At 32.3% G+C, this 137,480-nt stretch overlaps 1 protein-coding gene across 3 annotated transcripts; it reads left to right on the forward strand.

Annotated features, from left to right (window-relative positions):
- The first annotated feature begins 4,639 nt into the window (after positions 1-4,639).
- LOC143248985 (far upstream element-binding protein 1-like) lies at positions 4,640-104,668 on the forward strand. Of its 3 annotated transcripts, XR_013027312.1 has the most exons (20): positions 4,640-4,797; positions 11,460-11,553; positions 26,399-26,440; positions 39,242-39,281; positions 45,750-45,820; positions 46,189-46,318; positions 64,570-64,720; positions 65,196-65,294; positions 66,677-66,724; positions 67,197-67,247; positions 73,982-74,194; positions 76,847-77,030; positions 77,855-78,012; positions 80,662-80,723; positions 82,346-82,434; positions 85,660-85,800; positions 86,144-86,259; positions 94,785-94,830; positions 102,141-102,379; positions 103,699-104,668. XR_013027312.1 is itself a non-coding variant. In XM_076498077.1 (19 exons), exons 1-18 carry the CDS (start codon positions 4,705-4,707, stop codon positions 102,366-102,368), a joined length of 2,010 nt encoding a protein of 669 aa, XP_076354192.1. In that variant the 5' UTR covers positions 4,640-4,704; the 3' UTR covers positions 102,369-102,379; positions 103,699-104,668. The 3 variants fall into 3 exon arrangements, 2 of the variants coding, with proteins under 2 accessions (XP_076354192.1, XP_076354193.1); XM_076498077.1 differs by lacking the exon at positions 94,785-94,830; XM_076498078.1 differs by lacking the exons at positions 26,399-26,440; positions 94,785-94,830.
- Positions 104,669-137,480: the final 32,812 nt, after the last annotated feature.

The following is a 137,480-nucleotide window of genomic DNA, read 5'->3' on the forward strand; positions in this document are numbered from 1 at the left end:
GTGCTATGTGAAGAACGACGAGATAAAAGAAGATTTTTTTTTTTATTTTGTAAGCCTCTTACAACAACAACTAAGGCAGCCGACGTGAAGAAACTTGTGAATGACTTCTTCAGAGACAACGATCTTTTGTGGGATATGATTTCTGCAGTTTGTTCGGATGGAGCTCCAATCATGCTGGGACAAAACTCTGGTTTTGGTGTTCTGGTGAAAGCCGATGCACCACACATCATTGTAATGCACTGTGTTCTGCACAGGCATGTGTTGGCAACAAAAACCTTGCCTTCAAAACTGGCAGAAGTATTAAAAATTGTAGTTAAATGTGTGAACTTTGTGCGAAATAGTGCCCTGAAGCACCGCATCTTCAAAGAGCTGTGTAATGAAATGGGCTCTGAATTCGAGGTACTTTTGTACCATTCTAACGTTTGGTGGTTATCCCGGGGAAAGATGCTGAATCGTGTTTTTGCCATGCGTGTGGAAATAGCCCTGTTTTTGCGAGAGCACCAACATTGTCATGCAGATTGCTTCGAAAAATCTGAGTTCATTCTCATTTTGGCGTACATGACCGATATCTTTAATGCTCTCAATCATCTTAATCAACAGATGCAGGGTTGTGGAGTCAACATCATCGAAGCTGAAGAAAACCTGAAGACTTTTCAAAAAATGGTACCATTATGGAAACGACAAACAGAGGATGATAACTTCACAAACTTTCCCCTGCTGGACGACTGTATAAGTAAGATCGAAGATGTGTCTAAAATTGGAGACATTTATGTACCCAGGGAACTGAAGCAAGCAATTGCTATGCACTTAGATGATACTCTCGACAGATACTTCCCCACCAGAGAGTCATATCCAGCATGGGTGAGACGGCCGTTCACGTTTAGTGTTGCGACAGGTGATGTCAGTGATGAACACCTCGACGAAATCATTAAACTTCAGCAGAGCCAGGTTCAACAGCAACTTTTCAGTACAACAACGCTCTCAACATCTTGGCTTAACCAAATCGTAGCATACCTTCTTATTGCTAAGAAAGCCCTTGAGATACTCATACCGTTTGTTACAACGTATCTTTGTGAGCAATTCTTTTCGAGGATGGTAGACATAAGAACGAAGAAAAGGAACAGACTTTGTTGCAAAAATGATATGGGTGTGGCACTTGCCAAGATGAAGCCGCACATTTCTGAACTTGTCTCTGAAAGACAACAGCAAAAGTAACATTGATTTGCAGTAAATATTCATTAAGTTATGTTTTTGTTTTTGTGTGAAATTCATGTTTTGTTGGTTTTGTTCTTTGAACACAGTTATATTGTGTGCAACTGATGCATGGTTCATTTTGTACGCTAATAAAATATCTACTTATGTTTTGAATTTGAAAAATCATATTTTATTTTTCCAATTACGAAGGGTTTAGTGAATGCAAGTACGAAACTTCCGGGGTTCAGTACCTCCAACAATGTTAAGAACCACTGCTCTACATTAAATAAAAACCAGTTATTAGTGTAAAGAAGCTCAAAAACTGAATCTTTTTTATGGTTAAAATGTATTCTATCAGTTTTTACGATTGACAAGAAAGTTCAAGCTATCCGCTAGATAAAGCTTTGGGCATTTTATAAAGTTTGCGTTTCCTCGTAGTAGTGGCCCGGCATGACCAAGCGTGTTAAGGCGTTCGACTCGTAATCCGAGGGTCGCGTGTTCGAATTTAGGTCGCGCCAAACATGCTTGCCCTCCCAGCCGTGGGGGCGTTATAATGTGCGGTAAGTCCCACTATTCGTTGGTAAAAGAGTAGCCCAAGAGTTGGCGGTGGGTGGTGATAACTAGCTGCCTTCCCTCTAGTCTTACACTGCTAAATTAGGAATGACTAGCGCAGATATCCCTCGTGTAGCTTTGCACGAAATTCAAAACAAACATATTTCTATTTGTTCTGCTACTATCAGCTGTTACTGAGTCTGTTATTTGTAGTTAGTTAGTCTGGTACTTGTAATACTACTATTACATCGTTTATTACTTGTATTAATTTGTTTGTTTGTTTTTGAATTTCGCGCAAAGCTACTCGATGGCTATCTGCGATAGCCGTCCCTAATTTAGCAGTGTGAGACTAGAGGGAAGGCAGCTAGTCATCACCGCCAACTCTTGGGCTACTCTTTTACCAACGAATACTGGGATTGACCGTTACATGGACGTGGTGGCAACATGAAACTGGTGTGGATGTTCACATCTAGTAATATATGCAAGGATTTTTATTTTTTGAAGGTATTTCACCTACATAAGTAGGCATAACAGTTTGAAAGCTTTTCAGTTGAAATGTTGACACAATATTAAGTACTCACGTAAGTCGAAGTGATCATTCATGACATTCTAATATCGGCTGCTGGCCAATCATGCAATACAGTGTACAGCTCTGTGTATACTCACTTTTGATGTTGTCCCTGAGTATCGAGGAAGTTTAAATATACCACTTCGTTTAAAGGATGAGAGAGAAATTTTGGGTTAATTTGCAGGATTTAAGACATGTCTTATCTGATAAATGGCATTATGGCTTATCCGGAAAAACAATTAAAACATAGGCCCAATACTGTCAATACACTCTTTCGTAAACTTACACGAGAGATTAAATTTTTGCAGGTGACTCCTTCCAGTCCAAGATTCTTAATCTGTCAGTGATCATTATGATAAATAATCAGTACGCAGTACAAGTGGTCCAAAATATTTTGTGTTGCTTGAACAACAACAAAGAACACATTAATATAGCTGTGACATATATAGAATAGTGCTTATAAAAGAGCAGAATAAGCCTAGTTTTATTACAGTGTGTATGTACATACCTTTCCATTTTGTTACATTTAATTGTAAAGTACGTGTGAAGTATCAGTTTAATTATCAAATACATAAATGTTTTGCATAATGCCAATTGTATATTTGCATGTTCACATGAGAACAAAGTGATGCAGAAATGATTCTCACATAAAATAGCAGAATTTGGATAGCGTATAATTATGAATTGTACATTTAATTGCCCAAAATATTGATTTTAGTGTAGATAAACATATTCCTACAGTTTTCTTTAAATAAATTCACTCTAGTGTACTGTATTCAGTTGGAAAAATCGAGCCTACATTCTTGATATTTCTCAGTTTCATCCTAATTTTAAGATTTCTGAAATTACTCTGAAGTATACATAACCTACATGGTCGTTTTCAGAAAAACAAATATTTTAAGTATTAAGAGAAAAATTGTTTGTTTGTTGCTTTTTTAATTTCGCGCAAGCTACACGAGGGCTATCTGCGTTAGCCGTTCCTAATTTGGCAGTTAAAAGTAGAGGGAAGGCAACTAGTCATTACCACCCACCGCCAACTCTTGGGCTACTCTTTTACCAACGAATAGCGGGATTGACCGTCACTTTATAACGCCTTCACGGCTGAAAGAGCGAGCATGTTTGATGTGACGGGGATTCGAACGTGCGCACCTCATAATACGACTCGAACGCCTTAACCCAAGTGGCCATGCCAGGCACTTTAAGAACTTCTAGATATTAGGATTTAATTTATATTTGAGTTATAAAGTGCTTGTCATTTATTTACAATGAGTTAATCTTCACACATAATAAGGTTTCCAACAAGACACAAAGTAATTTATTTTAGCCTGATATGTACAGATGCAGGTCCCGATACCTGTATAATAATTATCTTACAGATATTGAGAAATATCTAATATCACAGATACGGTTCTTTCAATAAAAACTTGTATTTGTATTGTTTTCTATAATAAAAAAATTTATATCACCCACAACAGCCCCCCGCTAATACAGCGGTATGTCCACGGGTTTACAACACTAAAATAAGGGGTTCGATTCCCCTCAGTGGGCTCAGCAGATAGCCCGATGTGGCTTTGCTATAAGAAAAGTACACCCACCCACAACAGCTCTTTCTTCAAGTTGTTAAGCTGAAGGGTGTTCCTCGACATCATATTCATGTACGCTATTGTCTGACAGATAATGACTAAGAATCTACATAGCACAGATTCGGAAATATTGAGGAGAATGAACAAATAAAACAAATATTTATGCAGAAAATTTAAGTCTTAATTCACTGGCCAGTTTGTGTACGGCAACATTATTATTGGCATAATTCGACAAGGTAACCAATAACCATAGGGCCGCGCTCGGCCTACAGTGTATTCATTATAAATACATCTTTTCGAAAGAGAACAATTATTAGAAGTCGATATTTGAATTTCTATTCTAGCTGAACAGCCTTGCTTGTGCACTTTAATTTCAGGATGATTTCTTGATTGTTTAATACTTAAAATGTTTCTCTTTTGGCTTATAAAATAAGGACATTTGTAATCTTTTTATCTCAGTGTGATCTTCAGTTCAGTTTATAAATGTGGTTGTATTATATAAAATACTGTTTATTGAATCTGATAATATAATTTTACATAACGTTACTATAAATATTTACTTTTTAATTGTGTCGTTGACAATCATTTTGGTTACAATCTATATTCCAAATATAATAACTTAATCAAATTGTCACCTTTTAGTTGCTAAAATTCATTTGTAAACATACAAATTAAATATTCCTAACAAATAATAAATTTATAATATGTGAGTGTGTATGCTGATAATCTTTCGTATTTTATTATAAAGATCGACATAGATTGTCACGTGACTGATCGTCGGTGTATCGCCATATTGAGTACTACAGCATGACGGATTTTAAGGTTGGTTCCCAATCTACTGGTAGTTTTGAAAGTACAGGAAGTTCTGCATTTGCGGATGCACTTCAGAGAGCTCGCCAAGTAAGTTGAAAAATGTGTTTTTCTTTTGATATAGTATTTATTGAAAGTATGTGATAAGCCTATATACATGAGCTGTTGAAGTTTGATTGGATCCCTTGTACTACTACTAGTACTAAGGATAACGTTAGTTATTTGAATTGAACGTTAGGCCTAAAACAACCTTCGACAATGGTTGGCAAGTGATAAAAGTTTCCCAAAAAATGTTTTAGATTTACTACGAGAAAATAATCCCTTGGATATTTCATCTTGTGTAGTATCCGAATGTTGGAAATAGTTAAATTTAGGTTTTAAAAATGTATATATTTGTTAGGTGTTTCGCTAAAACAGACTTCATCATAGACCTTTTAAAGTTTTAAGAAAATTCATTACTGTGATTATAAAACGTCTGGTTACTACATTGTATGTGGTTATATATTAGATGTATTTCAACTTATTTTAATGGTTATAATAGGGTGTTCTAGTATTTTAAGAGAAATAAATAAACTACAAGATTCCTATCATATAACTGTGTAAAGTGGTTTAAATGAAATATAGGTTACAGTTGTTACTCACCAAGAAGGAAATGGATAAATATTGAAAATATGGACTGTCAGATCAGCAACTGCACAGCTATACCACTCATCCACCTGTACTAAATTAATATCTAGATTATGTAACATGAGACCTACACATGAAATAAAAAAAAAGTAAGCTGGAATAAAAATAAAGGTGAAGAGCAATATTAAAACCCATCTTATTGTTTCAGTGATTATTAAATAGTTAAAAACAAGAACTAATTCACACACTGATGAATTCTGTAGTTGTAAATTAGTAGATTTACACAACCAGTTCAATTTTGCAGTTCATAATTAAAAATCATACCTGTAAATAGACTGTTTGCTTCATGTTACCTTCACATTGGAACAATGTTAACAAAATGTCTGATTTATCACTTCCTTATAACCTGGTACTACATGACACCTGTGTCAAGACAAGGTAAAATGTACTGCCATTAACCCTATTGTTATGGGCCTTCCTATGATCATGGGTTAAAGGCCATGTCATTGCATTGGTGGACTTGCATTCAAAAATTTATTTTGAACTGATATTTTATGAATGTATGCCAATCAGTTTTGTATGAAACTGTAAATAATTGAAATTTTAAATTTATACATTATTTAATTTTGTAATTTAAGAACATGTATTGAAAAAGTACACCTAAATATAAATTTTTGTATGCCACCTCCAAACTTGTTCTTTTAAAGCTTTGATTCAAACAGGTAAGGTGAAACTTTAGTAAGCTCAAAATTTTATAGTATTATAGACTCGAATACAGCTTAATTACTAAGTGTATTGTATGACCTTGTTTATGTTAAAAAATTAAATGGCTAAAATCAATTTTAAATAGTTTTAAAGTTTTATGTTTTCAAGTAGTAACAAAACTTGCCAGACCAAAGTATAGCACGTAGAGAACTATTGTTTGATATATCATTGATCCTTATTGGCCAGGGCTGTTTGTACCAACATGCTGATCTTAGTTTTAACATTTGCTTGCTGATAAATGGCAAATGTTGAGCTTCATGATGATCACAATGTTTTTAAAAGTAGATTTACAGCTAAGGGGAGTTTAGCTGCCATTATGTAAATCATACAAATTCAACATGTGTTAATACTGTAGATGTTTTTTTGGGGGTTTATAATAATTAGTATTTTCTATGTGAAATTTATATATTCACAATTGCAATTTCTCAATCATATGCTCCTGTGGTCAGAAGCTATAGTTATTTGGAACTGCTTATTATTGGGAGTAAGGAAGAAATTGAAGCTGCACATACACTACACATAATGTGAAATGTATTATGTTAATATCTATATGTTTATTTAGTTGTTAATGGCATTATATTTAAGCATGCTGATTATGCCAATTAATACATACAAGTATGGTTGCAGAACAGTGGAAATTGTTGATTAAAAGAATGACTCCATAACCAACACATGCAACATAAGTAGTATTTGTTATATGTTATGGATCTGATAATCCATCAATAACTACCATTGTGATATTGAACTAGACATAACAGTGATGACATTGTAATCATACGACTGTTATGAAGAAAAAAACTTGATTTTTGTTATTTCTTCATAAACTGCAGAATAGTATGCCATTTTTAGATGTCTCGTTCATATAGATAAGGACTTCCTATCCAGCGTACCCAATTGACAAAGGGAATCGGACACAACTTGATGTTTAACTTTTATTGAAGATTTCCTGGAAAAGCAATGTATAAAATACCTGTCAAGTATTAATGTTCATGCATTTAGATGTTTTATTGAATGTTACGTGTAATGTATGTTACTTTACAATTCTTTTAAAAGAATTGTAATTGGTTTTAAAGGTTTATTTGTGTCTAGCAAATTTTATTGGATCCAGACCAAAGTAGAGCATAAAGAGAGCTATGGTTTGGTATATCACTAATCTTTATTGGTCCAGCTGCTTTGAGCTGACATCTGGTGTCAGTTTTTACACTTGTTCACTGATCACTAACAAATTGTAGACAACAGGTTTAGAGGTCATTGCAATAAGATGGATTTGCAACTAGTAGGGCACAGTTGGCTTGAAATAAATCATTCCAATTTAGCATTTATTAGTGTTGTAGATGTTTTCTTTTGTTTTTGTTTTTTTGTACAATAATTAGTATTATCTGTGTGAAATTTATGTGTTTGCAATTGAGATTACCCATTCACATGCTACAATAATCATGTGTTATAATTCTTTGGGACCCATTAATTGTAAACAGAATACATGTTGGCCTGGCAACAGCTGGCCTAATACTGTCAGAGGTAAACAGACAGTATGTTGGCTTGGAAACAGTCTGCTATGTGCATATTGTTTGATTTGGCTAGAGCAAGAGAACGTGATTAAATAGTCTTAGTCTGTCATAAAAATGGTATGAACAATGGCAGTATTGTTTGTATATTAAGATCCATTATTAGTAATCACAATTTAATATTACAGGTCTTACTGGTGTGATAAATCAAAATCTATAGTAAACTGAAATGAACTGTCTCACAAGACTGTATATGAGCTATTACTTTGACATACTCGATGAATAATTGTGCAAACAACTTCATTGAAGAAAGGACAACACAGTCTTGAAATCAGTTTTACATCTTTGCTTTAAGAATGCATATAATTATCAACATATTATTTTAAATTCAAATGTCTATTCTACATGATGAAAATGATATTAAAAAATAGATGAAATAAGAAAACCTTTAATTGTACTGAGATTTAGAAAGAGAAGTAGAAGATGTTGCTGAATTACTAACAGAAATACTGGAAGATTTGTTATCACACTTGTATAATAAAAACTATTACTAGGGAAATTCCTTGTATAACTTTATTAGATAACTTGTTCAGTGTTGTATCCATATTAAGGAGCATACTTGAAGATTTGATTAAAATCATCAGGATTTCCATACAAGTACTTTTTTATGTAACATTTACTTTGCTCATGACATTTCTTGTCCTTGCAGAATTGGTCATGGGTTAAAGGCCATGTTGTTGCGTGTTTTTTTTACTTGCATTCAAAATATTATTGAACTACTATTTTATGAATTTATGTCAGGAAGTTTGGAATCAAATTGTATATTATAATTCAAACTTTAATATTATGCATTGGCTCATTTCTAAATTTGAAAGTAAATATTAACATACCTAAATATAGAATTTAGTGAGTTATGTGCTATGTTAAATGCAGCACTGTTTAAAATTAGATGTTTGTAATGTCAAGATACTAAATCTATAGTTTTGTACAAATTAGGAATTCAAGTCACCAATATTGAGAAACTAAAATATAAAATAAGATCCTCATATCTTTATTTTTGAAATGTGGCTTATGCACTGAATCAAATACAGTGGGCCCCATTTGTCTCTTTCAGTTTTTGGAAACAGTCCCTTATATACACTTACTTCAATACATATGTGAGTAACCAGTTGTCAGTTTAGAATGTGCCCAGAGTGGTTTCTTAGCCATTTTAGCTTGTGTAAAAGTTACCACTTTCTTTCAATCCAAGATTTTAAGAAGGTAGTTGTATCTAGTCTGCTGAAAGATTCATATTTTTGTAAAATTTAAATACATCTTAGTTACTGAGCTTAATAAATTATACTGGAATTCTGTGGTATTAGTGTAGTTATTTATTATTTCTTGGTTATTCAACTGTATATATATAAAACCTAAAACAAAAATTGTTCTATGTTCTCCACGTGCAAAATTTTACAAGGCTTAGCAACCTATGTCTAGCAGCAACTGAGGTCAAAGGTTGTAACTAGAAGAGAATTGTTTGCTTTACTGCTTGTTTTATATTTTAAGAAAAATAAATTTAGTAATTTATTTCTGAATAGTAATAATCTGTATATATGTCATATTACTGGATAGGTAACATGAGTGTACTGCATGAATGCAAGTTATGTTAGCTATGCATGACTGGAAGGTCAGTATCATAAAAAAATAATAAATATATAGTGTTATGAGATTTAATCTACTTAGTCTAAACATTTGTATTTTTGTTGTATGTAATCATTCTAACAAGATAAAAGCATAATTTTTATTTCATAATTCTTTTATGATGGTTACGAGGTTGGTCAAATGAAAGACCCCACATAGGGTATAGAAAATAACAAAATATAAAGTCTTACTGAAAACAAACATTTAAAATGTATTTTGGAGGTTTTAGAGATTACACTATTATATTTTTAGTCTGAAGAATAGTTTTTTAATCATAACATGAAATCACTTTGCACTCGAACTAGTAATGAAATAAGACTTAATATTTTCCCAAACAAATCTTTAGTAAAAGTATTTCATTAAAAAATCTGATTTTTTGTGTACAAAATGCTTGTAACCTGTACCTAAAGTCTACCAAATGTTTTGAAGATACACAGGCTGTATCATGTGAAAATGTGTAGATGAACTCGTATATTATATTATATAATATCCACGAATTTATTTACACATTTACATATGTTAAGTATTTGCATTATAACTTTTGATAAAGCATGTGAATCTTCATAAAAGTTTATTTTTAGTAAAGATTGCATGCTTTTTATTCACAAAATATCAGATTGTTTTATGAAATATTTTTACTAAAGATTTGTTGGTGAAAATGGACTCTGTTTCATTACTGGTCTGAATGCAAATTTATTTCACATTAAGATTAAGAAAAGTATTTTTTCATCCCAAAAATTGCAAATATTACTTACATATAATCTATAAAACCTTTTAAATACATTTCAAACATTTTGAGTAAATATGTGGGATCTGTCACTTGACCAACCTTGTTGCCATCATAAAAAAAATTTAGGAAATGTTTTTTTTTGTGCTAGATTGACTACCTATCATAACATGAAAATAAAAATGTTTAGTCTAAGTAGGTTAAATCTCTTAAGGCTATACATGTTTATATTTTTTATTTTGCTGACCATCCAATCATGCCTAGCTAACATTACTTACATTGATAATGTGCATATGCACTTATGTGACATATCAAATAATATAAAACTGATCTTTAGTCTTTCTTCTCTTGGCTGTGTTTTACCAAATATTTGCAGATATAACTACTAGCCTGGTTATCATTAAATATTAACAACTAATGATACAAGTTAGTAAAAGTTTCTTTTTTTATTTCGGAAAAGTTTTACTTTAAGTTGACAACTACTTTGCTTCATTACCAAATTACAAGAACTGTTTTTTAATGTATATCTTCCTGTAAGCCCTAGTTGTTTATGAACTATATAAAATATTATATGCTCATTATGACTAAGCATGATAATCATGTGTTCCATTGTCATAATTATGTATCATGTCTTGAATTTTTGCATCATGAAAAAGTTTCATTAGCAATTTGATGTGATTTCATTGTTTATGTAGATAAAATTATAAGTATCTTTCTATTAATATATGAGAGGTGATTCTAATTATAAAAAATGGTAGGTCACAAACAAAATGTTTTGGAATTTTGACTGATTACTGATCAGTGCTACATTTTGTGGATACTTGTGGATAGTCCCTAAGTATTAATAAATTTGTATACTTACATACTGTTGTACTATATACTAATATGTTTCAGATAAATTTTTATCATGAATGGTGTTCTATGTTTATTTTACTACTGTTGACGTAGTTTTAAATAATTTTTACATTCTTATTGTTTGTTTTGTAAAAAATTTAAAATGGAATACATATCTTTAAACCTTATATTGTTAGCAGTGAATTGGTGGGTTCTTGTGCTTAATATAGTAGTTTTAGTAGCTTAACATTACAACTAGCCTTGCATATTCTTTATATGTATACCATGTATTTTAAAAATCAAACAAGAACCTTGTATACCAATAAGAGGTATTACTGTGTAATAACTGGGTATTTTATAGTGTTGTCATTTTTAAATTGGGAATAGAAGTGCATCATGCCCATATCATTGATATGGGTAGTATTTGAAGGACTCTTGTGCAGTTAAGAAATGTTTAACATAAGAATAAACAAAATTCTTTAAAATATCCCCCAAATGTGCAAAAAAGTAGAAGGCAAATAAGGGAAGTAGGATTTTCTCTCAAATGGAGGACCAATGGCAACTGTGTATTAGTGAGAACGTGTTTAATTTAAAAAAAAAATTTATTTTTACAGATAGCAGCAAAGTTTACTCCCAGTGGCGGAGACAATAACAGTGCTGCTACTGGAACCAAGCGCCCTTTAGAAAACAGTATGGACCCTGTTACAGGTTTGTGTACTATATTTAAACCATTAATGTTGACCTTGAATGTCAACGTGGTATATAAATGATTAATAGTAATGCCAGAATTTGAAGTATCACATTAGTACTCTAAGTTTCTTGTAACTATTGGCTTGTATTTATCAACATACACTTGTTAGGTTCTCATTGTACAGTTTATTTTCTATGATTGTTAAAAGTTTTATTGCATAAAAAGTTGTAGTGTGATGAACCATTCTAAGAAAGTGTTTGTACACTAGCCTTAGTTATTTGTAGGGATTTTTGGTTTTTCAACTTCATTCAAATATATTGTCTTTTGGATCAGTTCAGTACATGACCCTAATGCAGTAACTTTCAGGTGTTTCTCTTGAGTTGTCTTGATATTGGCTTAAATTATCTGAAGTTTGTGATAGCATTGAGGGGAAGTAGAACCATATTATGTTCCATTTGCATCTTGCTGATTTATAACTTGTTAGTGTTTCTTCATGTACTGTTCTTTGGTATGGGAATATTCAATTAATAATTTTTCCTTCTGTCTTGGTGGCCAAAATAGAGGTTAATCTCTGTTCCAGTCCCATTATGACCACATATATATTGGAAGTTTGATAATCCTCTTGTGGACTAGCATGGCTTTAGTAAACCTTAGTTCCTGGTTCACATACAAATGAGTTGTTTATGTGCAAGAGATTTGACTCCCATTGGTACCTGATATATGCTGCAGTATGCCTCATATGCAAGGTTGACTCAATTATTTTAGTTTAAACTTTGTAGCATAGCAAACTAAAAAATGTACAGTTTGCTCACCTCTATCTACAGTCAACTTCTAACATGTTTCATCAATGACAATAAATTGAATGAAATTAAATGCACATGAAAGTACCAAATGATTAACCCTTTAACCTTGCTCAGGTCAAAGTGTGCACGTTACTACCTTTCACAGAGTTACATTCAAAATTTAAACTATTTTTATTATCAGTGTGTGTGAATAAACTTGGCATTAGAATTTAATTTAGTATTATCTAATTTTTAAGTTCCTAATTTTATAAGGAAGTATCTTTTTAAAAAAATTCTCTCCTAGTATTAGAACTGTGATGTTTATTAAATGTTTTCCCTCTTTAACATTTTACCACCCCTTGAGAAGTATGAAATATAATGCAAGTTTCTTATTATATTTTTATTGCTTAGGCTTAGAATAATTTACATAGTCTTTAATCTCATATAATTACAGAATAATAAAATAGAAATGTGGACCCTGCTTGTCATACTCACCTGTTGCATCCTCTTTCAGAAGTTGCCAATAGTTTGATATTTTGAACTATATTATTTGTAATCAGTAAAAAGCCAGAGTATTAATTCATCAAATGTTATATTTTTGTATGTACAGAGAATTGTCTGTTTTTGTTTCAGTTCAAACTTTATTTTCTCTCAGGAAATGCATTGACAAGCTTAGCTGAATTTTTAATAGCTTTTGTCATGAAGTTAGTAAGTCAAAAATTGTGATAATTATGGAGCATTTTTTTCTTTTTTGATGTTATTTTTTGCTCATTGGTGCATTACTTAATTATATAAATATTACTTAATGCAATGCTACCATTAATATTGAAAAAAAGTAAGTTTAAGTGACATCCACAGTCAACATAAGAAAAAAAAAAATCCAGGAAAGTACTTTATTTTTTTTACATGCATATTTAATATACATATAGCTAAAATATAAAAATTGAAACTTTTTAGGTTAGATAAAGTAAAATAAATAATAGTATTAACAATAATTAAATGTAAAAATATGTATACTATTATATGTTTTAGCTATTTCAGCATGCACTTGGTCCCTAAGACTGATCTCAACCATTTTGTACTTATGGTTTTCATGTTGCAACATTTGAAGTTACTAAGCAGATGTTAACAAAATTTATCAGATTATCAGAAAATATTACAATGCTTTCATATGCAAAATATCAGTTTTTTTTTTATTAAGTCTTAAGATTTTGTTAAACGTTTTTCATGTCTTTTTTTCTTTTCATATATTGCTTATCCAACATGCAAAGTAATTTTCATTTTAAGTTAAAAATACTTTTATGCATCAGAAAATTTTTCAATTTTAATTACAAAATATTTATATTGTCCAGATTGTCATGAAATGTTTCTTAAAAAAGAACTTTATTATTTTCACTAACTAATATCTGTATATGTTTTGTAGTTTTCACTGATCTCGTAACCACCATAAAAATTAGGAAATGTATATAAATCATGGCTCTTTAATTTTAGAATGACTACAGTTTATAACATAACATAAATGTTTAGACTAAGTAGTTAAATCTTTAACATTGTACAGTGTGTGTGTGTGAGATTAGCAAATTGGAGGTTAAGACTGATTGATGGTGTATTCCCACCACAATGTAGGTTCTATTTCCACAGTCACCTCCAAAACCTATGATACATTTTATAATCCCCCCCCTTTTTTTTTTTTTTAAGAAATGCAGCATATTTTGTTTAATTTTAATGTGTTTTGTTTTGGTTTAAAAATGTGTGGTTATGTGTATATTATTAGCTGTGCATGGCTAACAATATAGAAATTACAGTGACATGGAATATGTGCATTTATGTTACTATATCCAATAACATAAAACTAACCTTCAGTCTACAAAGTGGCCCTGTGTTGTCTGTGTTTTAGTAGACTATTATTTTGTACAGTACAGCCACATTATATGTGTATAGATTATTATTTAGAAATATATTACTAAACCTATTCTTCTGAAAACATAGAACAGTAAATAAAAAAACTAAAAGAAATATATCTTCTAGTTGTAATTGGTTGCTACTTGATGTAGGTTGATAAACCTTTTAAAATTTCGTACACGGAGGATATGAAATGAAAAAATATTTTCAGGTTTTATGAATACAGTTAAATAACCAAAAAAAAATCATAAGCTGTTGTATTGATAACTAAGAATTCCACTATGATTTATCAAGCTTAGTAACTAAGCTGTATTTTGGTCTTAAAAAAAAAATTGAGCAGACTAAAGACAACCTACTTGCTTTAGATCTTTTCTCAAAGAATGAGATGGCATTTTAATGCACAAAAATGGCTGAGAAACCCACAGGGTGAGACGTTCTGATCTTTCATTTGGTATTCATGTTATATGTACAAGTAAGTGTGTATAAGGGGCTGTTTCCAAAAGTGGAAAGAGGTGAGTGGGGTTATTATGTTTAATTCAGTTCATGAGCTATATCTCAGCAGATAGAAAAGATAGGAAGTTTGTATTTTATATTTTAGTTTGTTCATATTGGCAGTTTGAGTTTCTAATTGGTATGAAACTATGAACTTTGTATTTTGACCTTACAAACATCTAATTTGAACCAGTGCTGCATTCAACAAACCATGTGACACAAAAGAATCAGTGTTTAACTGCATTTTTTTTATATATACTTTTGAATTAAATATAATAATATATAATACTAACAGTTGAATTATAATCTACAGTTTGGTAACAAACTTACTGACATACTTTCATTAAATAGTAGTTCAATAAAAGTCAACAAAAGCAGTGACATGGTATTTCACCTGTGATCTCTTTGGATGGGGTTAAGCTACTTAAGATAAACAATTGTGATTTTCTGTTATGACTTGCAGTAATTCCAAAAAGAAAATGGAGGAAGTTTAGAATTATATTTTAACCTTTTATGGTGGTTATGAGGCCAGTCAAGTCAACTGTATTCATATAGAGTTAGAGAAAAGAAAATAACAGTTAAAATATGTTTTTCTGAAAAAGATTTGATATGTATAGGACATTTTAGGGGTTGTGCAAATGATACTCAAATTTTCAGATAAGAAAATATTTTTAACCTTGTCATGAAGATTACTTTGCACTCAGATATACAACATGCAGAGTAAACTGTTAAATAGTTTTTCACTGAACATTAACATGCTCTTTTTCCACTTACAGAAGGTAAAACCATAGTGTAACTTGTAGAAAAAGTATTCCATTGTCATGTTTTTTTGAGTTTATTTAATTTTACCAGTGGAATCCTTAAATCTCGCTGGGACACTTGACAAAAAGCAAAGTTGAGAATTCACAACCCTTTGCTGCAAGACCCTAGTGAGAGCCCTGTTTACATTGGAATTGCACTGTGTTTAAAGGCCTTCAATATTTCAATTGCGAAGTATTTAATTAAATTCTAATCTTTCCTCAACCTTTTTGCTCTGAGTATCCTCTACTATGCATGACAAAGTTTTAGTGTCTTAAATTCAAAATTTTATTAAACTACTTTTTGTTTATGTTATACCAATTAGTATGGCATAAACATTTAGCTAGTAATCTGTAATTTAGTAGTATATGTTTTAAGCTCTTAATTCTACATGGAAATATTTTTAAAAATTGTTAATTTCTCTTAATGTCACATAGTAACAGATGAAATATAAAGTTTAACTAGAAAAACAAATTAAAATTTATTTAGGAGATTTTGGGATTATACATATGAAATTCGTGATTTATGAGATGTGGAAAATATTTTTAATCTTAACAAAAATTACTTTGCATTTGGGCTGTTCAAAATAAATATTTATATATTAATGGAGAAATCTTTATTTTAGTTTATCAAAAATGCTTCAACTAATAATGATTTTTTGCAAAGATATACAAACTATATTGAATGTTAGAAGTATTAAATCTACAAAGACTTTAATAGAAAGAGATTAGGTGGTTGGTCAAATTGGTTGATCCCATGAAGAGATAATTAAAATTCAGTTTGAAGAAATCTTTAAGTTAAAATATTCGGTAAATTATGTACTGTGATGTCTTGATTTTATATATTTGGAGCATTCAGAACTTTTCCAAATTATTTCCTGTGTTGTGTACTGATATTAGTTGTCTTTGCATCACTTTATTTGACTCTCATATTTTCTGGGAAGTGTAATTTTGTAATAAACTGGCATTAAAACTTGTATTTATTTATTTTGGTGGAAATGTGCAACACTTAATAAAAACCCATTTTCATCAATTGACTACTATATTGCTTTTCATGAAAAAGTGCATATTCAACAGAAAATGACTAGATAAAGATGAATTTGTAAACTGGGACAGAAACCACAAAGTAATCAATTTACAGTATGGGTGAAAGGATACAGAGATTGCACATGCAAAATGCAAAGCGTTGTATAAGTGGAAGGATTTTGAGAAAAACTCTCATGATTTCTTAAGAATAGTGGGACATAACCAGAGTGTTCTGGTGGTTGTTGTCCCAGCATTGGCCTTTCACTATAAGACATGACGTAATTTGCCTCTAAAAATAAAGTACTACAGGCTGAATTAGTATGATTTCTTTTCACGGATCTTATAATTCTGGCACTAACATCAATAAATAATTTTAAATTAATTATAGGAAGACTATATATAGTGCACTGGTTTGACAGTGCATTTTAAGCAACTGTTATTGGAGACTGTAGAGAGACATTTTGTTGTTTGTCAGATGATACTTATTGTTCAGCACATCAACAAAATTGACATGTACACAAAATGTTGAATTAACTCTTTCATAATGGGTCAGAGGTCAAAGGCCATGTCATTGCATTTGTTGACTTGTAGTCAAAATTTTATGGAACAACTATTATATGAATTTGTAAATACATTTGGTAGGTTAATCCAAACTTCAATATTATATATGAGTTAATTTGTTAATTTAAAAGTGAATATGAAAAGATTTATCCTAAATATTCATTTTTGTGAGTCATGTGGTATGTTGAATGTAGCATACAGTTCCATGGTAGTTGGGGTCAGTGGACACCAAAATTTTCTTGCTTTCTCATGGCTTCTTGTATCTCTCACCCATTCACTGCTAAGGTTAAACAACTCTTGATCAGTAAGCAACCACGCTTGGAGGACTTTTAATACTCAGTCCCAAGTTTGAGGTGATAATGTAACATGATTACTCACTTCACATTCTCTACCTGAAAAGTCTCTTGGGCAGAAGCTACCATTTTTCATTTATAAGGGATTGAAAATGTTTGCTGGCTCTAAAAAATCTGTCTAGAAACTCTTATCTGGAGACATTCTGGTTAAAACATCAAAACCAGGAAACACAAAACTCCTTTTGAAGTCCAAGACTTTTGGAGGTTAGCCTCTTCGGGTTACTCACCATGCTATATCCCTTCAGTGTTATTGCTGAGAAGGATCTTAACATTTCTGAGATCGAGATTCTTGCCAGTGTATCCAGTCAAGCGGTTTGGACACGCAGTGTTTCTTCACTCACAAGTGGAATACTGAGGCCTTCCTGCCTTCTCATTTTGACATTCACTTCTCCCTGTCCCCCTACATCTGTTGAGGCAGCTTACTTATATGGTAGTGTTCAGCCCTGTATCCCTAATCTTCTCCAGTATTTCCAGTGCCAGAAGTTTGGTCACTGTGATACCTTGCAGTGGTTCTTTGTGCTGTGCCTCTTGTGATGGCAAAGACCACAAGGCAAATTTATATGACCAGCAGCCTCACTTCATCAACTGTGATGGGTTCCACCCTTTTTAATCCTGTTATTGTTCCAATTGGATTGAGGTGAAAAAGGGTACAGTGCTTGAGGACTGCTAACAACATCCTATGCTGAGGCACGGAAACTTTTGTCTTCCCAGCCATAAAAGACGTGCTGCTGCCCTTTACTCTGCATCCTCAGTAGATGTGCAGATTGACCTCTCTGTGCCTCATAAGGAGTCTTTTTCATCTCATCATTAGAGTTTGTTGCCTTATGTAAAAAATGGAGTTCACCAGTCAGTGTCATCCTTTGTCTCTTTTCTCACCTGTGTTTCTGGTGGCTGCTTGGGCCATTGGCCTTGAGGCGCAAAAACCATTATAAGGTCATGCCAACAGTCACTAGACTCGCCATCTTCTGAAAGTGATTTGCCTTGGGCAGAGTCCATAGAGATTTACAGACCTTTGTCTTCTGAAGAGAAGCAACATGGTCACAAAATTGCTCTCATCCCTTACTAAGTTAAAATAGTCACTTGGATACAGTGGAACTGTTAAGGCTACTCCTTCATCTATGTTGTTGATATAAGTTTAAAGTAGTAAAGTTATTAACACAAAGGATGTAAAGGTTAAAATTAAAGAAAAACTATAAATGTGAGAAATTTAAATTAATTGCATTGGTGAGAAATTGGAGGGATTATGGAGAATTGAGATAGTTTTATCAAATTAGATATGAAATTAAAGTGAAAGGTTTTGCTGAATGTAAATACCAATAGTAGGGATTTCTTCAAATATGTTAATAGTAATCAAAAGGTTAGGATGGGAATAGAAGGATGACTGTGATTGGCTAATGGTTATGGGATGGCTGGATTGTTAAGTGCTAACTCTTTCATCAATTTTTTACAAGTAAGATTTAAGCAATATTCCTCAACCTGAACATTTGCTAGATAGAGGCCTAGTTGAATAAAATAATCACAATAATTCTGGGTTTGTTTGCGTGACTGGCCACGCTCCCTTCCCTCCCAATACTTACCCCATCATTACTCTACCTGCACCCCCCACAAGTAGTCAGTGTAAGATCTACAGTTGCCAAAGCATTCATTATTCAACATTTTTATTTTATTTTAACAAGGAGATAAGTAAGCAGTAGAGGTGAGTGGTGTCCATGGCTAAATGGCACAGATACTCAGAATGCTACCTCAACATTGGCATCACCACTGTGCTCGCCAACGACGGCATTGAGAAACCACAGTGTGTTTTGTGCCATGCTGTCCTGAGTGCAGAGTCAATGAAACCATCAAAACTCAAGCGTCATCTCGAGACAAAACATCCAGAACACGCAAAGAAGGGTTTGGATTTCTTCAAACGGCATGAACGGTGTCTTAAAAGCCAAAGAATCGATAGAAGTGGGTCGTTTCAGCAGCAGAGTGCAGCCGTAGTGGAAGCTTCATATGAGATTGCATTCGAAATTGCTAAACAAAAAAAGCCTCACACGATTGGAGAAACACTTCTTAAACCCTGCATGATGAAAGCAGTAAATCTTATTCTTGGAGAAGCCAGTGCAAAGAAGATGCAGCAAGTATCCCTGTCAAATAATACTATACAGAGGCTCATTTCTAAAATGTCTATGGATGTGAAGGAACAGGTTTTGACTGAAATCAAGGGTTCCCCTTTGTTCTCCTTTCAGCTCGACGAGTCAACAGATGTAAGTTCATGTTCTCAGTTGCTTGTCTTCGTGAGATACAGTAATTCAGGTGACATCAAAGACGAATTCTTATTCTGCAGTGCACTTGAAACCCCAACAAAAGCTGATGATGTCATGGAAAAAGTTTCAACTTTTTTTGAAGACGAAGATCTTCAATGGGAAAACGTGTGGGGTTTGTACGGATGGGGCACCGGCTATGCTGGGATCAAAATCAGGATTTCAGTCGAGAGTGAAGAAGCTAGCACCTCAAGCAAAGGGCATCCACTGCATGATTCACCGATATGCTCTCACCAGTAAGACTCTCCCTGCCTCTCTGCAGGAAGTGCTTGAATCTGTAATCAAAATTGTAAATTATGTGAAGACTCAAGCACTCAACACTCGCCTATTCAAAGAACTATGCTGACCACGAAGTCCTTCTCTTTTACACAGCAGTACATTGGTTGTTGAAAGGAAACATTATTAATCGTGTCTTTGAAATGAAAGATGAAATAAAGCTATTCCTGGAGACTCAAGAAAGGAAAGATCTTATAGCTCACTTGGAAGATGAAGCATGGAATAAAAGGGTTGCGTACCTAGCCGACATTTTTGACCAGCTGAACAAGCTCAATTTGAAGCTTCAAGGAAGGGAAACACATGTTCTCCTTTTTCAAGATAGTCTTTGGGCCTTTGTTTCCAAACTGCAGAACTGGCATCGGAAAACCAATCTTGGAAACATCGCTATGTTTGAAAAACTTTGTGGAGTGATGGATGAGTCTCAGACCCAACTGGATCAGTTCCTCAAGGATGAGATTACCGAACATCTTCAGTCTTTAGAAAAAGAAGACGAGTGTTACTTCCCTGAGCTATCACAGGAACAGGAGGCCCTGGTAAGGAACCCATTTTGTCCTGAACTTGATGTATCCAGCATCCCAGATGATATCCAAGATGAATTTCTGGATCTAAGGAATGACTCTTCAGCTCGTGATCTCTTCAAGGTGAAATCCGTGACTCAGTTCTGGTGCGCTATGTTACAGTCATACTCCAAAGTCAGCGTGATAGCTTTACGTGTCCTTGTTCCATTTGCTTCTGCCTACTTGTGTGAGGCAGGATTTTCCACTCTTGTCAATATACAAACAAAGAATAGGAACAGATTGGATGTTGGAGATGACATGAGACTGGCTCTAAGAAACGCTCGGCCACGAATTTCAAAACTTGCTGCTGAAATGCAACATCAGGCATCTCACTTGCTGGGTTGGATAGCTGTTCAAACCTATGTTAATATTATTTTAAGAAATATATGTTCTTTTTGTGAATTCAGGTTGGACCAATGTGATTTAATTTGCTAATAAATAATTACAGAATTTTTAAATATGTTTTTTTAGATGTTTCTTTCCCTCTCCTTTACAGAAAATAAAAGAAAAATTAAGCTGCTGATAGTAAGTTCTAAGTAGGGGGTCACATGGGTTTCAAACTTTTAGGTAAGGGGTCACGAGTGCCAAAAGGTTGGGAACCCCTGGGTTAGATGGAATAAATTGAAGGGTTGTTATAAATAGAGTTCATTCAAAATGGATTAATTTTACAAATGGGGTACTGTATGTCAGAGCTCAGTATTGGAATGTTTGCTTATTTTGATTTATATGAATGATATAAATGAAGGAAAAACTAACATTTTTGAAATTTCCTGATGACAGTGTTATGGTTTTGCTGGCTGTGAGGAGGATACTAATGTTGTATGAAAGGATTTGGATTATTTGGGGAGGTGGATAAAAAACAAAACAGATTTATTTTAATTATAATAAATGCATGGTTATGTATGTGAGGTACAAACAATTTGAATTATGATTACAGTTTTGATTAGAATAACCTTAAAAGTGCTGTGGAAGTAGAAATATATTGGGTGTTCTGGTTGATCTATCTTTCAAGTCATCCAAGCTGTGTTCTGTTGTTAGTGGAAGAGGGTATATATGATTTTAGGTTTTAATCACAATTGTTGAATACAAGTCTTTTGGTGTATTGTGCTTATCTGTAGGCTTTTGGTTTAGAAAGGACAATGAATTGTTGGAAAGGGGCTCAGAGGAGGGCTAATAAGATAATCTGGGAATCAAAGGCTATTGTGTGAGAATAGATAAAGACCTCTGAACTTTTTCTCTTATGAAAAAAAGCTGAATTTAGTTGAGGCATTTAAGATTAAGAAAATTTATAGTTCTGATGCATCACCTTTTTTTAATATTTAATTCTGAAAATTGCAAGACTGGGGGACATAAGTATAAATTTAGATAGAGTAGTAGTCACTTTCAGCTAAGACAGCTTAATTTTTTTAAGAGGAATAATTGTTCATTGCAATGTGTGTTCTTCAAATGTTGTGGATGCAATTAATTTGGGGGAGTTTAAAGAGGAAGCATAATAAATGATAAGCACTGATTTTCCGTGTTTTATACTTTTAAATATATATATAGGGTTTAATTTAGTGGGTAGTGAAGTTTAAATGAACCAAAAGGCCCCTTACTTTTCATTTATGTTGACACTGAGCTCTAATGTATCCACTTATCAAGTGAATTCAGTTTGACTGTACTCAATTTACAACAATATTTTGCTTTCATTCATCTTTCCTATAGTTTATCAGTTTAAAATTAGGAGGGGTTAACGCAGGTTGTTCTTTTGTACAGAATTAATGGTTGATTTGACCATGCACACCGAAATTATACAGAACAAGCACCTCACACATGTCTAAAGTTTCTAAGTTGTGAATACAGTATTGACTGTACTTATTAACTTAGAAACATATATATAAAAAATTAGTTATTGTCTTGCTTTAAATAACCGTGTGACTAGAATTCTGAATGTTCATGTCATGTCACCATGCTGAGTTTTCCATGAGACACAAGTCAAGAGGATGTATCGAGTTGTTTGAAAAATAAGGGCAGATTTTTGTTAAAATTTTGGTCATTTATAGGGTTAAGAAACCTGTCTTTTTTATGAGTTCATATATTCCACTGAAAAACTAAAGCTTTTTTTCTATTCATTAGTGTTTTTATTATTTTCTAAAACATTATTTCCAATATTTTAGACCCTTATAATCAATGATGGAAACAAAACGTTGTACATCATATTTTCTCAGGAATTCAAACTTGGTCATAATGCATTGCAAAAAGCTTGCAATATAAACCAAGCATGGGGTGAAGGAACCACCACGGAACATACAGTACAGTGTTGGTTCCAAAAGTTTTATAATGGATGTGCGAGTCTTAAAAATAAGGAGGGCAGAGGACATTTTTGTGCTGTTGAAAATGACCAACTGAGAGTATTAGTGGAAAGAAATACCTGTTAAACTGTTGAGAAATGGAACAAGAATTAGGTGTTGGCATTTCTACAATTTCAGGTCATTGTAAGCAAATTGAAAAAGTGAAAAAGTTCAACAAGTGGGTTCCACATGAACTTGGTGAGAGTCAGAAAAAATCCCATTTTGAACCCTGTTTTGTGCTGGTTTGGTGCAATGGAAATGCCCCATTTCTTTATCAAATTGTCACCTGCAACAAAAAGTGGATCTTGTATGATAACAGAAAGAGATCTTCACTATGGCTCATTTATGAGGAGGCTCCAAACACTTCCTGAAGTCAAAGTTGTACCAATAGAAGATTAAGGTCAATGTATAGTGGTCTGCTGCCAGTATTATCCATTACAACTTGCTCAACCAGGGCCAGTTATATGATAAAATGCCATCATTAGACAGTCAAAGAGGACCAGTCATGATAATGCTTGACCACATGTTGCTCAAATGGCACTTCAGAAGCTCAGTGAATGGTCTACAGAACATTGCCTTATTCTCCTTATTCCCAATACCTGTCACCCACAGACGTCCAAGAGCAGCAAACTTTTTACAGAACTTAAGATTTAACAACAGAGCAGCAGAAGAGAATGGCTTTAAAGAATTTTTGAATTTTATGATTTCATGGTGTAAATAATCTTGTTTCTCATTGGCAGAAGTGTGTAGATTCACTAGGTTCTTATTTGGATTAATAAAGTTGCTTTTTAAATTTTTTATTTCTTATTAAAGTTAAAATTTAAAATCTGCCATTATTTTTTGACAACCTAGTATATAAGGTCTAGTTTCCCAGTGTAATCCAGATTTTTTGTCGATGGTCATGTTATTAACTTTGCTCACTGTTACTTCAGAAGTCAGTGCTTACCACTGCTGTAAGTGTTTCTACCACTATCTGAGTTTAGAGAGGCCTTACTCATCTAATCTGTCCTTAGCATGCAGTTCATCAATAAGAACAGTAGTTAAAAAAAAAAGTTTGTATGCAGCTGTATGTTTTGACACTTTCAAATATTATGCATTATCACACACACACACTTTTGAGCTAACCTTAGAGATTCCTATTGAGACAATTAGCAAGTAATCTGTTCTCTTGCCTTACCCTCCCTCATCTCTTTCTCAGTTAATGTCTACTACTTGTGCTTATTCTATTTTATCCTCTCAAGTAGTCAAAACTAATAATAATTGATGCTCATTGACTTTTTTTTTTTTTTAAACCAGATCTCCCATTTTGACTTGAGGGAATTTATTGTGTCATTGGTTTGTGTGTAGGATCCTTGGATTTGGTTGATCTTTCAGTCAAGTCTTAATATCTTTCATCTAATCCATTTTCTTATGGATTCTGGATGAGGAAGTTGTATATCTTTAAGAAAGGAGTAAAAAATCTTTATCACGATACTTCAGGTTTCATCTGTTTCCTTGTGGTCCCAAAGAGATCAAAAGATTGGAGATCTGTTTTTAACTCTTCTTTTCCTGAGGACATCTCATTTTAAAGTACTTTAGTAGGACAGTGATAAATTTATGGATTTGCAACACCAAAGTGCTGGGCTCAATTTTCCCTACATATAATGTTGGATATACAAATTTCTTATATTCGTGTCCCTATTTGGCTGTCGTTCTATGTATTCTTCGTTGCCCTTCCATTCCAGCTATCTGCATCTCTTTGGTGAGTAATCCATATGTCCAATTCCAATTTTAGTATCAACACTATTTTGAATGACACAGTTCAGGAGGAATTTTATCAGTTTCTGTGGTGTGGCAAGCATTGGAGTATCATGTCTTCCACGCTTACAACCAAAGATATTTATTTTTGCTTTGTACGCAATGTCTTTATTTCATAAAGCCATTTCCTTTGTGTGCACTCACATCAACCTCCCCTTCAACTGAATCTTGCTTTTCAGTGGTGTATCACATGAGAGCCATTATTATGCTTTGCTTCTTCAGCTTTGAATCTCCTTTTCCTTTTTGTTTTAAAATCCTTTATCTTTTCATAAATGCTTACCTCTCAGTCTAAATTTTGTGTTGGAGAATTGGCATTTCTCAACAGTTTATTTCAGTGTGTTCAAACATTGAGTTCTTTACCGTGCTTGTCTTAAATTTTTTTTTTTTTTACATCACCATTTTCTGTAACTTCACACAGCAGTAGCAGCTTTCACCTTCAGTTAAAGTTGTGTCTGTATTGGCAACCTTTGCTTTGCTAAAGTTTGATTGCTTTTTTGATGTTCATTCTCAAATTGCTTATGCCTAAAATATTGTGTTAGGTTAAAGTTTTTTAAATTTCTTTACCATCAAATGCATTGTATGTTAACCTTAAGTAAATTGCCAAGCTCAATTAATCATTGAACAAGATTCTGCTTTCCTTTGGCAATCTGAATCATGATCTTCTCCTCTTATATCAACTTCACATGGAGTTAGTCCAGTTACCACCGAATGATCATTTTCAAAATCTTCAGTCCTTCCTTTTTTCTCAGTGGTGTTTAACTTCTGTGGTTTCATGGTTGGGTTTTGTTTTGTCTTTCTCCAATAAACCAAATCCTCTTTCTGAGAGGCTTGATTATTAGCCTGTTATTGATGAAAGTCTTTCATCTTTTCTCAGTCTTGTTGCTGTACTACCTTCAACTGTTTACAGTTTACTTCTTTTACTACATATTTGTTCCATGATCATGGCTATCAGCTACTGTCATAGTTGGTTGCAGTTGCTATTGGAGAGCAAAACTTATATTTTTATCTTTCTTAACCTATTAGTCTGATCTGTTTGTACTGTTTTTGTGTTGTAGATTCCAACCTAGAAGCTCTTTAGGCCTTTTTTATTTTCCTTGTGTGATCATTGACTTGGCTGAGAATCTACAATATGTCTCATTGGGGGTGTTCTAAATTTTCATATTTCAAAGGGGTTTGATTTGTTTGTTTTCCATTGAAACTGTTATTTATCTCTCAAACATATTCTTGAACACATTCCTATCCAGACTGTATGTAGAATGTTTGGATTTTATCAGGGAAGCAGAACTTGTTCTGGAGTCAGAACAAATCTGGAAGAGAAGAGAACTCTTAGGGCTAAGTTAAAGCATATTCTATGTGGTGTCAAGGGCATTCAAAACTCTAGTCACATGGCAGTTGACATCATGAAATAACTCAATTTTTTTTTGTATTTACTGAGTTAAAAACTGTTTGGAATTCATCATACTTCTGAAGATCTTAAAAATTTGCATTCTGGTTGCAGTTAGTGTTTATCTGTGAAATAGATGGTAGGAATGGTGCAAACTACTTGATATAGATGCCTGTATTTTCATGAAAATTTTAAATACTTAGTATAGAAGATAATTTCTTTGAATTATCTAATAGTATAATATTTTTATATTTTTTGTAAGAAAATCTATAAAAAATCTTTAATATTAAACATTTCAGATGGTGCACCTGATCCGAAAAAGCCTGCGGCTGTGAATGATCGTAAGTGTATTTCTGTTTCACTGTTTGCTACATGATAGTAACATGTTCTGCTGCTCACAACCAAATTGTGTTAGCTTACAGTAAACAAACTGTTGTTAATGAAACACTGCAAGTACAGAATGCACTATAAATTGAATCATAACATTTTTATGTTTAAATGAGTGATTCTCATTGCCAGCATGTTACTTCAGTTTTACTGATGAAAACTTTGCAAGTAGTATTTACTTTAAATAAAATCATCAAAGCATATAATTATTTAGCATTCCAAAAGTTTATACTTGACCATCCAAAAATGTTTGGGAAAGTCTGGTTCCTAGGAACAGTTAATTATTGTAAGTATGCTTCTGTGTGCAGTACAATGTTATCACTCAGTGAAGCTTTGTATTGTTTTTAGGTCTGGAAAATGTTGTAGTATAATTTTTATTTTTTTGTTTATGTTATGAATGATAAAAAGTCATGTAAAGTTCCATTTGATGAAAGTCTCATTAATTATGTCTTGCTCTTGGAAGCTGACTGCTCAGGATTGATTTTACTGTAGGTGTTGTTACCTGGTGTGAGTTTGTGTATTTTCATATTACTTTTCCCTACTGATATGAAAATCAAATTTGTTATTAATTTACCTGGGAAGCTGAAGAATTTCACTGTAGGACAGAAGTTTGTAGATATATTTAAAAACACTACAGTAAAACTTAATCGAGGGGAGAGGAAGCAGATTTTGTTATCAACCAGGTCATTGAGAACTGATTGCTCAGAATTGCTGTTTTCTGTTATCTTGTGGTGTATGGTTTACTTTTTAAGGTGAGTTTTCTGTAATTTCACAAACAATTTTCATCATTACCCATTCATGCCATTTCCAAACATTGTTTTACATTAGTTATTTGAAAAAAATTCTGTGATTTTTTTTAAAATTATGGCTGTTGACCAGAAAACGACAACTTCACTGAGTAATGTATGCTTTTAAGTACCTCATTTCTTGAGGTATATATATTGTCTGTCATCAGCATGTTTCAAATATATTTATTTGTCAAAATATCTTCTAAAAATATGGCTAAAAATTCCATAAAACAAACTTTTTCCACTTCTTTTTTAACATATATTGTTATTACATGCAGTTACACATCAATCTTTTTAATTCATCTCAATCATAGTAGTTTTTGAGATGGTATGGATTACAATCAATCATTAATAATAGCAAGTTGGTTTCAGCAATTTAATTTCTGTTCTTTAACACCTTAGGTTTAACTTTTTTTATATATATTTAATATAAAATCAGACTGTTTCATTCTTCCATGGTAGTACTTTCTGAATGGGTCAGGTCACCTATAGAAAATTTTTTTCAGCTTAATTTTCACTTATTATTGCTTTATATTGTACTTGCAACATATAACTTCATTATTATCTTTCATATATATTTGTAAACTTCACCAGTTTCCTTTAAAAAATGATATCTGGAATTCCTTGCATCATTGGTTTGTCTTATTTGCTAAAAATATTTTTTTTACATGAGCAATTGAACTTCTTTCTCTAATTCATTCTCTTGAGTAATGAATTCTATTTTTTGTTTGTGGTAGATTTTGCTTATTAATTCCTCACCATCGGCCTTGTTCATTTTATTTATACTTTAGACCAGCATATCCCAAAGTTTCTTGGTTCATGGTGCCCTTAGTGTCTCAGCAATTTTTTCATGATTCCCAAAGGCAAAAAGAAAAACCTAACATTTTTGTTTACTAAGTAGTTAGGTCCAACAACTTAATACTTAATAAGCATTTATTTAGCTGTATGAAATAATAATACATGTAAATTGATAGTAAAAACAATATTTTTATTTCATTTTTAAATAACTACAGTTACCAATGGGGTGTGTGCACCTGTTGGGCACTACACTTCTAAAATCTTGGAATCAGATTGGACACTGCCATCTGCAATTCCTGTTTGACATTGATTTTCGCATTGGTACTTGCTTTTTATCACAGCAACTGCTGAAAACCCAGCTTTGCAGAGATATGACATTGCAAAAGGAATTGGGATTCACTGAGCTTTGGCACTTAGCAATGGATATTCATCTTTTACTGATATCCAAAACTCAGATTGTTCCACATGCCAAATTTTGATTTTAAAGTCTTGTCACAAGACAACTCAATAAGATATTTTCTTCTTCTGTAGAGGTAAATTCAGATGGGGCCTTAGCCTTGAATGGGCCTTGGATCCATACAAACTTCTTCAAATCTTCTGGAAAGTGATTATCAAACCAGTTACTGAGCTGTTATAGGTGATCCTCAAAAATAGATTTTAGTTTGTGGGTTAAATCAACTTCATTGGATGTAATAAGCTGATACAACAGGGGGAAACAGTCTTTGCCACCATCTTCATTCATTTTTCTTCTCCATAATAGTAACTTTTTTCTGAAGGCTGTAACATTCTTTGAAAGTTTCAGAATGTGCATGTTGGTTCCCTGTAGAGAGAGATTTAACACATTCAGTTTTTCAAAGAGATTGCACAGGTATGCTAATTTTGACAAAAAGTCAGTGTCCAAGAAGTTTTTAGAACATTAGTGTTTTTCTTCTTCAAGATGCTAAGAGTAGAGTTCCTGTTGTAATTCAAACACATGGGACAGTACATTCCCATGGAAGAGCCATCACAAGCTACAGTAGTGCAACAAAGATGTGCACTTGGATCCTATATCCCCACACAGTTTTTTAAAAAACCTTGCCTTCTGTGGCTGAGTTTTTATAGTTCACCACTTTCAACACACTTTTCAGGACTATGTTCAGTGGAGGACTCAGGTGCTTTGATGCAAAGGCTTTCCTGTGGATTATGCTTTGCTTCATATGAGTGCCTGCAATCCTTTGTAACAGCTGCACATAGTGACCACCATCAGTACAGATGCCAATGCACTTAGCCCAGTCTAAGTTGTTTTCACACACAAAAAGTTTAATGATCTGAAACAATTCTTGAGCCTTTGTACCTGCAGTGATACTTTTACAAAAGAGGTCTTCCACAGTTTTGTCACCATCCATGACCCAAGTGTAGCAAATCAAATGCCAATGCACTTAGCCCAGTCTAAGTTGTTTTCACACACAAAAAGTTTAATGATCTGAAACAATTCTTGAGCCTTTGTACCTGCAGTGATACTTTTACAAAAGAGGTCTTCCACAGTTTTGTCACCATCCATGACCCAAGTGTAGCAAATCAAATTAGTATCCTTGTTACTATCCGTTTCCTCATCTAGCTGTAACCCAAATTCTTTTCCATACATTTTTTCAAGTAGCTGATCATTGAGGTCTTTGGCCATGTGTTGGATTCAACGACTGGTAGTATTGTTGGGTAAAGATACCTTTGAAAGTAGTCTTCCTGCAGATTCACTAACCATAATGTTCACCGTGTCCACTGTAGCTGGTAAAATCAATTCTTTTGCAATGGTGTGAGGCTTTTTACATTTTGCGACTCTATATACCACCTTATAGGATGCTAGTAAAGTATTGCTTGGTATTGATGCTTGTTTCAAAAATGTACCTTTTTGTTCTTTCAATTCTTTCAACTTTCTGGTAAAATGATTACAGATTTCAGTTTATGCATGCTCTCTGGAGCCAAAACTTTGACATAATACACACTGCAGATACTCTTCGTGATTGATATTTGCTGAAATAAAACCAAAACCTAGATAACTATCGTTATACTTCCATTTCTTCACAACTTTGCTTCTGGTCTGTGTATTGCCATCCTTTTCTTCACTCCCACACTTCTTATCAACTTTCAAAAATGTTTCCATTTTTATGCACAAGGACTAAAAATCAACAAAATAACTCACTGAATTTCTCTAGATCTTGCAAACACTTGATCACAATACCCTTCAGTTATTTTGATTACTGGCTGACCAGGAGAGTTGACAGGTATTAATATACAAAATCTAAGAATCTTGAAAGTTCGAGAAGTTACTGGTGTAGCTCAAAGTGCAAGTAAACATAAACATCTCAAACATTTGAGAACAGCATCAAAAGGAATGTAGTGCAATCTAATGTTAAAAGTGTGAGCTACCTCGAGCTAGTAGTTCATGCGGTGTCTGACAGATGTCAATATCACTGTGTTTCCCTTAAATTTGAAATATCCTGTAGTGCTGCAGTGCACAGTTTGGGAACCAATTTTTTAGACTGTGTCTTCCAACTTTTGAATATTTAACTAACTTGTGTTTTATTTTGCATATTCTCTCTTCAAAATGCTTGGTTAATTATCAGTAACAATTATACAAAGAAGAGTTGTTTATGTTAAATAGAAGTGTATTTGACTTTCTCTGTATAGATGGTAATTTTTATAATAAGAAATTACTTTTTTTCAGTAATTTTTACTGTGGTGTTTTTGGAATTTTGAAGCCCTGTAATAGTGGCACATTCATTTTGTGTTGGAACAGTTTTATCAACCATCATTCGTGTTACAATTTCTTGTCTTAAATTTTGTAAATTTATGTTATTTACCTTCAAACAAATGGTAAGGACTAAAATTAAATAATTTTGCATCCATGTAGGTTTTCTTCAACAGTTGCAGCATCATTATTAAAATAACCACTTGGTGTTTATACAAAGTATTATTTAAAATCGGAAAAATTCTCTCATTTTCTTGTCAGAAATAGAGAATATCTTGGAGTAAATAATATAAAAACTTCTTTGGCATTTTATATCCATTGGATTATTTACTAAAGCAGCACTTTTATTCTAATATTGCTGTAAATTATTATGCCTAATATTTTCAGTGTTGTGTATGTCAGGAGTGTGCATGTTACAAACGTTTAGAAAACATACCTTTTATCACTGTTGTTTTTCAAATAATGTGTGAAAATATGTTAGAATTGTGCTGTTTTATTCTTTCACTCAGCTTATACATGGAAAAACATAACAAAAACATTCAGCATACAAAATTCACGTTTATTTTAAGCTAATATGTGTCCAAAAGTAAAATCCAGTACAAACAAAAATATTTAATTCAAGTAAGTTTTCAAGCCACAGGAGGAGAGTGTAAAAACATAAGCCAAACTCAGACACTTTGTATCAGAAGTGCAGTCACTCTATTAAAAACTGAAGCTGCTTAAATATACAACCAGTGTTCTGACTGTCCATTTTAAAAATAGTACTTTCAAGGAGCTCAGAAAATTTGCCTGCTGTATATTTAACAGCAGATTTCAATGAACTACACCAAATTTATTCTAAATACGATGGGGAAATATTCCAGAATTATGCTAAAATATCAGTAATGATAAAAATTGTGCCTGCTGGAAAATTATTTCTATGCTTCATTTGGTAACATTTTTCTAGTAAATGTAGATATAACTTGCTTTAGTTTACATGACCTGGTAATGTGAAGATTGGAATATTTCAAATTAGAATTCAGTTGTAGAGGCCAACTGAATATCCATATGTTAAATGTAAAGGGTATCACAAACCAAAGTAATCTTACTGTGCTGGCAAAGTTGGCATTTTTACATATGTTGTATGTAATCATAATTTTTATTGCACAAGCACTCTTAAACATTCAGAGTGCTCTACATGAACACTGCTAAAAAAGGAACAGTGAACAAATTATTTGTTTGTAGTATGGTAATACAGTAAAACCTGTCTAAGCTTGAAACTGCATAGGGCAGAAACCTGTACAAGGCATAAATACCAAAATTTTGCAACATCTTAAGATTTCTCTTGTAAAAGGCCTTCTACATGGCAGAACCTGCGTAACACGGATGGAAAGCTATCTTTCACCTACCTCATCTATCATCAAGTAGGATTAGAACTTGATTAAGGCAGAAAAAATGTTTGTGATTAAATATTAATTTCTTATTGAATTAATAATTTGTTTAAATATTATTAAATTCTCAGACATTTTGTTACAGTAAGTATTGGTTACATATATTCTGTTCTTTTTTCTGCCATCATTATTTTTGCAATAAAATTGAATTCATGATTTGTAGAAATTTTAGTCTTTTAAGTGCAAAATTCTACTCTTTAAATAATTCTCATGAAAAATGTAAATTCCTATCTTCCCCAATTTTGAAATTTAGGGAAAATTTACTTAATACCCTCATTTTTTTAAAAAGTTGTTTGTTATGATGATTCTAGTGAAATCCAAACTCTGTTTGAGAATATTGATACAGATGATTCTGTGAATGTTAACAAGAATATTTTAACAGAAACTGATTTAAAATCTATAATAGAATCACAAGATGGTAACAGTGTGAAAGATTCAGAAGATGAATAAAATGGAAAAGATAGTGAGGAAATAGAAATTCCTACTTCATCACAAGTGTTGAGTTATATTAAACTATCAAATTGTATGCAAAAATGATGGGGTTAAAATGAACTTCATGAAAGGGCCGTAGAATTGGCTTTCTTTTTTAACTGCATGAGAAAGCTCATTAAAAAAAACAAGAGTTGAAATTGGACACTAATCAAATAAATTTGATTAAGATTTTGTGTACTTGTATATATTTGGAATGTCTATTTTTGTTCTCATTCTGATAAATATAGCATAAACAGTATAACTTTATTCAAAAACAAATTTTTTCCCTTGAGTGAAGCAAGTATAACGTTCTGCTCAAAATTTATATATAATTAAGGAAATGCATGTTCACTGTCTAAGCTGGAAAACCTGCTAGAAATATTACTTGGTCCTGTGCAGTTCTGCCTTGACAGGTAACACTATAACAAACTGTTGAATGATGATTTACTGGTCAGTACCTTTTATGCAAAATGTATTTGATGTTAATTTTCTTAACTTAGAGCATTTTGAATAATATATATATATTAGACAGTATATTACACTGTGTAACAAAATGTTTACTTGTTTTTGGGCAGAAAGTGTTATTTCCCAATTGCTTATGCCTAAAGTAAATGGAAGACATTTTTTCTTCAAACTTTGCTTTTGTGACCTGGGTAATGAAATTTTCAAATTTATCTGTCTTACAGAACATTCTTGGTAGATTCAGTGCTGAGTAGCTGATAGAGAATTTTCTTGAACTTACAAGAATTTTCAAGAACTTTCTAGAATGTTGTAGAACTTATGAGAATTTTCAAGAACCTTTTAGAATTTCCAAAACTTCCCACAGTAATATATATATACAGGGGCTTACCACTTCAGTTTAGTTTTAGTTGCCAAAGTCAACTCATAGACCTGTCTGATTTTATCAGAGATGAAATCAAGAAGTTGCAAGCATTCTCCAGATGCATCCAGAAGCCTCAAATCTGTGCTGCTCCATAACAGGAATAAGTATTCATATTTTCCCCTGGCTCATTCGGTGCACCTCAAAGAGGAATATAACAGTGTCAAGACCTAGCTAGAAGCCTTGAAGTATGATGAGTATGGCTGGGAGGTTATCGGAGACTTCAAAATGGTGGCATTCCTGATGGGTTTCCAAGGAGGCTTTACAAAGTTTCCCTCTTATCATTGCCTTTGGAACAGCAGGGATACTACAGCACACTACAACAGGAAGCACTGGCCACAAGGGACCGAGTTCTCTCTGGGGAGGCACAGTGTCAAGAGTGAGCCACTAATGAACCTCCTGAAGGTGTTGTTCCCACCATTGTACATAAAATTGGGTCTTATGAAATAATTTGTCACAGCTCTTGATAAGGAGTCTGCAGCCTACAAGTACCTTTGAGACTTCTTCCCTAAGCTGTCTGAGGCAAAGGTAAAAGCTGGTGTCTTCATTGGACCACAAATAAAGAAGATCCTGGAGTGCTCATAGAGGTCTCCAAGAAGCTCAGTAGGATGGAAAAAAAAAACTTGGGGCAGCTCTGTTGCCATGGTTTGGGGATTTTTGGGCAATCACAAGGCTGAAAATTATGCGGAACTGGTTGAGGCTCTGGTGAATAACTAAGGCAAAATGGGCGGCAGGATGTCCCTGAAAGTCCATATCCTTGATGCTCATCTTAATAAATTCAAGGAGAACATGGCAGTGCATACTCAGAGGAACAAGGCGAGAGCTTCCACCAAGATATGCTGGACTTTGAATGCCACTACCAAGGAGCATATAATGAAAACTATGTTTGGGGCCTGATGTGTGAAAGTGATTTACTTTATAGTCACAAATCTCAAAAACCTACTCACTTCTAAACATTTTTGTATAACTTTAGTATAAATACATGTAAATTTTGATTCATATGTTGTTTTATTCAGACATTATGTAAATGAAAATGTGCATATTTGCCCGTTTTTTACGCACAAAATAGGTTAATTTCTAAATTTCATTATTCAGGTCACAAAAGCAAAGTTTGAAGGGAATAATGGCCATTTTTTATACTTTTCCAACATAAGCAATTAAGAAATAAAACATACTATCCAGGATCAAGATTTGTGTTATATGGTGTTATTTGCTACAGTAAACATCAGAAAATATAATTTGAGTTTTTATTTTCATGTCATTTATTTTTAGTATACTCTGGTAAGAAAATGTGGAATAACAATTTAGTTCCAACACCATAAATTTAGCAATACTTCACATACATATTAAATATATAGTATATTTAGCATAGGTAACAGTACAAACAATAAATTAAGGTAAATGTGTAAAACAACCCAATCTCATACAAGTTCATGGAATATATACTTCATATAATATCAGTCATGTTAATATGAAATTAGGATTACCAAATTTGATGGCTAGGAATTTCTCTGTGCTGTTTATTAACAGCAATTAATTTTTAGTGTGAAAAGTTTTATGTTTCTGCAGGTGCTATGATTGGCTTGTATGCATTTCAGAATACTAGCTTGACACATGGATATGATGACTGGCTTTTGTGCATTCATAAATATCAGTTTCAATAATTGTTGAAAAAAAAAAACATAACAAAGTAAGACTTCCAATTCAGTGCAAAAGGGGCTAGTAATTGTTTTACAGTGGTTCCTCCTTTTACTGGATCATTGACTGATATCAGCTATTGGTGTTAATCAGTAATATGAAGGACAACCTTAATTTTAAGGATGATAAGGTCTTTTAGTGACAAGATACTAAAACCAGTTATCTTCGTAATAATTTTGCACTCTTAATAACAATAGTAATATTTAATCATGAATTACATTACTTTAGTAACAGATATCCTAGTTCTTCATAAATGTCATATAATTTTTTCTTAACCCTTTTGCTATGGGCTCGGTGTAATATGCAGGAGTTTTTCTGCACATTTGCACTATAACGTTTGATAAAGCATGTGTATCTTCATAAAATTTGGTATACTTTAACCAAAGATTACAAGTTTTTATACACAAAAAAATTAGATATTTTAATAAAATATTTTTACTAAAGGTTTGTTTGTAAAAACGTAGCATTTTGTTACTAGTGTGAGTGTATTGTGATTTCATGTTTATGATTAAAAAACATTCTTCTTTGGATTAACTGAAACTTCCTAAATGCATTTCACATGTATGGTTTGAGTAAGACTGTTATTTTCTATATTCTTACTATGTGGGGTGTGTTACTTGACCAACCTCATCACCATCATAAAAAAAAAAAAAAAATATAAATCATGCTTTTCTTCAATAAAACTTGAATATCGTATGTTTGTAAAAAGTGTTTCTGATTTATAACTCACAAAATTATGTTTATTTTCATCAACAAAGCATCTAGTAGTTTTAATAAGAGTGGTCTTGTGAAAATTTGTGGGAAGAAATCCAAGGAATGGTATTAAAATCTGAATTATGTGATTCATGTATTGCATGCGATATATTTTCATATACAACAGTTATGATTTAAAAAAACAACAACAAATCCTTCGTTCTTCTACTTGAATATATCTCTCATATTGAATGAAGAACAGTTTGAAAATGTCTTTTAAAAACTGCAGAAACGACTGATAATGATATTAGTCTTATGCAAGAATAACTGATTAGTTGGATATAGTCAAATAATGAACTGATTATTAAATCATTACCAAATCCTACTAATAGTCCAGCTATATTCATTTACATAGTTTTTGTTTTAGACCAGAAGTCTATTTAGTAACACATGAAGAACTATTTCATCCAGTTTGTGAGTAGTACCTCAATAAATTATGAAATCAAAAATAATGAAGGGCCTTGGTAACATTTTATTGAAAGATTTGTAATTTCTAGTAAATTTATTGCTGCTGCAAGTTCATTTCTGTAATACTGAAACTTCATATTTCTAGTAAATCTTTTGCAATATATTACATAGAATAAGAATTATAGGTTTTAGTAATGTTTCCTTTGTTAGTTTTAGTTGTCACTTTAAAGTCATTGGATAATGCCTGTGGTAATAGCCCTTGTATGTGTTGGGGATGTTCCATCTATCAGACAAAATTCAATTGTTGATATTTAACTAGCCATCAGACATTGAAAATCAATTTAGAATATGGAGTTAAGTGCTTATACCCATAATGTCTAAATTCTTATTGCCCTTCACTATCTGCAGCCAGTTGTGGGAAGGCAGACACCCTTAAATAGTTTTTACAGTTCCTGAAGTAGAAATTAAACCACCTAAAATTTTTACCACATGAAACTCTCAACCTCTGCCCTTACAAATAAAATTAGATAAAACTTAATAGTTCTTATGTAGTTCATAATTTTCAATTATAACACTGGAAAGCTGAGACAAGCCCAGCTATTTGAAGTTAGTCTTTCTGTTCTGGTATACTGCATTCCAATTTTTAACAGTTTTCAGACACTTCGTATAGTCCATGGCAGATGCCAGTAGATACTTCTTGGGACTTGACTTGCAGTCTTCCTGAATTACAACTTTATTGTCCAATATTATAACTTCTTGTATTTATTGACATGAAAATGTATAGATTTCACTAAGACCCTTCTGTAGGCATTTAACTGAAGCAAGTCCACAATAAATTGAGAAATTGAGCTTGTACGTGCAGGTGGTAATGTTCTCCACTGTTAAACACTACAACTATTGTCTGCAATTAGCATGTTAAAAAAAAATTACTCCCTACCCCAACTGTCCTTTTCCTGTAATTTCTGGGAAGGAGTATGGAAGTCATATGCTGCATGTCACAGTTGTAATATTTAATGAGATGGTATCACTATGTCATCAGACACAATACTTAAATCCAGGTTGTTCTGTCTCATTACTCAGCACATGTTAATCATTGAAAGAAAATGTAATATCCATTACACAAACAGCCTTTAGAATAATAAGGTACCTGTTTGCCCTGCCACTAGCTTAACATACTGATGAACTTAACTACTAAATCTTTTTCTTCCATAGCACTGTTAAGCTTAGTATCATAAAACATTTATTTTGAATTGTGATATCTAGTGTGTATTACCTTGCATTCCTTTTAATTAAAAACCATGTGCCATTTACTCGCACAACTAACCAAATAATTCAGTCCTTTTGTAGGGCATTCTCTTCACAACCAACAACTCACAAAACTTTGTCATTAGCAAATTTAAATAACATTTTATTCATTTCTTCATCTGTGGCATTGATATAAATCAAAATGAGAAAAGATGCTAATACTGAGCTCTGGAGTACCCTATTCATAACATTAATCCAATTTGACTGAACTACATATGTAACAACTACCTGTTTTCTTCCATAAAGTGTGTTTTCTATCCAATGAGGTAATCCATCTCCCACACTATCAGAGACAGTATTTTTAACATGCTTTTTCATGCCTTTTATGTGGTACCTTATCAGATGCTTTTTTAAAATCCAGATATGTCAAATTTACACATACTCTAACCCTAGTGAAACCAAGAATTGGTGGTTAGTACGTTTTACCAGCTCCTCTAGTCTGCAAGATAATTTTCGTATGAATTTTTCAAATAGCTTTTGAGGATGTATGCATGAATATCTTAAAAAAAACAACAAAAAACTAAGTACTTAGCTATTAAATGTAATATGACTATAGATCAATCTCGTTTAACTTTTGAAGTAAATTATTATGTTATGAAAAGTTTAGATTCGTGACATTCTAAAAAAAATTTCTTCATAGTGATAAGGAATTACATTAATATATTTACAAACCATATGTAATGTTGACCTATTTTCTTGTAGTAAATACAGTTAATAAACTTGTACTTAAGAAGAGGTTTTATCAACAGATTAAACTTTGGATCATTTGTTTAATGTAGTATATTAATTTTATGTTTTGTTTCTATCCAGAATTTATTCTTACATACGCAACAAACTGAGACACAGTAGTTTATTTTCATGTGATAAATTATGAAAAATGAACTAAATATTTATGGACCTTTCAAAAATAATAAATGATTGGTGTTTAAGTTCGGATGAAATAAAGTGGTAGTAGTTTTTCTAAAATATTTGTGGAAAAGTTTTACACTTAGAAATTCATGTTAGCAATAAAGTATTAAGGCCAAAATCCATTTAAAAAGAATAATTGAGTATATTTTATGAATTTCATGAAACAAGTGCAAGTGTAAATTATTCTACTGCACTATGACAGTAGTTTTAAAAAAAACACCAACCTTAGTTAGAGTCTTCCTCACAGTTTTGCACAAACAGAAAAGGAATGTGCTTGTGTAAGTTCCCTTGAAAATATACCTGTTGTAGGATGCATATTGTACATGTGATACAAATTTTCAAAGTCCCGGTATTTTGACAAGGATGAGTTTTCTGTTAAATTTTGATGTTTTTGCAAAATTCACTAATAGCTGCTTTAACACTGATATTTGTTTAAATTATAACTTTTTATTTTGTAAGTTTCTTGTTTCAGATTGTTCCCAGGTTGCTGATTTTATAATTTATATGTAATATTAAAATTGTAACTATGTGGTATGATTTCAACATATAAAGGTAATTCAAAGCTAATGAGATCTTTAATTATTTTTCAGCATTTGGTGCTCAGTTAGCAGCAATGAAACAGCAGATTAGGTAAGCTTACTGAAAATATTCAGACTTAAAAGATAAGCAAATCTAAATAGTAAAAGTTGATATGATTGGTTTAGAATGTTTCTGACTTAGTTTGGTATAGATTATTCATCAACTGTGTACTATTTTCTCAGTGTGAAACCTATATGTATATAATATTCAAATGCCTGTCTGTCACATACTGTACCTCCTGGACAGTTAATCACAGAAAAAATTGAAATGTGTATAAAAATGCTTCTTTTCAGCAGTACCTTATAGAAAAAGTATTCATTTTTCACAATCCCTACATTTTCGTATCAGTTTCACCATCAATCTGTCAGTCTTTTTATTTACAGAAAAACCAATCTGGGAAAACAATATATGAACAAAAATGTTTATTTTTATGAGAAAAATTTAATGAAATGTATATATTTGTTGTTTTTTAGTTTATAAATATTCTCTCCTCCTCCAATATTGGTATTATATACATGCATGATTTATTGTATTATGACAAGGGACTTGTCTGGCAGAAAAAATCTTTGCAGCTACCTAGTGAATCTGTTGTGTTGGGTGCACCATTTTTATCAAAGCTCAAACATTTATTCTATATTGCACTTTGTTTCTTTTGCTTAAAAACAAATACATTGTAATGTTCCTTATAGAAATAACACATGGAATGTAAAAATCCAGTTGTAAATATCCCACTAGACTGGATTGAACTGATTGCATATTTTTATTTATTCATCACTGTTTGAACAGGTTTCTGCTAGTATACAAATATATTTCAGATGAAACTGAAAATATCAGCCTCATAAGAAAACATAGAATTACGCAGTGAGTGTACCTCTTTCAGCACCATTAAGTCTATATCTGCAGTCTTTTAAATTCATTATCTCATGGTGAAATTGTTCTTGTAAATATTGTGTTTATAAAAATAATAAATATACTCAGAGTGGGCTGTAATAATATTAGACACATTACCAGGATTATGCATGTTTATTTTATTGTTACATATTAGCAGTTCCTTAAAAGTGATATGTGAAACTGCCATTTGGCAGCTAACCTTATAATATCAGCATCAGTTACCCTTTCAGTACATGATAAAACCTGTGTATGGCTTTTGTTTCTTCTGTAAGAGTTAGGCAACTTTAACAGTAATATGAAAATGAAAGTAATAACAGAAGTAAATAATTAGAAATAGCACCTTCTATCATAATTATTCATCACCATCACATTTTGCTTGATTAGTCATAAAATACTTGTACATGCATATCAGGGCCATTGTTGCAGAGGTAGAACAACATGGAAGTCAACTAAATTATCGTCCACACCAGTAATATTATTTTGAATTTATGTAATCCCAAATGCATTGATTAAGCACAAGAATTAGCTCAGGAAAAAAAAGTATTAAAATGAAATTAACATATTACTTTCATTTATTATATTGTCTACATTTGCTATGAGTACATAAATTCTCGTGCTGTGTTAGAGCATGTCTTACTTGCTTTACTTCTGAAAATTGGTACAGATGTGGCAGACTATCAAATATGTTGAATGGCAACATAATTCAGAGTTGCCATGATTTACACTTGCATTTTTTCCTTGGAAAGATTCACAACCAAACTTCTTACAGCACTTGCAAAAAAACAACAACACCCTTGATGCTCAGAAAGTGATTATTACAAAATTTCTTCGTGTTTATTTCTCAGTTTCCACTGTCATTTGCAGCTGAATCCAACTCACAATTATCTTTTATCTGTACTAACTAAATGTATTGCATGATATGCATACAGAAAGGTCACAAAAATCCAATAAATAAATCACTAAATGTTATCAAAATAGGGGTTGCAGTACTTGCTCATACATTAATTTTTCAATCATTGACAGTTTTAACTGGTGCTCACATACAATGCTTGAAAATCAACATCTTGGCTGATTATTAGAGCAAACTAACTGCTCCTGTAATGCTTCATTTTCTTTCATTGTCAGAATCATTCTTCTTCTTCAGCTTTAATTCCTGGAACAACCAGTTCTCGAATTGCTTGTTAGCACTCTTGTTTGATCTTATTGATGTGTTTGGTGCTTTTACTTGCATAACATGATCATTATAACTCATAGCTCACTACTTTGAGCTGGCGACAGACAAGATGAATTTCAGACAGAACCAAATTTGTTAGGTACTGTGGGTACATGACATATTTAAACCCAGTTGTGAGAAACAATTGTTTAATTCTTCACCACTTTGTTGTAACAACTCTTACCCACAGATGCTTTAACTCATTTGCTGACATGCATAAGACCAATTACTTTAGGGCAATTCTCTCAATGGGAGAATCTACAACTCTTAAGTGAGAGTTTCCCTAATGTGCCCAGTTTTTTTTCTAAGGGAGCACATGTGGTACCATGTTTTATTCACTTAGTGTTTTAATCAAATTTGGCATGAGTAAACATTTCACATTTGCAATGGTTTATATTACTCCTTGATGTTTCTCCAACCCTTGGACTATAGAAAGTTCAAAGTATGGCTCTGATAACTACAAACTCATGTCACAGGTGGGCTATCATGTCTTGTTGCTTCATTATAAAGAATTATGCCATTGCTTCATTTTTAATTCCTTACCCTTTTTTGTGCATGTACCAACCTTTTTACGTAGTTACATTCAAACATTAAGTTTACTCAATTTTTTATCAGTATATATGAATAAATTCAGCATTAAAATGTAGTTAAAATTAAATTTTAATATTACACAAGTTTTAAGTTCCTATTTTTGTAAGAAAATCTGTAATTATATCCTCCCTGGTTTGGATGCCTGTAAATAAGGGGACTTTTTAGATAAGGTTCTGTCTTTTCAGTTTTCTTCCTCTGGGATCTGAACATCCATCCATGTGTTTGTTGTATTGGGTGATTTGCAAAGGGGAGAAAAAGATCCTGATGGTTGAGAGGTCCAACCCCAACATACCATTCTGGCCTCAAATTTCAGTAGATGAATGTACCCCCTTCTCAAAGATCAACCAACTGGTCCTCTTGGGCTAAGGCAAACTGAGTATCAGTACTTAGATGCTCTCAAAGGTTGTTGTGGATGTGTGTCCAATGCTGGTGTTTGGGTATAGGGCTCACAAAAACCTGGCATTGCTGCAGTGTCCTTATTTTGCATTGTTGGGCTCCATGGTGGATGGGGTCAGTCAGCACTGAATCTTTCTCTTTTTCTTATGGATTCCTCCAATCCTCCAAAAAACAAAATAAAGAAACAGCTTTTTGGTAAATGGTCTTGAAAACTCTGAACAGCATTTTCCACCCCATTCAGCACCTGTACCTCATTTTATCATACAACATTCTTTGTTAGATAAAGCTTTAAGGCAAATAGCTACCTTTCTTATTCAGATTATTTGTTCATGCCCTTGCTTACTGGAATCTACATCAGCTGACAGAGACTGGCCCACTTAACCCAGAGTAGGGTCTGTGGAGGTTGACAGACCTCCTAATAATAATAATAATAAAAGACGTGGTCATAAACTGAAGGGTTCTACACCAAGTTTTACTCCACCTGAATAAAAATGTCCACTTTGATACATTTGACTTGTTGAGGTTTTCATTCTAATCTGAATGGTATTCATGCTTTGATTGATTCCTGTCATCCTGTAATGTCTTTCCTTGTAGAAAACATTCCTGAAACTTTCTGACACAGTCACCATTTAGCCAGAGAAATTGATAGTTTTTGGGCATTGTCTGTTTTTATATATTGATATTCTGTTCTTGTGTTCATTATTTAATTAAATAAAAAATTTAGAAAAGAAGTATCATTTGTATAAATATAATGGGTTTAAATTTCATTGACAGTAAATTGCAATAGAAATAAGTCACAGGTAAGTACTTGTTTTATTTCATGTGCATATTCTATGTATAGTATGATAACAGCAATTAAAATATAAAAGTTATAAACTTCTTAAGTTAGTTAAAGTAATGTTAAATAAGATAATGAAAAATATAAATTGTTCACGAGGTTTATTTGCAAGCAGCTCGTGTTTTGTAATTTGATAAAGTAATATGAACTGCATGTTTGCCAAGCGATTTATAACTTGTGTGGTGGGAGTGTTAATTCAACGAGGTTCAGATATTAATTAAACAGTGAAATTGAGTACAGTTAATTGTAAACTGTTAAGAGCTTTAAGCTACTTGTGATGAACAGTAGTGGTTTGCTGTTAAGATTTGCAATTATCCTAGAAAGTAAAAAGGCTAACTTAGATTTATCTCTTCATTTTTCTGTGTTTGTTAAGAAATGGTTGGTCAAATCACTTGACCCCATGTATAATTAATGGAGAATATAACAAATACGTGTAAAGTTCTTTTAAAAGAAAAAAGGTTGAGCTTTATTTAGGCAATTAGGCATTGTTTGAAAAATCTCAAATGTCATTTGAGTAATCTCTAAAACCTCTTAAATACATTTTAAACATTTGTTTTCAGGAAAACTTTATATTTTATATTCTATACCTAATTATGTGAGGACTGTCACTTGACCAACTTCACAACCATAACAAATATATTAGAAAATAAATATAAGTTATGGTTTCTTCATGCTAGAATTACTACATGTTATAACATGAAAATACAATGTTTGTTCTAAGTAACTTAAGTCTCTTAATGCTTTATATGATGATATATATTAATTATTTTCTATTGTAATATTGATCTTTCAGTCATGCCTACCTAACATTACATAACTTGCATTGATGAGATGCATGTGCACCCAGGTCACCTATCCAGTAATATAAAACTGACCATTAGTCTTCCCTGTTTTGGCTGTATTTTAGTAGACTAGTATTTTGTAATTAGTCATATTTCAGTTAATTATATGTTATATATGTATGTGTATATATATTGTTACTGTATCAAAATAAATTATTAAACTTATTTTTCTTAAAGTACACAACAGTAAATGAAGTAAATCAAACAATTGTCTCTTATCGATATGATTTTTTTACTCGGTTATTGCTGGACATAGATTGCTAAGCCTTTTAACATTTTGGAAGTGGAAGATATAAAACAATTTTTTTTTATGTTTTATACATACAGTTGAATAACCAAAATGATTTATCATAAATGATTACACTGATACCATAAAATTCCACTATAGTTTATAAAGCTTAGTAATTAAGATATATTTAGATAAAAAAACAATATGATACTTCAAGCAGATTAAAGACACAACCTAACTTCTTGGATCGAAAGAATGTGATGGCCTTTTCACAGATTAAAATGGCTGATAAAACTACTAGGGGGACATTCTAAACTGTTAATTGAGTATTCATGTGTCACATATTGAAGTTAGTGTATATTAGGGACCATTTCCAAAACTAGAAAGATGTGAACAGGGCCACTGTGTTTGATTCAGTATATAAACCATATCTCAGCCAAATGAAATGGTATGAGGTTCTTATTTTGTATTCTAGCATGATAATATTAAGTAATATGAGTTCCTAATTTGTACAAAACTATAGACTTTGTATTCTGACATCACAAACATCTAATTTTAAACAGTGCTGCATTCAGCATACCATGTGACTCACTAAAATCTGTATTTAGATGTGTTCTTTTAATACTTACTTTTGAATTAAGAAATTAACTTATAATTCAAACTTTAATATTATATATAATCTACAATTTGATACCAAATTACTGACATAAATTCATAAAATAGTAGTTCAGTGAAATTTTGAATGCATGTCAACAAAGCCGATGACATGGCCTTTGACCTCTGATGTGTTGCAAAAAGGTTAAGAGAGTAGAACTATGATTAAATAAGATTTCCTGTTTTTTGTTTAATCTTTCTGCTTTACTAGATAACTTTAATTATTTGTGCATGTGTGTGCTTTTATATATATCATTTTCTATATCTCATTCTTTTCCGTAACATACTTCATTATAGAATATTTGCTTTCTGATTTACTCTAAATCTCTCATTGGTCCTTATTTGTGACTACAGAGTGAAGTTCCAAAGCATTGTTCCAGACTCGTTCACTAAGTGTTTTTTCCATATTCAAACCCAAAAGTGCGAATGCACCTCTTAACTTTTCGTCCATAATTGTTTTCACAATAAAATATCATTAGATTACCTATAAAATCATAGTATTAGAATGTTTGAACTACAGGAGTCAATCTTTAACCACTAGCAACTTCATTAAAGTCATTTATTATACATTATTAATTTAGTGCTACTTGTTTTTATTTAACTGAAATAAGTTTTTTTTATAACAAAATATTGAGAATATCTTATGAAGTTTGAAACGGAATTTTTTGTGATGTTTACTGATTTTTGTTTTATTACTGTTATTATAATTCACGATTTCCTAAAGCCTAATTTGAAGTACTAATGAGTAAATAGCAGTTGTGTGCAAAAAAGATAAGTATTTTATAAAGAGTAGCTCTAAAAAGTACAGACAAATAATGTAAAAGATATCTTCTTTATTTTATAGTTTTCTTTCTTTTTTATACAGTAACACTGCATCAGATTCAACCAAAATTATGAATGAAGAATACAGAGTTCCAGATAGATTAGTTGGTTTAAGTAAGTGTTTTTTTGTTTTTTTTTCTGTTATGTATTTAAAAATTATCCTGATACGGGGATGTAACTAGTCCAGAATTTTGAGTACAGTTTTTGTGATAATATTAAATACGGTATTTGTGCTTGCATATTGTGTGTGTGCAAAAAAGATTATTCTGAAAGTATATTTTTTTACAATTTGTATATTTATGCAATCCTGCATAACTTCAAATTTATTATTATTCACTTGTTTATAGTTCTTAAGGTTTTTCATCAATTTGCAGTATTTGACAGTTTGAGCTTTGTATAAATATTGTATTTTCACTTGTTTTATATTGTAATATTACTGTAGTAATTTAAGTGAATAAATGTTTATATTAAATTTCTTACAGTTATTGGACGAGGGGGAGAGCAGATCATGAGGCTGCAAGCTGAATCAGGTTGTAAAATTCAATTATCTTCAGAGAGTGAAGGAAAGTTGGAGAGAACTTGTGTACTGACTGGCACTAAGCAAGCTGTAGAGTAAGTCATTTGTTTTCTCTTCACTGAGTCTTGAGAAATAAAGTTGAGTGCTTGAATAAGTATAAACTGAAGAAACGAATTGGCACCAACTTAAGTAAACCAAACCAAAAACTGGTTGAGTCAATTATAGTATTCAAGGTGCTATTCCACTTTTTTTTTAAAAGCCATAATGGAACATTTTTTCCAGTCTTGCATAGAATTTTATAATGAATTATCCTTCCTCATATAGTTTGAGATGTGAAAGTTTATTTTGCATGAGCTTTCTAGACTGGCATGACTGGCCATCTACAGAACCATAACACGTAAAGAAAAAGTTTGAGTAATCTGTTAATTCCACAGCTACATACTATTCAGTATAGTATGAGTATTATGTGGAGTACATTATTATTTGGTTTACATATTTAAAAATAGGAATATTTGAAAGAACATCAAAGCATTTTGACAGGTTTCCAGAAAACATTTTAATATATTTGTATTTGAATACTCAGAATTTTAAAACAACCTTTTTAAGTGATAGAATGACTTTTCTCCAGAATACCAAAATATTGTATTGTTAAATACATAGCTCGGTGTGGTTATGGTATTTCACAACATATAATTAAGTATTAGATCATTGATAGACACAAATTGTTAACTCATTTAAATAAAAAATAAACAAGGAGTTACCATGTTTTATAACTCATTAGAACCTTTTTGGTTTCTTTTTAACTTTTGGTTGATGTTAAACTTTATGCTGTAGTATTAGAAAGAAAAAAAAGCCCATATGGTTTAAGTGTTAACTCAACTCTTTTGCAGCTAGTCAGGTATCAAAGGCCATGTCATCACTTTGTTAACTTGCATTCAAAAGTTTATTGAACTATTTTATGAATTGCTCTCAGTAAATTTGATATAATATTGTAAATTATAATTCAAACTCTAATATTATGTATATGTTAATTTATTAATTTTGAACTACTTATTAAAATAACACACCTGAATATCCATTTTTGTGAGCCATGTGATATGTTAAATGCAGCAGTGGTTAAAATGAGATGTTTGTGATGTCAAAATACTAATTCTATAATTTTGTACAAATTAGGGACTCAAATTACTAATATTATCAAACTAGAATACAAAATAAGAACCTCATATCTTTTTATTTTGCCAAGATATGATTTACAAGGTGGCCTGTAAGTCCCTACCCATCCATATATCTTATGTATCCAGTGTATCTGTGTGCTGTTCCTCATTCTCGCTGCATAATAAGTACCCGCGTACTTGTTACAATACGCTCTTCAAGTGTAAATGGGCTTACATCGGCCATATTGCTCTGAAAAAAAAGAAACAAATTTATAATACATTCATAATTGAATATAACATAATAACATGGATGGGTAGGGACTTATGGGCCACCCTGTGTATACTGAATAAAACATAGTGACCTTGTTCACCTTTTTCTATTCTTGGAAGTGGTCTTTTATATATACACTTATTTCAATATATGACATATGAATACTCAATTGACAGCTTAAAATGCCTCCCCCCAGTAGTTTTCTCAGCCATTTTAATCTTTGAAACTAAGATTTCATGGAGGTAGGTTGTGCCCTTAGTCTGCTTGAAGTTCTGTATTTTAGGCCAAAATACAGCTTAGGTACAAAGCTTGTTAAATTAGTGTAGAATTCTGTGGTATCAATATCGTAATTTGTGATTTTTTTTGGTTATTTAACTGTATACGTGTGTGTGTATAAAGCCTAAAAAGACTTTCTTTCATGTCCTCCAACTGCAAACTTTTAAAAGGCTTGGCAACCCACTTCCAGCAGCAGCTGATTTCAAAGGTCATAGCTAGAAGAGATAATTGTTTGCTTTACTTTTTTATTTAATATTCTATATTTTCAGAAAAATAAATTTAATAACTTATTTCCAAATAGTAATAATCTGTATACGTATATAGTGTATAATAACTGAAATATAACTGTCTATTACAAAATACTAGTTCACCAAAATACAGTCCAGACAGGGTCACTATATAAAGACTAGAGGTCAGTTTTATATTATTTGATATGGTAACTTGAGTGAATTTGACCATACCCAATAATATAAAATATTTGTATTTCCATGTTATAACTTAGTCATTCTGGTACAAATAAAAACTTAATTTAGATTTATTTTCTAATTTTTGTGATGGTTGCAAGGTCAACCAAATTGACAGATCCCACATAGAGTAAAGAAAATAACAGACAAAATATGAAGTTTCACTGAAAACAATAATTTGAAATGTATTTAAGAGATGTGCAAGATTATAAAAATAATATTTTTTGAGATTTTTGGGTGGAAAAATAGCTTTTTAATTATAACAGAAAAATCAGTTTTCACTCATACAAGTAACAAAACAGACTCTACTTTCACAAACAAATCTTTCTTAGAAATAAATGTGACTTTTTGTATCCAAAAAAACTTAACAGATTCTTAAAGGACCAAATTTTGTGAAGATACATGTATTGCATCAAATGTTGTAGTATGAATACTTAATGTGTGCAGGTGTATATACAAACTTCTGTATATTATACTGAGCCTGTTGCAAGAGGGTTCAACTAACATTGTTGCTTGTGTGTGTGTAATGTATTTTGAGTTAACCTACTGTAGTATAAAATTCTCACCTTATATTTTAATAGTTTTTCAACATTTTACATTAAATACAATTCAAAACACTTTCAGTTGATAAGTTTTAGTATATGTTATGTGTTTTTCATGCATGTTTTTTGATGTATTGACTGTTTCCAGTTGTGTTTAGAAGTGGCTTGTATTCTCTCTAAAATCCCTTTATTCAGACTTCTTGGACTTATGGTATATTTGTACAATTATGAAGTGTTTTTTGTTTTTTTTTAATCAAAACAATATGATTCTTAAAGTTCTGATGTTGTAAGATCCTAAACATATTTTCATTACTTTTAAATTTCCTTTATCATTAATTAATAGCTTTAGGAATCTTGTGGTGTGCCTTTTCATTTAGATGATTTTGTTTTACTTTCTCCATTTTTTTCATTGTTATATAAATATATTTGTTTTTTGCCAAAGCACATTTCATATTAGTTCTGGTGGTATTATACTTTTTAAAGGTATTCCTTCAGCTTTAGCATGCATCATCTTAATTCTGTAGGCTTGACCTCATTCATTTTGATTGGCCTTATAATTACAATGTAACCATGAATTTATGCAAACTATAATTAGATGTACTGAGTGTATCTGCATAAAATTTGGCAATCTCCCATAAATGTTATAAGTCTATTGTGCACAAAATTCAGAATTTTTAGTAAAGTATTTATACTAAATATTGGTCTTTGAATTTCTGAAACTTTTTTTAAGTACAAAATGATTTTCATGCTAAGGATAAAAATGCTTTGTTTTTACAGTATTTGTGATTTGTCTAACCTCTAAAACTTCATAAATGAATATCAGAAGTTTTTTTCTTGGTAAACTATATCTTGGTAGTTATTTTCTTTAATACTAATTATAATAAAATTATTGAATTAATGAAAGTTATGTGAAATAACTTAGTTCCCTGGTTTTCCTTTTATGAGTGACTCCATATTGTAACAGATATGGAGTCTTTTATCTTTTCTAATATTGTAAGCTACTAGTTTTTCACATTTGCTTGCATTTAGTTTTATTGCTTTAAACATGTACATGTACAATTTCGATGTATGCAAAAACAGTTATCACAGTGCAATATTCATTTATTAGAGCAGGATATTTTTTTTTAAGATCATGTTACAGTTGCAACGCGATACATGCATGATAGGATATTAAGTATCACCATAAATTTTCTCATTTTAGTTGCATTTATTACATTAAATAAACATCTGTCACAGTCATTTTCTAATGATTGTCACCATACCTTATGAAATTTAAATTTTTGTGATTTTTTTGGATAATAAAACAATTTGGATTAGTTTTGAGCCAAGGAGGCTTAAGTGTTATTGGATATCATCACCATCAAATAAATCAAGGTTTTGAGCTGGATATTGGTAGTGTCTGCTCAAGTTTAAGTAGTTAATGTACATTGATAGTAAAGCAATTTGATTAAATATTGAATTGTATGCTGTATTTATTACATGGTAAAATATTTGATAGAACAGAAAAGCATGAAGTTCAAACAACTGAAGAAAATTTTCTTTCTTTTGGATTCATAATGAAGACTCGTATTTGTTTTTTATCATAATGACATAATACTCTGTATTTTATTCATTTTTAAATTATTTTAGCCTTTCGTGTATTAAACTTGCTAATAATTTTGTTTTTATGAAATGCAATCTAAGGTCACAGTTTCAAATCCTCATTCTTTAAGCTATGAGTGTTATAAAGTGGTGGTCAATCCCACTATTTGTTTGTCAAAGAGGGGCTCAAGAGTTGGTGGCAGTTAGTGATGATTACTTGCCTTCCCTCTAGTCTTTTACAACTTTTGTTGTGGTTATTAGTTAGACATAGTTAAACAGTAACTAAAACAAACATGAAGCTATTTAGAATGAACAATTTTTTTTGTATTTTCCTGATACAGTCTGCAGACATTATTGGAAGAAAAATTATAATTTAGGTTTGTTTCATAGTTTGTTATGGTGATTTCAAGGTTGGTCAAATCAACATACCCCATATAGTTAGTTAGGGTTGACAAAATGACATAAAATATTTGTTTAGAAGATTTTAGAGATTGTGCAAATTACATTTGCACAAAATGTAATAGTTTTCAGCTGCTTTTTTCTAGTCTTAAAATCAAAATAATCTTGCATGTTGACTAGATAAAATTCTGAAAGTAAAAATTCTTAAATAAATCTTTGATTAAAATACTTAATTAAAAAATTGATTTGTTTGTGTATGTATGTATGTATGTGTGTGTGTGTGTGTGTGCAGGTGCATAGGCCTTATAATGCTTACTGATAGTCTTAAAATCTTGTGAAAATGCAGGTATGTTATCAAAAGTTATTTTGGTGTTTGCATAGTAGATGTAATGCTTTTATCTATAATCAGAGAAAATAGAGTTATAATTCATACCTGTATAATTACATTTATAATTTGAAATCAGTATCTCATTTCATCAAATGTTTTAGGAATTGATGTGTAAATACAGAACATGGATTCATTTATTTAAGTTAACTTGCATTTAAACTTTTTTGTCAGAGAAGGTTAACAAAAGTGTAGTGTATGTGGGTAGAAATGGATGGCAGATTTAAATACATAAAAAATAAAAAGTTGAAATAGTAAAAGGAGAATACATAACATCAAAATTATCCTACTTCCATTTTTTTTACTCTGAATTTGTAGTAGTTGTCTAAAGTTTAATCTCTATTTATCTAAAATGCTTGGTAGCTGTGATGCAAATGAAGTGACAGGATAGATTAAATTGCAATAATTCTAACATCTGTGGGAGCTTATTTTAAAACCTTCAAAAATGAGTGGGAAAAGTGAAAATAATAATCTTGTAAATAAGCAATTGAGCCCAGGTCAGGATTATGGAATAAAGCCTATGGTTTTTACAGGTGAACTTCCATATTTTGATACATGAAGTAAAATGCACTATGCATTAAGATCAGTATCATAAGCACTTCATTCTAGTGCTCTTGCAAGTGTATGATGAAGAAATGAACAAGAAACAGGGTAATGGTGGTCATTTGCAATAGTAACAGTCCCCACTCCATACTTACAAAGATCAAAGCAAAATGTTTATGCACAGATGCATTAACCAGTGTGATAGTGGTCACATGAAGGAGAGGCTCAATTGATACTTTGCCTGTCTGAACCACAAATCCACACTGATATGGAAACCATCCTTAGTTTGGACAAGATAACCAGGATCATAAATAGTCTAAAAATGGGGTTCCAGGTCCAAATGGAAATAGAAGTCGTTATCTTTCAGAACCTTATGGTAGTCAGCCTTTTAAGTTAGCATACGAGCATCCGTGTAGTTGAAATGGTGCCTTTGTGAAATCCTTATCCAGACTTATGAAGGATTACTCTTATCTTAAAGGCCATGAAATCATCATTCTGTAAAACATCTGTGAGAAGTATCCTAAAGAAGGTTGTATCTAGGAATTTGCTTATCACATTAATCTATTACAGTTATCATCAATGCTATTGAACTTGCAGCTGATACATTGAAATGATTTGAAACTAATCAGAATACTGACAGTCATTTAGATCTTGAATATATGTACATTTAATTTAGTTGCCTGTTCTTGCTTATACAGTACTCATAATCTGCATCAGTGCAACTTGTATCAGGTAGATCATAGATGCATCAATTATTTGAAAGATTCATCATGATGCATGGAAGCTAACATTCTACTTTGTTAACTCTCAACTCTGATCTGCCTCAAGGATCATCATACTCACCAGTCTTCTTGTGATAATATTGTGATAAACTAGGATCTGGACAACTTTGACAGTCCATTCAGATATTATGTGCTAATCTCTACTCATGGCATTCTTGTGTACAGCAGAGGCACTATCACAACTGAAGTGAGAAGCAATGCAAGTAGATGGTGCATTGACTTAGAGGTGGTCATAAATCCTGCCAAAGCCACATATGTGCCCTGCACCTGGTGGGAGTGGTGACATGGATAAGCATCACAACCTTTTGCAGGCATTGCTATCTCTATGGAAGAAACAAAATTTTTACCTGGGACTAATTTCTTGTAGAAAACTCAACTTACTATGTGTAACTCGCTATGTGTAACTGTGATAACCAGAGCTACCAAAGATTTCAATGCATTGAATATTGCAGCAGGAAATAAAAAGTTAAAGAAAAATGCCTGTTAATGCTCTGTCAAAGTCTTATCTTTACCATCTTGAATTTTGTGCTGTCAGTGATCTATATGAATGTTATATAGCTGTTTAAGTTTGAAAAGATGCAAAAACCTTTTTTCAGACTTGTAAAGACCATATATTTGATTATTGAGCCACTGCTTTTATCAAATGGGTTATTGTAACTTCTCAGTGAGGTGCAGATGTCAACCTGAAAATCACTAGGAGACAATCATGGATGGGTAAGTGTTATATGGCCACTTCTTCGATAATGCAACACTGTCAGATGTTGGACATCTTCCTGTATAATAAATACAACTTGAATTTTTGGAAATCAGCCTAGACTAGAAAAAGTTTGTAAGCATTTAAAAAAAAAAAAAAAAAGGTGGAGAGTCACCTGTCATCAAACCCAGAAATGATTCGTACATCAGAGATAGTAAAAGAGCTGGTTGGACGTTCACTGTCTGATGGAAAAATAATGTTCTGCTAAAGGATCCACTGAAATTTATAAATCAAACTTTTACGTGGTTGTTTAAATCAGTGAGCTAAGAATAGTACCTCAACATATTATTTGCTGGTGACCAACAGGTAATACTGCATTAAATTCAGAGTAGTTGTTTTTAAGATGGCTGGTAGAATCCAAAGCAACTGAATAGTCAGAAGATTGTGTGAAAGTATGTTCTATGCTATGCAAGGATAAAGTTGATAAGCTCGTAAGGGAAACTGCTTTGTTAAATCTTGCTCAACTCTACTCACAAATCTACTCTGTACCAGTTAAGTTAGAGTAGCAGCCATCTCCTGAAAAAGAAAATACTGTAACCTTTAGAGCCAACTTACAAAATACATTGACAACTAACACCTTTCTTTTATTGCTACACTTATGTGATTCTAAATTTTAGTATGTGTATGTGTAATAGTTTATATTTGAATTAGTTTAACAGCTTTACTGACATTCCTTGTGACCAGATTATTATAGTGGATGTTTTGATTGTTATGTGTTTCTTTATTCAGAAAACAATAATTGCAGAGATATCTGGAAATTGTTATTGTGTCTGGGTGGACCCTTGGCCAGTCCATGTTTTAGACCAGAATATGGAAAATGTCTAAACAAAGCAGTGTACTGATAAGAGGGTACAGGGAGGTAAAGCCCCCAACTGAAATAGTTTTTTTAGCAGTTATCTAATAAATAATAGAAAATGAATTTTAGGTTTTCAGTCAGAATGGTTACTGAAGATTGTTTGCAAAGATGTGAATTTTTATATGAAATTTTTACTGATTAACATTGAACAAAAGTCTTTTTAAAATGTTCATTTATTCATTTTATTTTCATTATAGCAAAACCCCAGACTTAATGCATAAGCATTGTGCCATAAAACAAAAGCTGTTGTAAAATAAAGAGCTCTAGGTCTAGTCCATTGGTTATAATGTGCACTAATTTATCACAGTAATCATTGCTAGAATATTCCAGTTAGATGTGTGATAGCAATAGCAGCCAAATTCATTAATGCTTGAAATTTGTATTCATGGGGCTATACTGTTAGCTATCACAGTATACCAGTTGATTCTCTAGGGTACTACTACACCATAACCAACTGCTTGACCATTTGTTATTCTTCCTTAACTTTCAATAGATGCACTGTTGGTGCTGAGGTAAACATTTTTACTGAATTTTTGGGCAAGTACTACTGTTTAGTATCATAGAAGTCCAAAAGTTTCTCAATAGAATCATTACCCCATGCTTCTTAGTCAGTGTTATTGATAAAAGGAATGGGTCACACTGACAGCACTCAAAAATGGTCATCAATTTTATATCAAGAATTTTGTAAAATGTGGTCACTACAAAATAAAGGAAAATTCAGTGGTGTATATAAGGCTAGATTTACATTGTCTGGTGTTGGTGAATGATATACCTCCTTCCCAACAATGGAAACTACATACAGTTAATTATTTTGTCTGTTTGAAATATTCATTGCTGTTGAGTTGTGAACTGTTATAAGTGGAACAAATCTGATGTTCTGTAATATTTCATTGATGAAAAATGTCTGGACAGTCTGAAAGTGTATAGACTTGGCAAATTTTCCCATCTCATACTGAAATATAAAGATAGTACTGTCCTTTAAGTCCTTTCATCTGATCTGCAACGCAAGGTTTATGCATTTATTTCAAGCAAAAGAAACTGAATACAGTGCATTGTTGGCAAAAAGTTTTGTTTATTAGTGTAGTGGATGCATGCAGTGTATTTGAATGCTAAGGTTTGCAAAGTAGCTAGTTGGATTTGTTTCACTGGAAGCAATGTTTCTTGTCATTTTACTGAGCACAAAGAAAGACTGCTACAGAAGTAAACACTTTGGAAATTGTTATTTCTTAAGTGTTAAAAGGAAGATATTCAATATTTATTTCAAATCAGTTTATTCAATATAAAACAACAAAATCATGCATTTATATACTATTGGCATAAAAAAAAGTTCAAACAACAGCAAATATATGTTGGAACACATTTCTTTGTATTTTTTTCCACTCGTGATTCCATCTTCAAGATACTTCTTTCATTCAGTCAATAGGGAAGTTTTTTGTGAAGTTCTCGTACAAATCGTACAAAGATGCATTCTTACTTCTTAATTTTTTTCCTCACGTTAATTTTTCAGCACATGAAAAGTGGTGGATTGATGTTGATATCAATGTGTAATATAGGAATTGCAAAAAATTAATTATATGTCCTGTAGAGTCCTCTGATAAAACATGATTGTTATTTTGAGATAAACTATTTAATTTTCAGGTACTGTGTGTGTATAATTTGTACTATTTGTGTACAGTATGTGACTCTTTCACAGTAAAAGACTTGGTACTTTCTTTCCCTATATATATATTTCAAGCAGATTACAACAATTCCACATTTTGACATGCTGCTGGTTTACATAAGTTTCAAGTCAGACTCATCAAGCTGTATATTTTTTAGTAGAATATGAAATTGTGTATATACGAGTGTATTTTCAGCTGACTTGCATATACTCATATACTTCTTCTGTACACGTGCTTCATTACAACTTAATGTTTTGCATTTTTAAAAATAAAAAGTTTAATGTCTACAATGAAAGTATGCAAATTAGTCTGATCCAGTTGTGAGAATAGTGAATAATGGAATATTTCTTGAATAATTGGTTTTGTTGTAAACTCAAGGTGCTAAAAATGTTTTGAGGAAGCAGCATGAACTTGATTAGTCAATAAAAATCAGTAGTGTATGGGGTGTATAATTATCATACATTATTGTAAACTATACTTCTTGTGTTATAACATTAATACTTTGTGTAACTCTTGATAAAAAACCTAGACTAAGATTGAACATTAAAAGATGGATGTTGTCAAAATAGGCTACTGCTGTTACTTCTCTAGTTTTTATATTTATATACTATACTCTGTGCAATTGAAGATAACTTCATCATGGATTAGTGTGTCTCCTGTTTCCTGTACTGATAAAACCAAATGTTATTTACTAGTTGGAATCAATAACTTATGAAAACCCCAAAAAAGTTGAATAACCCCAGTACTTTCTCTATATTGCAAAATAGTGAAGAAATTGGACACAAACTTAGCTTACCAAATTTCAGTATTCTTTGCAAGGCAACACTGATCTGTCTTTATTGATTAAAGAAACCTTCCATGTCAAACAATTTTTACCAACGCTGAATAACATGCAGCCTTTTTTAAATTGCACATTTTTTAACATGTACTGTATTTTTGTTTCTTGCTCCTTAACTTTCTGTTTATATTTTAGTTTTGACTGAATTATTATTATTATTGGAGCAATATATTTTAGTTATTACGATGCAATTCTTTTATTTTACTTTAGATACTGAAAATGGAATCTGTAGATTTCCAAAACTTTCATCTGTATCCCCTTCTGTTATAATAAACAATATTTCTCTTAAATATCTATTTTATTTGTGGAACTTTGTTTTCCTCAGACCACTTGAATACCTAGTATAACATTGTTAGTAAACAAGCTGTTTGGAGATGAGTAAACAAAGATCAGTAGCTGAAACCAAACTGTTAAGACTTAAAGGAAAGCTGTAGATTTAAACACTGTTCAGATAATGTGCATTGAAAACTTTATTGTGAAGTTTCATGCATATCATGAGTACAATGTAAAAATAAATGAAAATTGTAATCCAATATTGTTATCAAAAAGTTACTTGAAGGTTAATAAAGTAGCATAAAACTACAGTAGAAACCAAACTGTGAAGAGTTTACATACAAATTGTAAAGTTGTACATTGCTCAGAGAAACACTGAAAACGTCTCATAAAACTGAAACACTGTGTGTATAATTATACTGAACACTGAGCATAGTGATATAATAAATGCAAATTGTATTTAAGATAGATAATAAACTGAATTTGTATGTTCTTCAAAAATATATGCATAGATAAATATGTCTGACAAAACATAACCTGTGCTAAGAGTGAAACATTTAAAAATTCAGCACAATGTGCGAGTTCTGAAACATTCAAAATAAATTGATATTTGAAACAAAGAAAATAACTACGAATGTCATGTGATGGTTTAAAAATAAATAAAGAAAAGAAGTTATAAACACTGAACTTTACAGAAAATAAAAGAGATCAGCCTGAGTTTTTTTTTTCCCCAATTAAAAGCACTAGAAATGTGATCCTGAATTTATTTTCAGAATATTTGTAACAAGTGTAGAAGTTAGAAAAACCTAATTGGCCATCATGTACTGTCCAGCTTAATTTCAAAAAAACAAAACAAAACAAAACCTTTTTAAAGAGCCTCAGAAGTATGATACTTTACACATGTATGAAGTGTGCACTGCTTGCAAATTGTATTAATTAAATTGTGTGTGAAGGCACAGTCTGGATCTTTTCCTTTAACCAGTAACTGCTGGAAAGTGTTTCCTAGGTGAAAATTGTTCACATGTATCTGACAGAGCCAATAATGGAATACTTTCCTTACAAGATGGCCTTTCTTTACTTGAAGATAGTGGTTTTATAAGGGATTCCACGGTGGCTTGCTAATTCTGTTGCCTCGTTATCTTGTCACTTCCATTACTGTATTAATGTGCATTGCAGAAAGAGCAGGGATATCTTTTTTTTTTTTTTTCTAATCAGTCCGATTCACGACAGTCAATGAGCCACAGCTAAAGAAGCATTAATTCTTATATTTTTTTAATTTACTTGAGACCATCACTGGGAAGTAGACCCTATGTTTCCTACAAGTGTCAGTGTAAATGCCAAGTGAATGCAATGCATTAATCAGATTTGAAGATGTATGAAAGTTATCAGTAAAGAGAAATTATTTTTTCTGAGATGCTTTTCCATCAGAGTTGTTACATCTGTGTCAGCTAAGCCTCTAGAAGTTGTAAGTCCTTTATCAGAGTAAAATCTAAAATGTAGAGTTCACACAAGGCGTCTGCCAGAGCATATAACTTGGTCCTTCATTTTGTAGGCTTGTTGGGTAGATATTGCTTAAATGAAATTCCACTCAGTATTTGTTCCTAATTAGATAGTACCTTAGAAAGGTTGTTATAGTGTGCTGGAAAACTCTTTGTAGATGATCATGTATGTGCTTGACTTTGAAAGGTTTATCACACAAAACATTTGTTTTAGGTAGATTTTTAGCATTGTCATTTAAATGCAGAAAAAAGGATGATAGTTAGGAATTTTTCTCTGGAAAATAACAAAGAAAACCAGGGTAGGTGAAGTGAAGGAAGGGTTGGCCAGTAATCCATAAGAGATGATGAGCTGCCATTCTATGTATATTTTTGATGTGTATGTGTAAAGGCCTAAAAATAAAAAACATTATAAACTAATTTTGATCTTGGAATCTTGTTTAAATGTTCATTTCAAGAACAATGATATGTATGAAAAATGTGCCATTTCATTTCTGCATTAAAGAACGTCTTACCTTAGCTGAGATTTCAAGTGCACAGATCTGTGCATAACAAGCTCTTCTATGTGCAACAGGCTTGGACAGCTGACTTTTTCCTATCAACCAAATGAGTTCTTGTTCATTTGAGAGCCCTGCAGATATTTGAAACTTAGGATTTATGTGAAAACATGAATACACAGTACTGATTGTGTAGACAAAACACATTCAAATTAAAAAGAAAAAGTGAAACATGGATGGTCGTTTGACAGAACATCTAGATTATACACTTCCATAGCAGAGTAGGGAATTCATACTATCATACTGCAGTACTAGTAGATGCAAAGTACAACAAACTGTGAATGTTGCTGGCAGTTAAACAATTATTCTTACTGTTGATGTGATTATTTCACTGACTCAGTAGACATATTTAAAGTATAAACATATTTGAAATAATTATGAAGCAGATTCAAAATTTCTGAAATCTATATGTATGTGACATCCTAATTAGGAATAAAATATGCAGTCCTAATTTTTAGGCACAGCCCTTTGTATATACAGCAAAACACATTATTCCAGAAGTATATTTTTCTTTCATCATACCTTATTTTTTATATCTTGTTTCCACCTCAGGTTTTCCTTCCCATCCACTGTAAGTCTTTCTTAATATTGGGGATAATCATTTCAGCAATGAGTTAATATAAAAGAGTCCAAGGGCAAGAATTAAAAGAATACCTGTCTTAAACTTTACAAAATAACCACAGGTTCAGTGTGAGATCTTAACACATTGACTCCCAAGCCTATTTTGCAGATAATTTCCAGGATCCCACTATTCATTTATATATATATATATATATATATATATATATGAAGAGTCTAAAATTTTTCTATCATGTTAGGTACAAGGCAAAGATGTTGTAAAGGTCATTGTTGATCCATGAATCACTTGGGAACTAAGAATGCATTTAGTCTTACTGTCCCACATGACCAACCTATGAGTCATGCTAGACTTTCTTAAGCATAAAATTTTTGGCATATGAATCTATGTATAATAATTATTTTTTGTATTTTTCAGATATTTTTAGTATATTTTCTATGAGATGTGTTGAAATGAGTTCTAGCCAATCTGATGTGCCAGTAAATATTTTTTATGCTTTCAAAAAATCAAGATCAGATTCTTTGGAAATTGGGGAAAATTGATATACTGAAAATAAATATTATGAAGATTCAGATTATGAACCTTCTAGTAACAAAACTTCTGACTCAGAAGATGAAAAATCCCTCGCATCTGAAGATTTTAAAAATACAAAGTCTGAAACGAGCTGAAACTAATGGTGATGCACAGCAGCACACACAATATTATAGATGGTGCCCATTGAACAGTTCTATCCAAAAAACTTTTTAGTTTATTGCTCCAAGTTCCAGATTATCTACAAATGCTTTAGTAATGCCTTTCAATGTGTTTGAGCTTATGGTCAATGAAGAATTTTATGATCTCATAGTTCAACAAACAAATCTCGATTATCACCAAACTCGGGCAATTAGTAACAAAAAAGGTAAGCATGTGGGAAAACACTAACTGTGATGAAATAAAGAAGTTTCTTGGAATTATTATGTACATGAGACTTGTAAGATACCCAAAGATTGCCTACTACTGGCAGGAAGATCTCTTCTGCAGGAATTCTTACATACCATAAATAATGTCAAGAAATAGGTTTCCAACACTCCTACATTTTGTTCATTTTGTAGATAATCAAACAATTAAGAGAGATCATTTAGAAAAAATTAGAAAGTTCCTCAATTCTTGAAAAAAATATTTGCAAGGGCTAGTATTCCAGGTGAATGCATTGCAGTGGATGAAACAATGGTGCCATGCCAAGGTCACCTGGTGTTTCATCAATATAATTCTGCGAAAGCACATGTGTATGATTTGAAAGTGTATAAACTATGTGATCCCTGAGGTTACACCAATACCAACACTGTTTTTGCTGGAAAATATGATACACAGCAACAGTGAGGGCATCTCTTAGATGAATTTACCCATGCAACTCAAATAGTCCCTGATCTTACTAAAGACTGCAGAGAGAACAGTCGTTACAGATAATTTCTATACATCAAATTATTTAGCAAAGGAGCTGCTAAAGCATCAAACCCACCTTGTGGGAACATTACGAGTGAACAGAAAAGGTAACCCCACAGAAATTATAAGTGCAAAACTAAAGAAGGAAGAAATTGTAGGTTGCTAACAAAATGATGGAATTATGATTGCAAAATGGAAGGACAAATGTAACGTTCTTACATTGTCAATGAATCATGATCTGAGCTTCAACAAAACTGGATGGAGGATCAATGATATGGATGTCAAAAAAAAACAGAAATGGTTTTCAATAACAATGTTGTAAAACAAGAAATAGACATATCCAATCAAATGTCCATTTATTTCTTGCCTCTTAGGATGAGTATTAGATGGCATCATTAGATTGCCTTTGAGTTTTTGCTAAACACAACAGTAGTAAATGCTTTAGTATTATTTAATAAAACACACAAAAAACTAGACATCCAAGAGTTTAGAAAATCAGTTATTGAATCACTGTGTCAAATAAATGCCCAAGCTGCAGGAAGAGCCAACACACAGCACATTATGAAGACTTACACTGAAAGAGACAAGTCTGACAGAATAATTTGTAAAAGATGCATTAAATTAGCTGCTGCAGTGAAATAAAAAAGACAGTTACTGCAAAGGAAGCAGATAAAAAGCCCCAAAAAGTTTGCATGTACTGTGATGAATGTGAAGATAGCCCTGCTCTATGCATTAATTGTTTCAATAAAATAAATTCGGTCATATGACTTCAAATTATACCTACAATAACGACTGTCACTTTGTACTGCTTTCTTAGTATTCATTATTTCTATTTTCATGCTTAACTGATTTATTTGTTTTCTAATCTCTTTTGGAAATAGTATGTTGGAAAATTTATGTAACATTTTACTAAAAAACATGCTTTTTTTATAGTCACTATGTCAAAATAACAATTTTGTTGCAAAATCCTCGTTTTTTATGTATCCACTCATGTCTAAATAAAGTTATTTCCTTAGTCTATTTTTATGTACTATATACAACTATCAAGTTAATAAAACATTGAAAAATCTTAAGAAAAATAGATGGACTTAGAAGAGAAATGCCGTGATGCCTCACACTCATCTGTGTATGTAGCAATTGTATCCCAGCCAGTAAGTGGCCCTTTAAAAAGAAAATAGATTGTGACTCACCATTAGATCATGTGGGTCTTACTGGAAGATGTCATGACCCACCAATGGGTTGTGTGGAAGCCAATGTGTTAATAAAACTGAGAGCAAAAATAAACTGGATCTAATTACTCCTTTGGGACAAATAGTACATTGTTGGTCAAACAAAGCAATTGTATATGTTGCCTGTGTATTTCTACAAGGAGTGTAGTTTTATTTTTGTATACTGCAGCAACTGGGAATGATTACAGATGAGCTCATGAGACTCTGCCATGGCAAATCTGAATGAATTACTAGTTCAGCCAGTATTTTACAAATGGCTGATTCATTCCCATAGGAAGGTTTGTGGCATTGTTCAAGAAAGGAAAATTAAACTTTGCTGTGTGACATTTCTGCATCCATTAAGAATGTCAAGTTTTATGAAAAAGTAATTGCTTTACGTAGAATACTTGCAACACATGGGGGTAGGAACACCTGCACTGTCCCTGTGTGTAACATTCTCAACCAGGTACATCCTTAAATATTACCTCGGGAAAGTTAACCATGAGGATATTGCACAAGTTAAGGCTAAGTGCCAAAGATATGAAAAATACATTTCATCCTTAATTGGGGCTACTGTAGATCTTTCTGACAAAGCAAAAAACAAGGCAAAGTGACTTATTTGGAAAAATAAAATATTTTCAGGAAAATGGCAAATGAGAAATCTTTAGAATAAACAATTTTATGCAAAGAAATTTCAAAGATGGTGGAGAAGTAAAAGAATTGTTAATCTATGACCTATTATTGTGTTCCACGTGTAATTGTACATGAATATAGTTTTATATAATATATACAGAACAAAATATAGATTATATGATTTACTTGATGCTATATATGATCTGGAAAATCAGTTTTGAAGGCTGTGGAAATTTTTAGGAAATTCATGGAAATCTGTATTACTGAACGTGTAGGAATTTTGTATAACTTGTATCTATGCTGGTATTTCTTTTTCTTTAAGTAAATGATACAACATTTCCAGATTTTTTTTACTGTAGTTTGCATTTCTTTAATCTGTCTCTCCATCAGTCCTTTACTTTTAAGGTTTACTCTAACATATTTATAATTACCAACCATTCTCAGTTGATGATTTCCAAGTCGTATATCACAATTTCTCTTCTGGCTAAAACATGCCATTACTACAAACATTTTAATTCAGTTTCATTAATTTTTATCTCCAGTCTTCCATTATTAAGAAAACTCTATGTGAGAAAAAACATTAAGATTAATAAGAGAATACAATAAGTGTTAAGAGGGGCTTGTGTTTTTTGTTTTTGTGTAATAAAGAACCATGCTCAGTTTATTTTTGTTCTGTTTGTTTGTTTTGTTGTTTTTAAGTATAGTTAGAATTTAAAGTATTTACATCCATTATTTTTCTGTTAATCATCTTTAAAATGATTGAAGTGTTAGTCAATAAGCTGATTTTAATGAGTTATACTTTTAGATGAACATGTCACTGTGTCCATTGACTTTGCTGAGAAGAAATGCTCAGTGTATTATTTACTTCAAAGAAAATAATTTTTATGACTGATAGGTCAGAAAATTGTGAATTGTTGCTGACACATATTTCTTTAAAAAAATAAAATAAAAATTCAGAATATAAATATGTTAAGAAAAGTTATTAAAATCAGCAAAGCAAATGGAAATAAGTGGATTTTTTTTGTAAAATTAATTTTGATTATTTTTATGAAATGTTTCTTCAAAACAAACAACATAATCCAGTTTTGGCATCAGTACTAATTTGTCATTCAACTCATTTTCATTTGTTACACGTTGGAATAAAATATGAAGCTCAAATATCAAAATTTCACCTTATGATTTGAAAGAAAAATGATAATATTTTGTAAAGTTACATTTTCTGACACTTACACATCAGTGACTTTGAATGTAATCTAAAAACTGGTGTTATACAGGCGATGCATGTATTGTTTGCAGTTCCAGCTGAGAAAACTAAAGTCAATGACAATTTACTCTTGAAAAAAATTTCAGGCTGGTAAAAATTTGGCTTTATCAAATATAAATTATCATGTAAAGTTAGTCAGGTTTTGTCTTTGTTTATTCATAATAATAGCATGATCTTATGAACCATAAACTAGCACATAGGAATTGTAAAAGGAAAAGACAAAAACTTGCATATAATATTATAGAAAAAATTCTGTTTTGGACAGTTTAGTTACTGTGTCTGGCCAAAAACTTAATAATATCATAATATTGTTTATCTGTATGTAGTAGTATTTTAACAGTGTCTAATTTATAAATAAAAAGTAAATAAATGTGAAAAAATAATAATTTTGTGTATCTTACTTGATGCAGAAAAGTTAAAGAAATGTTAGACCAAATTCTCAAAAGAGTAGATATCCAAGGACAACCAGAAGAAGGACAAATAGTAGTAGATATGATGATTCCAGGAAACAAAGTTGGATTAGTTATTGGAAAAGGTGGAGAAACTATTAGACAGTTACAGGTTAGTATATAAAATTAGCAGAAACAAATGCAAGGTAGTACATTGTAAAATATGGTTAAAATTTAAATTCAGTCACTTCCATCAATTTTTTTGTTTTATTTTTATAATTTTACTAGAAAGCCTGCTGCGTTTGAATTTAAAGCATATGCAGTAATAACAACAATCAAGGCAGATATTGATTATAGTTGTCTGATCAACATGGATTTGAAAAAGAATATTATTTTTTGCTAATTTTATAGAGAGAGTGCTTTATTAAGAAATTTAGATAACAGTAAAATAATTTGGCTATTTTGTTAAGTTAATTCATTATGAAAATTATTCATCTTAAAAAAATAGACTCATTATGGTAATTAGTGTAACGTACAAAAAATTGTATTAAATTTATTCTGTAGGACAGTGAAAGTTACATGATATATAATTTACTCAGTTAACTATACTAAATTGTTATTATATACAAGTCCTATATTTTAAATAGGAACAAACTGGAGCTAAAATGATTATGATTCAAGATGGACCTCAGCAAACAATTCATGACAAGCCACTCAGGATCACAGGATTGCCATCTCAGTGTGAGGTAGGTATTTTGATAAAAGATAAACAGTTCATATTTGAAGAAGAATATATGTTGCTTTAATGATTGTGCCCTAAAATAGTAATTGTTATGATACCAATATAATTGTAACTTTGGAAGTAATTGACTACAAACAATGATAAAGATTGGGGAAGGGTGCTCTAAATATATTGAAAAAATGTGCCCTAAGTTGCATTAGTTGAACACGTTATTTTTAAAGGATTTGGCTTTATGTGTGTATCATCTTTGATAGTTTGTATTGTGACTGCTATAATTAATTATAATTGTACTCTATCGGCTGGGAAAATATATACCTAATACTAGTATCTGATTACAAGTATAGTTAATTCCATAAAATTGTTTATGAGAGCATGACAATGAATTTAGTCATATATTTTAATCTGTACAATCTGGAATTTCATCCAATTTGAAAAATTTGGGAATTAAATCTTGTAAGAGCTGTGAACTCAATATTGTCTTTACTCTTGGATGAATGGAATACTACCAAACAGGACATGTTCTAAGATCTTGTACAATTTTTGCAGTGCTGAGACCAAGAAGCTATAGCAACATGAAATGTTTCAATCTGGTATTAAGTAGAGTATCCTAGTGAATTGACCAGTCAGTGTATTATAAAAAAGGAGTGGACAGTGGAAGATATATTGATATTATTGCACTATACTATTAAATAGTCTTCATTCACAGATCATAGAAAAATTAGCATACACCTTCTTTGGTCAAAAATCTGTTTTCTTATTATTGTCAAGACAATAACCAATTTCTATAAACTGGCTACAGACAGTAAATAATAGTTTAAAAGTGGATGTTGTAAAATGGATTTTATAATCTAAACAAAACAACAAGAAATTACATGGATAGGGCCTCCATAGAGTGGCTTAAAAAAAAGTGCACCCTCAATACTGTTAAGTTATACTTCCTCAGACTCCACTTTCATCTGTTTGTGTTTGTGCATTTTATTTATTTGCATGTATTGTGAATGATGAACGGTTTGTGATTTAGATTAAAATTTTGTTGAATGGATAGAGATACTGCTGTTATTAGACACAATTTTTGTGTATAAAATGACTTCTGTTTTTTTTGTCTTGAAATAGTCTTACAATTTTGTTGTACATTAAAGTTGTAGCACATCAATTGACAAGTAATAGGATATAAAGATTAAATCTATAACTTTTTTCTCTTTGATTGCGTATTGAATTAAGCTTGAATTCTCTTAAATTGTTTCTTTCTAGACGCAAAAACTAAAGTCCAGCAAATAAACTAGATGTAATTGGCAGCAATTATTATGTTTAAGTTTTTGGAAATACCTAACATTGTTGATAGTACATTTTGTGAAAGTAAGCATATTTTTGTGTTATCTAATATAGTTTGCCAAACAACAAGTTATGCAGTTGATAGCAGGGAAAGATCAAGATGTAAGTAATTATTTGTTTGTATTATTTAAGTATGTATAATTAATTTAGTAGTATGGACATAAAACTGTTAATTGCAAAAATGTGTTTTGTTAATCATAATACTAACTTGTGATAAGTTATAATTTTTACTTTTGTTTTTACATCAGTCTTTTGTTCGGTAGATGTTATAACCTTAAACACTTCCTTAAGATTAAGAAACTTTTCATTTTCTCTATGAATAGTGTATTTATGAGTTAGATTAAAATTCAAGTATTTCTTGCATTTTGATGCTGATACATTTCATTTCATTATAACTACTAAATCAGTTGGATAACTGTTATTGTAAATTTTTACCTGTATTAGTTATTTAATGATTAATTTTCAGCTGTTGTTTCAATTATCATAATCTGTATGTAAAATCATTGGACAATGTTGCTTTTAGCATAGTTCATGATAAGAGAATGCTAAATTTATTACATTTTGTATTACATAGGTTAATGTTGCACGGAATGGAGATTACCAGTATGGATCAGGTGCTCAAGAGGTAATTAAAAATTTATTTTTTTTAGAGTTTATATTTTATTATTTGTATAATAATTATTCAGTAATGCTGTGTTATTTAACATATAAAGCACTACTTGATACTAATGAGTTAGTTACTTTGTTAATTAACCGTTAAGCAGTTTGAGGAATAAAATAGTTTTAGATATCAGTTGTTTATTTCTAAATGATTTGGAACTCATTTGTGCCATAGTATTGAAATAAAAATGGCAAACTATATAAAATATTTCTCTAAAAATGTTGTTCATAATAAATAGATGTTCAAGAATATACTACAGAACAGACATCATGTTTAACCCTCTCACTGTAGGCTTGAGCAGTTCAGTTGAGTTCATGACTCCAAATTAACCTTTAGAATTTCCATACTATAATTTTTAATACATTTTGTATAGCTTCAAAAAAGCAAAATTTCAGTAAATATTGCAAGGCTTTTTGTCTAAAAAAAATCAGATATTTTGATTAGGTATTTTTACAAAAAATATCTTTCTGTATATAGAATAAGAGTTTTGACTTCTCTGAATGAAAAGTTATTTTCACATTAAGATGAAAAAAAAAAGTACCTCCTCCTCACATTTCAGCTTTATACCATTGAATGTTTCTCTTCCTTGCATCTGATATGAAATATATTTTGCTTGCTCAAGTCATCAGATCCCACTATTTAACCAATAGTAATTTTCATCTTATAACTTTTTCCACTCTGTCAATGTACTTTTTATACCAGATCTGTACAAGTTCCACGTTTTTAGTTTTTATTCCATTTTTTCTTGATGGTAGAAATTATGACAAAGGTTCTCCATGATTATTGTTGGTTCCTCTTCAGTGTTCTTACTGCATTTTAAACATTTTCTTTTGGTTTATTTCAAATTTGCTCTAATGGATTTTGAGTATATTATTTATTTTCTTTATTTGACTTTAAAAAAAGGGACTTTTTCAAATGTGAGTAAACATTTTTACATCTCAGGCATGAAGTTGCCTTATGCTCCTCACCTACCACATCATGATTCTGTATGTCAGAGGGTTGGGCCACCTTCTGTAAAAGACATACAATTTCTCATATGCAGAGAGGTAGAATTTACATGCAGTCTGATATTTCTGTCCTGTTGGCTCCGAGGTTAATAAGCTTGTGGGATATCAAGGGCAAACTGATGATAATTTAGACTATATATCCTCAACATCTTCCTTTATTTGGTCAACTACTTATAACCCTCAGACAGATATTTCTCCTCCTGCTTCTTTTTTGCAGTTACTATGTCAAGTTTATAGTGTTTCAAGTATTTCTTCCATAGCTTATGAATCTTCTCCTTTTGTCTAATTACATGGTTCTTTTGCCTTCACCAGACATTGCTGGTCATGTGAGGAGAAATGCTGATCATTTGAGAGATAGTGCTGCTGTGCCATTTCCTTCTCATTTATTAGATCAGCATGCCTTGGTTTACAATGGAGTCGTTTCTGTCCCTTCTGGCTCTCTTCATCCTATCTATGGATGGTTAAGTTTGATATTACTGATGCCTATTTTCATAATTAGTTTGTGGAATCTTCCTGCCATTATCTCCATTTTGTGCAAAATAGCCAGTTTTCAATTTTGTGCTTTTTCAATCAGCCTTGCCTAACCCCCATATGTTTTTGCTGGATAGTTGGATTCTTTTCAAGTCATCTTCACTCACCATTACATGGGTAACTGGCCTCTTCACATTCCTTCCTTCCACTTGACAGAACTTCACACTCCAACTTTGTTACCAGAAGCTGTGAGATCTGCATTTCTTACCTAAAAGGAGAAGTATGTTGTTACTTGCACACATTACCTTATCCAGTTAGGAGTGTTTTTTCAATTACAGACTAAGTTAAGTCAAACCTTCTTCTTTATGCATGCAATTATATATGATTTGAGGGTGTGAACATCCTTATAATCATTTATTCCTTTAGATCAGACTTGTATGCAGACCCTTTAGTGGTCCTGTCTGCTTTCAGTATTTTGGCTGGTGTTTAGACAGGGACAATACAACAATTGGTGTCCCTCAATTGCCCCCACATCCAGAGATGTATCTTTTCACAGATGCTTCTCAATGGCTGGGGTGCATGTAGAGAGCATAAAGAATTCAAATACCTTTTGACAGAACAGAAAACTTCTCTCCAATCAGTCTATTAGAACTTCTAGCAGTTTAATAAGCTATGCACTTAGGCTCTTTAATTGTTGTTGAGGGAAGGTTGTAATGCTTCGCTCAGAAAATTCCATGCTTGTCTCATACATTTCAAAGTTAGGGGCACTGATGTTTTCTTTTAAACATTGAATTTTTTGAGCACACAATTATCAGAACGTTCCCCTTTCTTGTCATGTTCCCAGGGTAATGAATTTAAGGGCCAACCAGTTGTCCAAACAGAACTCTTCCCACAGAATGCATACTTCATCCTCAAGTCTTTCGTTAGATCTACTCTTGTCTCAAGATGCCTGAAATCAATGTCTTTGTTATATACTGATATGCTCAGCTCCCATCCTTCTGGTATTCAGTATCATAGATAATATACAATACTGGACCACTTCTTTTGGACCATTATAAGTAAAGCATAAAAGGATTTTGCTCATTTCTGCTGATCCCAGGATTGAATAAATTTTGATGTGCTTTTCAAAATAAAGAACATGGTTTACCTATTGCATCTTCTCCAGAAAATCATTTCTCAGGACTTCCAGTGCAAAGTTTTCTCTCATTTCTCCATAGTGGAACATGGGAGCTTTTGCCAATCCCAGCTTCCAGTTGCTTGAGTTGTGGACAGAGCTCTGTTTGCTTCTGAGTAATGCTTGAACACTCATTTTACATTGAAAGAGAAATGGGCAATCTGGTTACCTTCCTACTCATAATCCTGCATCATTTTGCCAGATGTCTGATGGGAGCAGAATCAGCCTAAACAGAAGTTATAAGTCCTTATAATTCCACACATAGAACATCAAGTTTTGAGTTGTTGGTAGAACTTAGTTGGATTCATATCCTCCTCATAATTGCAGGAGAGGGGGGTTGACATGCCTTTCAGGCTGGGGAGTTGGGATAAGGTTTGTAATCCCATGTCAGATTATCTCTGTTATCTTCAGGTTTGGTTAGGCACGAATGGATCGGTAATTCTGACTTCAGGTTGTTGCATTTACTGCTTCTTCAGATTGGGAGAAAGGCTTGTTCACTTGGGTGCTGCTTGCATTCTCCTCTCAGTCCAGTGGTTCACATGCAGCAGTCTCTAACTTTAAGGTTGAATTCTTGGATTTTTATTTCCTTGGATCCAGCTTTGGGTCCACAGCTGTGTAATTCCATTGGTGTGATGTGGGATATTTTCTGCATGATTGGAGCCTGGATAACTCATGAGTGCATACAATATTTCAAGACAGGATGCATCTGGTAATGCAGAAGGAATCAGTTTTGAAATAGGTGTCCTTCATTTTATGTTTCTTCTCATGGTGTTATAGTTTTGATGCTGTAACTAGTTGGCCCTTACCACCCACATTTCCTATTTCACATAATTGGGACAAAAAATATACCTGTTCCAGAAGTGTGTGAATTCCACTAGTGTGCTATACTACATTTTACTTTGCTCATCTGTTTTTTTTTTCATAGGTGCTTTTTATATTTATCTGATTCTCATTGGCTCCCTCCACCTTGTCAGTGTGGAATTCTAGCTAAAGTGTTCAAGTGTACCGAAAATGTATTTCTGATAATACTTACCTCCAATCACACCACCTTGCCTTTTCTCCCCACAATGGCCCGTATGTGGGTCTGATACTTTGCTAGTCGTCAAAAAGTAAATAAAAAGTAATCATGGTGAACTTGTGTGTGCGTGTGTGTGTGTATCTGGTATATAGGGTGCATTAATGCAGATGGTGAGTCACAAGATTAAAATATCTGTGGCTAGCATAGTGTGGTGTAAAGACTGGAACATATGAGGTATCAACTTTTTTCAGGATAAAGTTAAAGCAGAAGTAAATGTTACTGGAAATACATTTTCAATATAAGAAAATGTAACTGTTCATTTGTGTGATCTCTAAAAACCTTCTAAACAAATATCAAACTTTTTTTTCAGTAAACCTTTATATTTTGTCATTTTTCTTTAGCCTAAATCTATATGCATTTGATTAGTTTGCCTAACCACTATAAAAAAAAAAAAAAAGGAAAAGAAAAAAAAGAGTACAAAATAAATCTGAATTACCTTGTTTCTTTCTATAAGAATTCCAAATTGTAACACAGTACTACTGTTACAAGTTTTAAGCTTCTGTTTCCACTTAACTTTTATCGTTTTATGGGCCTTTGAACTATGTTTAACTAATAATCAAGCCACATATGTTGGAAATCACTCTGCAAATATATAGCTTATGTAGGTATGTGGAATTACATAATGCACTAGCTGCTTGCTAGCATATCTTATGAAGATTTTGTTCTCATTAACTTCTCTAATCTTATTTGAACTAATAAATTTTTAATTTTTACATTTTATCTACTTTTCTTGATAATAAAAAACATACTTGAAAAACATGAAATAAAAGTAATTAGCTCATTTTTCTTTGTTGTTGTTGATTTTTGATTAAATTTAAGTCTACTTTTTTTTCAGTAAACCTTTATATTTTGTCATTTTTCTTTAGCCTAAATCTATATGCATTTGATTAGTTTGCCTAACCACTATAAAAAAAAAAAAAAAGGAAAAGAAAAAAAGAGTACAAAATAAATCTGAATTACCTTGTTTCTTTCTATAAGAATTCAAATTGTAACACAGTACTACTGTTACAAGTTTTAAGCTTCTGTTTCCACTTAACTTTTATCGTTTATGGGCCTTTGAACTATGTTTAACTAATAATCAAGCCACATATGTTGGAAATCACTCTGCAAATATATAGCTTATGTAGGTATGTGGAATTACATAATGCACTAGCTGCTTGCTAGCATATCTTATGAAGATTTTGTTCTCATTAACTTCTCTAATCTTATTTGAACTAATAAATTTTTAATTTTTACATTTTATCTACTTTTCTTGATAATAAAAAACATACTTGAAAAACATGAAATAAAAGTAATTAGCTCATTTTTCTTTGTTGTTGTTGATTTTTGATTAAATTTAAGTCTACTTTTTGTAATAATGGTACCACTACTACAATCAGTATTTTTTATTTAATCACATAAGATTGCAAAAAGTAAACAATGCCCTATAACTATTATAATTTTTCTTCCATTTTTGCTGCTTAATCAAAATTTTTAAAAATTTTGCTAAGCTCTTGGATATAGTTCTTGTGAGAATAAGTTTGAAACTGAAAAAGGAAAGAAACAATGTCCTGCACAGAAAACCACATAATATATTAAAACTTTGGCCTTCTGTTGATTATAAATAATACAGTGTAAAATGTCAAAAGAAACTACTGGCAATTTGTGAAGGAGGGATGTGATAGGTGGATATGACAAGTGGGTCTGATTTTGTAATTTATGGATTCATAAAAAAATTAAATATTGAAGGCTATAACAGTTATCTTTATTAGGATAATATCTTGAGAATAATAAGTAACTTGCATTAAATTCTGTGGTTTTGGAGAGGTAGTAAATAAATTAGAGAAGGGTGAAGATCTGGAAAGCAAATGTCACAATTCTGTTATTTAGAAGGAGGTCAAAAAATTTTAGAACATTTACTTATAAAATTAAGAATTTAAAATTTTAGTTGTAATTTACAATTTGATACCAAACTTGTTAACATACACTTTTAAAATAGTAGTTCAGTAAAATTTTGACATAGCCTTTGAACCAAAATTGTAGGAATACCCATGTTGATAGAGTTTATTTAAAAAAACTTAGTGCACTATTGCCATTATTCTTAAAAAGTAGGGTAAAATGTCCTTGACAGTCGACAGCATAAAAAAACAATAGTTCAGGGTTAGTAGTTTTATTTATTGTTTTTCTGTGTATTCATTATCTGTTATTATAAGAACAACTAAAGCGTAAAAGTAGGAATCTCTTAGGTTTGTTAAGGTTAGATGTGGTAAAATAAATAACAATACAATAAAAACTTTTCACAAGAAATGCATGAGAGCTTGACTTTTCACCAAATGTTTTACATACTGTGGTGGCACAAATGGCAGTGAGGTATGATTCAAAGGACATTAAAACAGTAAATTTAAGCATAAATAGTTGTATACTTAAATCTACTTGGGATACACAAATATAGTTTCATGTTACAGTTTGAAGTCATTCCAAAAAAAAAAAAAAAAAGGGGGGTAGTTTTGATTTTTAAAACATTTTTTGATGGTTACGAGGTTGGCCAAATTAACCAACTTTGTATAGGGTTAGAAGTTATAGAAATTGTGGAAATAAAATCCAAGATTTTTGGAATGAAAAATTGTACTTTTTGTCATAATATGAAAATCACTTTGTATTCAGACTAGTAAGGAAACGGACTTGATATATTCACAAATAAACCTTTAGTAGAAATAATTCATTTAAAAAAATCTGATTTTTTGTACACAAAGGACGTGCAGTATTTTTCAAAAGTATACTAAATTTTGTGAAGACACAGTATTAAAAATTATAGTATAAATACTTAAAATATGTAAATATGTATACAGATTTGGTATTTTATACCAAGCCCATTACAAGTATTTAAGGACTTTTGTTTTAATAATTAATATCCTTGATCTGTGATCTCTTTGTATGTTCACTGGCTGTATTGTATAAACTTTACATCATGTTCTTCCTTTTGGTATAGCAAGTTATGGTGCCTAAACAAGCTGTTGGAGTTGTGATTGGGAAGAGTGGAGAAACTATAAAGCGAATCCAACAGGACTCTGGAGGAGCAAAGATACAATTTCACTTGGCAAAGGAAGATACTCCAGGAGAAAAGTTGTGTATGGTCACTGGAACCCCTGAGCAGGTTCAGAAGGCTGTGGAAATCATTCATGAACTGATACACAGCGTGATGGTTTGTACTAGTTACTGTGTGTTAGTGTATATAGATTCTTCTTTTTGAAAACATGAATTCAATTGGCTTAATAATTAATTGCACCTTCAGGTAAAATCTAACATGGCATGTTTAGTTGCTTAACTTTTAATAACAGTCAGTTAGAATAGTTTATTAAAGTCCTTGATGATGAAAAAACCCACTTGTAGAGAAAATTATATATTTAAAAACGGCTGGTATGGGTAGAGAAAGCACTAGTAGAGGAGCGAACAACGTTTCAACCTTCTTCAGTCATCGTCAGGTTCACAAAGAAAGAAAGGGTTACTGACCAGTAGCTCACCATATGTTTGAAGGGGGTTGTGTAATTGAGTGTAGGAATGTAGAGGGTGTGCTTAGATGTTTGATTATATTTATTAATATAGGTATAAAGGTGTTCCTTTGTATTGGTTTATTTTTGGTTTGAGTTGTTGTATAAGTAAGGCTTCTTTAAGGAAATAAGTATAATTTTTGTTGTTGTTCTAGAATGACAACAGAACACGAAAATACAAATGTTTACTCTGAAAAGTTTGTCTCATAACTTTATTATATATATTTATTATTTTATTATATTGATTTTCTAGTCATACTTAGCTAGCATTACAGAACTTGCATTGATGCAGTGCACATACACTTTTGTTATAACATATCCAGTAATATGTCTTTACAAAGTGACTCTGCCTTGACTGTATTGTAGTGGACTAGTATTTTGTAATATAAAATTATATTTCAGTTATTATACATTATATATGTATGTCAATTAAGTTATTAAACTTTTTTTTGAAATATAGAACAATGAATAAAGAAGTAAGGCAAAAAATCTCTTTTAACTATGATCTTTGAATTTGGTTGCTGCTGGGCATAGGTTGCTAAGCCTTTTACAATTTCAAATGTGGAGGATAAAAACCAAATTTTTGTTTGTTAGATTTTTACAGATATTCAGTTGAATAACCAAATATTCATAAATTGTTATAACAATAACATAATTTCTACTATAATTTATCAAGCTTTGTAACTAAACTGTATTCAGGTCTAAGAAAACATGAAACTTCTAATAGATTAAAGAAACAACCAACTTTGAAATTTTGGTTTGAAAAAAAATGGTACCTTTTGATAGATTAAAATGGATGTTGGTATATTTTAATACCACATTTTCATATGATATATATATATATATGCAGAAAACTTCTAGTGTTTTGAATGTAATTAAACAAAAACTATCATATTTTAATGTTTCCATAATTATAAAACTGTGACTAATAAGTCTTTGTGAATGTTTATCCTTTTCTTAAATCAGCCAGTAAGATAGATTTCTTAAATATGTGATATCTTTTGCTCCTGGAAAGTAAATAAATCTATCATGAAAAGTCTTAACTTTTTGGTTTTGATAAAGAGTGCTCATCCTTTTTGTACATAGTTTGTATTTTTTAAATGCTAAAAGAAAAAAATATGTGACTGAAAAGTTTTAACAAACTTTAAAATTTTCTAGGTTGGTCATACTTCTGTAAGTAGGATCAGTTAACACTCACTACAAACATATCTTTCTGTATGCATCAGGAGGTTGTAGAGAATTACATTCAAATTTTGGCTTTAAAATATAGCTAATAATCCAACTTTTAATATTACATAAATTTTAAGCTCATAATTTTATAAAACTTTGTTAAAAAAGCAATTGTCAGTTTCCCCTAGTTTGAGAAGTGTGGCATTTGCTTTCTAGATATCACTTTTTCTTTAATTTGTGTGTCACCCTTTCAACAAGTATCAGATTCAATGTAAATTACTGTTATAATAATAACAAAGCATAATTTTTAAAGCCATCAGTTGTAGTTGGCTACAGTGCCATAAGTTAGAAAATCAGACTCCTCTTGTCATGCTCATCTGTCACATCCTGTCTTTCATAATAGTTCTCTCTGGCATATTATGCTGTGTTACTTATAATTGTTAAAGCTGACAGAATATTAATAATAAAATATTTTGATCAACAGTTTAAAAAAAGAATCTATGATGAAAGAAAGTATTTTAATGATTTTTTAAAACATCTAATAAATATTTGGAAGTTTCATAATATAAGCACTAATATTGTTTAATTTACCTATGAGGTAATATAAGTTATGTCTTTACTATGAGTGTGCTGCATCCTGTTACAACCATCACATTTTTGTTTTCAACCAAAATAGCCTGCTTTGAAATATAAATAATACATTTTTTTGGAAGTTACAAAAAGAATGGAAGAATTAAAATACAATTTTCAAAATTTCGCTAGGCTTGTAAACACTAGATATGTGAATTAGGCATAAGTCATGAATGCTGTGTGTAAAGATGCTTGAAAAAAGGTTACTAGAATGCTGTCTAGTTTTAAATGAAATAAGACTTTATCACTTAGGCTTGAGTAAGTTGATAATGAAGTTGGAGTTTAAGTTAGAAAAATCAAGTATTTGTGTAGATATCTTTTACATCATGAAAGAGCAAAGGAAATCTAAGTTATTGTTTTGTTTTTTATCAGTTATATATTTTTAAGGTTCTTGAACAAGAAATTAAAAATAAAATGGATTAGTATGAAAAGAAAGGAATCTTTAATATTAAAATACATCTTTAATGGCACTGAGTTAAAGTTTAAATACACTTAAATATTTTTAGGTGAGAGACCAACAGTTCATGGGAAGAGGTCGTGGACGGGGTCGTGGGTTTGATGGCCCAGGGGGTGGTCCAAGATTTGGACCTCCAGGTGGTCCTGGTATGGGACGTGGGAGACCTGATGGAGATTTTCAGGAAGTTCAATATACAGTTCCAGCAAATAAGTGTGGTCTTGTTATAGGCAAAGGTAAAAGTTTTGCATATATTTCCAGTTATTAGTGTACAGACTGGACTGTAAGAATTCCAGCTTTCAAGATTTATTGATAAATTTTAGTTATGGTTGCATAATTCTCTCAGATTGAAGTTTTCTGAACCAAAAAATTTTTATAGTTTAAGAACAGAATGAAATCAAATAAAAGATGTATGCATAAGTATAGTATGTAAAGGACTTTTTCGTAAGAAAAATATGACCAGTAAAGTTATTTTTTGTATGATGTAAGATTTTATTTATTCCTTTTATACTTAATTTGTCTTAGGTAGGAAACACATGCAGTTGGAAATATATATTGCACTTAAATATTTTTAGGCTGAAAGTAAAGCATTCATAAGAAGGAAAGAATAGCACAAAATTAGGCAGTCTTTAGTCAAGACTTTGTAAAAAGAGGTTAACAGTATTTAAAGTATATCTTTAACATTATTTCAATTAACAGCTTTAAATAAATGTAAAAGTGTAATTCTATATCATTATTTTTAGCTCTGACAACTTAATCAGAAGTATTTAAGTGCAATATTCAAAATATTGGACCAGTTACATTGGAGTTTTTATATGTGACACTAGAGACCTCATGATTTGTTTCACATTACATGATACCAGGAAGATGTTTGTAGTATTCAAATCACAAATAATTTTTTTTACATAAGTTACCTGCAAAAAGTAATTTTTACCTTGGACTTGTTGGGAGATTAAATTTTACTTTATTATAAATCATACAGTCTGTACTTGTTAGCAAACTCTGGTTTCAGTATTTATTGTTCTACTGAAGTTACTGTAATCTCTTGATGGTCATATAGGTGGGGAGACAATTCGAAACATCAGCCAGCAGTCTGGTGCTCATGTAGAATTATCAAGAGCACCTCAACCTAATCTTCATGAGAAAGTTTTTATCATTAGAGGAGCTGCACCACAGATTGAGCAAGCTCAGCATCTGATCAATGAAAAGATTGACATGGTAAGACCAATAATATGGTAAATTAGTAGAATAAATCTTTATTCTTAATACATGTGATCAGTTCATTGGTTTAAGTGCTTATTGGAGAATTAATATTTGCTGATATTTTAAATTTACTGTATGTATATTTATGAAATTTGGTCAGCTGTTACTAAAGATTTATCTATGTATTTACTGAGTATAATGTGTAGAGTAAAATGAAAAGTTGAGAAATGTGAAATCTAAATAACCATTTTTTCTTTCCAGAATGACTGTATATTGTAATAGAATTACATTTATTTATTAAAAATGACAACTGGCTTGCAACAGCTTATATATCTTTTTATTTAATATTATTGTTTTTTCTCTCTCTCTTTGAACAACATCTAAGTACTGTAACAAAGACATAAATTAGTCATTGAGAGCTTAGCAAAAGTTATGCTAAAACAGAGTATTGGATTACATCACAGATTGCAGCTCAATGGTATTCCTTGCTATTTCTGTTTCCATTTAGGATTTTGTAGCTAACTTAATAAGTTTCTGATTTTAACATTTTAGTTACATTTATAACTGTAAGTGAATAACAAAAACAAAATTAGTACATACTTGCATCAAGACTTTTATCATTTTGCTATCAGTAAAATTAAAGAACTGTAACTCTACATTTCCCACCAGAGTTGGTGTTGAGCAGTGTTTTTTATTTGTTTTAAATATGTAGTTCACAAACAAATGAACAAACCAGACAATTTCGTAAGAGTACTATAATTTAATTGGCTTTATAACAAAGCTTTTAAAGAGTTGAAAATCTGTTAGCTGATTTTGCCAGATCTTCTCATGGCAAACAATGGAGCTGAGGCCAAATTTACCAAAACACCTTATTTTAATGGGCTAGAATTATAGGAATTGAGTAAATGAAACCTCCTCTTTCTATTGGTTAAAATTATTGTAAACTTTTTAAAAAGTTATAGAATATTACATATTATCCAGCACCATAAATTGTGGCATAGAATTAGGATGTGACTTTCTGGTTTTTAACTCAGTAAAACAAGATACTTGAAAGCTGTAAATATGCATTATAGTTTAGCAGTAGTTATAAATGTGTAGTTTATGCTAAACTCAGAAATTCAAATAGGGGAAGAAAGAAAATTGAAATTGGAAACTTGGAGTGAAATGTCACATTATACAGAGAAGCAAAGATTCAGAATTTATCAAAATGCTTCCTTTTTACATTAATAGTTATTTTTTTATTACAGTTATTATTATTATAATAATCATAAACTATGTTTTGTGATGTGAGTCTGTGAAATTAGCTTGTTTATCCCTGTGTTGTATTTGCATTTTCTTGGATATAAAAAAAGTTTTGATTTTTTAATAACTTAAAACTAATGTAGGGTTTCAATGGACTTAAGTGCCTCTTTTCAGAAAAACTCGCTGTATCCATTGTTATTCAGGTTTGAATTATTATATACATAAATATCTCATGATCATTTCATGGTTTAGGGATAAAGAAAGAATTGGTGTTTTCATAGTTGAAATGTTGTTATATATAGTGTGTATATATGTAAGAGGGTTCCACATAACATTAACTCTTTTATAACAGGCAGGTTTAAAAGTGCATGTCATCATCTTTTAGTGTTTCAAAATTTTATTAAACTACTTTTTTGTGTTCTACCAATTAGTATAGTATTAAATCAAAGCCAATAATCCATATTTTATGAGTATATAGGTTCTAAGTTCTTAATATTATAAGGGAAATATTCATTAAATTTTGAATTTCCCCAACTAAAAGAAATTGGAACATTTTGTGTAGCATCTCCTATATTTTATTTTTCACTTCTCCAATATATATAATTTTAACACATTTTGGAAATGAAAAATAATTAATAAAACATGAAAATCACTTTGCACTTGGACTAGTAACAAAATGGACTATATATTCATTAACAAAACTGTAGTAAAAATACTTTAAATAATCTGATTTATTTTATACAAAAGACTTGTATTTTTTACTAAAAATTTACAAAATTTTGTAAAGATTCACATGCATTAAAAGTTATGACATAAATATTTAACATGTGTAAATATCTATACAAACTTTGTATTTTATACTGAATCTGTTGTGACAGGGTTAATATTCATTGTTTGTTGTTGTCTACAGTTGACAATTGATATACTTGGAATGAAAATTTATTAAGATAACAGGCTAAGGGTTGTTGTTGTCACCAGTGAAATCAAACTCAATTTTTATAATTTTTTATTATTATTCTCTTTTTAAATTAATAATTTATATCATTTTAAAATTGTCTTTTGAAATGGTTAAAGTTGAACAGTGAAAATCATGACATTTGATCTCTAGGTCTTGCTCATTCTCTAATGAATTTACTATCCTTCTCTGAAGCACAGAGTTTAACATAAGTTATGCAGTGTAATATATTAGTATTCAGAGTTTACTTGTGAAAAAAAAACATGTTTGTGATATAATTTATATCACAGGAATATCAGTTAGACATGGTTTTGATTTTTGATGTTTTTGTACTATTTCTACCAGTAATTACTTGTGATTATTTGCTCTCAGACTCTGATAATTCAAGTCCAATGCAATTTTCATGTTGTACTAAAGTATATTATCTGTTAATGTACTAATGGTGCATGTTTTGTTTGTTTTTCTAGCGTCCTTCACCTGGACAGAATGGGCCACCTCCATATCCTTCCTCACAATATCCTCAGCCATAGTAAGTAGTAACTGCTATTTATTTTCTTACTGAAAGTTAGAAAAATACTCTTTAAAAATTGTGGTGGTCATCATTTATGCTAGTGAACTAATATAAACAAGGATATAACCTAAACCTAATTTATGATGTTTTTTTGATGGAGAAATGATATTGATTGGTAAATGGCCTTGAAACCTAATAATGTGGTGAAAAGGTTAAGAACAACAATGTCTTTAATGTTGAACCATATTGATAAAGCAAGAGAAGACATAGTTCCTGTGGTTTAAAAAAAAACACAACAGACTACACTGCAACTAGCAACCAGCTGCATACTGGATGAAGTGAAATTAAATAGCTTGTTACTGAGAGTAACATAAGAAAACTGTTTTCCCAATTTGGTGCTGGTGTTATGAAAATGCACATAGCTTAGTGACATGTGATCCATCTTCAGAAGCATACAGCTGTTGAAACATACAAATGGTACATGGCATGTGGCAGATGGAAGTTTGTTAGCACATTCAACAAAACCTATGTCTAATGTATGCAAAATTCTTGGCAACTTATTGTTCTCCTGTTTGTGATTCAACGTTTCAAGGATACTACAAAGCACATCACAAAATGTTCTAAAGGATTTGAAGTGGTAACAGGTTTCAGCTAAGAGAGTAAGCTGCTAAAGTGAGTGCTGCATATTGTCATCTAATGTAATGAAATCATTATATACCATGAGGAAATACCATCTTTGTAAGGATTGGTTACCATTGAAGTATGGCTCAATCAAAATAAAGCATTAGCCAAATTTATATTCAGTATGCAAGTTCTTGCACAATATTCAAATCCAAATGGAAATTCATGCCACATCTTATAGACCTCTGTACTTCTGATTTGTGAGGTGTTGAGATGAATGTAATTCATAAATTTTGTAAATATGTAAGAAGAAAGCAGTGCAGTGCAAAACAGAAGTTCATAATAATGAACAAGATGTAAAACACTTCCAATCACCTTTGTGTTGTTACCACAGATTGAGAATAACCCTCTGGAAAAACTTTTGTCTATGTTTACAACAAGATTTTTTTAATCATCATGCAAGACATCTTCTTTAAGATGTTAACTTTAGGAGTATTAATAATAGCATACCTTGTAGTTCCATTTTCCCAATTTGCTGCTGGTATTATGAAAATGCACATTGCTTTGTAACAAATGTTAATTGTATTGAAAAGCCTACCTCAAATTTGAATGTAATATTTAGCAGATATAAGTTAATACAAACAGCTTATTGTCATATAATCTTGATTTTATGCACTGGATTTATTAGTTATCTGTCAATGTTAACAGTTTGTAACATTATGGTCATTATGATCACAAATGTATAATTAAGTGTAAGCCATTACTTGTTGAATTTGAAGATTTGATATGTGATTCTACTCTGTATAGTTTTACTGTTTATGGATGCCCAGAAGTTAGACAAAAATGGAAAAATATGTAGATACACTTTAATGTGTGACAGTGGTCTATGAAATCATTTCTTAATTTTTGATTAAATTAAAAAGATACTTTTATGATGCTCATGTGTTACATTTAATTTTTGTATATGATTTTGACTTCATATATTATGTTTAAAATGATGTATGTTAAATTATAAACAGTCAGCAAAACCAACAGACCTCCCAACCGTATGCTCCACAAGGATGGGGTAATTCTTACCCACAGTGGCAAACTCAGTCTAATGATCCAAGTAAGTTCAGTTACATTTTTCTGTAATTAGGTCTGGAATTCAAAAAAATTAGAATGATGCTTCCTTGAGTAGATTTAAGAACATAATTGAAAAGAAATTGTTCATATACTTTAGATGCAGTATGAAAAACCATATCTTTATTCTGTACCTGTATTTCAGGAAACATCACGTCTTTTGTAGACAGAAAATTGGAATTTTTAATGAAGTATTTTACGAAAAATTTCTCTACGTATATGGAGTCAAAGCATTGATTGCTTCACGTGCAAAGTGATTTTTATGTTAAAATCAAAAGTACTTCTCTTCGTCTGAAAATTGTCAAATTCCACTTGCATAATCTCTAAAACGTTTTTCTTATTAAACCTTAATAGCTTGTGTTATTTTTTCTGCCATAACTATTTACTTAATTTGAATGACATTTTAACCACCATAAAAAAAATTAAAATCTAAATTACTCTTTTTTTTTCATTTTCTTGAATGATTTAAAATTGTAACACAAAACTACTTTTTTATCATAAATAATTTAAGGCTTGTAAGAGTATACATCTGTTTATACTTATTATTTTTATTGCCTTTTGAACCATATAGAATTGATAATCTCTCTCAGAAATTGTTTGTAAATTGCTTGATGAACATGTAGTTTTTGTTACCCAAATAAATTCTGTAACACAAAAGCTGTTTGCAAGCATACCTCTTGAAAAATTATCAGTATTGTTAGTATTTTATCTAATCTAACCTAAACAGTTGTTAATTTTTACATTTTACTCACTTGTATAATAATAACTAAAGAATACATAAGAAAAACAAGAAATATAGTACCTACCTAGGTCTTCTTTTTTTTTTGTTGATGAAATTTAAGTGTTTTTTTCATACCAATAGTGCTACTGTGCTAAATAATGTTTTATTGAATGAATAATGCATATAAGAACAATGAACAATAATAATACATAAAAAATCAGGCCATGTTCTATAACTATCATAATTTTTTAGTTTTCCAACAATGTAGTAAGAGCCATAAATAATTCAGCAAAGGTCATCACTTTGATTTTCATGGAAATATAGTTTCTACTGGGAAGAAAGTAGACAATTCTATGTACAGAAAATAACAAAATAATGAATAATTTGATAGACTAAAACTTTGGCTTTCTCTTGGTTAAAAATATTATAGTGTTCAATCTCAGAGAGAACTATTGGCATTTTGTGAAAGAGAGGATATCATAAGTAGGCATGGCAAGTGGGTCTTGTTTTGTATTTTAGATGAGGGAAGAACTTGTCCAATGATATCCTCATCAATTTGATGTAGCTGAATCAGATATATTTATCAAATAATTACAGCATTGACAACAATATGTTAAACAAATGAGCATAATAGTATTGTTAACTTCAAAAGGGGAAGAGTTGAATCATGTACAAGAAATCATTAGATTTGATGTTTTGTGAAACTAACAGCACAGTAAGCCCAAAGATGTAGTGCTGAAGTTGAAACAGATGCCCATTGTATTACAGTATAATTTTTTTAGTGGTTCTCAATATAAAAATGCGATTACTGCAAAGAACAGTAAATATAAGAATGAGGGTATAATGCTATTATGGTACAACCATAGTGTAGTCCACTTAGATTTCATCACATCACATTTTCATTAATATTTGTTTTTGTTGTATTTTAGAAGTTGTGTATAGCTTCATTCATCAAAATCTATCAAAATAACTGTAAATTACTAGTTTCTGGAATGACCACCTTCCTGTTGATCATACTAAGCTTAGTAGTACTAAAATATGTATGGCTACATTTGTGACAGCTGTTAAATATTTCTTTATAAAATTAAAAACTTGTATTAAAATCTGATTTATTAAATACACTTTGATGCTAAATTTATTCATATATAATGATGATAAAATTGTTCAACTGAATTTTGAATGGAACTTTTAAAATTCATGACATCCACTCTTTTAGCTGCCTGTGACAAAAGGGTTAAATTGTTCCTGCTAGATATATCTGTTTCTTTCTTTTGTAATCAAGGGTATTATTGTTGAGAAAATACTAGCTTTGTACCTGTATGTTTTTAAAACTAACAGTTGTTTGAAGAGTTTTGAGAGGGTCATGCAGTTTCCAAATTTACTTGAAAAATTCCAGATTTGTTTCGTGTTTTTTAAAAACTTTGGATTTTAACATAAGTTCTGAACAAATTGGATACGTGAATGTGTTTAATTGAAATATAATTTTATATGGGTATTTCTTGCAGTAGATGTGTTTTTGAGTTAATTGTTGCATCCTGGTACATCCCCATGTTGTATGATGTGTCTGATTTTGTTCATTAAATATCCATGATTTTTTGTGTTTATTATCTGTACTGTTGTGCAGTTTTTCTTATATTACTAATCGTATTGCATTTACTAATTTTTAACTAAATAATGCTCTAAACAGTATAGACTAATAACATGCAAACAAATTCCCTTACCTCTGAAAATTTTCTGGCTTTCTGACTCTGTAATAAGAGTTGTTACAACTTCATCCAATCTAGTCATTAACTTTTTCATGAGAACAAAGTTCATACTGTGCATGAAATTGACAGTTAACAATTTTGAATACAACATGTCATTTCATAGGTGAAAACCTAGAGTTTCTGTTGGTTATACATAATATATAATTAAACTTAATAGTGAAATATTATTTAATTATAAAAAGGAGGATGTGGCAGGTGGGTGTTGCAGAAGGTGTCTGATTTCCTGTTTGATGGCTTTTTAAACACACAAAGTTGAAGACTATAATAAATGTGGTTTATATGAGCAATTATGAGTTTATGTGATTTGTGTTTAATCTCATACTTTTTCGGGGAGTGTTGGATAAAATAGGGATGATAACATGCTAATAGAAAATGTGTCACACTTCAGGAAATTTAGAATTTTTTAAAATATTAGCTTATAGAAATAATAACTTATACACTATTAAAATATGTATTATTAACTAAGATTTTATACTTTTTTAATTAGTATGATATAAAAAGTAGTTTAATAAAATTTTCATCTTGGTTCATTGTGAAATAGTGAGCTTCATATCTTTCACTTTAAAGCTTCTTGAACAAGCTAACTTTTGAAACAAAAGTATTGCTCTTTATACTTCTGATGATTTGTAAGTTGTTTACAAAGATTTTTTTTCTAGCCTGTGTAGTGAATATGATTGTGAACCACTGGTATTATTTGGAAACATAATTTATTCTTTCTACTTAGATAAAGATGCTAATGCTGCTGCTTGGGCTGCTTATTATGCCCAGTACTACAACCAACAGGCACAACATCAAACCCAGCAGCCAACACAAGCTCAGCAGTCAAATCAGCAGGGTAGTCAGCCACACCAAACTACACACAGTAGTAAGTATCCAGTGTGGTATTATTTTGTTTGAAATTCAGTGACTATAAGGCTATGTAAGATATATAGGTTGTTTCAAAACTGGCAAACATCTTTTTAAGCTATTTCCTCATGCTAAAATTGAAATTTTTAAATACGGTTAGCAAATTTCATGTTGAAATTTTTGTTGATAATGCTATTATAAGATTGAGTTTATTTGCTTTGCTGTAAACTAAAAAAATCTTAGTTTTAGTGAAATTGTTATAAAATGGCAGAAAACATTTGTTGCAAATTGTTTCTGAAAGAAAAAAAGAAGCTTGTAATAAACTTCAATTTTATTATAATTTCTTTTATTATGCTATGCAGTGACAAGTGCAAGTGGCCAAGCAGACTACAGTGCTGCATGGATAGAGTATTATCGTTTGTTAGGTATGCATCGAGAAGCAGATATGATAGAACAACAGACAAGGGGAAATCAACAGGTGAGGACTTTTGTCACATATGAACCTTCTTTATTATGTTCTTTATATTTGAAGTTATATCCTAGAATGTATTTTGCTTGCTTTTGTTTTAAAGCATTTCTAACAGTTAGAAACTGAGGTCTTACCTTTATCATCTAGACATTCGCTTGTATTAAAGGGTAGTGATGGAACCATTATAAAGCTTTGTTTCAGTGTTCAGTAATGTTGGAATGGTATGCCCTGTTACAGTGCCAAGTTATGTATATTTATAAGTAAGGCTCTGCATTATATTGTAATGTAAAAATGAAACAAATACACCAAAAACATATTTATAGTTGTTTTTTATTGTATAGTTTCCATTTATTTATTGTTCCAAAACTTTATAAAGCAAGTACTCAGTTACAAATAATGTGTAGTTTTGTGCTGTAATCAGTATAAACTGCAAGGCATGGTATTGGGCAAAAGGCTTTGGCAACCTTGCATGTAGTAGATGTAGTGTGGTTGACATATTGTTAAAATTTTCTTTACTTTCACTTGTAACTTTTTTTGGAAGAGTGGTTCAGATGTTGATTGCAAAATAGTTGAACATGCACAAGAGTAAAATTTTCAAGTCTTAATTGCTAAACTAGTTTGAATGCACTTCTTATCAGTCATACCTATCTTAAATAGTACTTGCATAAGTTCAAAGTATATTTCTGATATAATTAACTCTCTCTCTCGCACAATTACAGCTATTCTCAATTTGACTGTCCTCTGGTCACAGATTTTTGCTTATCACTAGCTTTGAAATTCTTACCTAATTCCATATGGTTCAGCTGCATTTAAGCAGGTAGTCCTCCACTGCTAGGAATGTAAGAAACTGTTCTGTTGTAGCTGACTCTTGTTGTCCATTTGAACCTAATCTTCACTTTTCAATTTTTGGTGTAATATTTTAAGACCTTGTGCTTGGTTTTAAACATTTTTGTTTTTTTTATCTCTTTCTTAGTATGTTCTGAATATATTCATTTCCTGATTTTTACATTTCAAAATATTGTTTATAATCTACTATCATATTGGGTTTCTCTAGTTCAATGTGAATTGTTGCTCTTCCATGGCTTTGGGTGATGACATTCAATGCGTCCAAAACTTATCTACTCATCTCCATTGCTCCAACTTCATTTTATCTATATCTATGTTTTGTTCATGAAGATAACGTTGATTAGTTTTGAGCTCTTTCTTTCAGTCTAGTATCAACACCCTGTGCTTTATTTTGGGTGATCTTGTCATTTGCTCTTTCTACATTTTCACAGGCTCAACTTCCATCTTTATATGGGCTGTTAATGTTTTCTGGCTTCATTATTCATAGAGTCTTCATCACACACCCAACTTATCCTCAGAAAAGCTGCTCAGGTTTATTGATTTACGATGGTGGAAAACTTCATTATCCACCTCACTCAGTATCTTATTTATCTGCTTTTTTTGCTTTTTTTCTCAACTCTCATCTCAGTTGAACCAAACTTTTTCTTCTGCAGTCCATAGAGGTTTTAGTTTAGAAGGCACTATCCTTCTCTCTCTACATTGTAGGTTCCATTTGACAACTTAGGCATCAATAGAGGCTCTTATCCATCTACTTTCCTTACAGTGAGGTCTACAAGATCAGAAGCATCTCATCAGGAACCCCCTTGATTTACAGATCTCTCTTTCTGCTTCTTTTCACTCAAATTTCCTGTGTAGGTTAGACTGAGAGAGCAGGGGAATGGATAATCCTGTTTTCCCTCAATGTCAAGTTATCCATATCTTCACAGATACCTCATTGTCAGAATGTAGTGTGCATTGCAATACACAGGAGCTTTCAGGCTGTTGGACTTCAACATTTTGGAACATGATGTTCATTGGGTGACAGTCTTGAATGTATTTTTCTTCAAAACAAGATTAGTTATTAGAAAATTTTTTTTCCATAATTAAATTGAAGTGAATTCATATTATGAAAGATAAATAATTATTCTTTCTCATGGTATTTTACCTAATAGTATGATTGCTTGTAAGTACTCATTGATATCTGACCAATGATGAAGAATGCTGAAATAATATATTTATAATGGTGTGTATGCAGTGATGGGAAAATTTATTGTATCGCCCAATTTTTTCACTTTTCACACTTTTTTTTCACTGTTTAAAGGCCCTACTGCACTAACTTGCAGGTTTATTTTGTTGATGGTGCATTCCGTTTAATTATTACATAAGCAACTTTATAGGCTGGTTGGATATTATATCAGCTGTTTTATGGACTGTAAACAGAGATTCTTACAGAAGTCAGTTTAGAAACCTATTTACTACAACTTGTTTTTGATGGTATTGTGGCCAAGGGTTACAAGTTAACAGTCATTGTTTCTTTGAGCAAAGAGGGTCTTCCAGTGAGGCAGATTGCTAGAAGAATTAAATTTAACCAGTCAGCTGTGAAGCAACAGTAGGGTAAAGGTAGAAAAAGAGCTTCCACAGCAGTTTATGATCTTATTGTGAAATACAGAATCATAAACTGTCATCCACAGATCTGGAAGGAGCATGTAATAAATTTTCAGGGGCTACTGTCATTATGTGTACCATCTTGTCTCAGTTAAATTCTCCGAGCAAGATGGCTAAGAAAGAAACTTCTTCTCACTAACAGGATGAGGAAGTTGAGGCTAAACTGGTTTCAAGTGTATGGTGACTAGAGTAAAGCAATGTGAAGCAATATGATATTCTATCAAATCAAAGTTTATCATATACAGGTCTGACGGAAAACTCTTCGCACGACGTCAGTGTGGAAAAGAGTTTATTCCAGCATGTTTAATGCAACATGGTGAGAGATGTCTGTATTTCATGAAAGGTACTTTTAATGTCAACAAGTACATCAAGATCCTCAACTTCTGGTTAAAGCCAACAGTTTGGGATCACTTCAGTGCATCTGATTAGTGCTCATATTAGGATGACTATGCTCTGTGCTGCAAGGTTAAAAAAATAAGTAATATTTATGAACTTTGTGCAGTAGACATGAGAAAGGAAATTTCACTCTGTGCATATTGAAAATATCTTAAGTTTTATTTTGTAGCTTCAGGTGAAGAACGTTTTTCATAGAGAGAGCGAGGGAGAGAGTTTTTGTTAGTCATCTGTTATAATACATTTGTTTGTGTTTGGGTCACTTTAACCATCCTTTACTCACTCAAGCTTCTCCTGTATATAAATATGTTTCAGCACTAAAATTATATAAAAACTTCACTTTAACTGCATCTGACTGTTAAACAGTTTATGGAACTCAATGATAAAGACCAGATAAAAACTTCTGTTTTTCAGGGTGCAACTTTTCTGTCAAGCAAATTTTTTTAGCTCTTTTTTCAGGCACAAAAAATGGCCATTTCCTACATGTTTGTGTAAAATTTAAAAATTTTGTAAGTTATTTCATATTTTATTTACTGGTTGTTGTTTGTGTGATATAACTAGATAAATTGTGAATCTTTTGGTAAGGTTTGTGAATTTCTAAAAGTATTTCTTGTTTAATGAAAAACAAAAGCATGATACATTTGAGGAGCATACTGCTTCATGTTGCAGTTAAAGCTGTTTTCAGCTTAGTTAATACTTTATGGTCTTGAGAAAAAAGTGTATAGAGTGTGTTTGGATGAGATATACTATAATGGAACTCTTGTTTATATGATACTGGAAAAACTTTCTTATTATGCAATATCAATCCCCAACTTTGCAAAATTTTTTATCCTGTTTGCATGTTGATTTGCAATTGGGGTTATAATTTTCTCATTTCTTCTCAATTTCCTTTTACAGAGAATATTATTAATATTGTAATCTAAATATTTGCTATATGGAGGTTCAGGTTATTAAGATGGGCCTGAAACACAAAACACATTTCTAAGAATTGTACAATAATGAAACTTGCTTATATGTATGATACTGGAGAAACCTTTTTTATTACACGATGTGCAACACCCAACCTTACAAAATTTTTATTTTGGTTGCATGTAGATTTACAATAGGGGTCATGATTTTCCCATTTCACCTCCATTTCCAGTCACAGAGAAATTTATTTTTCACCATTCGAATATTATTAATGTTGTAATTTAAATGTTTGATAGATGGAGGTGTGGGTTATTAAGTCATGCTATACTGGAACTCTTGCTTATATAATATTGGAAAAACTTTTTTATTATGCAGTGTGCAACACCCAACTTCGTGAAATTTTTATCCTGTGTACATGTAGATTTCCAATAGGAGTCACAATTTTCCTGTTTCACCTCCATTTTCCATCAAAAAGACCCTTATTTTTCTCCATTCAAATGTACAAAAAAAAATTGGGCAGCTTAATTTGCTGTGTATAGTGCAAAAAAATGGTGAAGAGGTCACGCACAGATCCGACGTTTATATTGTTATAAAGCAATGAATGTGTCAGAAACTGGTCTGAATTATCAGTGTTTCAAGTATCTACCAAGTATTGAAGCAAAAAACTATCATTTATGCCCAGAAATTGAGTAAAACTTGGAAAAATATTCTTGAAGCAGTGCTGTTTGATCTAATTATTTTTCCCAAATCACAGAATTATAAAGCAATGAATAACATCATTACCATTAATTAGCACATTGCCTATGCACATTACTCATGAGTAGCTAAGTAAATGTCTTTTGTCTTTAGCATGTTTTTGTTTTTGGACAAGAAGAAGAAAAAGAATACAACAGATTACTATATAAGGTTGTAGATTGCTCATAGCCACCATATGCTTTATCCCTAGCAATTGCTGGCACCTGAAGTGAGCATTGGCATTATGGATAATTGGACAGTGTATATAAACTAATACTAATTTACTTGGCTGAAAAGATGTAAAGGTAGATTCCATATATCCTGGGAGGCTAAAGAGAAATAATTCATATGAAGGCCTAGTGCCTCTGCTGAGTAGATCAGTTTTCACAGTTACATTGGTAAGAAAGAGAATAACAGACAGAAAATAATTATTCAAATAACGAGATGAATAAAGTGATGTAAATAAGGTAGACTGAACACACAATGCAAGTTTTTATAATATTTCTTTAGTTGTTCAACAAGCTGGTAATCATGACAGAAAGTATTTGATATAGAATTTCTAACATTGGATCAAACTATCTGATTTAATGATAAAATTTTATCTGTTCTTTATTTTATTTTTCATGAGCTTTAATAAATTTTATATTAACTTTGATATCACATGTTTACTCTATTTTTTTTAATTGTGGTTTTCATGTAATGTCAAGCCCTGTGTTTGAACAGCTTCAAAAATTGCTAGACAACATAGGATTAAGAATGTACAAGGATTATCATGGTTGAAAATAAGTTTTCCACTGTGTACTCAGTAAGGAATTTAGGACCTAAATGGCTTTTTAGTACACTCAACAGAGAAATAGCAATGTAAAATTTTAAATTAAACAAAAGTGTCTTTGTGCAATAAAATCATTATATTTAACTCTCTTTCCAAAATTTATATTCACAGTAATTTCCAGAGCATGTCATAAAGTTATACTTTTCTTGTGTTAATATTCTAAAAGTATTAAAGTGTTTGATTGATATTGTAGTTGATTAGAAGTTTCCTTTTATTTTATTTTTGTAAATGCAATCAAAAAAATCTTAGTTTCCCTATTTTATTTACATAACCTCTAACAATAAATGGTTATGAATAAGCTTCTTTATTTTTTTCATTAAAACTGTATTTTTTCTTCTCTATCTTGGTAATGTGGACTTGGTCCATTTGGCCAGCAATTATCCACCATATTGCAACAGAATTATTTATTCTACACAGCCTCAGTTTTTCATCTGTTTAATTTTTGCATTTTATTTTATTCTTTCATTACTCTTTAAATTTTAGGTCTGACTACAAAACCTGCATAACAAAATGAGAAAAAAGTACCAGGCAAGTGCATTGCTCAAGCTACAAAGCCAAAGTACTGACTTACATAATACATGTGCATACCTCACTGACAAATTTTATTTATTTATTTTTCTGCATCTAATTAATAAGTTTATCATTCTTATAATTTAGTTATGTTTTCAAAAGTATATTTAAAATACAAGAAATTTTGTAATAAGATGTTTCTTGCACATTCTTGCAGTCAGTCTTAGTAAAAGTTTTAGTATGATTAATGTCATTAAATTACTGAATTTGTGTTTATTGCAACTATTTAACTTTGAACATGAAATAATTATACCTATAATGCCCTATAACTGTTATAATATAATGGGCTTTCTAACTAAGCTACAAGTTATGAGATTTAAGGTACATAGACGAAACATTTGTATTTTTGTGTTACACTGTGTAGTCATAAAAAGCATAATTTACATTTAATTCATTTTTTTTTTAATGACTGCTACGAGATTGGTCAAGTGACAGACACCACGCAATTAAGAATATAGAAAGTAACTTGTTATAAACAAACAGCAAATGTTTAAATGTGTTTAGGGGGTCTTAGAAATTACCCAAATACTATTTGAGATTTTGGGGACAAAGAATAGTTTTCTTAATTATAACATGACATCACTTCGCACTCAGGCTAGTTATTAAATAGACTCTATATTTACAAGCAAATCTTTAGTAAAAATATTTCATTAAAAAGTCTGATTTTTTGTATAGAAAAACTTGTGAACTTTACTAAAAGTGTACCAAAATTTGTAAAGACACATGTACTTTGTCAAAAGTTATAGTGAAAATACTTAACATGTGCAAATATGTAGACACACTCATATTTATACTGAGCCTGTTGTGAAAGGGGATTTTGTTTAGACAGTAGAGAATGTATTAATAAATTAAAGTTTCTATAAACATTAAAATTTTATATAACTAACAGTGATGATAAGTTTGTTCACATAATAATAACATTGTTTAACTTTTAAACTTAACTCTGAAATGTCATGACATGTACACTTTGACTCTCACCTGTATAAATAAGCTTAGCATTATCCTTTATATTATATTCCATACCATGTCCTACAACATTGTTCATCCTGATTTTATTTTGCTGTCTTCCGTCTATTCATATAACAGTTTATTTCTAAATTTAAATAATGATAGTTAGTATTAAATGTTACTTTTAATTTCATTTCATTTGCATAACTTCCAGGAACTTCTAAACAAATATCAGTGTTTTTCTTGTGGTAAAACTTTATATTTTGTCTGTTATTTTCTCTACTGCTAACTAACAAAATGATGAGTAGTAAAAGTTAAGAAATATGAAATATAATGAAATGTGAATTTTTGTTTCTACAGTGACTGTGGATTATAACAAACAATTCCAGTTATTTTCTTAAACAACCTGAGGTTAATAACAGTTTACATCTATTTTTTAATCTTATTCTTTTATTATCTAACTAGCATAGAAACATAGTATTAGATTAGGTACTTGCATCTAACCTAATAAATTTCTAATTTTTACATTTTAGCTATTGGAAGTAGAAGTACTGTAAGCCTACTTTTTGTAAAAATGCTATTTATTTTTTTTCAAACATGGATTTTGGAAAATAATCTTATCACACAAAAAATAGAACTTCCTAGAATTACTATAATATAATTGGCTTTCTAACTTAGGATATAAACAGGCTTAAGAAAATTTTTTAGCCAATGAAACTGAATTCCACAGTGGCAATCAATGAAAGTGATGTCAGATTTTTCAGAAGCTGTTATATGAACAAACTAGTGTCATAGTAAGTTCAGTAAAACATGTCAGAGAGAATTGTTGAAATTTTTTGAAAGACTGGATTTGACTTGTTGACATTTCAGTAAAGCAAAAGGTATGGAGTTACAAATTTACATTATAGCTTAGTTGATTGGTTTAGCATTTTATGGCACAAAGCAACTAGGCTATCTGCACCATGTTATAGCTTACCAATGTTAATGCTATAAGGATGTAAATTACACCAAACACAGAAGATCATATAGATGTAGACAGGAAATGTAAAACTGACAATTCTGAGCAAAGAAGTTAAGAATCAATTCCTTTATAATTAAAGCCAGGTTTGTTAGCATATATTAATAATATAATAAAGTTGTTTAATTAGATTTTGAATGCAATTGTGATAAGGTTGTGACATGCCCACTGTGACCCACCTGTACTTGGAGGAATAATACCTGGCTCATTAGGTAGACTTTTCACTTGTAGTCCAGGTCAAAATGTTATTTATAGCAGTCATGTACGATATATATTAAGTATTATAGTATAATGCGTCTTCTGTTGTTTGTTGATTTGTAGTTTGCATAATGTTACCTCACATAAATACATAGTATTTTACAAATTTTTCTTTACTGCCCATGTACAACATAATTTTCAATAATAAGAAACATAATAGCATGTCAACCACATGTCACTATTGATAAGGCTTTTTGCACAATACCAGAGCTTCTCAGGTTGGCTGGGAATGCACACACAAAGTCTTGATCAAAATGGTATTTATATAACATCTTATGCTGACGAATCATGATCTGTTAAATGATAGTGTGTGTGACATTATACCACAGTAAGACTGACAATAATTTTTACAAGTCTTTCTTTACTATTCATATACTGTAGGTTTCCAATATGAAGAAACATTAATATCATCTCAACTGTACACCTTGTGAGTATTCCACTGACAATGAGGCCTTTGCTCTATATCCGACATACTTCTGTTGTGCTCTGTAAATCACTCAGTAAGCAATATGGCAAAACATTGTTGGTTCAACAAATACAAAGTGTATTGATTTTATTGGATAATGTAATTTCTAATGAGTTACCATGCAAACTGATTGGAGCATCTTGCAAATTTATTGGTGATGCTTGTGTAGGTAATATTAATACAAGTTTTTCAGTATCTGTGTTTTGCATGTTGTACATTTGCATTACAAAATAAAATATTCAAACGTTGTTATACTGCAACGTATAGATCTTTACACTTCAACATAAACATTTCGATATTTATCACATTTCACACAGTAATAATGTATTGAAGACTGTAGTTGCTTAAAGATTACCCTTACGTTAGGAAATGAATGCAAAGTAAGGAAATTACCTTAACTTAAATTTCACAGTTTAAACATAAACAGAATTTGATACACATTTGAAAAATTACAAAAATAAAAATAATTTTTGCAACAGTACTATGTAGTACTTTCATTATATGTAAATGTACTTTTTTTTTTGTAGTTATCACTTGCAGATCAGAATTCACATCTCATAGAATCTTGTTATATGAGCTTTTATACACTTCTTCCAAAATTGTTTTCTTAATTATTTATGATAAATTAGTTTAAGAAAATAACATTCCAAATATGAAAGAAGAGATTATAGTTTCACTAAATAATGGCAAAGCTCAAACTGAAACTAAAAACAAAATGTAATATCATGCTCAACAAGAACTTGGCTACCATTCTGGAAAATTATCAGTGAGTCTTGAAGCAAAAGTATTCCTATACTGTGTGCTATTAGCAGTTAGACTTTCATTCCATGAAGTATTTTTCAAACATTATTGTATAGAATTCAAGTGGGTGCTCTAGGTTTTTAATTATTAAATAATAGTTATGAATGAGTTTTAAGACATGCTGGTTTGGTAAACTGCAGGTGTTGTTTTAAGTACTTATTCTGTGATGATGATACTTTTTCACATGACCAATAACAGAAATTCACAGTTATATATTCTATTTTTGGTAACTGTTGTGTAAATAAGTAGCATTTTCTTGAGTATCTTAGTAAACTGTTGCCTAGTGACCTAGTCTTTAATTCTGTTTACATTATTGCTGAAATGTATACATTATATTGTATTTGGGAATCGCATACGGTGTTGTGTCAGAGTTGCACAATGCACTGTACATTTTTTTATCTCTGATCAATAGTGAGAGAGTAGGTATTGGACATACCAGTGTATCTGGCTTACATACTGACAAGTTTTGCACTAGTCATGGAAAATCTTGGAATTTTAAATTATATTTCCAAACATAGAAAGTTCTTTATCAAAGTGTTTTATCAAGGAATTTTAACATACCATCAAGTAAATACCTCTTTTAGTCCACAGTTTTAAATCATGCATTTCAGCATCGTTATCAACATTCACTCACTAGCATAGCAAATTTAATTTCACAAATTCGTATTAGAAAAAAAAAAGTACTATAGTAAGTCATTGGGTGAATGTTATATTACTGTTACATTAATAATGCGTCAATTCTGCTTGACTCCATATTCAGTAATAAAATGTTTGAGTAAAGAAATAATTTTGCTGACATGGTTACATTTTACTGGACACCCTTATAAATACTGTGATGTCTTGGTAAAAACTGGTTAAATGTGTGCATGCACTTCTGTTATTTATTTCATTATTCTACATGTTCTTTTGGTTGTTAACATTTATTATATTGTAGTTACATTCTAAAAACATCAGTTTTAGAATGATTAAACATCATTTGGTTAATTATATAACTTGTGCACCTGAATTTTTATATTGTTACTTATTCGGGACTACTTTATACTTGTAGTATGCTTGATTGGTCAACTGCAGAGAGAAGGAGAATTGTATTGTTAGCCATATTTACTTTTATCTCGAAAGTATTGAGGCTTATTGTCAAATTCTTACCACTTTTTCCTGTTTATTACTGTAGTATCTTTTGTGTTTCAGTTTGTTTAGTAATTCTAATACATTGTTTTAGTTTAATTTAAATTCAGTGTTATCTGTAATGTTTTAGTTTGTTTCATCTTGCTCTTATTTATTTTTTTCCCCCATGTTAAATGGCTGATTTTACATACAAATACACTGCAGTAGTCTGAAATGACAATTAGCTGGTTTCTAATCTGTTATTCTTCCTTTTGAGAATAAGATGTTTTCTGATTGATTGACATCTCATTGTATCTTGACTTATTCATTCCATCTCCAACATTCATTTAAGTATGAGACTTTGTACCTCTTGTTGTTCTGATGAGCAAGGAATTATGTATAGTCCATATTAATTGTTGGAATACCACACTTGGTTGAATATAAGATTGGTAAAATAGTTAGTAGTCTAAATTCTTGCATGAATAAAAGTATTAATAAATAGTCCAGTATACCTGTATCATTTTTCCATGCACTTAAGTATAAATACTTCAGTGTTAAAATTTATCATGTAAAAAAACTTTTATTTATTGCATACACAAAAATAAAATGCCAAAATTGCATTCCTGATTTTTGTTTTCAAGTTTGCAGAAAGCTTGCTTTATCATTTTAATTATAAAAATTTATCATTTTGCTAACATTTGAATTAAATATTCCAGTATAATAACAGAGTTTTGAAACATTGTGAAGTTGGCTTAGTTAAGTCATATCAGGCTTGACTATATTGAGTATTTCTCTCTCTATGAAAAGGCCACTTTCTTGAATGATGTTTACATCAGGCTCTCTTGGCATAAATTAGTTCTTGAATGAGCCGAAAAATCACCAAAAGTAAATATGAAAATGAGTTTAAAACTTTACAGATAAATTAAACCTGATATAAAAAGTAAACTGTCTTACTATTTTGATATGATGAAAAAACATTTCAAAGTTGTATGTAGAGTTTTTCAGGTCAAAATAGAAAATTATTAAATTTACAATCTTATAAAATAATACCTTTTTGGTAGTTTAACAAATATCTGAGTATTTTTGGTTGTGTCATTAAAAAATGTTATGAAATAAAATGTTAAGACTTTATAAGCTGTAAATTAAAAAAAAAACATAAATTTCTTCTGTGCAGAAATTACATAACCTGTAGAAACTTTTGAATTTTCAAAGTATTTTATCCACTTTCTTGTTTTATTCAGTGAACAAAACAAATCGTATAACAAATTATTTTAAATAAAGATGACATACAACTTAAGATAAATACTTGTTCATTCTACCCAATATTTTGATGTCTTTGTTGTTCTTTGAAGTGTTTATGTATTGGATGAGTGGATTTACTTACTTGTGTATCTGAACATTGTATCATTTCATAGATGTACCCAAGTGTGCACAATTACTCTAAACCATTGGTCTAAGCAAAATGCTTTTTGGATTTGCGTAAGTTATTATTTATGAAGACTAAATGAGTAATTATATCCTTCAAGATTTATAAAAATGCTTTTAATTTTGTACTTGATAATTCTGCCATAGAACATTTGTATTTTTGTAAATTATTTAGAAAAAGGTTGAAAGTGTTTCACGGGAATATCTGTTTCAATAAAATAAAACTTACACTTTTGTGAATAGTCATGTGTAATTGATTTTAAGTCTCAAAAATAAAATGTTACAAGAAGTAGAATCTAAGTTAACTATCATCATTTTCATGGAAAATCTTACATTGTAAGCATAGATTTATAGAATGTGTTAATGAGAATAAAAATGAATAAAAAGAAGAGCATTTGTCCAGAACATGTGTACAGAATAACTTCTAGAGATTCTTCCATGAAAACTGTGTGTAGTTATTAATTGTGAGATGCATTCAGCAATAAAACTGCAAATCATTTTGGGCCAAGAATGGCCTAGGAGTTGATTAAATTGCTAGACTGGAAATATGAGGTTCCATAGTTCATCTCCTGTTACTGAAAAAATATTTTTTTTAAATTCAGGTTTTGCGTTTCAGAACCATTGGTGTGTTATAAGAATGGCAGTCAAATCCTATTTCCCAGTTCAAAAGTGGTTAATGTAATGCTAAATTCAGGGGTTTGATTCCCCTTGGTGAACACAGCAGATAACCTGACACATTTTATTATTACAGTTAAATGTGACAGTGAGCACAAACTACACATTGTGTGAAGATGTATTAATGGATGGCAATGGTGAGTAGCTGTGTTTCTTCTAGTCTGTAACTAGATAACAGTTACTATCAGTTGTGATTTTCTGCTGTTTCTCAAATATCAGAATCAGATTGAAACTGTATTCAAATTTTGAGGAAGGTCGTATGTTTGAATCCCCATCACACCAAACATGCTCACCATTTCAGCCGTGGGGGCATTATAATGTACAGTCAATCCCACTGTTCATTGGTAAAAGAGTAGCCCAAGAGTTGGTAGTGGGTTGTGATGACTAACTGTCTTTCGTCTAGATTTACACTGCTAAATTGGGGACAGCTAGTGCAGATAGCCCTCGTGTAGCTTTGTGTAAAATTCAAAACAAATCACATCACCTGTATTCATAAAATTAACAAGTTATGTGAACACAAAGAGAGGCAAATTGGCTCTTTCCCTAAATGACATCCCTGATTGTATTAGAATAGCCCTTGTGTAGCTTTGTGCAAAATTCAGAACAAACCAAATCACCTGTATTGCTAATAAAATTAACAAAAAATATGTGAGGGAGGCAGTTGGCTTTTCCCCTAAATGACATTCTTGATTGTATCAAAAAAAAAACAAAAACAATTTCTGAGTTACACCAAATGTAAAAAATTGTGTACTTAACATTTATTCAGCTTGCTAATATCACTGTCCAATTTGACAAAATGTCAGTAGTAAAGGAAAACTGGTTAAGTAAAATAATAAAGCTGTTCTGTCTTATAAAGGTTTAAACACATTATATCAAAATCATGTTGAATTTACAAGTCAGCAAATTATATAACATCTGCAACTAACAAAAATGTAAGGGAATGTCATATAACTTAAATGTGACATTGTTTAGCATTTTGTAAGTAGTGTGACGCTACTAAAAATTAATTGCATTTGGGAATAGTATGCGACAGCTATTTTCAGTACAAAATGTTTGTGCTCTGATTGCCCAGATATGCTTAGATAGGGGATTTAGAATACCCAAGATGAGGATATCCATTGTACTCCATTGCATTAGAAAACAAAATAATATGAATCAACATTGGGTAACAGGGCAGTCTAGAAAGAGAAATGCAACAGTTCACTCCTTTGGTAAACACATTGTGGCATATTGTACAAGTGAGAATCCTCACAAAGATCAATGGCAAAAGCAAACCACATGTCCCCAATAATAGTAGACGGTATAATCCACTTGGATCACCACCTCAAAGAGTGTCTTAACAGTTATCGGCTCATGAAAATAAGGCTTCCAGTTGCACCTCCTTTTCAACTGTTGTATACCATAAGCAGCTATCTAGTAAAATGGATATTTATGCTATTCCATACAAAAACATTCTGGTCAAGTTTCTGAAATTGACAGCTGTGTATCTCTGTATGATCAGATTTTGAAACTGGCTCTAGGAAGCTATTGTTTTTGTACAGTAGATGAATTATGGAAACAAGTAGGGAAGTGTATTATGCTTTAGATACGATAGCCTTATAGTGGATCTCTTTGCAACTAAAACTGTAGCAGTACTACCGTAAAGATACACAATCATTAGATGGAACAAGATTGATTATGGTGGTATGGGTTTAAACAGTATGGTGGGGCAGTTAATTCTCAAGTACATGTGAAAGGCAGCAGCAAAATTTATTTTGCTCTTTGTTCAGAAAATATCAAGATTTGTGTCCTCACCAATGTGAATTTTTGATTTATAACCCTGTAAATTATGATACTGTTCTTTTAAAATTTTCATCATATGATTATTTAAACAAAGAGACAAGGCAACAATTTTTTATTATAATTGACTTTTTGTATATGAATTTCTTTAGGAACTGCTCATAAAATATAAAACTAACATTAAAACGTTTTTTTTATACAGTTGGCCATTAGAGTCTCTTAGGTCAGTTTTTGTGTGTTACTGATCTGTTTGTTTTTTCTTGAGTTATGTTTTTAAAACTGACCTGATTATCACATATGTTAACTTTCATAACCAGGTGTGTTGGTTCAGTACACATATTGTATAGTTTATTGCATTTTAAATTATTTAAATCTAGATGAAACTTTACAGGTTCTTTAAGTTCTGCAACCTAAAATAAGTTATTTTATATGTTTTCTATATGTGCTATTTATATAAATTTTCAACTCTGAAAAGCAATATGTATATATATATCAGTTACTGATTTTTCATATTAAAAATTTTATTCTATAAAACCATATAATTTGGTTTTGACTTTTGAAAACACAGTACAGAATTTTATCCTTATGAGCACTGAGGATCACGAGTAACTTTTATACCAAACCAAATGTTTTAAATTGTTAATCAGAAAGTTTTACTTAAGATACATCACAAGTTTTAAATCCATTTTTATACTAATTTGTATGTTATTTTTGGTTATTTTAGTTACCCAATCAAGCAATAACTTAAATCAATAAGCCTAAGAAACAGCATACATGTTAGCAAATAAAATTTGATAATTATTCCATGAAATGGTAAGGTATGAAACTAATATGATTGTAGTAGAAGTTACTTGTAAACATAATTTCTTCTAGCAACATTATCAAGCTAAGCTTTTACCACTTCTAATCTGTGTTCTTTTTTGAAATGGAAGCCATATTGGCTTTCACAGTTGAAGATAACAGAAATAGAACTTGTATTAAATTTTTAGTTCACTAATCTATTTCTTCTCAAAACTGAGATTTGGCAGTTGTACCACACCATGCCTAACATTATCAGGGAGTATTTGGGAAATCCACAAATATGAATGTTTTTGTTTGAAACATGCTAAAAGCCAAAATAAACTTTTAGATATTCTTTACACATATTATAGAAATACAACTTTTTATTGAATAAGTTTCATCTCTAAAGCATTTTAAAAAATGCAAAAGTCAACTGCACATTTATTTGCTCCAATTTTTTAATTCAGCAGTGCAGTTTTATCTTTGTTGTGAGGCAGATATAATTGAGCATCATAGAATCAATGGGAACTTATCACAATAATAACCTGAGAAAGACGTTTGAAGTTGGTTACTTAATATACATTATGATTATAATGGTCAACTACATTTTAACTCTCATAATTTGTGAGCTTGAGAGTCCTGCTGTCAAATTGCTTGATTGTAGTTTTAATGAAGAAATGAATAAAATAGTAACTTCTAATTTTTAGGTTATCCAGCAGTATGGACAAGAAACTACTGAGCAGTATGGCCAGCAGCCTCAACCAACAGCAGCTACACATCAAGGTCAAGGACAAGTACCTGCAACACAGGCTTCTCAAAACCATCCTACTGGTGTAGCAACCCCATCCACTGAACAGCAGTGGCAATATTCACAACAGACTCCTTACACTCAACAACCTAACCAGTATCAAGGCTATGGATACAGTCAGCAATAACTTTGTGAAAAGTATGAAAAATGGAATGTGTATTTTTAAGTCTGATTACATTATTAATAAAGTAACTTGTAGTTTGTTTTCTTTTAGTTTGTTTTTTTTAACAACTTAGTAATACAGAAGGCCCATATATTTATTTTCTTTCATTATGAAACTTTAAAAACCTTACAGATTTATAAAAAATATAAATAATTATCAGTTTATACCAGATTATTGTACATATCATGTTTCACTTCAGAAACTATAATTTCAACAACTCACAGACATTTCTACAATTAACTAAGTGTAAAACAAAAGAACTTCATTTTATTCTGTTTTGACTATACTCTTCAAAATAATCATGTTTTTAGGAACTTTTTTCTGTGTTTTCATTTAACTGTCTAATTGTTTATGAATAAGTTGTTGATATCGGTATAAGATATTACCAAATCTCTTGACTTCTGCACATTGATCATCTGTAGCCTGAAGTGTCATCATATTCTCAGTTGAAGATAGTGATGAGTGTAGGCTGTGTTAAAGTTTTCTGCATTTGAGAATTAGCATTTTTCCAGTGTACTACAATATTTGCTGATTAACAAGCCAGACAGAGATAATAATGAAACATGCATGTAAGGAATTGTTAATTTATATCTTCAAAATTACTCATTCAGTTTAATAAATCAGTTTTAAACTGTTGTGTATATAAAACATTATCAGTCAGTGACATTAAGCTGTACGAGTTTACCCAGACAAATTTCATGCAGGATATCTCAAGCTTTGGATGGAAGATTTTTAACTCCAGAAGTGTACCCCTAAAATTTACACAAATTTCTATGTAGGAGTGATTTGTATATATAATTTATGTTATATATTAGTTGACCTTAGCCATGATTTAATGAGTGCCTTGGTGCGTACATTCTGATTAGAATTTCTTTAATTCACAATTCGTTGATTCAATATACTGCTGTGTTTTATAAAATTATTAGAAGTGCATCCCTCATTCATAGCTCCCTAGCTCTGATACCATGTTTCATTTTCCCAAAAATCAGCTTCCAGTCCAAAAAGGTCTAGTTTGTTCGTTCACAACTCTTTATTCTCCCCACTGAATGCTACAGATGATCATGAAACGTTCTTCAGCTCAGTAGCTAGATGCTGCATCTAGGCGGGCTCGCGTTCTGGCAGAAAAAAAGCCAGTCTGAGTTGGACTTAACACAAAGGTAAGTGAAGGTAAGTACTGCATGTGAGTATAAGGTTAACTAAAGGTATCTTTTACAAAATTTTTTTTCCTTTGAAGCTGATGGGCATGATGGGTAACAGTGTGTGAAATTTGTTTGTGTTGTTGTGTTTTTTACAGGATGGAGTTGGTTGCTGATGACATGGTTGAAATTTTTTCTTCAGATGGTGATGTCTCCATATGAAAATTTCCAGAAATTTCTAATTGTGCAGATAGTAAATTTTATGTATTCCGAGAGGTAAAGCTGTGTTTTTTGAGTTAATCCATATATCATAAACTTCATTACCAGTCATTACTTTCAAAACTTGTGTTCTGTTGTGTATTGTGTATTTAATGTGCTCTCACTTCAGTCTGATATATTTCTCAAGTACAAAAGTGAACCACTGATTGACTTTTAGAATAATGATCACTTAACACGTTAATTTTTTATCTTATAACAGTGGCTGTTTTCCTTTAAAAATTAACACATTTTAAATTGCACTGTTAGAAACAAGAAATCAAAGCTATATATATTTTCCTTGTAAAGTGCAGTTGTTAGTGTTAGTGTGAAATTAAAAATAATATGCACGATCTTTTAAATGTTATACTTTGGGGGAGGTGCATGTTTATAGTAGAACGTAATGGTGGATATCCATCAACAGAGACATAATCACACAATTTACATTGGAAATGTAAACAAGAAAGCTGCTCACATTAGACATTTACTAAAAGAGACACTGTAGAATGGTTACAGAATGGTTTATCAGTTTTCTTCAAGTTAAATTATGAATATCACTGTAAACCTTAATGACAAATTTACAGTTGTTTAATGGAAAAACAAAAAAAACAACAACTGGTTATTTATTTCACATTATAAGTAAAATATTTTGTAGCTGATGGTCAGATGACCATGTTTTCATTGTCATGGTAGGAGCTTCATATTTATTTGCCACTGCCATCTATAAATTAACACTATACATTTATTACCCATCAAAATAAAGTATGAAGTGTCAGGTTTGAAATGGAGTGAGAGCCTTTACCACCAGCACAAACATCTTCACCAGCTTTTGTACTGTTTTCATTTAATAAACTTGTGGAGCTTTAAATTTTCCTTGGATTCCTGACTAGTTAGTTTTAGTGTTTAAAGTTCCATATTTACAGTGTTTTGAATGCTGCAGCCGCTAAGTATGTTTCTTATTTTACTCATTATATGATCCCAGTATTTACTGTTAACTTTCGTTCTGCTTCTGGTTTGAGAATTATCAAATGGTAAACAATTATCAACATACAATTTTCAATATACTTTGACTTGTTTAACTGAGAAATATGTAAAATATCCAAATGAAAGTGTCCTTGGTGGATAAGTCCCTTTTGTAGAATTCATTGAGTATTCCATAGCTCAGTTGTAAAAAATTCTTGACTCTGTAAAATGTTTATTATTTACTGATGTTTATTAACTTTTGTAATCATTAATGTTCACAGTGAAAAATAGTACTGTAAGATAAACAGACATAACCACATTACTTCATAATGTTTCCCAGAATTGCATATGTAAAACTATTACAGTGAAAATTGTTAATAAAAGTGATCTGCAACACTGAAAAGCTCATTAACATGATTTTGATGTAGGTTACCTTTGATTTATAAACACTTTTTTAAAATTGGACATCACAGCTTTTGGCAAAATTTAATGTTTGTGATTATTTTGATATTGATGATTACCCAGTGTGTTGTACACAGCCTCAAAAAACAGCACTTTTTTGTTATTATGGGAACAAAATTAGTATCCAGAAAATGTTTCTCTGTTTTATTCAGTCTGTGCGTAATGTAACTTCTGTTCCTTTTCAAACGAAGGGGGCAGGGGATCATAAGTTAAGAACCTCTAATCATTGTGTTCAAAATAAAAAATAACTAAAAGTACCAAAACTAAAGTCAAGTTTTCCCATTTTGCTGTGAATTATCATATTTAACATGCTAGAATTTTTAAGTAAATGGGCATTGTATTTTGTTTTTAAACCAAATAATAGTGGATTATGTATTCCTCATGTTTAGATTGGATTTTTGATTTATTTTACATTGATTCTATTTCAATTCGATTTACATTTTTGATTTTATAAAGCAATATAAAAAAATCTTGAATCCCCCCTTCCTCCTCATTTCTTCTGTAGGTAGTTTCTCTTCTGTAATTTATCCACCACCCCTCCAATAAGTACAAAACTTAATGTGAATTATTATCAAATTGTTTTCACTCAGACTAGACTTAATTTTTATAGCCCTCAATCTTGTTTGGTTACAGACTCATCAAATAGAAAATCAGACCATTCTTACCACAACCACATGTCACATCCTCTCTTTCATTTAATATTATATTATAACCAATAGAATGCCAAGGTTTATGTCTTTTAAATGATGTATTATATTTTGTTATTTTCTGAACATAAAATTGTCAATTTCTTTTTAATACATCTTTATTCCCACAGGAAAGATAATGGCTAAAGTGAATGAACTTGTAGCAGCTATTGTTGCACAGTTAGAAAGCCAGGAAAATTACAGTAGTTGTAGAGCATTGTCTGCTTTTTTCATGTTGTTATTCTATGTCCTTTAATGCATTACTACCATTAGTGTAAAAAAGTAGGATTAAGTGTCATTGACAGTTGACTGGAAAAAATAGAAGTACTTTATTTCTTCTTTTTTATGTGTATTCTCTTATTTATTATTATAAAAGTTACTAAAATGTAAAAATATGGATCTTTTTAGGTTAGTTAAGGTTAGATTAGATAAAATAAATAATGACATAATTTGTCACAAGACATGCATGTCAGCATCTCCTGAATAATGTTATTCAATATATAATGTGAGCTTCATGTTCCTTGAGTGATTTATACCTTAGTGATATGAATAATGGTTAGACATGGTTCAAAAGGCAATCAAAAGAGCAATAACATGATAAAATTTAAGTATATATAGATGTATAGTATTATGAAGATAAATCTAGTTAGGATAAATAAATGTAGTTTCATATTACAATTTGAAATCATTCTAGAAATAAAACAAAGGTTATTTAGGTTTATTTTTTTTGGTGGTTATGAGGTTTGTCAAATTAATCAACCTGGTATTTAGAGCTTGGGTAGAAAAAATAACATAAGGTTTTAGAGATCAAGCAAATGAAGTTTGATATTTTTAAGAGGATGAAAAGTTTTTTTATTCTTAACATGAAAATCACTTTGCACGTGTACTAGTAAAAAAAAGGACTGTTATTCACGAACACATCTTTCTTGTTTACTAAAAAAGTCTGATTTTTTGTTATATGAAAGATATAATGTGTACTGAAAGCATTAAATTTGTTATAGTTTTGTTACTACTAACTTTCAATATAGTACATATATCTTCAGTTAGTTAGTTAGTTGTGCTCAGTTTTCTTTTTAAAGGATCACTTATTGGCTGGGACACAATGGCTACATATGCATACTTCCTTTAAAAACAAAAAAAAAGTAATTGTAAAATGACTAATGTGGCCCTGGAAAGTATCACCAAAATAGGCATGGGAGCCAACATGTTAAAAAGTACAAAGTAGTCATGTGGTCAATCATTTTGATTGAGCCAGTGTAAAGAGAGATAAGGAAGTGTAAAGAAGACTTGTAGATAAAATTTAAGGTTGTACATGCATAACTAGAAGACTGTACACTATATAACTGCAGCTTTTGGAATATTAACAACACATGCTTTAAAAAATTAACCATTGGACTTTTGTAACAGATTCTCTTTAAAATTGAATATAAAAACAAAACTGGCTAACTTTCAGTGAAAGAGTTACAGCATAACATAATTGTCATACAGTCTGTGGACAAAGAATTTAATATTATGATCAGGTAATCAGTGGAAATATTTTTTAAACATTTGTATTTGTTATTTTAATCATCTGTTTAACATTGTGCATATGGGCTTGGTTTTTTTGACTAACTCTGTAACCACCATAAAATTACAAGTATTATAACTTCCAATGTAATAAGCCCTGGGGTGGGTTACTAGACAAAGGCAGAGGAAAATTTTGGGTCAGTGGGTGCTGATCCACATATTCTTAATTTCATGGTCAGTATATGTTGATATCTTGAAATGATTGGATGTTACATGAGTCATTGGGTATTGCAAATGTAGTTTCTTCATAACTGAAAAATTATTGTACATTTTTATTAGTAAAATTTTTCTTATAAGAAACATACAGACACATAATTTATCCTTTACTGATTTCAAGTAAATTTAAAAGCAAGTAATAGATATGAGTTATGATCTTGCTGATCTGATTATTTCACATAGCACGTTTAGATAGAGTATTTATTATCAAGTTAATGTACAGCAACAGTTTGTAGTAGAAATATAAGTATAGTGGTTAATATTTCAAAATCATCTGCCTTTCTTCTTCTAGTCAGTGTTTGTATGGTGTTGTGGGTTTTTATATTATTATGGTGGATTGTTGAAGGCATGTTATAATTGGTTGGTTTATCCATGTATCAGATTGGTGGAGATACTTTCTGTAGATTCAACCAGTGGTAGCCACGGGTTACTTATCTGTAATCTAGAATCTTTTCTTAGTAAATCATTTGTTGTGTTAATGTAAAGGATTATTTAATTTTTCTTAGCTTTAAAAACTTGTGTGTCAATAATGCTAGTTTTTTTCCCAGTTTATTTTGTGTTCAGTTGGCATAGTGTGTTCTGCAATGGTTGAATTTTGTACTGCTTTTATGTTCTTTTATTCGTATTCCAAGTCTTCTTCCCATTTCTGCAATGTCTATTTCATTGCAGGAATATGGAATTTCATGAATGACATTTTTGTGTTTCTCGTTGTTATGTTTATGTTTGTTTTTCACCATAAAAGATCTCTGTCTTGTAGGATTTCTACAAGATATTCTGCATTGAATTTTGCAAGTGAGGCAGGTAAAAGATAGTAGTACCAGTATTTTCTTTATCTTTCTGTTGTGGTATTCTTCAGAGTTTTTGATAGAAGAGGAGGTGTAACTGTTCTGTTTAGAGCACCCTATGCTCTTTTGACATTCTGTTTCATATAATATAATTTTGTGTTCATTCTTAACATATATTTGGAAAAGAAATGATAGAGTTCAAAATGTAATTGCACTGGGTTAGCAGAACACTGGATGACAATATATATGTATAAGAAAACATACTAGAAAAATACATATGAAGATTAAATTCAGCTATTTATCATAGAAAGGATGATTATCACATTTCAGGCAAGATGAGAGTAACAAGTAGATACGTTTAGCAGCAACTACAACAACTGATAGACAAGTATACTGTTTTTATTCTCACAATATGTAAAAGTTTATTATATTATGAATACAAGTTGAGAATTTGGGTTCTTACATGTTGTGATCTTCTATGTGATGTTTCATTTGCATTTAGAGCAACAATTATTATTATGCTACTATCAATAGCTCTTTGACCTCTCTTCCTTTTTCTGTATGTTTTGTCAGTTGATTTCTGCTGCAATTTGTCTGCTTCAAGTAGTAGTTCTACAGTTTCATCAAGAGGTCCGATTGCAGGGCCATTATTAGTTTGAAACAAATCGGTACATTTGAAAACACCATGGAAAAGGTTTCAACTTGTTTCTTAAAAAACAGCAATAACATGATTATAAGGGCAGACATGGACAGTCATTTCTGTAGAGCCTAGATTGTGTCATATAATAGGTTTGTGCAAATATCCTTCCCTTTGCATTTACAAGTATCTTTGAAGTTATGATAGAGTACTCCTGATGTTGCTAGACACTTTTGAGTCTATGATGTGACAGATGAGGGTCAAAGTTCAGAGAAATAACCACTGTCGATTAATATATCTGTGTTTTTGAACACAGCACAACTGTAGCTGAAATTTTTCCTTTCTTTGGAATAGCAGTTTTTGGTGAATCATCATCTACTTCAAGTGGATTTTCAAGTTCCTCAAGTTGAATATGGATGACATGCCCATGCTTCCACATTGCTAGCAGCAGTCATTTCATTTGAAGGTGATGTCTGAGAACCATTGATAAACCTTCATCTTCAGCATTGTAAAGCACTTCTTGGGCAATATATAAGTTTTCTTATCCCTTAAAAAGGATTGAAAATCAAAATCATTTCATGTACATCTTGATCATCTGAGAATGGTGGAATTGACTGAACATCTACACTTTGTGCACTATCTGCTGCCATGTTAAATTGCACATCCAAATCTTTTCTTTCTGTAACTTGATCTGCAGGATAGACTGTTGCATCAGCTGACTACCAATCACCATCATTCTGTCATGGTGAAATAATCTCCTTCAGGGTGTGATCTTTGAAAGTGGGGTGCATATGGGTTGGAATGAATTTCCTCCAGATGGATCTTGTGTGTGACAAGATTTATTTACATATTGCAAAGTAGTAGTTATGTATGTTTTCTACCTACTAGCCTACTGAAAAAACTGATTCTACAACATAAGTATCAGTCACTTCAAGATGACAGAGTGTCTGACTGAAGTTCTTCATATAGATAGAGAAGCCAATGATGCAAGATGCAACAATACAATATCTGCTCTAGCACTGCCTTGACAAAAAGTGTTGTTTAGTCAGAATATATCCTAGTTATCTCTGTACAAAATTGTGCCAGGTGACAAAAAATAGACTACTAAAGTATAATATCCTTTTATGCAGAGATGCCTTGCCAGTGAGAAATGTTAAACATTAGTACTGGGAAACATACTGCTTCATACTAAATGTCTGTCTCATTGACTAGTCTCAAGTGGTTGTAGGCACTGTGTACGCTTATTGTTTGTTTCTCTGCATGTGTAAAACATATGATTGACCACTTTCTTTAAGTTAATGAAAATGATCGTGATTACAACATAAGTATCAGTCACATCAAGATGACAAAGTGTCTGTCTGAAGTTCTCCTTCGTATAGATGTAGAAGCCAATAATGCAAGATAAAGCTCTCTTCTAGAACTGGACTGAAATGTACATCTTGTGAAAAAACATTTTGACATTTTGTAGTATCAGCTTCTGTGATGCAAATCCTCATTAGAGGATCATTCACTGAAGGCCCAGTGATATCTTTGAAGTGGATATTGTACCAGTCTGTAGATACATCTCATTGGTGTTGTACATAATTGGTAATGTATTTGCTGTAAGTGGAATTTATAACAATCAGCAGTTTTGGCAGATTTACATGCAATGGATTTATAATCATGACTCTTTCTTGAGTTTCTCTTATTTATAATCATGACTTTCTCAAGTTCCCTTTTTTTTTCTTTTTTTAATGCATCTCTGATATTGTTCTAATCTTCTTCTCCATCTCCCACATGGATTTCAAAAATCTCTTGACAGGTATGCTGAACATTTTCTCAAAAGTCTTGAAGAACATCTCTTCATAGTGTTTTCCACTGTTGTAACAATTGCTGTACCATCCTCTGCAATGAGGACAAGGATTTTTGGGATGGTTTCGGATTTAAGGACACTTTCATAAGTACTTTTTAACAGATGAAAGTTATGTATTTAAAGCCCAGCCAATTTTATGGTCACAAAATTAGCAATATACATCTTATTTTATTTTTCTATTTTCCTTTGAATTTTGTCCAAATTAGTATTCCTACAATAAAATTTCTAAATCAGTAGGTGAATGTGGAGGTGATGTTACCCTACCAAATTACATGATGCACAGGCTACTGGTGAACATATCTCATGAAATGTTTTATAATTATTTTTTTATTTTACCTAATCTAACCTAAAAATTCCTAGTTTTTACATTTTGTTTACTTTTATAATAAGAAATAAAGAATACACATGAGAAACAAAAATAAAGAACTTGGGTCTTTTTTGTTTTCACTTTTGACTGTTGATAACACTTAACCACACTGTTTACACTACTACACAGAATAATAACATGAAAAAAATAAAAACAGATAATGTCCCACAACTATCATAGTTTTTTTGGATTTCTAACTGTATGATGAGATTTTGAAATTCAGCCAAGCTCTTTGATATATTTCCTGTGGAGATAAAGTTCAAACTAGAAGTAAGGTAGGCAATTCTATGTGCAGAAAACAATAATGTGCCATTTGATAGATTAAGACTGTAGCTTTCTAACTGATATAGATAATATTGTATTAAACATAAAAGAGAGAATGTGACAGGTGAGCATGGTGAATTTCTATGAAAAAACGGCTCGTTTGGGTTGAGAAAATATTTTACATAGAAGAGCGAACAACTTTCTTTGTGAACCTGACGATGACCGAAGAAGGTCGAAACGTTGTTCGCTCTTCTATGTAAAATATTTTCTCAACCCAAATGAGCCATTTTGCATATAAATTTCTCAACAAGTGGATTTCTCGACATCACTGATGGTGAATTTCTGTTTGATGGTTCAGTAACTTAATAAGATTGAAGGCAATGCTTTGCCTGAGCAATGACAACATTATAATAAGTAATATACATCAAGTTTCATATTTTAATAAATCAGAGAAGAGGGGATACCTAGAGAGCAAATGCCACAATTCTCACAGTAGAAGAAATTAAGTTATTTTTTTTTATATTCCCTTATAAATGAAGAACCTAAAAAGTTGCATAATTTTAAACTTGGATTATTAGATATGGTTTTATGCTAAATTTATTTAACATAATAGGAAAGTAGTTTAATTTTGAATGTAAACCACTTAAACCTAGTATGTGCACATAATGAAGTTCTTTCTGAAAGAGTGAACTGTAACTATTTGTTCACCATCTGAAAACAAATACAATAAGTAATGTTGTGTTGCTTTTCATAACACTAACATACAATGTAAGAAAAATATAAAGAAACTATGGTATGGCATGGCCTGGTGGTTAGAGAGCTCAACTTGTGATCTGAGGGTCATGGATTTGAATCCCCATCACACCAAACATGCTTGCCCTTCCAACTGTGGGGGCATTGTAATGTGTGATGGTCAATCCTGCTAATCATGTGTAAAAGAGTAGTTCAAGAACTGGCAGTGAGTTCTGATGACCAGCTGCCTTCCCTCTTGTATTACACTCCTAAGTTAGGTCAGTTAGTGCAGGTAGCCCTCGTGTAGCTTTGCACAAAATTCATAAAACAAGCAAAAAATTAAATTTAGTATTCCAAGTAAAACATTATGTATTGAATTTGTAAATATGCTGAATGTTAACAATTTTCCTTACTACTGTTTCTTGAATATTTAAGAATGTTTTCATACAAACATACATTATGTATGTGTGTACATACACACACACACACACACACACATATAAAACCATTTTCATTTCTCCATCCCCTAATTCACACTTTCAGCATCTGAAAAATGTGGAGCAGGCAGTGCCACTGAGTTATTATAAATAATACAGTAATTGAATATTTAATTTCATCAAAAGCTGAATAAGTAAATTAGGATATCGTTCAGGTGAAGATTAATTTCAAATGTAGTTTGATTACAAGATCATTAAGTTATATAAATATTAATGATAGTGAGTAAACAGTTCAAAAGCAAGAGCTTGATGAAAATTAAAATGATAGTAATTTATGTAATTCATATTAGCAATGAAAATCATATATGCCATGAGCCAGGTAAACTTACTTTTGTTCTTTGACTTAATAAACTAGTGATTGACAAACTTATGGCCACAGAAATCATATTTGTGGGACTTTTTTTTATATTTCTCACATATACAATTCATGCAGTGGCCTCTCCGTAGTCTCTTTTGTCTCTTATTACAAAGTCTTTGAAATGAAGTGCATTATCAATCCCCAATAATTTGAATAAAATATCAAATTACACCTCTCTCTCTTTTGTGTGTGTGTGTGTAATAAAAAGAATTATAAACAGTAATAAAGCAGACACCTTGTCACTTACCAGCTTGGTGTACAATATTATACCAACTCTTCAGTTTCATATATAAGCACTAATATCTTATAAATGCCCCCAAACCTGAAGCAAAAACAGGTGATATTTATTCAGTATCCCAAAACAGTATTAGATTTTTAAGGTGAATTTTTGTTTATAGTGCAAACAAAAATGTAAAATAGCAAATTATTATTTTGCAGGCACTACATAATGTGTACATGATGGTAGTGATTTACATGCATGAGAAATAGTAGGCTTCACTGTTGTTGCTCAGACCACTTTCAGTGACTTTGTTAAAAGGAAATGTGGAATAAATATTACCATAAGTATCAAACTGTTGCATGTAAAGTGCTGGATTTTTAATGGAAAATGTGGAGCAAGTATATCTGTTTGTTGTTTAATTTATTTAATCAAAATGAACTCCTTTGGACTCAGTACACTTCTGTTGTTACTCTATAAATACCATCTTTAAAGAATTGGATTGGAGATCCTTTGATACATTGAAGTTTTTGAAGGCACTTTTAATTGGCATTTGGTTTATAAACATTTTTTCTTTTAAAAAAGTGATAATCTGTAAGGGATAAATGTAATGTATATGAGGGATGAGGGAAAGTTTTGTACTGAAGTTCGTTTAGTTTTTGGACAATAACACGAGACATGAGGTCGAGCATTGTTAAGAAGTATGGGTCCACTGAGATTGACTATTGCTAGTTTTTGTGACAACTTTTGATGCATAATTTCAGGTTCACAACAATATTTCTCTACTGTGATTGTTTCTCCTCAGAATGAATAATGGATCACAAGTTTCGTAGGGTAAAGAGCTGTTTTTGGTAGTTCTTCATAATCAAGCCACTGTCTGAATCATCACTGATTGTCATAAAGAATCCATTTTTTCATCACAGGTGACAATTCTGTGGAGCAACAGGTCATTTTTGTTGTGAAGTAAGGAATGAAGAACAAATTTCAATTTGTCTTGTTTGACGATTTTCAGTCATTTCATGAGGTACCCATTGATTGAGCTTTTTTACCATATATTTGCATCAAGATGTCAGGAAACTGTTGAATAATGAACATTAAGTTTGTTGGCAAGTTCTCATATGGTTTGCTAGGTATCTGATTCAACTAAAGCCTTCAATTTTTCCTCAATAATGGCTGCCTGAGAGCAGCCAGGAGGCTCATTTTCAAGGTTTGTGTCACCAGAGCAAAATTTCCTAAACCAGTGCTATGCTGTGCATTCATTAGCTTTACCAACACCAAATGCATGACTGATATTATGAACTGCTGTCACAGCATTGTGACCAATCTTGAACTTAAATGGATTATGGTAAGCAGTAGCAGGAGAACTGCTTTAGACTTTACAGCTTTCTACAGTAAAGCTTTCTGCTGTGAAATCTAACTATAGAGCTACAGTCAAGATGCATAATTTTCAAACAAAGCCTGATCATACTTGGCACTGTGGGTTGTAAAGACAGGAGGCTTCAAAATCAATATAATATACACAACCTCTGCAATTTGTACTGATCAGTATCTATTGATTTTATCTTATCAGTCTCCAGGAAAGAACCAACTTTATATAAGGCTATTTTCTTCAAAGGAGAAACATAGCTTTGAAAGTTTTCCCTGGCATGGCAAGCTCTGGGTAGTAAACATGCATTATGTATTGCTGGGAATGCTTCCAGAAGAGCTGCTATAACATTTTGCAGAAGTAAGTGATAGAACTTGATAACCTCTATTACTTGCAAAGTTAAAAGGATATAATGTTTAGGCCACTATCTCCATCAAAGATCAAGCATTAATATTCTTTGGTTCAATACAGCACACTATCTTACACTATTAAATGCTTTTATAACTGCCATAAATTTCATGATTTTGTCTGTGAACGTTGTAAATTTTTTACCAAATATTTATTAGTGCCCAAATAGATCTAGGTTCTCCAGTTCCTCCTTCCAGAGCTACTCATTGGTTACTTTTGTAATCCCTTTACAAGTGAAATCAACACTAAATGTTTGTTTCCTCATTTCTGCTACTTCTTGATGTCTGGAATTGCTCATTTTTGGAGGAAGTAACGTACCTGGTGCTCTGAGGAAATCTTATGGCAATAATGAGAAACCATCTAGTCCAACAAGTGTCAGTAGTTTCCAACATCAACCTATATTTTGAAAGGATACAGACTTAATACTTGAGTACAATATATCTACTACTTTAGTGTTTCATTCAGATGCTGTGATAGTTTTGCAGGTGACTCATCGTACCTACAGATGCTGAACTTCTAAATAATGGTGGAAGTGTTTGAAATATACTTCAACTACAAACTTTTTTTTGTCATTTAATAGTCATCAACATTTCTATAATTAAAGATAACACATCTCTGATTCTACTCATGACATTCAAAAACATGCTGGATCAGCAGATAAAAGAACTTAAAAATCAGGAAAGAAAACAAAGTGTTTTACCAAGTCAAATAAAACTACTTGAGTTTATTTTTTAGTCTAGCTTTTCTCTAATTCTACCATCACTGGCATCAGTATCCAGGAGTATTGTCTTCCTGAGAATAAATCAGTCATAAGAGCTAAAGCACATTTCAGTTACTGAAATGCTTGGTTATATTTCCAGTTTGTTTAAAATGCATACTAGCATTAGTTAGAGCATTTACGTTTATAATTAATTAAAACAAAAAAGACAGCAATATGATGCAAGTTCTAGAAAGCTGTGTAGTTATTTCAGACAAAGATTGAGGACAGTCCTTAAACTCTAGAATCAGTAGACCTTGCTCTTGCTGATATTGTGAATAACTAACTCCACATGTTCATACACATATATGGATGTACATTTTCTTTATTTTAAATGCAGACATACCATGGTATTTCAGTGGATAAAAAAAGTCATATTCTCAAATTCACAGCAACAGATTGAAACCTTTAACCAAACTCCAAGTGTAGCATTTATATAAACAAATATGGGATATCTTGACTATTACAACCACCTCAGTAAGCTCCTTCAGCATCTTAGAAGTGGCTAGTTATATTACAAAGAAAGAATGGTGTGCCATGAAATGCACATGCAACATATTGAATGCTGAAACGGGGTTAGTTTTAACACATAACTAGCCAGCTCTAGCATGTTTAACCAGTAGTCATCTTCTAGCACATTCAGACGCATATTTTTTGAGGCATAGGGAAGGTGTTAATGCATGCAACTGCTTTCACATGTCTAAACCAACACAACACCTTAGTTTCTACCCTTTTCTTTCCATCATCACTGGAAACGACCCAATTATTCTAAATATCAGCCCTTCAAATTTTTCAGCTGTTATATTAATCTGTTCACTTTCTAATTTTTAGAAACTTGTCTAATTATATCTGATACAAGACAAGTAAATAATATTGATATATTTTTTAATTTTTAAGTAGCGTCAGCATTCCAAATAAATGTTTTTTTAGTAGCTAAATGTTAAAATAATTTTCAGCATTTTTTATATTTAGAACAGAGGTGTGATAAAGTATTTTCAGTTATATTAATGATGAATTACAAATCTGGTCGGTGTGGAAATATAATTTTAGTTTTTGTGCTTCATCTGACACACTAACAGAACCTGTTGTGTATTGTTCAGAGACAACCAGTAAGAAATAAGTTTGTAAAGTCATATACTTTGTAACATATGAACAACATTTAATACAATTACAACTTTATACAAGAAAAGCTAATCTGTAGACCAAGACTGGAGTCTAGGAGTTCCTTATACAAAGATGATTTTTTTTACCTTTCTCCCCCAATTATTTTCTGTTTGAGTTTATGACTCTGAAATAAAATAATCACAGAATATACAGCAATATGAAGATTCATAATCAACATCTAAGATTTGTAGTGCAAATAGCTTATGTTAATGTCCAAACCAGATTTAGTTTCAGGTTCATAATTATTTTATCATGTAACATTAAAAAAAAAAGAATAAATTAATTTGAAAGTGAGTTTTTTAATAGTAATATCAGTGACTATCCCTAAAGTTTTAGGTTGATGTGTTTAAGATACCCTTAGCAACAGTGTTGCATGGGTAGTTAGTACTTCTCTCCTTTGGATTTAAACCTGGAACATATCACACATCAAACAAGTGCTCTGTTATCTGAGTTAAAGAGTTAAACTGCTTAGATGGGCAACAACCATAGGACATTAAAAATAGTTTTGTTTATAGCTAGAATTAATCCAAATGGAAGCCCCCCGCTAGTACAGCGGTACGTCTTCGGATTTACAACGCTAAAATCAGGGGCTCGATTCCCCTCGGTGGGCTGAGCAGATAGCTCTATGTAGCTTTGCTGTAAGAAACACAAACAAACAAACAACCGATCCAAATGGAAATTATTAGAATAAAGAATTTTAAAAATATATCCAAGTATAAAGTATCAATTGTCATAAAAAAATTGTATGTTGTGGTTGCTGGATGAATTTGTAAACTCTACCTCTTTAAGGTAGCTATTCACATAAAATTACATTGTTGGGAATACTGAGAATTCATTCACGTTTAAGTGTGATTACTTCCTAACACTTCATGTGGAATATCCAGCTTGGGAAGTAATCTTTGGCATCAACATTATTCATACCTGTCATTTCAGAAGTGAATGTTGAACTTTGTTTACATGCACAGCTTTTCAAATAGCAGGGTTCGCGCCCGCGTCGCGCTAAACATGCTCGCCCTCCCAGCCGTGGGGGTGTATAATGTGACGGTCAATCCCACTATTCGTTGGTAAAAGAGTAGCCCAAGAGTTTGCGGTGGGTGGTGATGACTAGCAGTTGTCTTACACTGCTAAATTAGGGTCGGCTAGCACAGATAGTCCTAGAGTAGCTTTGTGCGAAATTCCCAAACAAACAAACAAATTCAAATAGCAGGCGTGCGAAAATTATCAGTACATATGTATATATATAAGAATTCCCTAATATTATTATCTCATTTAACTGTGCTGGCAATTCATTTCACTGACAACACTGATTATCTCTAGAAATCATTTAGTGAAGTTGCATGAGTTGTAATAAAAAAATATTTCCTTTTTGAATACAATTTACAGACATTTATCATACCAATTTTGGAAATTTGATATACTAAAATTAATGAGTTTTGTATTTCTTTGAATATATTTTTATCTCTGAAAGTATATGCACAAAATTTAAAATTGGATTATTTTGTAAAGATTTTGAACTGGTCACAGTTTGATTATTACTGTATATTCAGTCATATTGGTAAAAACTCATAGATGGGTGCCTTCATACACATACCCTCAAGGTCTCCTACAACGCTAAAATCGGGGGTTCGATTCCTCTCAGTGGACTCAACAGGTAGGCTGGTGTGAATTTGCTGTATGAAAACACACAAAAGGTCTTCTAACTAGTGTGGAGTGTCCACATTTATTCCTAGGAACTCTTTCACTGTTCCATCAGTTAGCAAACATAGATAATTATACCTTGCCTGTCAATAGATAAAAGACTGGTTGTTACGACTACAGTGCTGCACCTAGTGTCTAATAGATCCTTCACTTTCTTGTTCTTGAGATAGTCTATACCTGCTGACGTGATTTGTTGTCACCTCTGTTTTTGCATATACAAACTAACAAACAATATTCAGTCTTCTATCTGTCGTGGAACTGAATATTTTAACGACGGTCCAGATCCACAACGAGTGAATTAAATCTGAGTTGATATTGTTAAACTTCTACTAAACTAGCTAGCTAGTAATTCTTACGCTCTTACAAGCAGGCTTTTACCAATAAAGATATTTAATGCCCTTGTAGAAATACTAACGTCCAAAGTTAATTCACTGAAGTTAAACTTTTTGTAATTTCGAAATCTACAAACTTTTCTGATCCAGTATTTGTTGTTTTCCGATTAATAAGCGTTTATCACAATTACAGCTTCCGAGGCTCTAGTATACTGTAGCACACCGATATTATTGCTGACGCCCCACGCCCATGGCTACCTTTTATATTCATTAGGCGAGATTCTTGAAATTTCAGCTTGTAATCTTACTGGTAATCACTAGTATTCTAATTACACACATCGTACGTTGTTGATTCTTACGCCGCAACTTTCGCTATACACATTTAACGATAAACTTTACATGCATTTCTAAATACATATTAAATTGAAACAAATATAGATATTAAAATAAATATACATTAGTGAATCCGTCATTGTAGGTAGTTTCATCTTATTTACATTAAGATTTCTGCTGTTGCTTGTTGATAATGGGCTTGCATTCCTTTTCAATGTGCCCTATTTTAAAACAAATATAACCTCTTTTTTCCTTTGTCTGTTAATCATCTATTACCTTGGTAGACTTCTGCTTCTGGTCAGCCACCATTGATTTCGACGTAGTTGTTTTTGGATTTGCCAGTAATAACTTCCTCCATGGACTTCCATATAGCGTTGTTCCAGTTTGATAATCTTGTCCACGTCTTTTGTTTCTCTCTCTTTTAAAAACAATGATGTGTTGGTTAAGCATGTGATCGTGAACTGTTAAGTATTAGTAGATCTTCCACTCCATCAAAACTATTTTCACACAATGCCATGTCTGTCCATCTTGTCTATACACTGAAATACAGTTTCTCCAGTGTCACGTTTGATTTCTTTATGCTTCCAGTGAAAACCTCTGGTGGTGTCATTCTTGAATATACCTGTATAACTTTTCCTGTGACAAATTGGTTGACACAAAGTGCTTAGTCGTCTTTGTCTGAGTGCTGACCTAAGGCAAATATTTCATATTTCTTCGAGAAAGTATCCATGTCATCAAATCTGGGCAACTTGAGTTGGTTGGTTCTTATCCCACTGTTATTGTTAAATTCTTAATTTTTTTGTGGGGTGAGTTTTGCAATCTTAATGTGTGTCTGTTTATAGCTTCCCTTTTCATTTTCTTCTTTTAGTCTTTTTTCCTTGCAAAGTAGAAAAGTCTGGGCCCATAAAAATAGCAAATTTGTGAGTATTTTATCCTGGTGTTTTTCTGACAGGTATGTCCATTAGGCCACAAAGAATAAGAAAAGATACATAGACATGCATGAGGAACCAATGTTTAATATAGCTCTTGACAGTTTACAAAAATGACAAAGTACTCTTACACAATTGAGAGTTGGTGATCGTGCGTTTATGAGTATATAAAAGAAAAATGTGTGTGAATAGCGAGAGCAATGAAGACTTTATCAAATAATAAGTTTTTGATAGTGCTTGTATTTTTTCTTTGTAACTTAGGCTAGTATATTAAAATAAAATTACGGAAATGTCTCCTTAAGTTTGGATGGGTTAAGGCGCTCGACTCGTAATCGGAGGGTTGGTTTGTTGACTTAGTGTTTTATGGCACAAAGCAGCTAGGCTATCTACGCCAAACGTCTGGTAAAGAGGTAAAAGTAAATTCAGTAAAATTCATAAAATGCAATTAAGGTAAAACAAAACAAAGTTAAAAATAAATAAATGGCATAAAACCAATGTTTGCATCTAGTCTACAACGTCAAGAGAAAAACCAGTAATTCAAGTTCTAAAGGACTTTCTGTAGCGTGACTGTAATAATCATAACTTCCCAGGAAAACTAACAGGTAAGTACAAAAACCACCGTCAATTACCTGAAGTTGGATTTTCCAGTCCTGGTTTCAAGTTGGTTGACGTTACGGTCATTTTCTAATTTCAAATTGAACTAGATGAGTTGTGATTTTTAAAAGGGAGCCACAATAAGAAGGTGTAAGGTATAAATTAAAAACCTTAAATGGTATTAAAAAGATTAATGGCCTTTAAAAAACTAAAAACATTACCAAGGTGGACAATGTCACCATCACCAATAACACTGTCTAACGTTATGGACAAACCCTGGGACAAAACATGCTTAAAATGGTGCCGTCATTGAATCATAACGATGACAAGAAAGTAAAATATGGCTTTTTGTGATCTGAGTGTTACACAAACTACACACTGGTGCATCATTTCCAAATAAAAGAAAACGATGAATTAAAAACTAGACCAATGTCTAGTTAGAACAACTTCCTCTTTCCGATCCTTACGGAATCAAGACGGCCAAAGTCCAATACCGGGTGTTATTTGGAAAAGCTTGTTTTCGCGTTGCTTCCTTCAAGACGACTGCCAACTGGCACGGAGCCGATCCTTGAATACAGGGCCATAATCCATGTATGGGCCAGGAACAGCAGTGGTAGTGCCAGACCAGAAAGATTTAGCTGTGGTGTCGGCGAGCTTGTTCCCAAGAATACCAGCGTGGCCTGGTATCCAGAAAAACTGGATAAAAGTAGATGTTAAAGAGAAATGGGCCAGTCGGTTGTGAATATCGGCGAGAACAAGGTGTGAACCAACGTGAAGCGATTCCAGGGCCAGTAGAGAACGAAGCGAGTCAGTATAAATCGTGCATTTTGAGTACTACTTAGCTTCTATGTGACCCAGGGCAAGAGAAATGGCATGTAGTTCAACACAGAAGCTGTAGAGGGGATTCCGTGTGCAACCACCAAACCATGGCAGAGCCCATGCAGTCACCTGATTTCCAACTATCTGTAGAAATATTAATAAAAGGATGGTTTGAAAGATGTTCAGCAAATAGCAGACAGTATTTCCAATCAGGAGTGTCTACTTCTCTCAGATGACTTAAAGACAGGTCACATTTGGGGACTGTAAGAAGCCATGGTGGGATGGGCTGACCAGTGGATACAGCAATGTTATCCAAGGACAGACCCAATTCATCCAAATACACTTGGATACGAAGGCCAATATGAGCAATGGCAGACCATCGGTCTGAAAAAGCATGGCCATTGAGGAAGGAATACAACCCCAGGTGGGATGCTTTGGTAAGGAATGAAGTTTCGAAGCATATAGTAAAAACAGTTGCAAACAGTAGAGGTGCAAAGAAGGTTCATGAGACTATATATAAGCTCTGAACTGGGGAAGTGTGGAAAGCTCCAGAGCAGAGCCAAAGTCCTTGTTAATGAGTAGGGTCTAGCATCTTTAAGGCCGATGGTCTGGCAGAGCCATAGACCAGTGATCCATAGTCGAGTTTCAATAGAATAAGAGCACGATATATCTTTAGCATAGAACGTCGATCCGCTCCCTAAGTGGTGGAAGAAGGGACAAGGAGGATGTTCAGTGCTCTTTTACATTTGACCCATAACTGCTTGATGTGTGGTATAAAGGTTAGCTTTTGGTAAAAGATAAGCCCAAGAACTTTGTCTCAGGGACCACTGGCAGCACAACTTCACCAATACAGAATTCAGGATGAGGGTGAATACACCGTTGGCAGCAAAAGTGCATGTCTCTCTCTTTTAGAGAGACAAGGTAAAGCCATTTGCTGTGGTCCACTTTAGTAAACAATTTAGGGCAGTCTGTAGCTGCTGCTTAATATACCTCATGTTCGACAACTGACATGAGATGTGAAAGTCATCGACATAGAGCCCGTTTGCAACAGTGAGAGGGAGTTGTTCAGTGGTGGCATTAATCTTTACACTGAAAAGTGTGACACTCAGAACACAGCTCTGAGGGACTCCAAGTTCCTGTAGAAAAGAACGAGAAAGAGTCGAACCCATACAACTCGGAATCTCATGTCTATTAAAAAAAACTAATGAAAATGGGCAAATGGCCACGTAACCCATATATATGGAGGTCTCACAAAATTTCATACCTTCATGTTGTATTATAAGCCACTGGGTGGGCGAAAGGAGGTTATTTGATTCGAGGAACCAAATAAGACGAGCATTAACCATCTTCTCTAAGGTATTACAGAGACAGCTCGTGAAAACAATCGGACGGTAGTTTGAAGGAATCTTGCAATCCTTCCCGGGCTTGGAGAAGGGCAATACAATAGCATGGCGCCAGGCATCAGGAAAACATTCTCCTGCCAGATCTGGTTAAAAACAACCAGAAGGATAGCAAGAGAAGCAGGAGATAGATGGCACAGCATCTCATAGTGTATATCATCAGGTTCAACCGATGTACTGCCAGACTGATGAAGGGCCAGTTTGAGTTCCACGAGTGTAAAGGGACAATTATAGTCAGATAGACAAGCAGCTCGAAAGGAAAGAGGTGACTGCTCTGCCAGAGTATTGATGGCTAAGCAGAAGTGCTAGATACCTGGCAAAAGCTTTCACCTAGAGTATCGGCAATGCTCTGGGTATCAGTTACTTCCTGGCCATCAGGGAGCAAGATCGAGAGGGGGACAGAGTGGTATTGCCCATTGACTTTTCAAATCTGTCCTATATGACTTTGGAACTGGTGGTAGAATATATGCTGATTGTGAACTTAATCCAAGATTCCTTCTGGTTTTGACATATTACCGAGTACGTGCGCGGGCCTGCTGGAAAGCAATTCAGTTTGAGAGTGTGGGATATCTACAGAAAGTATCCCAGGCTCGTTTTTGAGCCTTCTGTGCCGCGTGGCAGGCAGGATTCCATCATGGACGAGGATATAGTGGAAAACGTGTTAAGGTTTTAGGAATACATTGAGCAGCTGCTTGTATAATACAGTCAGTTACTGCTGCCACACAGTCGTCTATTGATGGCTTATAGACAATGACAGGATCAATTTCTGCGAGAGCAGTGAAAGAGAGCCAGTTTGCCCGATCCAGCTTCCACCGGGGCACGCGGGTCAGGTGGCATCGACCATGGCCAGTCTCCCTTATTGAAAAATGATCACTGCCTCATAGGTTGTTGTCAACCCTCCATGAAAAATGGGAAAATAATGAAGGGACAAATTGAGAGATCAATAGCAGTAAAGGAGTGACTAGATGCATGGAAATAAGTAAAAGAACCAGTATTGAAAAGAGAAAGGTTATGATCAGAGGGCGTATGCTCTAGAGAGCGACCTCTCTTATCAATATCAGCACTTCCCCAGAGGGGATGATGTTCATTAAAGTCCCCCAGGATGAAAAAGAGAGACAGCAACTGTTTAATGAGAGCATCGAGGTCATATGTCTTTCCAGGCGACAGGTAGAGAAAACAAACATTGATGGTATGACCCCAGGAAACACGGATGGCTACGGCCTCCAAGGGTGTGTTGAGTGGCAAAGACCTCCATGGATCCTGCTCTGGGTCGATTGGGCAGGTCTTTGGTGTTGGAAGGGGATTCTAGAGACTGAGGACGTGAACGAATGATTGTTTTGCATCTTGGGTGAGAGAAGAAGATGGATTCGAGGAAATGCCTGTACCTGGAACCAAAGTATGTGGACCTTGTGGTTTGGTGGAATGTATACAAGGGACAGAGATAGGCGTTGAAGTTGATTCATCAACTTTTTTAACCATGGAGGTCAAAAGACTATTTTTGGAGAACGATTCTTTAGGAGGCATAGAGAGATCTGTCTGCACTCCCACAACAGCTGTGGAACGAAGTGCAGCAGCATATGTCTGAGATGAGGTGGTGGACAACAATTTACGAGCCCCAGAATAAGTAATGTTATGAATCGTTTTCAAGTGCTTCACATCTTTTTCTTCCAACCATTTAAGGAAAGAACGAAAGTAGGATGGGAGAGAGCCATTGCAATTTATGCAATGAGGGTCCGTTTCACACTCATAGGCATCATGGCCCTGGCCACTGCAACGAGCACACGTCAATGAACCATGACATGACGTCTTTGAATGACCGAACCATTGACGCTGGTAACATCAGAGAGAGCGTTTGGAATGTATGGCCGTATTCTGCAATTAAGATAACCTGCCTTGATGGTGGCAGGCAGACGTAGTGAAGTAAATGTCAGAATGGGGACATTGGTCGGCACCGTAATTCCATCTTTGCGAGTCGAGATATGCCTCACTGCAGAAACTCCTTTGGGGGAGAAGCCAGCGAGAATCTCCGACTCTGGGATGTTCTTCAAATCCCTCTCAACAATAACTCATTGTGATGAATTCAAAGTAGCATGAGGTGTAACCTCAATAGGTATATCCCCATTTGCCTTTGAATGCAACAGGAGTTTACTGTGTTGAGATGTGGATGTTTCCACCAGTATGTCACCAGATCGAAGCTTTTTTACTGACTTTGGAAAGCCAACAAGTCCCTCTTGTCCCTTCTGAATGAAAAAGGGAAACATTTGCTTTAAAGGTTTGTCTGAAAGTGAGTGCAATATGAGAAAATGAGGTACAACAACTGGTATAGGTGACGAGGATTGCTGCTCAGAATCTTCTAGACGTGGTCGTTTACCTATAGACTGTTTTTTCACTATTTTATTAAGATTTTTAATTGGAGTATCCATAATAAAGAGAGGGAAATTTTGGTGCCCACTGACCCCACCCACCATGGAGCTCTACAAGGGGATGCACTACAATGTCAAACAAGGACACTGCAACAACGCCAGGGTTTTGTGAGCACTATACCCAAACACCAGCATCAGATATAATGCCCACAACACATGTTGAGAACATCCAACACTGGTACTTGGTTGACTATAGCCCAAGTGGACCAACCAATTGACCCAGGGCCGCCTGTGTACAGGAATTCAAGACAAAAATGGTGTGTTAGGGTTGGATCCCTCAACCATCAGGATCCTATCCTCCCCTTCACTGGTTGCCACGCACGGCAAACACGTGGGTGGATGTTTAAATTCCAGAGGAGAGTAACTGAAAGAACAGAATCTTCTCTGGGAGGTTCCCTCACCACGTACAGGAATCCACACCAAGGGGTAACCTGAGTGTCGCGGGTTCAAATCCTCGTCGCATCAAACATGCTCGCCTTTTCAGCCTTGGTTTGTTGGTAAAAGAGTAGTCCAAGAGTTGGCGGTGGATGGTGATGACTTGCTGCCTTCCATTTAGTCTTATACTGCTAACGCACATATCCCTTGAGTAGCTTTACGCGAAATTAAAAAACAACAACAAAAAAACCCAAACCCATCTCATTAGATTCCCATCCTCTCTTCCCCAGATAACTTACACACAACCATATAAATTAAAATTAATCTTAAGAAAATTTAAAATACTGCCTACGGTAAAACTCAAATCACTAATAATTTTTTTTATTACTGATAATATACTAACATATCTAGAAGCGATATACAGTCTTTCCCTACATTCAGAACATTACTCATTAATTTGGAAAATGCAGTCGTAATAATCCTAAGAGTTACAGGTTGATAAGCCTCCACAACACGAGGAAAACTAATGGAAAAAATATTTACCAACTTTCACAGTTTCTCTAAACAAGCAATATTCTCATTAATAGCTATCTACTGTGTCCACCGATGGAAATCGAATCCGTTATTTTAGCTTTGTAAATCCGTAGACTTACTGCTGTATCAGCGGAGGACGTGCAAAAAGAAAAGATAAACCATGGATCATCATGCAAGACTGAGTGAAAACATATAACAAGGTGGTAATAAAAATTCACTAAATAAACGCTTTCCCACTCTAAATCATTCGCGTCCCAGTATGCTATGACATTACCGTATGAAATTCTTCTAGTAATCCAAGTTTAAAAAACACTTAATGCAATAGAACAGTGGTGAAACACCTGTTGTGTTATATTCAGTTGACCAAAACTCACATCACTGTTTTCTTACAAAGAATAATGAAAAGAGGGTAAAACTGAACAACATAAATATCAAATTATATAATAGTACAATAACTTTCTTTTTTATAATGCTAATTTTTAGGTATGAATTTAGATCAGACCCTACTATGAACAAACCACTTCAACATTGTCATACAAGCCACTAGTAAATAATAATATATCTGAAGAGTTGCAGGAATTAACAAGAAATGAAGTAGGAGTCTATAATAAACATATGCAAAAATTATATCACGCTACTGTAGTGTGTGTATATATACAGGGGCGTAGATCATAGGGGATACATAAAGTGTATCCTTCACCTAAAATGAAGGGTATGGTGCATACAATCATCCCCCCCTACACTTTGGTCTGTTGAATTGTTTTATTGCATCAATGGCCTACACATTTTGCGTTTGAGCTTGTGATTTTCGTGTTGTTACAATACAAATCGAATTACATAATTAGGCCTAAATGTAGGCTTTTTCAGTAGCTGAAATGTACATCTTTAATATAGACGTGTTTCTAAGCTTTTCGATTTAAGCAATAGTTCGTAAGTATCAGTCAGTAGGCCTAAGTATACATGCAAGGCTTGCAAGCACTATCACAGGATCAACCTACGTCTTGTACGTAGTGTAAGATTAAGTAAAATTTTCATCACAACAGATTGAACAGAGCATGAAATTCGAAAATATTACTCCAAAGCATAAACTCCTGTGATCTAGATCTGGCAGACAATTTGTAGCTTGTATTTGCATCAATCTTATGTTTTTTGTGCGGTTTTCCTATGGCATTTGTTCTTATGCATGTCTAGTCGGTTTTATTGTCGAACGCCTTACTCTCCTTAGCTGCCGAAGTCGCTGACCATAGTGTACAGTTAACGACAGGTTCGGGCCGCTCGGATCCAGACGCGCCCTACATCACTACCCTCCGCTCCCTTTAGTCTGAGCCTTGATTTCACAACAGGGCTCATTAGACCTGTGTTTGGGCCCTCATTAATCCATGCAATTTCAGATTATCACCGCCCTCTAATAAAGTGGTGGTACTTTATGGTAAAATAACAATATATTCTCTTATCATAGAGAGTAAAACTATTGTATTTTCTTGTATAATTAGAACACAAAAGGAGCGATTTCAACGGCCTGAAGCCTCTACTTAAATTGTATTGCTAGTCTTTGTTTAGGTGTTTTTATTTAATAGACGCGCTTATAGACATTATATCACAACGTGTTTGCCTTTTGATGAGCTTCAACAGGAATATAATATATTTGTGATTGTTTAAGTATTTTTCGAGAAACTCGCAATTACTTGTGTTGTAACTAGCACACATTATTGTCCCAGCGATGCCTTGGCAGTCAGTCGGCTCGGTAGTCACTGTGAGGTTCGCGCGTTCGACTTAAATACATCGTACAATTCAGTCCCACTTCCATTCTGTTCTATCTTCGTTCATTGTACATTAGAGATTTTCAATGAAGACTGTATTTTAGCCAGTTGAGTCGTCTGGGAAACAGATTCCAATTATGACAATCAAGCGTCTGAAAGTTTCCGATATTAGACAGTTCTGCAAGTCAGTTACTAGTACTACAAGTGACAATGCAGGTAATCCAAGAACCTCAGGCAAAGGAATAGAAACTTGCCATACAGAGGAAATACCATGTTCATCAGAGGACGAGTCTGAAAATGCTTGTGCAGCTATTGCATATCTTGAACCACCAGATAGTTGTGAAACAAGTTCGTGCAGTAATGAAAAATCTGACACTCCACAGATACAGTGTGGAAAGACATATCATCCAGATGCACAACTAATACTTCGACAAAAATCAAAATCTCAAAATATCAGCTTCAAGGACAAGTGGTTTGATGAGTTCCCATGGCTGCATTTCGACAATCAGACTCAAAAAGCCATATGTTTTCATTGTGTCAAGGCGGAAAATAGAGGCCTTTTGCAAGGAAATTGGAGAGGTCAGTGGAATATACCTTCATATCCACCAGTTTTTGCAACTGGAAAAAGGCAAAACAGAAATTCAACGAACATCAATCCTCCTTTCAGCACAGATTCGCTATATCTCTAGAAGGTTCACTTGATATAACTCCAATGACTGTCCAGCTGCATGATGGAAAAAAGAAGCAGCAGGAAGAATGCAAAAGAAGTCTAGCCAAAATATTCAGAAGTTTACGTTTCTTACTGCGTCAAGGTTTAGCATTACGTGGACATACTGATACGGAGGGGAACTTCCTGCAGTTAATAAAGCTTCTGGAAGAGGAAGATCCTAAGTTGACGGCCTACTTGTCAAAGAAAACCACATTCACATCACCCCAGGCTTGGAATGAAATAATGGAGGTGTTCAGCCATCAAATACTGAGAAACATAGCACACGAAGTGCAGTAAAGTAAAATATTTGCATTAATGGTTGCTGGTACTCAAGATGTTACAGGTGCGAACAGGAAGCAATATGTCTATGATATGTAGATGAGAACCTTGGCATCCATGAGACATTTCTTGGTTTGTACAGTGTTTCCAATACAACTGGTGAAACAATATCCTCGACTACACTTGATGTATTGACTAGACTTAATTTACCACTGTTAGGATTAAGAGCACAAACTTATGATGGAGCCGCTAACATGAGTGATGCGTACAGTGGATGCCAGGCAAAAATAAAAAAGAAGCAACCGTCAGCTTCGTTTTTTCACTGCAGAGCACACAAGGCTAATTTAATTATGCAACATGCAGTTGAAGCTTGTAAATGTGTTCGAGATTCTGTCCAGTGGGTACATGAACTTGGTGTCTTGCTTCAGAGGTCAGGCAAATACAAGAGAATCTTTGAAAATATTGTATCGTCAGACAGCCACAATGGTCCAGTTAAATACATCCGCCCACTGTGTCCAACACGCTGGTTGTGCCACCTATCTGCAATTGCATGTGCTAATGATCACTACAGTGACATTGTTGATTCTTTGTCTGAATTAGCAAATGAAAAATCAGATATCGCAGTGAAAGCACAAGGTCTACTGGACAGAGTTGACAAAGAAAAGACAGTTTTAGGATTGTTTATGGCTCAGCATCCATTACCTGCATTAGAGGAACTAAACTGTGCATTCTAAGCAAAATCAACGACAATATCTGGCATGATTAAAGCATCTGCAATAACAGTTGAGTAATTGCGGGTATTGCAAACAGAGGAAAATTACAACAAGATATTTGATGAAGCTGAGAAAAAGATAACTTCCCTAGATCTGGTGCCTGTTGAACCACCACGCATTCGCAAACCCCCCAGAAGGATCACAGGTGATGGCTCAGTACACCATTCTACAACAGCTAGAGATTACTACAGAAGCCAATATTTTGAATTTGTGGACACAGTCATAGAACATCTGACTAGATTCAATGCAGACAACAACGACTTGAGGCAATATCTGGCACTTGAGAACATGATCACATCTGGCAAGATTGACAACTCGGTTATAAATTTCTATCCAGAAATCTCTGCGCAACGGCTCGAGTTTCAGTTGCCCATGTTCAAAGGAACAACAAAAGCAGTATCTCTGAAAGGTGCGAAGGATGCTTACTGTAAAATGCATGAAACAAGCCAGCAGATGTTTAGTGGAGTGTTTCTTCTCAGAAAAAATTTGCTTGTATGTCCAGTATCCAGCTGCGAATGTGAACGCAGCTTTTTTGCATTAAGACGGTTGAAGACGTGGTTAAGGTCAACAATGTCTCAGTGCCCCCTAAACCATGTGGCAATTTGTCCCACTCACAAAGATGAAGTCGACAAGATAAATATAAAAGATCTTATGAAATAATTCATAAACAGATCATCACAAAGTAGGTCTACGTTTGGGAACATGTAGACTAGAGGACTAAATGAATCTTACTTCAATGAAAAGTATGAATAATTATGTGCTACATTGTATTCATGTGTAATTTTCAAGAGTTCGCAAAGACATTTTGATTATCTTTATCAAACAACACGAACAGTTTTTCAGTAAATATAAACTTATCAAGGGTAATAACTAATTTCATTAATATTTGAAAACGTAATTCATGCAATGAAAGTTATTAGTAACCTTGTGAAAATATAATGGTCATCTTTTTATACTGTGTAGTGTGCAGGAATAAATTCATGTGGCAGTTAATTTGTGACATATTTGTCTTTATTATATTAACATTTTGAAAACTGTTCACAACACCTTACTTATACAAACCTACATGGAAACCTTGAAGTATCGTGGCAACAAGATTACTCTGTGACTGCATGTTTATAGCTTTCAGGTTCACGTAATCAGAGATTACCAATTTGCAAATTGAACAGTCCAGGATGTAAAAAATCTACGCTCCTGATTACCCTAGTATACAAAAAGTAGAAAACAAGTCGATATTTTACAATTATTTTATAATTGCAGTTTTTTAGATTTCTTGGCAATTTATATATATCTCTCTGTTTTCTTTCTTTTTAATTTGTCTATGGTATTGTTGTTTATCAGTGGTAGCTATCAATCGGAAAATGTAGCTGTAACTTGTATATTAGAAGGCCCATCTTGAAATATCGGATCATTCACGACCTGATATTTCGAGATGGACCTTCTAATATACAACATATATATTCAAAACGCTACAAGTGAATAAATCGTAAAATACATTGTGCATGAAAGGTGTTGCCTGGTAAGCCATCATACAATAATTGTTTTTTACGTTAACATAAAGAAAGCAAATAATTTTTTCATAGTTCCTTCTGAGCAATGTTTATGCGTGCTCTTATAAAATTTAAGAGTCCTAGTGAAATAAATATTACCAATATTTTATATGACATGTATAAATAAATATTCTAAAATACCAGCTTTCTCGACATAGTAAGATTTATTGCGATTTGTGAAATTGCTTACCTTTTACGGCAATGCTCTCACCCCAACAGCTGTGTTCTAATGGGAAATGTTCTATTCTTTACACCTGGGGCAAGTTACAGCTACATTGTCCGATTGATTGCTACTACTGAAAAACAACAATGCCATAAACAAATTAAAAAAGAAAGAAAACAGAGAGAGATATAAATTGCCAAGAAATCTACAAACCTGAAATTATTTGAGAGTTACTAAAACTTGCCAAGTAAAAAATAATTACAATTACATAAAATATGACTATATTCCCAAGACTTACATTTATAATTTCTAAGTATACGAATACTCATAAATACGTAAAGATGCTGTTTTATATAACCACTTTCTGGGTTTCTTACTAATAAAACTTGTATAATACAATAAACACTCTGTGAACTTAGGGTAAAAAAACATCTGTATTTTATAAACTGTGTAAATTCAGTTTATAAAAACTGAAACTTTAGTACAGCTAATTTGTATTGTACATTGGTTTTGTGTAGATTTCAATGGTAACAATATTTGGAAAATTATTTCAACATTTAAGAACTGAAGATATAAAACTATAAACTTGTATAAAATATTTATACATAAATAGTTTGCATAATCATGAGTACAGAAAATAAAAAGTACACATCTATAGTTCATTATAAGTCGCAATTTACGACATTTTTTTGCGCTTTTTTGTGAACTGAAAAATAAGTGGTCCTACACGTGAAACCGTTTCGCCTTATTTCAAAACAATGTGTAAAACCTGACTCGTGACTGCCAAAACGGATCCAGGACAATGTCTCACCTCCGTGATCACTGACTCTCGCTTTAAAACAAACAAACTTTTGATGTTGCATTCCTATTTATAAATATAAAGCTTTGGAAAAAAATTAGCATTACTTTGATAAAACATAGGATGCATACTTTGTGAAAACATGATAATTGTAAGACTTGAATGCGGCAATCAAATGAAGTCTCGGTTTGGTTTATTTTAAATTTCGCTCAAAGTTATAGGAGGGTTATCTGCGCTAGCCTTCCCTAATTTAGTAGTGTAAGACTAGAGGGAAGGCAGCTAGTCATCACCACCAACCGCCAACTCTTGGGCTTCTCTTTTACCAACGAATAGTGGGATTGACCGTCGCATTATAACGCCTCCATGGTTGAAAGGGCGAGCATGTTTGGTGTGATGGGGATTCGAATTACGAGTCGAGTGCCTTATCCACCTGACCATGCCGGGCCCAAATGAAGTTGACCGCCAAAATTTCTCTAATCTTTATAAATATTCAAGTAATTTTTTGAGTGTTTTTTTAAATTTCGCACAAAGCTACTCGAGGGCTATCTGTGCTAGCCGTCTCTAATTTAGCAGTGTAAGACTAAAGGGAAGGCAGCTAATCATCACCACCCACCCCAACTCTTGGGCTACTATTTTACCAACGAATAGTGGGATTGACCATCATATTCTAACGCCCCCACGGCTGAAAGGGCGAGTATGTTTGGCGCGACGGGAATGCGAACCCGCGACCCTCAGATTACGTTTTTTGAGTGATGTTTCAGTTGTGGGCAGTTGCTCTGAGTTTTTCTTTGCATGAATTGAATCGTCGTGTTCGTTTTTTTCATATTAAGTAAATACGTCTTTTGTATTTCCCAATCATTTTTGAAAGTTTTTGTTCTTTTGTATTCGACTGAAAAATGTGTTAGACAATTGTTTTATTGAAATAGAACTATTTCTTTCTAATGAGACGCCAATTTTACGCAACAAAGTGCCGATTTTTTTGCAACAATGTGTAATTTATCATCTTGAAACATGCAAGCTATAATTACTAAATTCCATTCTAACTTGGAAACAAACACTGTTTTGAAGTAATTTTCCTGACATAATTAGGTTCTTACTTTAAAACAAACAGACCTAAAATTGCAAACAAAAATTTTCAAGATGTCTTTGAAAAAAGTAAATAAAAAGGTACACTACTATATACAAAATATTTTAGTGAGACATTGTCCTTATTCTTCCCAAAGCAACATGCTTCTCACCTAACAGCCAAAGGAATACCCCACGAGACAAGATGCACAATGTTGGAAGAAACAAATATCTTTTATTGGGAAATTCTAGGTAGTAAATAAGTAATAGTTTCTCGGCCCACAGTGACACAGCGGTATGTCTGCGGACTTACACTGCTTAAAACCGGTTTTCGATACCCGTAGTGGGCAGAGCAGAAATGACCCTGTGTGTAATTTTGTGCTTAATTTCAAACAAATAGTAGTTTTTAGGAAAACCTTAGATGACCTTATAAAACTAATCACGTCCGAAACACATCGAAAGCTGGAAAAGGTGTAACTTTATAATTGTTATTTCTGAAATAAAGCTATTCTTCGAAATAATACAGTGAAATAAATGCAGAATATTTGAAGGACTTCTAAATTATATTCGTAATGTATTTTTGATCGCGGTGTAGAGACTAGAATGGCTCTGATTTCTTTTTATTTTGTTTTCCAAGTACAAATTTTTAGTCCATACCTTCGTCATCTCTTGACTGATCTGAAATGTAATAACAGATTTGGATCCAAAAGTTCAAACCTTTTCGATTAATGCATTTGGCCATACTCAAGGTTTCATAGATTAGTTTTATTCTAATCTTGCCTTCAAGAATTTCATTTTGAGTCTGGTATAGGCGCACCATACACTCGGTATTGCTGATGCTCAAGATTATATCTAATAATTAAAGAAAAAGCTTTTCAAAAAGTAAGGAAATGTAAGAATGGTACTTGTATCATTCCTACATAATAGTACAGATTAGAATTAACATATAGAACTTATTATATGTTATTGTTCCTTATTATAATACTCAATGCAAAGAATTCACTGAAAACTTTGGTGAAATCAAGAATTTTCTGTATAAAATAGTAATGAAGTTGGTAATTTTATATATAAAGTATTGATGAAATCAGTAACTTTATGTGTAAAATATTGGTAAAATTGGTAATCGAAAATTGGTAAATTTCGATTTCAGGTATATACAGGACCCAAAAAATGATTAGTAATTCTAATTACACTATCTACAGTGATGAGATTTCTACTTTTTTTTTGTGAGTCGTCTGTTTATCAGGAAAATGTTCGTATGTTGCTTAGGGTTAAGACAAATGCGCTTAAAAACCTGGAGTTGAGAAACGTGTGCTTAAATGTCTACATTTAAGTATCCAGACATTTAAATTGTACAAGGCTCTTGTTTGTTTGTAAGCACAAAGACGTGCAACAAGTCATTGCCTCCCCCCACCCCAAAGTGGCTTACACGTAAATTTGAAAGTTTATAACGCTGAAAATCAGGTTTCGATACCAGTGGTTGATAAGCACAAGACAGCCCATCGTGTAGCTTTGTGCTTAATCGCAAACAAAGAAGTAAAGGTAAGTTAATATGATACATAACTGTTCTTTTTTTATTTTTGTCAATTTTTTAATTTATCAACACGTAATTTAGACTATTGTTTCTGTAGTGTTGCGTTCTTTAACAGCATTGGTCATAATTTCACTGTAGCTTGTTATTTCTAGAAAGATCTAATATTAGGTCGAAGAGCAACATTATAAGTTTATTTACCGATGGTATTTAGTTCTAAGTACAAAACCATACAAAAGTTACAGCGTTAATTTCTTTCTTTATCAATTACAGACCTTATTTGGGCCCGGCATGGCCAGGTGGGTTAAGGAGTTCGACTCGTAATCTGAGGGTCGCGGGTTCGAATTCACGTCGCACCAAACATGCTCGCTCTTTCAGCCGTGGGAACGTTATAATATGACGTTCAATCCCACTATTCGCTAGTAAAAGAGTAGCCGAAGAGTTGGCGGTGGTGGTGATGACTAGCTGCCTTCACTCCCATACACTGTTAAATTAGGGACGGCTAGCGCAGATAGCCTTCGAGTAGCTTTGCGCGAAATTCAAAAACAAACAAACAGACCTTAATTAATAAAGGCTTAACAAACGTTAGACCTAAGACAAGTTCACTTATAGATTTTGTTGTCTGCGATTAAAATTATTACTTTAGAAATCCTATACTGTCACAATATAGATACTTATCTGACTGTAAATGGTTTGCAAGTCTCTGCTAGGACTATAAGTTTGCATTACTCACAACCTTCCGAGATGTCTTGTGGCTCTTCATTAGTCACGCACACTATACACAATACGTCACGTCTGTTAATCCTTTAATTATACAATAATGATATTCACACACCATTATTTAATCCTAAGTGTATTAAAGGTTTCAGATTCTAGCAGACAATTAATCAATTCACTTAAAGAATAACCTATAATGTCACGAAATGGGCAAATAGAAACGATGTTTCTGAGAGCTCGTGATTATCTTTCAGATGTCGCCCGTTGGTACAGCTTTAAGTCTACGGATTTACAATGCTTAAACCAGGGGTTCGATTCTCTTCGGTGGACTCATCAGATGGCCCAGTGTGGCTTTGCTATAAAAACCACACACACATCTTTTGAGGCCTGACAATTGTAAATCAAAATTACTGTTAAGTTACTGATTTCATTCGACATAGTGACCTGAAGACATTTAAAATGTCGTCGTCAGAACACTTAGGCTCGGCATAACCGGGTGGTTAAGGCGCTTGACTCATAATCCGACGGTTGCGGGTTCGAATTCCCATCGCATCAAACATACTCGTCCTTTTTGTTGGTAAAATAATAGCCCAAGAGTTGGCGGCGGGTGGTGATACTAGCTGCCATCTCTTTAGTCTTACACTGCTAAATTAGGGACAACTATCACAGATAGCGCTTGTGTAGCTTTGCACGAAATTCGAAACAAACCAAATCAAACCAGAACACTCGTGTTTATTTACAACAGGCAGTTGCTGTCAATTCTGGTTCACTCATCAACTGTCCTCCCTTTCTTTTGCTATTGAAATGACCATTGCTGAATAGGTGGTGCATGCGCACTGACAAGGGCGGCATCACAGAAGCGTATATATATGTATGTGTATGTAATCCCATTTTCTCCTAGTATAGAATTTCTGTAACTGTTGATTTTCAACAAATTCTTTAGTTCAATACATCTCCTGGTATCACGTCGGTATGTCTGTTGGTTCTCACCGCTAGAAACTGGGTTTCGATATTTGCGGTGAGCAGAGCACAGATAACCCATTGTGTAGCTTTTTGCTTAATTCAAAACAAACAGACACTTCAATAAACCTTAATCTTCAATGAAAGCAGGGTTTATTGTCAGGTGCCCTCGTTTGCCGATTATTTTTATCGACTAAATTTAATTTTGCTTTTTAACCTCTTTCTTCAAATGTAAAGAAGTTATATTTAACTCCTGTTGCTCTCAAATTATTTAAATACCGCTCTTAGTTCTAAAGACACAACATCTGTGTATCTGATGCCCCTATAAGACAACTTGTCTGTGAGATGATAGAGCAAAACCAGTTAATAAAAAGCTTGTTCAAGGTTAAAGCAAAACCAGTTAATAAAAAACTTGTTCAAGGTTAAAGCCTTAAACAAATTTAATTATCAGATAAAAATAAGAAAAGTTTTTTTTTTTTTTAATCAACGGCCAACAGCTGCCTATCAGTTAAAAGTCGACAAGTTGGCACGCAATAGTTGGCGTTTCTCCTGGAGAATTTGAAGCCGTAGTGATTAAACATGGCGAAACTGACAAATTGGATTGAGTCATATTACAGTTTCAAAGTACAATACCTTGTAAAAGGT

This window comes from Tachypleus tridentatus, chromosome 4 (assembly GCF_004210375.1).
Source record: "Tachypleus tridentatus isolate NWPU-2018 chromosome 4, ASM421037v1, whole genome shotgun sequence".
NCBI lineage: Eukaryota > Metazoa > Arthropoda > Merostomata > Xiphosura > Limulidae > Tachypleus > Tachypleus tridentatus.

Excerpts from the sequence above, each read along its gene's own strand:
- LOC143248985 (XM_076498077.1), top strand. The coding sequence starts at position 4,705 with ATGACGGATTTTAAGGTTGGTTCCCAATCTACTGGTAGTTTTGAAAGT. Across the intron at positions 26,441-39,241 it reads GCCTGCGGCTGTGAATGATC|CATTTGGTGCTCAGTTAGCA; the intron begins GTAAGTGTATTT and ends ATTATTTTTCAG. Across the intron at positions 67,248-73,981 it reads ATGGATCAGGTGCTCAAGAG|CAAGTTATGGTGCCTAAACA; the intron begins GTAATTAAAAAT and ends CTTTTGGTATAG.